At 33.1% G+C, this 144,179-nt stretch overlaps 6 protein-coding genes and 3 pseudogenes across 8 annotated transcripts; 3 read left to right on the top strand and 6 right to left on the bottom strand.

Annotated features, from left to right (window-relative positions):
• The first annotated feature begins 32,943 nt into the window (after nt 1-32,943).
• LOC105636306 (exosome complex component RRP45A) lies at nt 32,944-41,328 on the top strand. 3 transcript variants are annotated; one of them, XM_020680414.3, is made up of 10 exons: nt 32,944-33,311; nt 33,796-34,005; nt 34,378-34,473; nt 34,590-34,704; nt 35,378-35,467; nt 35,591-35,779; nt 37,557-37,846; nt 38,887-38,945; nt 40,228-40,480; nt 40,822-41,328. In XM_020680414.3, the coding sequence occupies exons 1-9, from the start codon at nt 33,175-33,177 to the stop codon at nt 40,434-40,436; spliced, it is 1,395 nt and encodes a 464-aa protein (XP_020536073.2). In that variant the 5' UTR covers nt 32,944-33,174; the 3' UTR covers nt 40,437-40,480; nt 40,822-41,328. The 3 variants fall into 3 exon arrangements, with proteins under 3 accessions (XP_020536073.2, XP_020536075.3, XP_089572173.1); XM_020680416.3 differs by lacking the exon at nt 32,944-33,311 and having other exon boundaries at nt 33,773-34,005; nt 40,819-41,328; XM_089716047.1 differs by lacking the exon at nt 32,944-33,311 and having other exon boundaries at nt 33,774-34,005; nt 35,378-35,462; nt 35,595-35,779.
• A 1,259-nt stretch (nt 41,329-42,587) lies between these two features.
• LOC105636321 (uncharacterized) lies at nt 42,588-45,779 on the bottom strand. The gene has a single exon (XM_012219584.3). The coding sequence runs from the start codon at nt 45,668-45,670 to the stop codon at nt 42,746-42,748; it is 2,925 nt and encodes a 974-aa protein (XP_012074974.3). The 5' UTR covers nt 45,671-45,779; the 3' UTR covers nt 42,588-42,745.
• A 1,623-nt stretch (nt 45,780-47,402) lies between these two features.
• On the top strand, nt 47,403-50,628 carry LOC105636332 (uncharacterized; annotated as a pseudogene).
• Nucleotides 50,629-56,016: 5,388 nt separating this feature from the next.
• On the bottom strand, nt 56,017-56,478 carry LOC105636341 (allyl alcohol dehydrogenase-like protein). The gene has a single exon (XM_012219605.4). It carries the CDS (start codon nt 56,412-56,414, stop codon nt 56,133-56,135), a length of 282 nt encoding a protein of 93 aa, XP_012074995.1. The 5' UTR covers nt 56,415-56,478; the 3' UTR covers nt 56,017-56,132.
• Nucleotides 56,479-76,483: 20,005 nt separating this feature from the next.
• LOC149492575 (DnaJ and Myb-like DNA-binding domain-containing protein) lies at nt 76,484-79,787 on the top strand. The gene is made up of 2 exons (XM_089716620.1): nt 76,484-76,694; nt 77,564-79,787. The coding sequence occupies exon 2, from the start codon at nt 77,680-77,682 to the stop codon at nt 79,618-79,620; it is 1,941 nt and encodes a 646-aa protein (XP_089572746.1). The 5' UTR covers nt 76,484-76,694; nt 77,564-77,679; the 3' UTR covers nt 79,621-79,787.
• Nucleotides 79,788-88,008: 8,221 nt separating this feature from the next.
• On the bottom strand, nt 88,009-92,370 carry LOC149492574 (uncharacterized; annotated as a pseudogene).
• Nucleotides 92,371-98,496: 6,126 nt separating this feature from the next.
• LOC149492573 (uncharacterized) lies at nt 98,497-99,335 on the bottom strand. Its single transcript, XM_089715877.1, has 2 exons — nt 99,120-99,335; nt 98,497-98,976 (listed from the first exon to the last, which is right to left on the bottom strand). The coding sequence occupies exons 1-2, from the start codon at nt 99,333-99,335 to the stop codon at nt 98,497-98,499; spliced, it is 696 nt and encodes a 231-aa protein (XP_089572003.1).
• Nucleotides 99,336-125,247: 25,912 nt separating this feature from the next.
• LOC105636765 (uncharacterized) lies at nt 125,248-127,606 on the bottom strand. The gene has a single exon (XM_012220110.2). It carries the CDS (start codon nt 127,363-127,365, stop codon nt 125,347-125,349), a length of 2,019 nt encoding a protein of 672 aa, XP_012075500.1. The 5' UTR covers nt 127,366-127,606; the 3' UTR covers nt 125,248-125,346.
• A 9,153-nt stretch (nt 127,607-136,759) lies between these two features.
• Nucleotides 136,760-138,334, bottom strand: LOC149492572 (uncharacterized; annotated as a pseudogene).
• Nucleotides 138,335-144,179: the final 5,845 nt, after the last annotated feature.

Here is a 144,179-nt window from a genome sequence, read left to right as displayed (position 1 = left end):
GTCTTGAAACATGCTATTGACCAACCTTTGGTACGTGGCTACCGCGTTTTTTAGTCCTAACGGCATGACTTGATAACAATAGATTCCCGTGTTAGTGACAAAGCTCATCGTTTCCACGTCCAGTTCATTTATTCTTATTTGATGATACCTTGTCGCTGCATCCACAAAGCTATACACTTCAAAAGCTCCATTTTCCATTAGATTTCGGTACCAAAATGATGTTCCCCAGCCCTTCTAGATACTTCGCCTCCCTTATAAACCCTGCTTTCAAAAGTTTTTCTATTTTAGTTGCTATAACATGCTATCTTTCTAGGCCATAATTCTGCATTTTGTTTTATCGGTCTAAAGCTTGGATCAATGCTGAGCTTATGGGATATGGTATCAAGATCAATGCCAACTATGTCCTCCGTGGGCCAGTGAAGCTTTTTACATTATCTTCTAAAACTGCCTTAATATTATCATTTTCCTCTCTCGGTAGATCGGCACCCAGCATCAAGTTCTTCCCCTGTTTCACTTTCCATATAATTAGCTCGCCCACAAGTGTTGGGCTGGAATCTAAATTATGTCTACGAATATCAAAGGGTTGGTGTTGGGTTGGTTTTGTGGGTGGTTCTCCTTCTAGCATCCACATGATTGGTAGGGCAAGAGGCAACCCTTTCAGTGCTATCACGTATGCTTCTCGAGCTACCTTCTAGTTTCCCCTAATAGCAATGACCTCGCCCACATCGGAGTAAAACTTCATGGTGAGGTATCTAATACTGTGGTCGCTTCTAGTTCACACAGGGCTAGCCTACCCAATATAGTATTGTATAGAAAGTGAATGTCCTCCACCATAAATTTCAATTTGAGTTTACTCGACGAGACTTCGGCTTCGAGCTCTAGGGTTATGTCTATGGACCCAAACACTTTCACAAGTTTTCCCACTAGGCCGACTAAAGGGGTTCAGAAGGGTTTAAGCCTCACTTGGTCTAGTTTTAAAGCTTTGAATACCTTCATAGTCAACAAGTTCACTGCACTACCTTCATCCACAACACTTTTTTTACTAGTAAGTTTTCCATAATCCCCTCAACTACTAGGGTATCATTGTGTGGGCATGTACAAACTCACCATTAGCTTTAGAGAATGATATGGGCGGCCTAGTGCTCGGCTTCTACTGGGGTAAAATGGAATAGATCTCCCTGGCTCTCCTTTTTCTCGTTGAATTGCTATCACTCCCCTAGGAGCCACCGAATATGGTGTGGATTGTACCTAGGGTGTGACATTCTTTCGCCTGCTTGTCCTTCTGTTCACTTGACCTTCGCGCTCTTCCAATAAATTTCTTTAGTTTGTCTTTTTGTATAAGGTGTTCTATCTCTTTCTTCAATTGCCAACATGACTCGGTCTCATAGCCTACATCCCTATGGAACTCACAATACTTGCTCTTATTTCAATGGCTCGAGGTATCCTCCTTTATCTTTCTAGGATAATAGAACTGAATTTGATCGTCATGTTCTCTTACCCAAGATAATATTTCCAAGCGTGGTCTATTCAAAGGGGTAAATTCTCAATCTTACTATGGCTTGCCATCTCTTAAGTGTGGCATTCGAACAAAAAAACAAGTTCGTGGGAGCCGAATAGGTGAACTCCTTCGGGGCGATCGTCTCCTCACTGGATATGGATGTCTCTTGTGTCTATACCTCTCTTCTCTAGGTGATTTGTGCTGTTGAGCCTCATAGGCTTCATTTAATTTTGTGTATTTATGGGCTCGCGCCATAAGCTCAACGAAGGTTAGGGGAGAATCTATACTCAAACTTTCAAACAATCTTTTGTACCTGTTATTTTTTGCCATGGCACTAATGGCTACCTCATCATTCAAGTCCTCTACTTGAATCGCATTCTTTGAAATTTGGATACATATTGCCTCCAGGTCTCTCCCTCCTCTCTTTTTAAATCTACCAAGCCAGACAAAATTTTTCTGGATGGTACACATGTTATAAAACGGGCTCGGAATATTGTGGCTAACTAAGAGAAGAAATGAATGGATCCTGTCTTGAGTGTTTGATACCACTCTTGGGCTGCCCCTTTTAGGATAGTTAGGAAGACCTTACACATAAATCCTCCGAATTGGTTTGTAAATACATCATAGTTCGAAAGGTTGCCAGATGGCTCCGGGGATTGGTAGATCCATCATAGGATTGGAAAGTAGGAAGCCTGAACTTTGGTGGAGAGGCTATGGCCAAAATATCAGCTGATAAGGGTGAGTTTTGTCGGACTCCATAATCTCCTGTGTCTCCTGTCTCTCTAAACTCCCGAACCAGCTCCTTGACAACATCCCGTCTCCGTCCATAATTGATTGGTTGCGACTTAGTTCTTGGCTATTGGGGATAGTCATACTAGGGTCCACCTTTGCTTTTGGCTTATGGTATCAATCGGATACTGAGTGATTTCGGTGTTTAGGCGAAGTTGGGGGTATGTTATGCTCTTGGTGAGGAGGGTTCATCGGCCTAGGAGATGGTATTGGCTCGCTGCTAGGCAGAGGATTCTTCAAGAGGTATTTTAGCACGGTGGTGAATTGTGAATAAGCTTAGGCTAGAGTAGCTACTACCTGGGGATCAGTGGTTGATGGAAGGACGGACGGGGATTGTTGGTTGGCTTCATCATTGGTGTTGTTTTGGCCTTCAAGGTTGAGGCGCTCAATAGGATCGATGACCATAGGAATCTAGAAAAACTGTGGTTGAAGGTGTGTTCCAAGACTCACCACATCAATTGTTAAGCACTCAGAATTTGAGATGTAGTGAATTGTGAATTGACCCGTCCTTGGAGTAAATTTGGAGTATATATACTAGATTTGGGGCAATTGTGTCAAGAAAAAGAGTCTGACTCTTACATTACTTGTTAATTTGAGTTTATTTAGGAGTCTAATATTAATATTTTAATATATTTTATTATTATAGGTTAACAATTAGCATTTTTATATTTTGTTTTTTTTAAATTAATGTTATTTATATTCATTGTCAAAACTTGTGGTTTATATATATAATTTTTATCTATAATATAATATTTTAAGTTGTTTAATTATTAAAAATCCAATAATATAGGATATTTTATGTTGATGGCATAGTTGAAATTGGGTTAAAATTAATGATTTGAATTGATCTAAAAAATAGTACGACATTTTGATTTTTACAATAATGCAATTGTTGTTATTAAAAAGCGAAGTTAATAAAAAAATGATCATAAAATGACCGTCAACAAAATAGTAAAATTCAATAAGAAAACCAATATTTTTTCCAAGTTTTAATAAACCAATATTAAAATGGTTAATTGCAATACTTTGCATATAAGAGATATAACCCAAAAGAGACTGCTGCAAGGCATATATAAAAACTCAAAGTACATACATATTTCAAAGAAGCAAAACATCAAACACCTCTCTGACCACTTTCTCCATCCGCCATTCCGTTCATTTTATCATGATTTAAAATCTATGGCAAGTAAACCGCAATCAAGCCTCCCACAATTTCACAAACTACAGAACAAAAAAAAGACAGTGCACTCTCCAAAAAAGATCTCACATTAACAATAGCAAGAATCTAAATTGTACGAGTACAAGTTTCAAATTTATAGCCCTATAAAAGTTGTGATGCCATGCAACTACTTAAATCAACCAATACTTGTGTAATAACAATCTAAATCAGCACGTTGTGACACAGGTGCATTCGGTTCAGTGAATAAATTTTGGGTTAAAGAAAATTAAAATTTTGATAATTGGTTGAAAGTTAATTTAATCGAATTAATTAAATTAACCGACTCTCAAAACTACGTCGTTTTGATTAAGTAGATTAGAAATTTAAAATTAAAAATTAAAAATATTTGAATTTTTATTTTGATTAAATAGTGTATAATAACTTCGGTTAATTTTTATTTCGGTTAAATTTGGTGTAATTAAGTTTTCATTTTCTTTAACTTCAGTTCTATTAATGATCAAAATTAATTCGGTCAAAACAATGCGGTTAAAAAATTAATTCGGTTAAATACAGTCAGATAAAAAAAATTCAATTAATTTATTTTGGTTAAAAATTTTACTCAAATTGACCGAATTGACCTAAGGGTCACCCCTAGCCAGACAAAAATCAATATAGGCTCCACATAAAATAAGCAAATAAGGCAATTGGTTGATGCAAATAGCACAATGGAAGAGTAGAATTTCACTGACAAACCCCAAAACAATTGTGAACTTGAAGTTATATGTCATTAACTAAATGTAAATAAAACACAGAAATTAATGTTGCCTTATAGAACATCATACCATCATCAGACAACCCTTTTGATGAAAATGCAAGAAACAAGAGAAGTATAACGATTAGTGTTGTGATGATGTTCCATAGTCATATGCAACATGAAAAAAGCATTACTTTGATGCTGAATGCATAAATTCAACTCTGTACTTTTCACAAAAAATCTTGTGGCATCCTAAACTTTTATTTTGACTCGTTAAACACTTAAATTTATAAAACTGTACCCGTTAAGTACTTTATTTGACCCATTGAACACTTCAACTCATAAAATTGAATTGATTAAACACTTATTGAAGAATTAAAAAAATGAAAAATTATTATTCCAAAAGTTGTATTAACCACATATCAAAGTAATATTTTGCATATAAAAGCAAAAAAACCTTAAAATTTACTGTTTTTTTTTTTTTTGTAAGGAGGTGTGAAATTATTATAAAAAATAAAATTTTTGGTGCCACAAAATTTTTTTGTTAGAGTTGAGGCATTAACTGATGTATTCAGCCATTACTTCAAGCATTACTTCTAATAATGTAGCTTGGCGTGTATGGAAGAACCATAAGATGACATGCATATTCAATAAAATAAGCCAACTTCAATTCATTTAATCAACAAAATGAAAGCAGAAAACAAGCAAAAGAAAAATGTAAATGACTATGTAATATGTAATATAATAGAGAAACTTGGGCCTCATTTGGATAAATAGTGGCAAAACCAAACATGCTTGAAGCATGTTTGATAATGCTTGAGAAATTATAATACACAAAATGTATTAATGCTTGAAACATTACTTCTAACATGTAATACACAAAATCAAATTCTTGAGAAATTATATAGAGCTCTCTACGGATTACTTGATAATGCATTCAAGTAATGAATCATTAACATGTAATCCTTGAAGGATTAAAACATGCTTGAAGTATGCAAATTGAAACCCCTCAAAATGCATTCAAGTAAATTATAAAGATTTCTATATGGATTAAGGAAATCAGGGCAAAAGTAGTATAATCGCCTTAAATTTATACATGGATGAGCAATATCATGTCATTTATATATGTTTGCCAAAATATCATGTGATCTATGGTAGAAAACAAATATATGATGTGATTCATCATGTTTCCATTTTTCTTTGATGAAGTATATGAAAATCTCAAAGGATTTAAAATGCCTAAGTATATAAGTCAAATTCCAAAGAATTATGTTCCATCAAATGACAAAGATATTTGTATGTGTTAAAGCAATCTAGACGTATGTGGTACAATCGCCTCAGTACATATCTGATAAAGGAAAGTTAGTTAATTTTATATAATTTGTCCATGTGTTTTTATAAAAAGGTCAACATTTGAATTTATTGTTATTGTTGTGTATGTTGATGATATAAATCTCATTGGACTCCAGTAGAACTCCAAAATACAGTGAAGTATTTTTAAAGAAAGAATTTGAGATGAAAGAATTTGAAATTACAAAATTTTATCTTGTCTTAAAGAGCGAGCATTTTATACATGGAAGTTATGTCCATTTAATTAGTACATATAATCCAAGGGATTGAAATGAGTTTATATGGATAGATTTCATCCATTAATGAAACTAATAGTTATGAGGTCACTTAATGAGATAAATAACTAATTTCGACCTCTAAAAGTGATAAACACTCTTTGATCATGAAGTAGTATATTTTTGTGCAATAATGAAAATACTATGCCATAAAGTACCATAGTACCATACTGACTATATAGTTTGAGGATCATTATACTCATAGTGATTGATATATTGTTCACATTTCTTTATATATGAAAGACATCACATTCGTGAAGCAAGCCACTAATGTGTCTGGTTGAAATTGATATTTTGATATGTACAAAGTACATACAGTCTGCTTGCATAGAAAACAAGCTCCATATTATTGTAGGAGATAATGTTAACATATATTATATTCCCTAAAGGAATGATACACAAAAGGAAAAGACAAGTAATGATGTCTTCACCATGGGGAGAAATAAATTTTAAAACACAAAGAATACTGTACTCTTTTTCCTTCATTAGGATTTTTTTCCCATTGGGTTTTTTCCTAATAAGATTTTAACGAGACATTTTCTTTGTGTAATGGACATCCAAGGAGAGTTTTATAAATACTATATAATATAATGGATGTCCATCAAGTTTATTAAAGAAATTATTTACCTTCTCCAAAAGTTATGTCGTTTGCAATAAAAGGTTATGTCCTTTAGGATGAATCATTATATCATTTAGTTTGTAAGGTTATTGAAATAATCCAAAAATTAATTTTCATAGATTTCTTATTTAAAAATAAAATTTTAATATCAACCAATGAGATTGTACAATAAAAAATATATTATTATTGCTTAATCCGACCCGTAAATCTATTTGAAATCTTCAAAACCAAGTGAAAATCAGATTAAATCCTGATCTAGACCAAATCCGGTTCAAATCGAATCGAAACTACCCTGCATGCGTTAGAAGTTTCTTTTTTCTTCCTTTTCTTTCTTTTCTTCTTCTTCTCTTCTTCGATCAAGCGGCAAACAACCACTCTCTCTCTCCTCCTCTCTTATTTTTAGTCACCTGAGCCAATCGAATCCATCTTCTCCTTGTTATTGCACCACCATCACTCTACAGCTTCTTTCTCTCTATGTTTTCATTTTCGATGGACAGCAAATCGACGAGCTGGGATCTCTCTCTAGCAATCGATGCAGTAGCGTTTCCGCTCATCTCCGATGACCTCGACACAACCGAATGGCTTCAACATCTCCCTTGTCAATAGTGTAGTCTCTCTCTCGCTCCGCTTGTTCCAATCAGCGCAGCAGGCAAGTCGAGCCCGTTCCAGCCAATTATAGGGTTGATCTGGCCCAACCAACACCAGAAATGGACTCCTCAGTGAAATTCGAGCCAAAAGATGTGAGGCGTGCTCGATTTTGGGCATCCACAACTTTTCGACCACTGTGGACGGCTGCGTCAGCGACTGTTCGATGACCAGCCGGCGAGTCTCTGGCAAGAACACAAGAGGGATAAACATGGGATTAATATACTGAACCCAAAATCGAAATCCGATTTTTAATCAATATAATTTCAAATTCAGTTTATTAAATTCAATGTAAATTTCAATTTTGAAATTATTGTTATTGGGTTAAATTAGTTTCATTAAAATAATTAAGGAATAAGAATAAAATAAGGATTTTAATAAATTGAAGCAAATTATAATTGCTACCATAAAAATAAATTGAGAACTTTGATAAATATGGATTTGTAGTATGAATTTCAAATAAATTAACCAAAGCATATAAATTAAATACTTGATCATAAGAAATATGATTATTAAAAAGGAAAAGAATTGGAAGTATAATTAAATTATATTGGTTCCGTAATTTAAATTGAGTTAAGGACTATTAAGGATCATAAACCAAATAAGGAAATAAGTTGGATATTTAGTGTTATATGAAGTTTGGGAGACAGAAAGTAAATTGATTAAAATGAAATTTATTGCTAGAGGGTAGCAGTTATTTTGAAATTAGAATTGTATGAACTAAGATGGTGATCAATTTTGTTACTTAGAAGATATAATATTTTGGGTAAAGTTAATCAAATAAAGGATTGTTTATATATATATATATATATATATATATATATATATATATATATATATATATATATGAGATTTGTTGTTTGGTGACTAGTTAAGGAAGTAAATCATATTGGGATTAAGCATAAATATATAGGGATTTATTGGAAGTAGATTGAAGGTCATTTTAATCTATAAATCGATAATTGATTATTAAATTTTACTATTGGATGTTAGAATTATTGATTGCCCGAAGGATGCGCTGTGTAATTAGTAATCGATAATATACTAAATAGTTGATACTTAAACATATGGAAAGTCCTATTTTAAGGAAAATGCTGTCAAAAATATCGATAAGATTTAGATTAATTGGGTAATTTCTTATTTAAGGAAAGTCATCTGTTTAATATAGTTTTTCCTTTATATTTGTGTTTTGTCTAAATCGTCCAAATTTATCTATTGCCCCTGCTAGTTAAAATCCAAATGAAGACTTGCTTCTTCTTTTATCACTATGAGTAATAATAAATGATGCATACCATTATTTATATACATGCATCACCCATTTCATATTTTATGAATATATATGCAAATGAAATTCAACCTTTACTCTTTGAAAACTATATTATTAAGATATATTTATTAATATTACTATCCACCTTAAAATTTATAATAATATAAGTACATGAGTATTAAATAAATTTATATACACATATATTCCATAATTACACTCATATGTGCATAATGATCTCCTATGTGATTTATTATGTTGTATAAGTTGATTGAATTATTTGTAATGTGATAATATTGTGCCTTGTTTCCGGATGGAATTGAGATGAATTGAGTTACCATGGGATTATGAGATCGGTCCGGGTTCGTTGGCTATGTATGGGAGATCGGCACCTCCGTGAGCATTTGATGAAATATGAAATGGATGACATGGAAAAACCACAGGGTGGTCTCCTGTTGATAATGAAAAGTAAGAGAATGGAAAAACAATGAGAGAACTGGTCAAGTGAGAATTAGATCGGTTGGCCATATATGGGGATGGGCTCCCTGGTGCACACGTATGAGAGGTAGGCCATGTGCGAGGACGGTTTGTCAAGGTTATGTGCACCATTGATCAATTTCCATTTGATGTGATTATTTGAAGGTGATATTGTTTATGGGTGCTGATGTTGTGACATGCGCTTAATAAAATGTGTATTCATCATATAAATGTGAATAGAATCTTGTGTGATTGTTTGAGTATGCATTATTTATTATTATTTATTGAATTTGTGGAACTTACTCCTTCCTTAAATTTTTCCCAGTACGTAGACAAATTGCTGACTCAAACAAACTCTGCTTCTTTCTCTGCAGAGTTACAATAGTAATTTTCAATTTTTGTAATATTTAAATTACAGTATTGTATATAAAAAATATATACATTTTTATACTAAACTCCGCAATTAGGGAGTCATGTATTACAATTTATCATATAAAGGTTATTAGTGTATTATTCAATAAATTTGTGAATTTTCTAATTGACTCTCTAAAAATACGAAAGGACCAATTTACCTATATTATAGATGACGTTAATAATATAAAAATTCTAGGCCGTGACAGTTGTATCTTTTAGAATGAAAGATTATATTCTTCGGTGTAAGATTATGTTTTTTTAGATTACATTTTGTATCATATAAATAGTACTTTAATCCTATGAATTAGATAATTAAGATTTTAATATAAAAATTCTCTCTCTACTCTTTCTATATTCTTTATATTTTCTACATTTTATAACAAATCTCTTGTACATACCAATATAAATAATTCTTTACTCGAAATATAATATCTTTTAATGAAATCTAGGATTAACTACTAAAATTAACAACTTCTATTAACTTGACATGCCTTTTTAAATAATCTAATTCACACTTTCTTAATTCCCACTCCCATTTTTCTTTTTTTCTTAAATTACTTCTCATCTCCAAACTAATTCGATAAGTACTTAATTTATTTTATTAATTATTAATCTTTAATAGTCATTAGCTTAGACTTTTAAGGAACTAATTTCTCTTTAAAGAACGAATATATATATATATATATATATATATATATATATATATATATATATATATATCAAACATTTAGTTGATATATCTCACTTAATTTATTTAAAAACTTATACCACAAATCCACATTTACTAAGATTCTTAATTAATTCATATGACAACAATTAATATTCATTTTAACTTATTAAAGCCTTCTAATTATATTTAATATTTATGAAATATGTTGGAAAATTTCCAAAATTAAATTAGCTAGCCTCAAAATGCTAGGAATTAATTAATTTTGTAGAAAATAACCACAAACAGTTTCAATACCCAAAATCATCATCGCCAGAAATTGTTTGGCCGAAGTTTATGGAAACGGTGGCCGGAACCGCCAAGAGTGGTGGCTGGCGTAGCCGTCAGCAGCGGGGAAAAGGGCTAAGTTGACTGGCTTTCAACGAGTCTCGCCGAAAAACGACAAGACCACGCTGGTGACATAGGAATCGTAGCGCCTCTTTGCTGCGTCGCCAGAAGAGGAGAGAGAGAGAGATGTTGCGCCGTCGCTTGTCTGAGTTGCTGTGCTAACTAGAAACGCGAGCAAAGAAAGACACGACTAGAGCACCGGCGGCCGGAAGCTGGGATCGCGAGGACTGGAGGTGCTGCTGCGTCGCCGCCAAGGAGAGATCGCAGCTCGCCTACCCGCTGGGTTCACTGGAGACGAGAAGCGAGAGAAAAAGAGAGAGGAACTAGTGACGCTATGGTGAGAACGCGGCGACGGTGGCTAGCTCAGATGGTAGCCGGAAAATCGAAGAGAAAGAGAGAGAAGGATTGGTGCCGCTAAAATAAAAGAGAAGAAAGAAAAAAAAAAAAAAGGCTTCTCTACCAAATTCTAGGTATTTTTCTAAGGTAATCCGGTTTGATTTAAACCGGGTTTAGTTCAACTCAAAGGTTTAATCTGGTTGTCACTCGATTTATAAGTTTCCCATCTGGTTTGAACTTTTTAACCTGGTTTATGGGTCCAGTTTAACAATAATAACATATTCCCTTTTTAAATGTCATTGTATAATCCCATTGACTGAAATTAAAAAAAAAAATTAAATCTTTAAATGAAAAATCTATGAAATTATATTTTTAGGTTATTTCAGCGTGACTCTTTTTTTTTTTTTTAAATCTAACTGTAACATTTACCGGTTCAATTCCCACCGGTTTTTTAGCTTATTGACTTCACTAATCAATAGTTCAGTTTCCAATTAAACCGGTCGAACTGGCCGATTCGGTTCTAAGAACCATGATATATACAATAAATAACTAGAAAATAAATACTAAACCAACTGAAAATAAAAAAAAAAATTATTCCAAAAAATGAAAATTAATTGTATAAATATTTTGCGACATTAAATTTATAAGTATAATTCCACCTTCGCATAACAACAACACAGAGATAAAAAATAAATGTAATAAAATATAACGAAAATTAAATTATCTATTTCAAAATCCGTGCAAAGTGCAGATCGAAACAACACTAGTTAAAATATAATTATGAAAAAATAAAAGTAAATTAATAAATATAGGATGTGAATAAATTCTATTCAAATTATATAATTTATTGGAAAACATTTAATGAAATTATAACTATAAATAACTATTAAGTGCATAACTACAAATTATGAAATAATGGATAAATTTGTTAATATTTAAGAAATATTCTTAAAGAGCACCGATACATAGTGCGAATCGCATAAGTGTATTGGGCTTTTTTAATTAAGGCGTAATTATATTTTTAGTCTCTCAACTTTTATTTTTTCCTATTTTGATGGTTGAACGAAAAATAATAACGATTGAGTGTTTAAATTTTTTAAAATTTCTATTTTGCTGTCTCCGGATAACATGGCTTGCCGAAATTATAATTGTGCATGTATGGGATCCACTTTTAATTATGCGGCAGCTGAGTTGGTAAAAAAAAGGCCTATAACTAATGTGGAAAATTTGAGAAATTACACTTTTAACTTCCGTTTAATTCAATTATGGCTTTTGAACTCTCTCTTCTCTTTTACCTTTCTTCTCCAATTCCCCAAAATAAATCGAATTAATCGATCAATGAACCTATCTTCCTTGTTATGGCCAGGACCAATAACAGAAAGAGGTAAGGAGCGGGAGTCGCCACAACGACCACCACTATTGAGATGCCAACAAGAAACATCTCCACTCTCCTTTTTCCTTCTCCGAAACTATAGTCGAACATCAATCTTCTTATTGTCCAAAATCCCAAATTTCCCTTCTTATATAGATACTTCAAATCTCCCTTCTAAATTTAAGCTCCTTTGCGAAATCATAGCCAACACTCCTTCCTCCGCTGCCGAATCCGAATTCACCAACACTGGTGTTTGAATTTCCCAATCTGACATTGAACAAGTCCTCAAACTTTCCTACTCACTCCTTGTACCGTAAAACTAAAAATCGAAAACAGAGTTTCTTTGAAACCAATCCAAATCAAAATAAATTTGAAAACCGAACCAACCTGGTCAGTTCAATACGCATTGATTCAGCCAAACGGTTTGATTTTACTCAAAAATTAAATATTTTGGAATAACTAATCCAAAGACCAAAAACCGAAATTATGAAAAATTTCAAACCAAAATTAATTTGGTTCAGTTCGGTTTTTGATTTTTCCAAAGTTTGCTCACCCTTACTTCCTTGGACTTGCTGTCAAGTTTTTCCATTTGTCCGGGTTTCAGCTCCAAGATAATCATAGCCCTTATTCTTGGATTCTTGTTGTTGATCTGCTAGGTAAGAATTGTTTGTTTGATGCAACATGGGATGCAATTAAGTTTATGAAGCAAGAAAATGGTTGGTTTCTTTAGCCACTTTTGGTGAAATTCGGTGAAATTAATATTTTGGTTAGTATATTGTGATTTTTGCTGAGTTTCTAATTGTTTTTCATTTTCACTTTACAAAAATGTCAAAACACTTTTGATTTTAATTTTTTAATGATTTGATGCTCATAAGGGATATCCAGAAGGAGATAGTTGGACTGGAGAGCATCAAATGGAGGTATTTAGCTTTTCTATATAGGCATAGTTTTTTTGGCAAGATTTGTTGGCCTTTTTTGTCAACTCAACTGCCACATAATTAAAAGTGGGTTCCACACATGCACAATCATAATTCCGGCAAGCCATGTCATTCGGAGATACCAAAATAGAAATTTTACAAAATTTAAACATTCAATCGTTACGGTTTTCTGTTGAACCATCAAAATAGAAAAATACAAAAAATTGACACAGTAAAGACATAATTATCCCTTAACTAAAATAGTGGGCCGTCATTGTCAGTATTAGCAAACTTTTAGAACATCACATCATAAGGGCATTGAATGTAATTATAAAAAAACTGAAAGGGCATTGAATGGAATTATCCCTTAATTGCCGGTTAACCGCCGGTTCCGAGCCGTTAAGGTTTAAATTTTAACATTCACATGAATCTTAACCAGCTCTTGAATTGTCGGTTCCGATTCAAAATTTTGAACTGACGATTTCAATTCGAGTTTGGTTCATTTGCAGAACGATTCTATTCCGGTTCAAAATGAACTGTTAGCTATGCCAATGTGTGATTCGAGCTGTTAATAATTTTCCATTCTTAAAAACTATACAAACCGATAGACAATGAAAAAATGCGGCAGACTTATTTCGAGAATTAGAGTTCGACTTCAGCTGCATGGGAGAATCAAGTTCCTTGCCAACTATCCACCTCGATCTTTTTTTCATTTGTTTTGAGTATTATCAAACCTAGCCTAGCATTCCTGAATTACACTAAAACAGTGCACCTAACTATGGAAAGGCGCCAATAGTTAATAATTTCATTCTCGAATTTCTAATTTTGTCATAATATTTGTTACATGTTTTAATGAAATAATTACATATATTTAAAAGAAAAATCATCTTATATAACGTATAAGTCCAAAAATAATTTAAAATTTTCTCATGCAATATACTTTATTTTGTATGTACAAACTCAAGGTAATTATTCGATAATTTACAAGTAATTAATTTATTATTCATTAATTTAATTAAAAAATTAAAAATTAATTTTACAAATACTTTGCATTTTGACTATTTTCATTTAAATTAAATCAAAAACTTTTAAATTTTAAAATCACTGTCTTCTGGGGTATTGAGAATGTGGTATTGCTTCATGCAGTCTTAGTAGGTTGCTCTGTTGGCACCAGTCCTACATACTACTTTTTATTTTTAAACTTATTACTATATTTTTTGTATTTAATGTGAATAAAATAAAATTTTAATATTTCTTCTAAAAAAATTTAATAATTAAAAATTGATATTTACCCACAACGCGTGAGTAAATTTACCTCGTAATTTTGTGAAGCAAAATTTACCTTGTAATTGAACTATTCTATTCTATGACGGAAGAAGAAATCCACGAATGGAAAGAGTTTACAAGTTAACCTATGTTAAAACTGCATAGTTTTGATGTATTATTTTAAGAAACCCATTCTTCTTCCTTAATCCCTCGTCTCTTCACTTTCTTCTTCAGTTCTTATTGTCTATGCCCAAATTCCTAAGAAATTGCAACCCAAACCCACTCCTCATACTCTTCTCTTCTCACCACCAGCACCTGAGCACCAACGCCTTTGCTGCTGTCTGCTAGCCTCATACTCTTCTTATTTTTACTGCCACTGCCATCCTTCTTTTCCTTTATTCTCAAGTTGTAAGTCTTCACTAGTAATATCTCTGTGTATATATTTTGGCTTTTAATGTAATGAAAAACTGAGGTGTATTATTTTTCCTCTCTTTCAATTCATTAGTGATACAAAATCTAGTTAAATTTCAACATTCACATATCTTAACCAGCCGTTGAACTGTCGGTTCCGATTCAAAATTTTGAACCGACGATTTCAATTCGATTTTGGTTCATTTACAGAACGATTCTATTCCGGCTCAAAATGAACTGTTAGCTATGCCAATGTGCGATTCGAGCTGTTAATAATTTTCCATTCTTAAAAACTATACAAACCGATAGACTGGGAAAAATGCGGCCGACTTATTTCGAGAATTAGGGTTCGACTTCAGCTGCATGGGAGAATCAAGTTCCTTGCCAACTATCCACCTCAATCTTTTTTTCATTTGTTTTGAGTATTATCAAAACTAGCCTAGCATTCCTAAATTACACTAAAGCAGAGCACCCAACTATGGAAAGGCGCCAATAGTTAATAATTTCATTCTCGAATTTCTAATTTTGTCATAATATTTATTACATGTTTTAATGAAATAATTACCTATATTTAAAAGAAAACTCATCATATATAACGTATAAGTCCAAAAATATTTTAAAATTTTCTCATGTAATATACTTTATTTTGTATGTACATGTGACATCCTACCGAGTCGAGTCTTTGCATTGAGTCGAGTCTTGCATTGAGTTGAGTCGAGTTGAACCAAACCTGGTTGGGGTAGAATGGGTTTATTAGTGGACTTCCTTGATTGAGAGAAAAAGAGCAAAGTGTAAGAATTAGGATTTAATGGCATTAAAAGAACAAGCTTGAGTATTAAGTTGTAGCTTTTACCTAATTGAGGTACCATGTAGTAAGTTCTAAGAATTTTGATGTGTATAGGAGAAGGGAGTTCAAAGAGTGTAGAAAAGAGAAGCTAGAACAGAGCTCACGCATTTTTGGAGTAAAGGTTTGATATCTCTTGATTTTTATCATTTTCTTTGCATGAGAATTTGTGTGGTGTGTTGCTATTGAGACAATATATTGCTTCATGTTGGAGAATGGTAGTGGTGAGAAAACAGGGGAGGTATTGAGTTTATGTTGAAAACAGGGGAGGACTTCATCTTGATTTTGACCCCATTTAATGAGGGAATTAGGAAGTGGCATAGAAGAGTTATTTGTTCCTCTATGTGTTAGCTTTGCATGGGTTTTTGAATCACCCAAATTGGATTTGTATATTGAGAGATATGACCAAAAGAGTGCAGACTGTGCAGGCTGGAAATGCGTCGCGACCTGGCACTGCGTAGGCTGGAAGCACGTCGCGCGCTCGCGACTTTGCACTGCGCGCGCGCGACTTCCACTTCAAACTCTCTGACTCTCAATTGGCACATTATGCGCTCGCGACCTTGCAAGACGCGCTCGCGAAGTTGGCCCTTGGCCTGGAAGCGCTCGCGACTTGCACTGCGCGCTCGCGTAGTTGGCATGAAAACTCACTGTCTCTCATTTTGCACATTACGCGATCGCGACTTCCATGTGCGCGCTCGTGACTTTCACCTGAAACTTACTGCCTCTCATTTGGCACACTACGCGCTCGCGACTCTCAAGTACGCGATCGCGACTTGTGCCTGATAACACACTGTGATGTTGTGTTATACATTTGATATACCAACATTATGCTCCATTGAGGTTAGGTAGAAACCATGTCGATAAGGCCATGTCGCGACATAGGATAGCAGATCAGCGCCTCATACAGTTTGTTACTCCGGCTACAGGCCGTTGAGTGGATATGATTATATATGGGCCATAGCAGCCAAGTATACAGTATTCATCCAGTTTATACAGTTTTCTTATCACCTCGGTTTCGCTATAACCTTATGGAGCCATACAGATATCTGGACATAACATTGCATAAATCATACAGATAAATGAAAGATATCATGATATGTGTGCTTATATGTGCCTTGTGTGCCTATATGATTCTTTATATACAAGTATGTGCTTTATTGTTTCTTTCCTTGTTGAGATATCCACTGAGCTTTATTTGCTCAGCGAGTTACCTGTTTAACTCGCAGGTTTTGAGACTGGTCCGTAGAGGGTCCGTTTACAACTGCTGCCGTTCATCTGTAGAAGACTCGGTCTTCAGGGCAGATACTCATGTTATCCTTTTTATGGCATGTACAGGGCACACAGTTGGGCCCAATCCATTTTGTAAACAGTATCATGTCTTGTAAATATTCAGTACATTATTACTATAAGCAATCTCAGCATGATATTAGATTCATTATACATTATGATTTCAGCATGTCAGTTCATTCAGTCAACCAGTTTGTAGCGTCTCGGCTCGGTTTATTCGGGTTTACGGGTGGACCGGGAAGGGATGTTACAAATTTTGGTATCAGAGCCCTAGGTTCAGTTTCCCCGGGCTTGCATTCATAAGTTAGTATAGTGTACATGCCATGACTACCCTGATGAACTAAGCAGTTGTTGTTCTTTTAGGAGGATGTCACAAGAGGGTGAGAGTGAGTCACACGCCTCCAGAGAAGTGGAGGGTGAGGCTCCAGCAGCACCAGGTCAAGAGGCATTATTAAAGCAACTTGCAGATACTTTTCGACAGATTGCAGGGGTGATGCCGCAAGCACCAGTCGTAATAGAAAGAGAAAGAAAGCCCCCACTGGAGAAGCTTAGAAAATATGATGCGAAGGAATTCAGTGCCAGTAAGGATGATAGTCCAGAAATAGCTGAGTATTGGTTAGATGGGACATCGAGAGTTCTGGAACAATTGCAGTGTACACTAGAGGACAAGTTGATTTGTGCCACATCATTGCTAATAGATGAAGCATATACATGGTGGACTACTGTTCAGCAGCGAGTATCAACAGAACAGCGTACTTGGCAATTCTTCTTGGACGAATTCAAGAAAAAGTTCATCACCGAGACTTACCTTGATGCTAGAAGGAAAGAATTCTTATACCTACGACAAAACAGAATGTCCGTTTCAGAATATGAAAGAGAATTTACCAGGCTCAGCAGGTATGGTAAGGGGATAGTGGCTACAGAAGCCGAAAGGTGTAAAAAGTTTCAGGAAGGCCTAAATGATGAGATTCAGATGGGAGTGGTAGCTTCCAGATTCAGAGAGTTCTCAGCTTTGGTAGAGGCAGCTCAGGAGATAGAGCGAATTCAGGCCAGTGAGCGTACCAGACGCCAGCGGACTCAGCAGAGGAGAGATCAAACTCAGAGTGCACCCAGTAGCTATCAGTCAGAAAGTAAGAGATTCAGAGGTGCTAGTAGTTCAGCTGGTTCTAGACCTTCCTTTAGCCAAGGCGCAGCTAGGGGTGCTAACATGCCAGCGGTATCAGTTGTGGCTAGTTCCGCCGGTGGTAGTCGAGGTTCAGGCAGAGGAACTGGTAGAGGCACCAGTAGAGGTGCAGAGACAGCCGGTTATCCTTTTCCACCTTATGAGCATTGTGGCAGATGACATGGTGGAGAGTGTTGGTTGGTGACTGGTAAATGTTGGATATGCGGAGCATCAGACCATCAGAAGAAAGACTGTCCTAAGAGGGCAAGAGTTCCTACACAGTTCATAGCAGGCAGAGGTAGAGGTGAGAGCTCCGGAGGGCAGAGACAGCAATCAGAGACTGTGGATAGACCCGATACTAGAGGTCCAGCCAGGGTTTATGCTATGCAAACCAGGGAAGAGGAGGAAGCTCCAGATGTAATAGTTGGTGAGTTTTCTCTATGTGGTCATACAGTTTATGCTTTAATTGATCCTGGATCATCTCATTCATACATTAGTGTACCTAAACCTTGGGTTAAAGGGTTAGAAGTTGCATATGTGAGTCAGGGTATGGTAGTTACTAATCCATTAGGCGATGTAGTAAGAACCCATACAGTGGTCGAAGGATGCCCAATTGTTATTCATGGAAAAGAGTTTCCAGGAGATCTTATGGAGTTGCCATTTAGAGAATTTGATGTTATTCTGGGTATGGATTGGCTATCCAGACATCAGGCTATAGTTGATTGTGCAAAGAAAAGGGTGACACTATATACAACAGCAGGGGACGAGATTATAGTAGTTGGGAAGCGGCGAGAGTTTCTGGGTAATGTGATATCAGCCATGGCAGCAAAGAGATTAAGTCAGAAGGGTTGTGAAGCATACTTGGTATGTGCATTACAAGCAGAGAAAGAACAGTCAAAAGTGCAAGACATACCAACAGTGTGTGATTATCCAGATGTATTTCCAGAAGAGTTACCAGGATTACCACCAAGGAGGGAAGTGGAGTTTACCATAGATGTCTATCCTGGAGCAGCACCAGTATCAATTGCACCTTACAGAATGGCACCAGCAGAGTTAAAAGAGTTGAAGATTCAGCTGCAGGAGTTATTAGACAAAGGCTTTATCAGACCCAGTGTATCACCTTGGGGAGCACCGGTATTATTTGTAAAGAAGAAAGATGGATCTTTTAGATTGTGCATTGACTACAGACAACTGAACAAACTGACAATCAAGAATAAGTATCCATTGCCTCGCATTGATGATTTGTTTGATCAACTAAAGGGTGCAGGTATGTTTTCTAAGATCAACCTCAGGTCGGGATACCATCAGGTGCGGATAAAGGAAGAAGATATCGCTAAGACTACATTCAGGACCCGATATGGTCACTATGAATTTTTAGTCATGCCATTCGGTCTTACAAATGCACCAGCGGTTTTCATGGATCTCATGAACCGCGTGTTTCATTCATATCTAGATCAGTTTGTGGTGGTATTTATAGATGACATTTTGGTCTACTCTAGAGACAGGGTTGAACATGATAAACATTTGTGGATTGTACTTCAGACACTGAGGGATAAACAGCTGTATGCCAAGCTCAGTAAGTGTGAGTTTTGGCTGGAAGAAGTTTCCTTCTTAGGACATGTGGTGTCATCGGAGGGTATTAGAGTGGATCCCAAGAAAATTGAAGCTATTGTTGATTGGAGACCACCCAGAAATGTTACAGAAGTTCGAAGTTTTCTGGGTTTAGCCGGATATTACAGAAGGTTTGTAAAGGGATTCTCCATTATTGCATCACCTTTAACAAGATTATTAAAGAAAGCAGTTGTATTCCAATGGGATGATAGATGTCAGCAGAGCTTTGACACTTTGAAGAAAAAGTTGACTGAAGCACCAGTGTTGACTCAGCCAGTGTCAGGTAAAGACTTTGAGATTTACAGTGATGCCTCTCATATTGGGTTAGGATGTGTACTCATGCAAGACAGGAAAGTGGTAGCTTATGTCTCCAGACAGTTGAAGCCACATGAATTGAATTATCCAACCCATGATTTAGAACTGGCAGCCATTGTTCTAGCATTTAAAATATGGCGGCATTATCTGTACGGTGAAAAGTGTTACATTTACACAGATCATCAGAGTTTAAAGTATTTACCGACACAGAAAGATTTGAATTCAAGACAACGGAAGTGGATGCAGATTCTGGCTAATTATGAGTATGTCATTAATTACCATCCGGGCAAAGCTAATGTGGTAGCTGATGCCCTTAGCCGGAAATCATTGTTTGCTTTGAGAACAATGAGAATCAGCATGGAGTTGCACCAGCAAGGAATTATTCTAGCACAGATGCAAGTACAGCCATCTTGGGTTCAGGAAGTTGCAGAAGCACAGAAGCAAGATGCACAAACAGCACTATGGGTGAAACAAGTACAGGAAGATCATGGTGGGAAATTCAGATTGGATAACAGTGGAGTCTTATTCTATGAAGACAGAGTTGTTGTACCGCAGACAGGAGAGCTTAGACAAAAGATTTTGCATGAAGCTCATAACAGTCCATATACAATGCATCCAGGTAGTACCAAGATGTATCAAGATTTGAAGAAAGGCTATTGGTGGCCGGGCATGAAGAACGACATTGTACATGTTGTAACAAGATGTTTAACATGTCAACAAGTCAAAGCAGAACATCAACTGCCATCTGGGTTACTTCATCCAATAACAGTGCCAACATGGAAATGGGATCAGATCACGATGGATTTTGTTACTGGCTTACCTCAGACGCAGCGGAAGCATGATGCAGTATGGGTGATTGTGGACAGATTAACTAAGTCCGCACACTTTCTACTAGTTAGGATGGACTATTCTCTAGACAAGTTAGCAGAAATTTATGTTAGAGAGATAGTTCGACTACATGGAGTTCCATCATCCATTATATCTGATCGTGATCCAAGGTTTACATTGAAGTTTTGGGGTAAACTGCAGGAAGCATTAGGAACGAAATTGCATTTCAGCACTGCTTTTCATCCTCAAACAGATGGCCAATCAGAGAGAGTCATTCAGATCCTGGAAGACATGATGAGATCATGTGTTATAGAATTTGAAGGCAGTTGGGACAGATATGTACCTCTCATGGAATTTGCCTACAACAACAGCTATCAATCGAGCATTAAAATGGCACCATATGAAGCATTGTATGGTAGACAATGCAGGACACCTGTGTGTTGGACAGAACTGAGTGAGAAGAAGATTTTGGGTCCAGATCTGGTTAGAGAAACGGAAGAGAAAGTGGAAATCATCAGAAAACGGCTGAAAGAAGCAAGTGATCGACAGAAGTCTTATGCTGATTTAAAGAGAAAGGATATTGAGTACTTGGTCGGTGATAAAGTATTTTTGAAAGTTTCACCATGGAAAAAGATCCTATGGTTTGGACGAAAGGGTAAGCTTAGCCCTAGGTTCATTGGTCCATACGAGATTGTTGAACGTGTAGGACCATTAGCCTATCGCCTAGCGTTACCTTCAACCTTAGATCGGATTCATAATGTCTTTCACGTATCAATGTTAAGGAGATACAGATCAGACCCATCACATGTGTTGTCAGCAGAAGAGGTTGACATTCAGCCGGATCTCACTTATGAAGAAGAACCAGTCCAGATCTTAGCCAGAGAAATTAAAGAATTGCGGAACAAGAAAATAGCATTGGTAAAAGTTCTTTGGAGGAATCATAAGACAGAAGAAGCAACTTGGGAATCTGAAGAAACCATGCGACAACAGTATCCGCAGTTGTTCGGAACAGGTAAACTTCGGGACGAAGTTTTTTATTTAGGAGGGGAGAATTGTGACATCCTACCGAGTCGAGTCTTTGCATTGAGTTGAGTCTTGCATTGAGTTGAGTCGAGTTGAACCAAACCCGGTTGGGGTAGAATGGGTTTATTAGTGGACTTCCTTGATTGAGAGAAAAAGAGCAAAGTGTAAGAATTAGGATTTAATGGCATTAAAAGAACAAGCTTGAGTATTAAGTTGTAGCTTTTACCCAATTGAGGTACCATGTAGTAAGTTTCCATCATTTATCTTGATTTTGTGATGACTTACCCGTAATCATCCCATTCACTTTCCCATTGTTCATCTTTATCTTCATCTTCTTCATCTCCTTCATTTCCTTTATTTCTCCATCCAATTAGGCAACCTCAATTCTCTCCAAGTAAGTAGAATTACTTGCAGCTTTATGTTATTCAGTCTCTACTTGAGTGATATTGTAGATAAGTTATAAGAATTTTGATGTGTATAGGAGAAGGGAGTTCAAAGAGTGTAGAAAAGAGAAGCTAGAACAGAGCTCCCGCGTTTTTGGAGTAAAGGTTTGATATCTCTTGATTTTTATCATTTTCTTTGCATGAGAATTTGTGTGGTGTGTTGCTATTGAGACAATATATTGCTTCATGTTGGAGAATGGTAGTGGTGAGAAAACAGGGGAGGTATTGAGTTTATGTTGAAAACAGGGGAGGACTTCATCTTGATTTTGACCCCATTTAATGAGGGAATTAGGAAGTGTCATAGAAGAGTTATTTGTTCCTCTATGTGTTAGCTTTGCATGGGTTTTTGAATCACCCAAATTGGATTTGTATATTGAGAGATATGACCAAAGGAGTGCAGACTGCGCAGGCTGGAAACGCGTCGCGACCTGGCACTGCGTAGGCTGGAAGCACGTCGCGCGCTCGCGACTTTGCACTGCGCGCGCGCGACTTCCACTTCAAACTCTCTGACTCTCAATTGGCACATTACGCGCTCGCGACCTTGCAAGATGCGCTCGCGAAGTTGGCCCTTGGCCTGGAAGCGCTCGCGACTTGCACTGCGCGCTCGCATAGTTGGCATGAAAACTCACTATCTCTCATTTTGCACATTACGCGATCGCGACTTCCATGTGCGCGCTCGCGACTTTCACCTGAAACTTACTGTCTCTCATTTGGCACACTACGCGCTCGAGACTCTCAAGTACGCGATCGCTACTTGTGCCTGATAACACACTGTCTCTTATTTTCTGCATCTCGCGCTCGCGACTTCCACAGGCGCGCTCGCGACTTGGCTTTTCCTGCATTTTTGGACTTTCTTTTCTATGTAATTGGGTTCTTTGCTTAACTTGTATGCATCCAATCATTTCAAAACAAAAAGACAACATTAGAACATGTATCAAAACAACATCCAAGCATGCAAATGATGTGAAATCATATGAACATTATAATTTATGAAGTGATGAACTATTACTATGATGTTGTGTTATACATTTGACATACCAACATTATGCTCCATTGAGGTTAGGTAGAAACCATGTCGATAAGGCCATGTCGCGACATAGGATAGCAGATCTGCGCCTCATACAGTTTGTTACTCCGGCTACAGGCCGTTGAGTGGATATGATTATATATGGGCCATAGCAGCCAAGTATACAGTATTCATCCAGTTTATACAGTTTTCTTATCACCTCGGTTTCGCTATAACCTTATGGAGCCATACAGATATCTGGACATAACATTGCATAAATCATACAGATAAATGAAAGATATCATGATATGTGTGCTTATATGTGCCTTGTGTGCCTATATGATTCTTTATATACAAGTATGTGCTTTATTGTTTCTTTCCTTGTTGAGATATCCACTGAGCTTTATTTGCTCAGCGAGTTACCTGTTTAACTCGCAGGTTTTGAGACTGGTCCGTAGAGGGTCCGTTTACAACTGCTGCCGTTCATCTGTAGAAGACTCGGTCTTCAGGGCAGATACTCATGTTATCCTTTTTATGGCATGTACAGGGCACACAGTTGGGCCCAATCCATTTTGTAAACAGTATCATGTCTTGTAAATATTCAGTACATTATTACTATAAGCAATCTCAGCATGATATTAGATTCATTATACATTATGATTTCAGCATGTCAGTTCATTCAGTCAACCAGTTTGTAGCGTCTCAGCTCGGTTTATTCGGGTTTACGGGTGGACCGGGAAGGGATGTTACAGTACAAACTCAAGATAATTATTTGACAATTTACAAGTAATTAATTTATTATTCATTAATTTAATTAAAAAATTAAAAATTAATTTTACAAATACTTTGCATTTTAAATATTTTCATTTAAATTAAATCAAAAACTTTTTAAATTTTAAAATCACTGTCTTCTCGGGCATTGAGAATGTGGTATTGCTTCATGCGGTCTCAGTAGCTTGCTCTGTTGGTTCCAATCCTACATACTACTTTTTATTTTTAAACATATTACTATATTTTTTTGCATTTACTATGAATAAAATAAAATTTTAATATTTCTTTTAAAAAAATTTAAAAATTAAAATTTGATATTTACCCACAACGCATGAGTAAATTTACCTCGTAATTTTTTGAAGCAAAATTTACCTTGTAATTAAAGTATTCTATTCTATGACGAAAAAAGAAATTCACGAACAGAAAGAGTTTATAAGTTAACCTATGTTAAAAATGCATAGTTTTGATGTATTATTTTAAGGAACCCATTCTTCATTCTTCTTCCTCAATCCCTCGTCTCTTCACCTTCTTCTTTAGTTCTTATTGTCTATCCCAAATTCCTAAGAAATTGCAACCCTAACCCACTCCTCATAATCTTCTCTTCTCACCACCAGCACCTGAGCTCCAGCGCCTTTGCTGCAGTCCGCTAGCCTCATACTCTTCTCATTTTTACTGCCACTGCCATCCTTCTTTTCCTTTATTCTGAAGTTGTAAGTCTTCACTAGTAATATCTTTGAGTCTATATTTTGGCTTTTAATGTTAATGAAATACTGAGGTGTATTATTTTTCCTCTCTTTCAATTCATTATTATACAAATTCTAGTTAAATTTTAACATTCACATGAATCCTAACCAGCCCTTGAACTATTGGTTCCCATTCAAATTTTGAACCGACGATTTCAATTCGATTTTGGTTCATTTACAGAACGGTCCTATTCGGGTTCGAAATGAATTGTTAGCTATGCCTATGTGCGATTCGAGCTGTTAATAATTTTCCGTTCTTAAAAACTTTACAAACCGATTGACTGGGAAAAAATGCTACCGACTTATTTCGAGAATTAGAGTTCCACTTCAGTTGCATGGGAGAATCAAGTTCCTTGCCAACTATCCACCTCGATCTTTTTTTCATTTGTTTTGCGTATGATAAAACCTAGCCTAGCATTCCTGAATTACACTAAAGCAGAGCACCCAACTGTGGAAAGGCGCCAATAGTTAATAATTTCATTCTCGAATTTCTAATTTAGCCACAATATTTATTACATGTTTTAATGAAATAATTACCTATATTTAAAAGAAAAATCATCTTATATAACGTATAAGTCCAAAAATAATTTAAAATTTTCTCATGCAATATACTTTATTTTATATGTACAAACTCAAGATAATTATTCGATAATTTACAAGTAATTAATTTATTATTCATTAATTTAATTAAAAAATTAAAAAATTAAAAATTAATTTTACAAATACTTTGCATTTTGACTATTTTCATTTTAATTAAATCAAAAACTTTTTAAATTTTAAAATCACTGTCTTCTGGGGTATTGAGAATGTGGTATTGCTTCGTGCAGTCTCAGTAGGTTGCTCTGTTGGCACCAGTCCTACATCCTACTTTTTATTTTTAAACTTATTACTATATTTTTTGTATTTAATCTGAATAAAATAAAATTTTAATATTTCTTCTAAAAAAATTTAATAATTAAAATTTGATATTTACCTACAACGCGTGAGTAAATTTACCTCGTAATTTTGTGAAGCAAAATTTACCCTGTAATTAAACTATTCTATTCTATGACGGAAAAAGAAATCCACGAATGGAAAGAGTTTATAAGTTAACCTATGTTAAATTTGCGTAGTTTTGATGTATTATTTTAAAGAACCCGTTCTTCGTTCTTCTTCCTCAATCCCTCGTCTCTTCACTTTCTTCTTCAGTTCTTGTTGCCTATGCCCAAATTCCTAAGAAATTGCAACCCTAATCCACTCCTCATAATCTTCTCTTCTCACCACCAGCACCTGAGCTCCAGCGCCTTTGCTGTTTTTCGCTAGCCTCATGCTCTTCTCATTTTTACTGCCACTGCCATCCTTCTTTTCCTTTATTCCCATGTTGTAAGTCTTCACTAGTAATATCTTTGAGTGTATATTTTGGCTTTTAATGTTAATGAAATACTGAGGTGTATTATTTTTCCTCTCTTTCAATTCATTACTGATATAAATTCTAGTTAAATTTTAACATTCACATGAATATTAACCAGCCCTTGAACTGTCGGTTCCGATTCAAAATTTTGAGCCGGTGATTTCAATTCGATTTTGGTTCATTTAGAGAACGGTTCTATTCCGGTTCAAAATGAACTGTTAGCTATGCCTATGTGCTATTCAAGCTGTTAATACTTTTCCATTCTTAAAAACTATACAAACCGATAGACTGGGAAAAAAATGCGGTTGACTTATTTCGAGAATTAGAGTTTGACTTTAGCTGCATGGGAGAATCAAGTTCCTTGCCAGCTATCCACCTCGATCTTCTTTTCATTTGTTTTGAGTATTATCAAACCTAGCCTAGCATTCTTGAATTACACTAAAGAAGAGCACCCAACTATGGAAAGGCACCAATAGTTAATAATTTCATTCTCGAATTTCTAATTTTGTCATAATATTTATTACATGTTTTAATGAAATAATTGCCTATATTTAAAAGAAAAATCATCTTATATAACGTATAAATCCAAAAATAATTTAAAATTTTCTCATGCAATATACTTTATTTTGTATGTACAAACTCAAGATAATTATTTGATAATTTACAAGTAATTAATTTATTATTCATTAATTTAATAAAAAAATTAAAAATTAATTTTACATATGTTGGCTCAAGGGTCAATTTTTTATATCGAGATTTTGATGATTAAAGCAAAAAAAATAAATTTAATTATTTTATTTGTGCTAATATTATTTTATGCAGATTTAAATATGGAAAATAATAAACAAAGCAAAATCCTACAAATCTAAGGATAATCGAAGATCATGAAAACCATTGAAGATTTTAGTAGTTAGTTCTTTAGGATTTGTTGCAGGATAGAGAGAATGTTCATTTATAAGCACAAAAATAACTCTTCTCTCTTTATCAAAAATATTTTCGAAAATGGTTCCTTAAAAAGTCAAAATTTTCGTTCTTTAATTCTCTTACATAAAATAAAAGAGATTATGTCTCAAGCATTTTGGTAACAAAATTTTTCGAAAAGTATTTCACATTTTTCGAAAATATCTATATAAAAATCCTATTCTTATTCACTTACCTAAATGAAAGAGATTTTGTCTCAATCGTTTTTGATAATAGAATAATTTGAAAAAGATTTTTATGTTTTTATTTTCGGAAACTAATTTTTAAGGAAAGTTCAAAATCTTGCTTTTATTTACTTACCTGAATGAAAGAGATTTTATCTCAATCGTTTTTGGTAATAGAATATTTCAAAAAAGATTTTCTTTTTCTTATTTTTCAAAAATTACTTTTTAGAGGAAAGTATAAAATCTTCTCTTATTCGCTTACCTTAAAAAAAATATTTTGACTCAAAGAATTTTTGGTAACAAGATCTTCGTATCTTCTAAAATTGGAAAGTCAATATTCTATTTTGAAAAGAAGAGATTTTACTTTCTAAAACGTGATTCTCATCCCTCTCTATATAAGGCGTCTTTCCCTTTAAAAGACGCAAGGTTTTTGTTTTAAGAGTATAAGTCCATTGATCAAATCTTTAATCTCTCAAAACTTACTCTCAACCCCCTTTTCTTTTCATCTTATTACTTCACATGTCATTTTTAAAAGAGAAAAGAAAATTTTATAACAATTTCTTTTGAAAAACAGTTCTGATCTCTAAAACGATTTCCTAATCTTGATTACTGTTTTTCCTGTGCTTATATTTGCATTCCTCTCTATCTATATAGATTTTGTAATCTGTTGTAGATAGGTTTTTATTTGAAAAACATTTGTGTAATAGCTTAGGTGAAAAGCTATTGTGAAATAGGTTATCAAGCGACCTTCTCCGTGTGTGAGAGTCTAATGTCTTGATTTGAGTTTCTGTTCTTTGTCAAAAACAGAAAGGGTTGAGGTTAACTAGAACTTTTGAAAATCTAGTGGGACAAAGGGTAGATCTAGGTGTTGGTATATTGCCTTATACTGTTGGTTCATCTCTTACCCTTAAAAAGAGATAACATAGTGGAGGATCTCAAGATGAGTCTTAGGGAGTGGATGTAGGCGAGTTAGTGCCGAACCACTATAAATCGCTGTGTTATTCTTTTTATTTTTTGAAGTTCTGCTTGATACTGTTTTACTTATACTTCTGTTAATCTTTTAGAAATGCTAAGTTGTTAATGGTTTTGTTGTTCTAAACTGGAATAAGCTCTATCTTTATTGAACATTAGAACTTTGGACTTCTGCATAGTGAATATACCAAGTTCTAATCTGTTCTTCTGTATTCAGTATATCTAACTATTCGAGTTTTAAATCAGATTTCTAATTTTGCTTAAAGGCTTGTGAAGCAGTTCAAAAATTCTATAACTGTCACTCACATAATCTTTAATATTTATCTAAACTTTGTGAGGTAGTTCTAAACGTAATAACTTTCCTTCATAAAGTAGTTTTGAAATTGATTAAGATATTGTGAAGCAGTTCTAATCAATAGCTTTTCTTTACAAAGTCTTTCTATTTTCCACATAAAGCTTTATGAGGAAGTTCTAATCTTAATAACTTGCTCTCACAAATGCATTCTATTTTCGCTGCAACAGAATTCTAATTTTGTTTTTAAAAGTTAAATTTTTATTTTTTTTTTTAGAAAACCCGATTCAACCCCCCTCTTGGGTTGTGCCATTCATATACGAGACCCACAATCTGGTATCAGAGCCTTAGCTCTTGACTTACCGAAGCCTAACAACTTAAGAGATAAGATCCCATGGCAGCCCCACTTCCTCTTACATCTTTAGAAGGTCAATTTGTTTCTTGAGCACCTTTATTCAATGGTTCTAATTACTCTTATTAGAAAACCAGAATGGAAAATTTCATAAAATCAGTTAACATAAACTGCTGGAGGAACGTCATTACTGGTCCTCTTATTCCTATGAAAACTGTAGAAAATGAGGGAGCTAGAAAAACAGAAGAAGAATATACTGATGCTGATTGGAATGATATTTCTATAAACGCAAAAGCTATTAATGTTCTTCACTGTGCATTAGATCCAACAGAGTACAACAAAGTGTCTAGATGTAAGTCTGCAACGGAAGTCTGGAAAAACTTAGAGTTACCTATGAGGGTACGGATAGAGTAAAGGAATCCAGAATTAATATCCTTTGGAGAGAATATGAATTGTTTAGTATGAAAGAAGGAGAAACTATTGCTGAATTAAATTCTAGATTTACTAATATAGTTAATCCTTTGAGAACTCTCAGAAAAGAAATTTCAGAAGATGAGCTTGTTAAAAAAATCCTTAGAATTTAACCTAAAAAATAGGATTCTATAGGAACTGTTATGAATTACAAAAAGACTCCCGTTACTTATGATTATCTGATAGGAGCTCTTGTTTTAGAAGAGATGAAATCTTCTTTGACTGTAGAAGATAAGAAAAAGAAAGGACTGGCTTTGAAAGTAGTTTCTAGTGAAGAAAGTTCTTCCGATCTTGATAGTGATGATTTAGCACTTGCTGCTAAGAGGTTCAAAAAGTTCTATAAAAAGAGTGGAATGCCACAGAAAAAGTTTATTAAAAAGAACTTTCCATCTAAAAATAGCAACTTACCTAAAAACGAACCTTTGGAAGTGTTTTGTTATGAATGCAACAAGCCCAGCCATATCAAGCCCAACTATCCTAAATTGAAAAAGAAGTCAAAAAAAGAAAAGCTGAAGCAGGCATTCCTAGCTGCTTGGAGTGATTCAGAAGTTTCTAATTCTGAAAGCCAAAGTGATCAAGAAGAAACTGCAAATATCTGTCTAATGGCCGCTATCAATTCTGACTCTAAGGAAATCAACACTCTGACTTCAACACAGAAAGTTGAAAGCAATGAAACAGATGCAACGGTCCAAAGGCGTGAAGAAAGCAATGTAAGTATTTCTGAACTGGAAAGAGTTTATAAGTTAACCTATGTTAAAACTGCGTGGTTTTGATGTATTATTTTAAGGAACCCATTCTTCATTCTTCTTCCTCAATCCCTCGTCTCTTCACTTTCTTCTTTAGTTCTTATTGTTTATGCCCAAATTCCTAAGAAATTGCAACCCTAACCCGCTCCTCATACTCTTCTCTTCTCACCACCAACGCCTTTGCTGCTGTCCGCTAGCCTCATACTCTTCTCATTTTACTGCCACTGCCATCCTTCTTTTCCTTTATTCTCAAGTTGTAAGTCTTCAGTAGTAATATCTGTGAGTGTGTATTTTGGCTTTTAATGTTAATGAAATATTGAGGTGTATTATTTTTCCTCTCTTTCAATTCATTATTGATACAAATTATAGTTAAATTTTAACATTCACATGAATCTTAACCAGCCCTTGAACTGTTCAATTCCGATTCAAAATTTTGAACCGACGATTTCAATTCGATTTTGGTTCATTTATAGAACGGTTCTATTCCGATTCAAAATGAACTATTAGCTATGCCTATATGCGATTCGAGCTGTTAATAATTTTTCATTCTTAAAAACTATACAAACTGATAGACTAGGAAAAAATGCGGCCGACTTATTTCGAGAATTAGAGTTCAACTTCAGCTGCATGGGAGAATCAAGTTCCTTGCCAACTATCCACCTCGATCTTTTTTTCATTTGTTTTGAGTATCATCAAACCTGGCCTAGCATTCCTGAATTACACTAAAGTAGAGCACCCAACTAATGAAAGGCGCCAATAGTTAATAATTTCATTCTCGAATTTCTAATTTTGTCATAATATTTATTACATGTTTTAATGAAATAATTACCTATATTTAAAAGAAAAATCATCTTATATAATGTATAAGTCCAAAAATAATTTAAAATTTTCTCATGCAATATACTTTATTTTGTATGTACAAACTCAAGATAATTATTCGATAATTTACAAGTAATTAATTTATTATTCATTACTTTCATTAAAAATTAAAAATTAATTTTACAAATACTTTGCATTTTGACTATTTTCATTTAAATTAAATTAAAAACTTTTTAAATTTTAAAATCACTGTCTTCTGGGGTATTGAGAATGTGGTATTGCTTTATGCGGTCTCAATAGGTTGCTCTGTTGGCACTAGTCCTACATCCTACTTTTTATTTTTAAACTTATTACTATATTTTTTGTATTTAATGTGAATAAAATAAAATTTTAATATTTCTACTAAAAAAATTTAATAATTAAAATTTGATATTTACCCACAACGCGTGAGTAAATTTACCTCGTAATTTTGTGAAGCAAAATTTACCTTGTAATTGAACTATTCTTTTCTATGACGGAAGAAGAAATCCTCGAATGGAAAGAGTTTATAAGTTAACCTATGTTAAAACTGCATAGTTTTGATGTATTATTTTAAGGAACCCATTCTTCATTCTTCTTCCTCAATCCCTCGTCTCTTCGCTTTCTTCTTCAGTTCTTGTTGTCTATGCCCAAATTCCTAAGAAATTGCAACCCTAACCCACTCCTCATACTCTTCTTTTCTCACCACCAGCGCCTTTGCTGCTGGCTGCTAGCCTCATACTCTTCTCATTTTTACCGCCATTGCCACTACCATCCTTCTTTTCCTTTATTCTCAAGTTGTAAGTCTTCACTAGTAATATCTTTGAGTATATATTTTGGCTTGTAATTTTAATGAAATACTGAGGTGTATTATTTTTCCTCTCTTTCAATTCATTATTGATACAAATTCTAGTTAAATTTTAACATTCACATGAATCTTAACCAGCCCTTGAACTGTTCAATTCCGATTCAAAATTTTGAACCGACGATTTCAATTCGATTTTGGTTCATTTATAGAACGGTTCTATTCCGATTCAAAATGAACTGTTAGCTATGCCTATGTGCGATTCGAGCTGTTAATAATTTTACATTCTTAAAAACTATACAAACTGATAGACTAGGAAAAAATGCGGCCGACTTATTTCGAGAATTAGAGTTCGACTTCAGCTGCATGGGAGAATCAAGTTCCTTGCCAACTATCCACCTCGATCTTTTTTTCATTTGTTTTGAGTATTATCAAACCTAGCCTAACATTCTTGAATTACACTAAAGCAAAGCACCCAACTATGGAAAGGCACCAATAGTTAATAATTTCATTCTCGAATTTCTAATTTTGTCATAATATTTATTACATGTTTTAATGAAATAATTACCTATATTTAAAAAAAAAAACATCTTATATAATGTATAAGTCCAAAAATAATTACCAGCGCCTTTGCTGCTGTCCGCTAGCCTCATAATCTTCTTATTTTTACTGCCACTGCAATCCTTCTTTTCCTTTATTCTCAAGTTGAAAGTCTTCACTAGTAATATCTTTGAGTATATATTTTGGCTTTTAATGTTAATGAAATACTGAGGTGTATTATTGATACACATTCTAGTTCAATGATCAGAATATATCCCATCTTTTTCTTTTTTTTTTTTTTATAATTAATTGATGATGATTTTATTGCTTCTGAAATTGAAGGGATTCTTTTTTTTTTTTTTTTTGACATTTTGGTTGGGAATGAGCTTTGAGTAATTTCTATTGGAGATTCTTGATCAAAATAAGTAACTTTTGCTATATTGATTACCTTGTTTCAAAAGTTGAGCACTAGCAGTAAAAACCATCTTAATATAATTTAGGTGATTAGGATATATGTAATTGCTTAGATACGGATTTATAAACTCCAGACATTCAATTAGTTCTGATGAAATGCAAGTTAATGTAGTTGAGGATTCAAATCAATCCTTGTTCTGTTTAATTGCAGTAATTCATTATGTATGGATTTAGTTTGAATTTTGAATAGTCTTGTTTACAGGCTCTCGGATTTTAAACGGGTACTTATATGTGTTCGGGTTTATTTGTTTCGTATGATTTTATGTTAAACGGGTTCGTGTAGTATTATGGTAATGCAATAATGCAAGTTAAATTTTAAATACGTATGGAACGGGTTTGGGTACCATATTCTATAAACGGGTTCAGACAGGCCATTTTTCATCGGAACTCTCCAACCCTAATTGCTAGCAATATCATTTTTTAGGTTCTAAACTGTTTTCTGTACTCACTTTACTCTTCTCCCTTCGTCCTTTATTTTTTCAATTTTTAAATTAGGATTTGAAATACCATAGCCAAAATGGAAACGAGATTGGCTAGTACATGGCGAATGACCCTGAATGAGAAGAAGTTCATTGAGACTGCTTTGGCTTCGGACCTGAGAATTGACGGTCGTAATCCCCTCGAGTATCGTAAAATAACTATCAAGTTTGGCAGGCAAGTTGTTTCCTTTCAATATATACATATTTTCTTGGTTTTTATACCCTAAAACTAATAGAATGGCAAGTTGGAACCTTCAACAGTAGAACAATGATTTTATTTGACTGGGAACTTTTTAAAGTTCTTCGTAGTCATGGAATTAGGCTTGAATTTATTCTGTGACTTTCACGAAAGAAGGTTAGGAAATTATGTTTTTATTTTTCATTTGTGATGGTAAGTGTGTTAAGATTTCAGATCATTTAAAACTAGATAAAATTTGGCTGCTGTTTGGGATGCAAACTGTTACGTGGGAAAATTGTGATGTTTTCGAATTTTTTTTTTTGGGGTAGTACTTGTTGAGGTATATATGCTTGGAATTTCTTGGATGAGTTGTTATTGCTGAGACTTGGCTGTTGTTTTCTTTACTTGATTGGGGCTCTCTGCTTGCATACATACACATGCTGTTTCTGTTGTTGATTCCTTTTTGATTGAGAATTTGCAGAGAAGATGGATCATCAGAAGTGCTGCTTGGCCATACTCATGTAATGGGTTATGTGACTTGTCAACTAGTTCAACCTTATAGAGACCGACCGAATGAAGGATCACTCTCAATTTTTACAGAGTTCTCTCCAATGGCTGACCCTACATTTGAGCCAGGTCGTCCAGGAGAATTTGCAGTGGAGTTGGGCCGGGTAATTGATCGTGGCCTAAGGTGAATTTTCTTTTGTCTTGCATCAATTTAATTGGAATTGGGTATGAGCACTGCAAACAATTTTACATTTTGAAGGGATGTTAGGATATGTATTCAGTTTATTACAAATTTTTTGACGTAACATTTACCTATTATTGTTTGATAAATTATAGCTATTATTTTTTGATGTCTTCATTGAAGAATATGGGAAAAATAGACACACAAATAAATGTATACGTAAATTTATGTCCTCACAATAATGTCAAATTTATCTTGGGTGAAATACATATTTATTTTGATGGGATACATATAAGTAGGGGCTTTTTGAAAAAAATGCAAGAGTTTAAATTGGAGTTCTCTACTAAAATGTATTCAATTGTAAATGATCTGCAGGGAAAGCAGGGCTGTGGATACAGAATCACTTTGTGTTCTTGCTGGGAAGTTAGTATGGGCCATTAGAATTGACCTTCACATCTTAGATAATGGGGGGTAAGCTATAATCGCTTCTCTTTATTTTTTCCTTTAGCTTTTATTTGACTTTTTTTTTTCTGCTACTGCTAAATCGTTATTATCATTTTTGTATTTACTTGCTTTTGTGGGAACAGAAATCTTGTTGATGCTGCCAATATTGCTGCTTTAGCTGCTCTCTTGACATTTCGGAGGCCAGAATGCACTTTAGGAGGAGAAGATGGTCAACAAGTGATAGTACATCCACCTGAGGTTTAGCTCATTTTAATTTATTGTTGGTTCATGTGGTGTAGTGGCTCTATTGGGTGTCAGAGTTTAGTATCTGTTATTTGTTAGTTAGTTGTCATTGAATCAGCCTTACATTTTGTGGTTGTGGTTTGGAAATTCTTCTTGCTATGGGTTTCTTTTGTATGTATTATGCTGCATATATCAGTAAATTAGGCTTGCCCCATCCATCTTGTATGTTACGAGCTAACCGTTAAGTGTTCACCTTCAACCTAAGATTCTAGTACATTGACTTTTAGATGAAACTATGAGATTAAATGAAACTATGAGATTGATAGGAAAAGGAAAGAGAGCAGGCCAAAATTTAATGCGTCAAATGTGTTAAAGTGCCACTAATGTATTAGAATTGCATAGAAAATTGCATTTCCGAAAATATTCAGAATTTTCATAAGCTTCCTCTGGATACAACTATATTGGCCTGATACAGAGAGTAGCACTGTAGAACCACAGCTTTATACTTGTTTTTATAGTCCAAAGCTGAGATTGTTTAGAACTCCCTGTATTCTTCCTTTCTCACATTAAATATAGGCTATAACGTTCTTGTTTGCTTGCTCAATGACATTCATTTTAATTTATTCTAAAGTTCAGTTTCTAAGATTTCTCATATTGTTCATTTCTTATTCTTGCTTTATTCTGGCAGGTGAAAGAACCGCTTCCTTTGATAGTGCATCATCTTCCTATAGCAGTAACCTTTGCATTTTTTAATGGTGAGCGCAGCATGGTAGGTAAAGTTAGTCCTATGAATTCTTTTCTTTTTTTTTTTTTTTTTTTTTTTTTGCCGTTAGATCCCTAATTCATATTCACATATGGTTCATAATTTAGTGGTCAATTAATGTAAATGAGTGCCATGTAGGTAGTAGATCCAACCCATAATGAGGAGGCTGTTATGGGAGGACGAATGACTGTTACAGTGAATGCAAATGGTGATATTTGTGCTATTCAAAAAGCTGGAGGAGAGGGTGTGATGCAGAGTGATATAATGCGCTGTTTGCGACTTGCATCCAGGAATTCTGAGTCTATAACAAAGAAAATAAAAGATGCAGTAAGTTCCTTCAGAAATAGATTGATTTAAGGAATGAAATTTCTGTTCAGATTTTTTCATTTGATAGTCCTTTTTGTACGTTCTTCATTTAAATCTCTTATTACCTGCCTGAACTATCATTCTATTTCTCTCCCTATTATGGAATATTTCAATTGAGCGTGGGATGACAATGTTGAGTTGGGGCTACTTAATTCTAGGTACAGTTGAAACTATATTTTATTAATTCTAGCATGCGGTTCATCATGGTCTACCATCAGCACGTTTAATCTAAGAAACTGATGCTTTGCTGATGTTCAGTACCTTCCTATTCAATTTTCAGCTTTTTTGCTAGCAAGTAACAAGGCAATGTGTGGAAAAGCAAATTTCATTGTGATCTTATGCTTGAATGTTTCATGCTCCAGTTGAGAGCATTATGGAGTTAAGTTTTGCAGTTGTATTTAAATAGCTTGAATAAAATTTAGCGTGGTTAAGACTTAAGATTTAACTAAGTGACAAAAAGATCATTACAAGCTGAAGCAATTTCACGTTGCTTCAATTTTTTTTTTTATATATTTAAAAAATTATCAAAATATAAATGAGTTTTATCTCAATATTATGACAATCATCTCCTGAACTTTGATAACAATTGGCCTCAAAAATTAGTGATACTAACTTTATTGAAATAAAAGGAGGTGATTTTGATGGATTGTAATAATTATAAGTTCAATTGCTATATGTGAAATCCTAATTTATAAATTAGGTGTTAATTAGTATTTAAGGACAACTAATATTTGCTAATGTGTCATCTTAAATGGTAAATTTACAATATTGCATTATTTGAAAGTAATTATGAAATTTATTATTTTCTATAATTAAAATATTAAATAAGATAAATAGACTATAGAAAAAGTTCTTAGATATTTGAAAATACTCTGCACATAATTAGAGTCTTGGAATAGAATTTAAAATAAAAATTTTAATAATATTGACTAATTGTTTAACTTATTCGTTCAATTGACATGATAATGTTAAGGCTTGATATTAGTTTTTTGAAAAATGAATTTAATAATGTAAGCCAATAATTTAAAAGGTGATAAGAAAAAAAAAATAGAAATTTAACTAGCATTTATAGTTAAATCCACAAATAAGTAAATGGATAAATTGTTTAATTTAAAAAAAAGAGTTAGCCCTTAACTAAAAGGGGAAAATTTTCTCTAAAAACACAAAAGAGAAGAAAAAAAAGGAAAGAATAAAAGAGGTAGGACATATTATATAAGGCTCAAATTGCTTGGTTATTCATCCATGTAAAAGCTAAGCTAATCTTGGGCCAACCACCAGGCATTGTTCCACTGAAAGGAGTTTGGGCTTTAGTATGCATAATAATGATATAAAGGGAAGTTTTTGCTTGAGCCTGCTTTAGTAATGCACCTAAAGCCTCCAATTTAATTCTCAGAATACAGCCAATGGTTTCATCAGGCTGGAATTATTTGTTCTGATAACATCAATCTTTTCAATTGATACTACCATATCGATTTCTAGATTGGTTTGTCAAAAGGTGAATTGAAAAGGAAATATACTTTGACACAACCATCTGGTTTTCTGTAACTTCTAGAAGCATGTCTAGGATCCATTCCCATGTCATTTGGTGCCCTTTTTATATTTGTAGCAGTCCCTTTGGTGAATGGCAAAGAGTAGTGGTGCGCATTTCCTCATGTAATTTTATACTTGTTTGTAGCAGCATTTATCTGGTACATTTTTTCTTGCTTCATACCTCATCTCTTCTAACATGATTTTGTAGGTTGAAACATACAACACTGCGAGAGCATTACGCAAGATCAAGCGCCAGTCTTCTGTTGCTGAAAATGTTAATATAGCTGGAGATAATGGCAGAGAGCATGAAAATAAATCTTTCATGTGCAAGGGAATTACTGAGTTGTCAAGGCACCAGATAGAGAAATTGAAGATAAAAGCTGAGGAAACCTGCATCAGAAATAATGATGCTGATACTGGTCTCAGATCATCTCAACAAGGTGGAACCACTTTCAGAGATGGCAATGCTTCAAATTTTCTTGGGGGCCTCTCAAGCTGGTATGCGATTAGTCCTTTCCAAAGTCTAATTTTGTGTTTTGCATTGTCAAGAACCTGTTGTAGAAAGTAAAAGAAGACACTGAATCATCTTTAAGAGTTATTGTTATGAGTTCAACTTAGTAGCTTTTCTTCCCCTTCTTTCTCTATTAATACAATTTTTTTTCCTATAAAAATTTTATGAGCTTAACACTAGCAGATGTATCTTTTGCTAATTTAACTAGCTTACTCAAAGATTTGAGCGACTGAAATTTTTTGTGGAGATAGATATAAGGCATTCATATACGTTTGGAAGAAATTTTTGCAGTTGTCATGTAAGTGTATTATTACTAGGGATAAACTAATAATTGTATGATAAAAGCAATACTATAAATTTATATGAAATAATGTTTATATTTGTGGTTTCTGGTTTTCATTGGAAGGAAACTGAAATTTAACCATAATCTCAAATTTCAATTTCTTTAACTGAAATGTGTATTTCTAATTGATAAATCAAACCAATTGCCTAATTTGGTTTGATGACAACTTTTTAGCATGTAGGGGTGAGCAATTGGTTGGTTTGGTCGGTTATTGGTTGATTTTCAGATTAACCCAACATTTTTTTATGCAGGAGCATCCAGATTAAATTAGAAAGTCTTTTGTTTTCCTTCTTTAGTTAAGATTCCTACAAAATATGTTAATTTAATTAAGAAGTAATAGTTTTCCTTCTTTATTTAGAATTCCTATCAGTCCTCTGCTCTACCTGCTGAGCTATCCTAACCATTTTCAAACGTGACTTCTTCCTCATTTTTAATAGAATATTAACTAATTAGGAATATTTTTCAGTATAGAATTTGGGTTTGTCCTAAATACTATAAATAGCACAGCAATGGTTAGTTTATTTATTGTATTTTTCTTTTTCAATTTAGAATTTTAATTCTAAGGTTTTCTTTGAAATCAGTTATGTTATTTTATTCCAACCACAATATTCTAGGCTAATTGTTGAAAACTAATTGCCTAAATTATTCCGCTACATCACTAATGATAACATTTTTCCTTCTCAGGGATCCTTATTCAAAGGACATTTATTTGGATTCCTCAAAAGCTTCTGTAGGCTCACAGGGTATGTAACTTGGAACATTGACCATAGAAGTACAGGAAATTGCATCTTTGCTGCTGCTAGTAATTTATATTGTTCATTGTTCTAACACAAGTAGATATATTACACTGTCTGAAGCAGAAATTGGTACAGAAAGTAATTGGAAGTAAAATGTGAATTGGCCCCTTTTCTTGTTGGAGTGGCAATCAGTGAAATTCTCCGGCAGAACATTCTACCTAGTTTTAGAGAGGCCATGGGATGGCCATAAGGTGTTTTACATTTATGGGCGACAGGAAGACTATAGGTTAGGGCCCAGTCAATGCCAGAATTAGAACTGTCTGGTTTCATCAGAATCCAGCTGGTTTTCCTACTGTTTCTGCCAGAATGGAGTTTCTCTGATCGGTGCTCGTTTCAAGACATAAAGTTCTTTTTTTTTTTTTTTTTTTTTTTTTTTGAACTGGTTTCAAAATGGGTTCTGAACTGGAACACAAATCCTTGGTTCCAACTGAGGGTTTCATATTTGTTCCATTTTTTTTTTTTCTGGCTCCTCCCAGTTCAGAAACGAATCATGGCTTATAGGTCACCTTCTTGTTCCACTGCTTTGTAGCTGGAGATTTATTGTGTTCTGATTTTTAGTTTATTTTATTGATCCAGATGATACCTTTGTTCTATTCTGAAAGCATTGAGCTTTCAATAGCATCCTAAGCAAGTTCTCTTGAGTTCACTCTGGTTCTTGGTTGAGCATGTTACTCTCTTGTTTTGTCATTTTTGTGTTCTTTTAAAGTTTTTGAGTCCTCGATCCTTGTTCTACATATAATTTATTCTTTAGCAGAAAATATTGAAATTTGATAGTTATCTGAAGTTTTTCTTTAAACTTTGTGTCTTTAAAGAGTTCCTGGTGAGTTCCCCCCCCCCCCCCCCCCCCCCCCCCCTCTCCTTTGCTGTCTGGCCTTGTGTTTTTCCCCATCAATTTACAATTTTGTTTTATGAGAAAGGATTACATTTGCCTAACATGACATGACTTACATCTCTGTGCTCTATAAAATCACAGAACAGAATTGAATCTCATCAATTCTGGAGAAGAGCAACCTAGTTTGCTTTCCCTTTGGTTGTCAATGCAACATCTTATTGATGAATGGAAAATCTGTGTGCAGTAGTCTCATCTAGTGTTGTAATATATTAGAAGGCACACAGCCCAATCATTTTCTGAATCCAGCATCACACAATCCACTTGGGTGATATCATGTCAGAAGGAGATGGGAGAAACCTGGCAGAAACTGACTTGTATTATGTGTGAAACATGCAGGACTAGCAACACCTGTTGAACAAAAAGGTGAACGAAAGAGCATTCAAGCTAACCAAGAGAAAGCTCCTGAAGATACTAAGCCAACTACTCCAGCTGCTGATACATCAGAAACTGGTCTTCAAATGAGTGAAGCGAAGACTTTGAAAGATGCTATAAAGCCCAAGAACAAGAGAAGAAAAAGGACGTCTTCCAGCATGAATGCAAGTTAGATGAACTTCTAACACAAAAAAGTCTTCACTCTTCATCTTGTCATGTATGTTTATTTAATTTCTTTCTAGGATTATAATCATTCTATATTTATTTCTCATCAATCTTATGTCCAAAGAATGATATTTGAACTCATTAATTTGATGAGCTGTTTATTAGTAGAAAATAGTGGGCCATGTTAAACCTCATTGCAGTAAAAAAAGGGGGGAAAGAAATCTGAGATTCTGTTTTTTGATTTTCAAAATCGTGAAAATGGTCAACCCTACTTTTGCAGATGTCTAGACCCCTTCTGCCTCTTGGGTTAGCTGCTTTAGTTTTTATTTTATTCAAGTGTGTTGTTTCCTTAAGCTTTACATGGTTAACTTCTAGTTGATTCCTTTGCAGCAGATTCTTGAGATCTGGGTTCCTGCATCTCCGATTTGTTAAGTTGGAGGGAAAATGGTGTTGGAAACTTTATTCCTTTCTCTGTGGTGGGTGACACAGAGGGCCTACGGCTGCCAGAGTAAGCTGAAGTGAAAACCAGAAAGATACCTTACCTATCACACTAAAGATTTGGCATTGTTGCCTACTAAGGTGTAAGGTATGTCATGTTGACGAAATGGATATTGGTACATTTGGCATTGCACTGTCAAGTTGTATCTCCTGGGTTATGTTTGGAATTTAGATTGGCTAACGTGGTAGATCGCGATATGTTTAGAATTTAGATTGGCTAATGTGATCGAGATTAAGCTTGACTACATGGGCAATGCTGTGATTATGCATTGACTACATGTGATTAAGCTCAAATTTTGTATTCTACTCTTTTAAATATTTATATGCGACATGCTTTCCTTGAACTTAAAGCTTGAATACACAAAGCTATAAAAGAGAAGATGAACATTGTTTTAGAGTAAATGAATTGTTAAAATGTTGTTTCTTTGAGAAATTGACAAATTGTTAAGTTTGAACCCACAAAATCAGGTGAGAACTTGATATGTCTGCCAACCAGTTATTTTCTAAACAGTAGCAGATGAGGCCTTGATATGTCTGCCAACCATTTATTTTCTAAACAGTAGCAGATGAGGCCTTTTAAAAAAGCAAATATTGTGACTTACATATCTACGGTCTTTGTTGGCTTGTGTTGAATCATGCCATAGTTTTCATTATTCAATTATGCAATTGGTAATTCATTTGTTGTTTGCAAGGCAAATTTAAAGCCATTGATGACATACTGCAGAGATGGCAAGTAACATGCACAAAATTTGACTACGGCCCTACCTGCTAATGCTTTGAAAGGTTCCTTTGCGCAGTGGTCTTTATTGGTGATATAACAGCTATTCTATAAAAAACTCCTTTTAGAGTGGTAAGAAATAGTTCATGAAACTGAGGGGACGTGTTGAATAAAGAAAAGAAAATTACTGTAACACCCTTCAGGTTTACCATAGTTGGCACATTGGCCCTTCTGTCCTAAAATTAGCATTTTTTTTCATTAAAAGGTCCAATGGACCGAAACAATATAATGTGCTGCACAATAGGGGGTAGCTCTCCCATTGACTCACCAAATTGGTGAAACTCTTTTTCAACTCTTCACACTAGTGAAAAGACTAATAAGACCATACTTTGGTTAGCTAAACTTGACATTTTTTTAGTGCTAATGACCCATTAGTTTAGTCCTTGATTTTTTAGTTTATACTTCACTTTGACCCTCATTCGAACATACATGTATTTTCAGTCTTTGAACCATTATGTTATGAAACATTACTTTCAAAATGTAGTAATTTCTCTGATGTTTGTTTGGGGACCAATGTTAATTTTGAAATAGCAGGGATTAGAGTGCTAATAAAGTCTCTGGGGTTATTATGGTAATTTGATCGTACTAAGGAGTGCAACTAAATTCGCAAGACTCATGCTATTGCTACCTTTTTATTAATGTGCATGCAGGAAGCTGAACAAATATGGATGGATTGATCTAATATTTTATGGAATGGCAACCGCGAATTGGCAAGTATTATTGAATTTTAAGGAGTTCATATAGTTACACCGAAGCACCCTCTTTAAGGAGTTCATATTTCCTCTTGTTAATTTTTTCCCCTTTAGAATTCTCCGCAATTCCCTCATTTTCTCAGGCACCAAACATGGTACTTATATCATAAATTAAATGTCATAAACAGGGATAAAAAAAAAACATTCTGTTGTGCTAGCATAATTAAATACATAGAAAATAACGAGCTGACAGTTATTCCAGTTAAATTACACAAGCAGGCCTAATTATACACTACAAAAATTACCAAACACAACAAACAAGATAAAGCTCACGTCATTTAACCATTCCTTATGGGTCATCACTAGCCACTGGCAACTTCTCATATGCCTCCAGCTCCTTCAATCTCTTAGGCAAGAAAAACCGCCCGCCGTTTCGCTGCTGCAGATAAACAATTGCAGCAAACACCAGACCTCCCAAAGGAATGATCAAATCCCAAGAAGTAGAGTAATAATCTACAGAAGGATTTGCATACATGTATGACCATTCAAAATCTTCAGAATAGTAATGTGCCCTATAAAGATCATATGCATGTGGTATCAGGCGCACAAATGTAGTCCCTATGTAAAAGAAGCAAGAGAGAGCATTTTCTCTTGAGTTGTTGAAAATGTTGACAATGATTTGAGGAAGAAGGAAACTGTCTAGTACTAATCCTGCATAAGACCTTAGGTCTACCCAAAGGGAATGCTGGTTAGTACTGCTGCTAATGTAGTAAGGAGAATTTCTTTCGTGGCCAAATTCGTAATCCTTCCAATTCACAGACAAAGCAATCGAAGCGCCGAGCACATATAGTGGAAGACACACAAAAGCTGTTTTCTTCTCAGCAATCCATGACGCCTTCGAGTTTCCTTCGGTCAATCTTGCAGACCATACAAGCTGCAAAAGCCGGACTTGTAACAGAAATGATACCATTGTAATCACTCTTACAATCACTTCATTTAATTCAAGCCATCCGCCGCTCCTGCGAAGGTAAGATTGACGATTTTCCTTTGAAAAGAATAAGGCTTCGAAGTTTAGCATGAGAGGAAGCATTTGTCCCAGAATAAGTACTATCAGCATAAGAATTGAGACAAAAGGGAACATGTTAGGATTTTTCTTCACATAAAAGATTTGATATCCTACAAAGAAACATAGAAGGGTATTAGAGATTAAAGCCATTATAATCTCGAAATCCATCCTCCATATCGACTCTCTGGCATGGCGATTATAGTAGGAAACTGCAGAAAAAGAAAGAGGCTGCAAGTACAAAGGATCAGATTCTTCCCTTGTGCTATTTATATGTCCTTGTATATAATTGTTTGAGTCTACTGTAGGAAACTCAACATTAACAAGAATTTCACAGTCCACATCATATTTTGGTATTTGATTATTCGAGTCGAGGTATCTGCAGCCAACCAAACACATAACTCCTGTTTCAGCATCATAAATCCCTTCAGCAGAAAGTTCAACTTGAATTTGCTCATTTGAAGAGGCATTCAAGAACGGGAAATTTATATTGTAGCTGATTTTCAAAGAGCCACTCTGTTGAATTTTCGCTGGCGTTGAGTTTGAAAATAGCATGGAGTTCCTGTACCTGTTTCGAGCGAAAATATGATCTCCCACAAAGACAGGGCGAGCATAGCCATAACCAACTCTTTTTCCACTAGAATTCTTGAAAGACATATCAAATTGCATTTCATTTGAATCTGGATCTGGGTACTGGCTTCCTTTCTTTCTACTAGGCTGCTTCTCTGGGCATGACTTTCTTGCCTTGTCAACCAAACTATATTCATACTTCAATCCTGGAATCCCACGTACTTGTTCCATGTAATTTTGGAATCTGATCCTTTTGAAATAACCCAACTCATTTCTACGCTTTTTGCTCCAAATATTTCCTACGATATCACTAATGTTTCCGATAGACCAAACAGAAGGGAATCTGAAGCTCATCCTAATTGAACAGTCCTTAACAATAGAACTATTCAAAGAACTTGTTGCAGCCGAGATTCGACAAGCAACAACACACAACTTATTTTCCTTAGCATTCCATGATCCTTCTGCAATAAAAGTTGCATTTGGATTGAAAGGGAGGTAATAATCAGCATAACTACTGTTGGGGAATTCTAACAAAAACCTCAGGCTCGGTTTGTCACTTGAACATTGAATTAAATTCAAAGACATTAGTCGAGGCAAATATCCAACACTATCACCAAAAGGATTACAATTTTTTGCGGAATCACAATCGCTTGCATATAATAGTTTGAATGAATTGCTCCCACCCGAAAATATAGAGCAAATAGACTTACTTAACGGTAAACTAAGTGAAATTTTTGCAGTATCAGTCTCACCAGCACACACAGAATCTGGTTCTTTTGAAACTTCAGTGTATGCATATTTCATTAGAGGAAACATCAAGATCGAAATGGGTTCAAAATGATTCAAACCATCGGCAGAACTCAAGCTCACTAATGTTCCTTTAATCAAACTAGTTATAGTACTTTCACTCTTAACATTATCAAGCTTAAGAACAGCATTGTGTAGACGATGAGCTTTACCTTGTTCTGAGTAAGAAGAACTCGAACCGACCATACAAAGCTGTCCAGTTGATTTTGACCAGAACCCTTCAACTTGGAAACTAAGAGCACCCCTCTCAGACCAACTAGAAATGACTTGTGGAGAATAAGAATAACTATATCTAACATCTTCAACATAATAACTAGTTCTTGAAGGTTGAAGTATCAAACTACCCTCAACCTTATAGACACCATCAACATTAGTACTATGAACATGATCAGTTTGAAATACTAAGACTTTCCTGGTAGTTGATGAGTAGTAGTAGAGAGTTGAGTTTGGATGCTCGAAAATTCCATCCCCACCAAGGTAGTAACCATCCTGGTTTGGTGGAAAAGGGATGGTAGTGAGTTCAGGAGAAGTAGTAGTTGATTCAGGAACAATAGAGTTGCAGTAATCACGGTAATTCGGAATGTCAGGATGGGAGGAAGAGACAACATTTGCACAAAACAAAGTGACCAAAGTTAAGAATTCTGCAATTTGAAGCCATGCTCTTGAAGAGGAAAACATAGAACAACTCATAGCTATAAGAGTGAAGAGGTTAAGTGAGGGACTGAATTTTGAATGGAAATGAAGAGCCCATATATAGACTGATGAACGTAGGAGCTGATTCTTAATCACTCCATGTAAGTCTTCTTTGATTGTATTAACAAAATTAAGGCTCATATCCGTGTCTGACAGGCCCACAAAGGGACAAATTGCTCCATTACAAGTGCTTAAAGGGTTTTCACAAGTCTATGAACCTAGAATGTGGGTGTATTGCGTAAAGAAGACTTGCATAAGTCATAAGCTCCAAGAAAAAAGAAATCAAAATAAAGAAATAAAAAAGATAAGAAAAATTCTCACTAGGAATCAAATAATTAAAGGCATTAATGTCAAGGAAGACTTAGAAATTTATAAGTCAACAGAAAATTTCCACAAAGACTTTGAAATTTCTACGCAGATGAGAAGTTTCTACGTAAATCCTATACCACCTACGCACCTATAACAATAGCCTTTGCCCATCCCATGGGGCAATATAGACAAAACAATTGGGGTCCAATAAATTCATTTAAATTTAAATTTATTATTCGAAGACCTACCCATTCAACACTTCCATTGATTAGGTTGGCTTACCGCTAGATCCAACAATTTTGGATTGTTAAAGAAAATTAAGAAAATTGAGAATTTTTGTTTGCATTCGTTTGTTTCTTTGTGGCAGCCATATGCTATTTTTTATAGAAAACACAAAAATTAATAATTTTTGATTTGTTAATATAGAATTTTTGGTTATTTCAATTCGGTTGAATCTTGTTTTATTAAAAAAAAATCAAAAAAATCAAATCAAATTGAAATAAATTAAACCAGATTTTAAATTAAATTCAAAGTAAAACAAATATTTTGTCATTTTCAAAGTTTATTGGTTTGATTCAGTTTCATTATTAAAAAATTCATTTAATTTGATTTCAACTATTTTTCACCCAAATTAAACCTTACCACCACAAGCTACACACAATAGATAGTCTTCTCCTAAACTCATTAAATTAGTGAAAACACTTGTGGTCGTGAGAACAACCACTCAAGATCTCTCACTCCTAATATGAGTGAGAAAATCAACCAGACCACAGCTAATTGGCGAAACATATTTTTGTTTTAAAGATTAGGGCCGAGCATAAATGTTTGATTTATTTATTTTAGGTAAATATTTGAATTAGGGCAAAGCTCAACAACTGAATCAAAACAGCACAATTTGATTCAATATTTTACATGAATCAATTTGGTTTTGATTACATTTTTTTTATCATACTAAGAATAAAAACATAAAAAAATTAATTTAAAAATTTTCAATAGCTACTTAAAATCATGTGTATTTTATGGTATAGTTTGTATTAGTTCATTTTCATATTTAGTATAATGTTAATCTTTTTTTTTTTTTCTTATTAACTAGCTGAATAAGGAAGTTTAATTTCACTTCTTTCAGACCACCCAAATCATCAGCGAATCAAACCAAATATTTAGTTTGCTTTGAAAGTTTTGATGGTTTTGGTTTGATTTTAATTTTTCCAATCTGCCAGTTTAGATTTGGTTTGATTATTGTATTCAAACCAAATTAAACCAATCCACGAACAACTCTACTTGTTGTGTAACCTATCATATCATTTTTGAACTATTTGCCTCCTAACGAATAAAAAAAAAAAAAAAACATCGTTACTTAAATATCAAAAATTAGATTTTCACACACTAAAATATTTTATAAGGTTTCAGGTTTAGTGTGATGTATTTTAGAAGGAAAACTGATTTTTTTTTTTTTGTTATTAAACTTATATATAAATATGGCTAGCATGTAGATATAGATCATATATAATATCTAAACATACAACATTGTTTTATATGAATCCTTTTGTTCCTTCTAATTCTTGTTCGACCCTAATGTTGAAAAAGACTAATTATTTTAGAGGTCCGTGAGTCTCTCTCCCTCCCTCATTATACTCAACAACTATTATTAATTGGTTTGTCTATATATATGTATGAGTTCCTCCTCCTATGGAAATTCAAGCCTCATCACTAACACTTAGCTAAGAGTTACTTCATGGCTACCTCTCCAAGAAAATGGTATCAACTATCAACAGTTTTTGCTCTTACCACTCTGTTATACACAAATATGGTATCTTGCTCTCAATCTGACATGCCTAGTTACCGTGATCATTGTGCCTCTATCGTTCTTGAATCAACCTCTATTGCTCCTGAAGTCACCACCATCCCTTTTCCTCCAAACCAAGATGGTTACTACCTTGGTGGGGATGAGATGTTGAAACATGCATACTCATCTCGTCACTATTATCGATCAAATTACAGAAAAATTCTTCTATTCCGTACTCATCATGTATATAGTACTAAAGCTGATGGTGTCTACAAGGTCGAGGCCAGTTTGCTTTTCCAACCTTCCCGGATCATACAAAGTTTCTCAGATTCTTCTCTGGTGATTTCGACTTGGTCTGATAGAGGTGCTTTGAGTTTTGATATACAAGGGTTCTGGTCAAAATCCAGTGGCAAGCTTTGTATGGTTGGCTCAACTGCCTCTAATTCTGGAGAAGGCAAACTTCAAGGCCTTTCTGTTCTTATTAAGCTCAATTCTGTTGAAATTTCAAGTTCTATTACTAGTTTGGTTACCGGAACATTGGAAAGTTTGAGTTCTGCTGATGATTCAAGCTATTTTCAGCCTATTTCTTTTTTGATGTTCCCTTTAATGAATTATACATATACTGAGGTTTCAAAAGAAGTTGATCATGGATGTTCCGGTGAGGTTGATGATACTGCTACTGCACAGAATTCACTCAGTTTACCATTGAGTGTTTCTATTTGTTCAGTATTTGGTTATCGGACTAATTCATTTAAACTGGATTATGCAAGTTCTTGCAATTCTTCAAAAAGTTGTAACCTTTTTAGCAATGGTTTTGAATACTTGCCTCAAGTCATGTCCATAACTTCGATCCAATGTTCTGCTGATAAACTAAGTCTGAGACTTCTGTTAGAGTTTCCTAACAGTACCTCTTTTCGTCATTACAACTCTTTCAATCCAAACACATCATTAGTCGCCGAAGCATCATGGAATGCAAAGAAGAATCAATTATGTGTTGTTGCTTGTCGAATTTCAAGTTCAAACAACTATTATTCTTTTGATACTTCTCAAGTTGAGGATTGTTCAGTGAGGTTGAGTTTGAGATTTCCTGCAGTTTGGTCAATTGGAAATACAAGTAGCATTGTTGGAGATTTTTGGAGTACTAAAACTGTGGAGAATCCAGGTTACTTTGACAAAATAAAGTTCTATAGTTATGAAGTGACAGAATTGAGATTCCTGGATTGAAGTACAAGTATACAGTAGTTGATAAGGCAAGAAAATCATGCCCAAAGCAGACAAGTAGAAGTGAAGGAAAGCAGTATCCAACTGGGATTGATTCATATGAAATGAGTTTTTATATGTCAGTAAAGAGTTCCAAAGGAAAAAGATTTGGATGGGGAAATGCATATCCTATCTCTATGGACGATAAAATTGCTGAAAGGAATGTGTTTTACAGATCAGGTCTACAACTAGAAAACTCAAAGAAAGAAACAAAACTCAAAGCAATGAACATCAGCTACCAAATAAGCTTGACATCATATAATGCTTCTTCAATGGAGTATAAAAATGAGCAAATTTCAGCCGAAGGAACTTACGATGGTGAAACGGGAGTTATCTGTATGGTTGGCTGCAAATATCAGACTTCAGCAAATGAGTCAATGGACTGTGAGATTCTTGTTCATGTTGAGTTTTCTGCTACAAATTCAAAAGATTATATTGAGGGACGAATTCAAAGCACACGAGAAAAGTCATCTCCTCTATACTTTGAATCGCTTTCCTTTTCTGCAGTTCCTTATTACAGCCAAAAAGAGTCAATATGGAGGATGGATATGGAGATCATAATGGCTTTGATCTCTAATACGCTTGTTTGCATTTTTGTCGGATATCAAATCTTGCACATGAAGAAAAATCCAAGTGTTTTCCCTTACATCTCACTTGTAATGCTTGCAGTACTTACACTTGGGCGCACGATCCCTCTAATGCTAAACTTTGAAGTCTTGTTCTTGTCAAAGCAAAATACTCAACGTTTGCTTCTTGGAGGATGGCTTGAAATGCATGAGGTGATTGTAAGAGGAGTAACAATGGTAGCATTTTTGCTGCAATTCAGGCTTCTGCAGCTTGTATGGTCCGCCAGATTGGCTGATAAAAACCAAAAGGCCTCATGGATTGCTGAGAAAAAGGCACTATATGTGTCTTTGCCATTATATATAGCTGGAGGTTTGATTGCTTTGTTCTTGAATTGGAAGATCAATAACAAATTTAACGACGGAATGGGTTCAACAAGCTTTTATGGTCATCAACATTCAGTGCTGGTGGACTTAAGATCTTATGCAGGATTAGTACTAGACTGTTTCCTTTTCCCTCAAATCATCTTTAACATTTTTCTAAACTCAAGAGAAAAAGCTCTCTCTTCTTTCTTTTACATGGGGACTACATTAGTACGCTTGATCCCACATGCATACGATCTTTATAGGGAACATTACTATTTTGATGATTTAGATTGGTCATATATGTATGCTGAGAAAGCTGCAGATTTTTTCTCCACTGCCTGGGATGTGATTATTCCCTTAGGAGGTCTTTTTTTGGCTGCAACCATATACCTCCAGCAGCGCAACGGCGGTCGTTGTTTCTTGCCGAAGAAATTTAAGGAGCCAGAAGTATATGAGAAGTTGTCAATGGCTGACAATGCATGACAAGTGATGAAATGTATCAGTTTCTCATTTTTGAATAATCTGTGGCTTTTTGTTTGTCTTGTTGTATTTCTTTTTTCCAGGTTCTATATATATATATATATATAAAACTAGAAGGTTCAATCCCCTCACGACGTAGAGCATAAGGTTTTTAGCCTCCTCAGTAAAAAGTGCTTTTTGGGATTGAATTTGTTTTCTCATCCTTGCAGTGACAACTTGTGTAATTTTAGTACTGGAATAACACTCCATATGTGAATTTCCATGTAAGGTTATTAAATTTTAGTCATGTTAATATTCTGTGTGAGAGTGAAAAGATATTTCTCGAAGTTTCAAAATTTTTTGTGTCTGTTTTATTGTTCTTCTTCGCAAATTCAGTAAGGATAAGTGATTCACATGTATTTCTTTTTCTTTGATCTCTATAATTCAATTCGAATCCTAAGCAGACATTTATCAAGGAAATGGGATTATGTCGCCAAAAATGAGATTCGATTGTTTTACTCCATTCGGTTAAACCAAATCGAATAAAACCACTCTGACTAAGTAGACCAAAATTTTTTAATGAGAATCAAACTGAAATGAACCAAATCCAATTTTCCTCATCTCAAAACTGAATTGAAATAAAAAAATTTCAGTTTTTTCTGTTTGAAACTAAAAATGAATCAAATCATTTAACATTTTAACTAAGCCGTTTTTGTTATATTTGTCAATTTTTTCCAAGTTTGCTCAGCCCCATTGTCATGTTTGAAAGGGGTGTCCATCAATTGGTTCACTCCGATTCGGACCAAAAAATGCTCAACAAATAAACCGAAACTATGTAGTATATATATCAAACCGAACTAAATAGGGTGCATAACTAAATTGAATCAAACCAATTCGATTTATTTTTTGGATTTAATTAAAATTGAACCAAATAGACAAAAAAGTTCAGTTCTTTCCCATAAGCTTAATCAAGCTACAATGCATTCTTTTATTCAAAATGTATTTATATTTTTTATTTAATGAAATTTTCTATATATTTTATATTTAAAACATATTTGTAAGGTGATGTTATTGATTTATAAATCAAATTGTATATATATATATATATATATTGTTTATAAATTAGTCATTTTCATGTTAATTTCATAATGAAATCATGCTTTAATATTGTTAAATTTTATTAATATAAAAGGAAATATAATTAATACTTATTTTACATAAAAATAATAATAAATGAATATAAACAACAACTAAAAAATCAACAATGACAATATATAATAAATAAAAAAATATTATAATGTAAGATTAAAAGAATCAGAGTCTTTTTTTTCTTTTCTAATTTTCCATGGGCGAAAAACAGGTAATAGCAATCAATGAGTTATCATCTCTCATTATCGAAGCAAGTCCAATGTCGACTTTAGGTAAAGTTGGCAGTCAATAAGTCTTTGCAGGCGTAAGTGATGGTGGATGTGAGAGTACCCTAGGGGCCAGTAGACTCGCATGACCTTCATAAAAATCCTAACATCAATAATTATTTTGTCCTACAAACATCAGCGACGACTCCAGAAATTTCCATATAGACTTAAAAGAAAATATACTTAATCAAAGGGATTTTCATGTGAACTTTAATTTTATTGACTTTTCCGATCTCTACATTAAACTCATAACGTGTGATTAGAGCATTCCTAAAAACATCAGTAAGGACTCCATAAATTTACTGAAAGTTTTCAGGTAGACTTAAAAGAAAATATAACTAATCAAAGGAGTTTTCATGTGGACCTTACTTCCATTGACTTTTCGATCTCTACATTAAATGCACAACGTGTGATTAGAGCATCCCTAAAAACATCAACAAGGACTCTAGAAATTTCCCAGAAATTTCCATGTAAACTTAAGAGAAAATATAACTATTCAAAGGGGTTTTCATGTGGACCTTACTTCCATTGACTTTTCAATCTCTACATTAAACTCACAACGTGTGATTAGAGCATCTCCGATGCATGCTCTTATTTAATTGGCGCTTCAGAAAAATAAAAAGATTTTTTAAAAAAATATTCTTCAATGCTAATGTCTATTTATTATGTCGAAAAAAAAAAAAAAAAAAATAAACATCATATGCTACACCTTCTATTTGTAGAAAGTCTCTTAGACATTGTGAGCATTTATTGCTTTTTAATGATTAATTGTATATTAAATTATGGACCCAAAAAAAAAAAAAAGGAGAAGAAGAAAGAGAATGCAAGAGAATTTGAAAATGGTGCATTAGAGAGAGATTTTTAAAATTCAATGTCTATAAATAGACATTCAGCTATATCATAATTCACACTTTCTATTTCATATAACACATCAGCTATAATTCACATTAACATTGGAGATACTCTTAGAGAAACATTATATAGTTGCACTATACTGGTTATTATCTGTAGGCTGTAAACGAGTTATGTGACTCATGAGTTGATTAAAACTCGATTCAATGGAAAAGTTTACTTGAACTCATGGATAAAGGCTCGACATAGAGATTGCTTAGTAGGCAAGACTAAAGCAACGCAGATAATTTATTTTGCCTTAAGGTCTATTTGGCAAAATTAGTTATTTTAGTAATTATTAGCTGTTTTAGTAAGTGTCAATTATTTAATTAGTGTTTCATCAATTATTTTGCCTTAGAGTCTATTTGGCAAAATTAATTTTTTTAGTAGTTGTTAACTGTCCTAGCAATTGTCAATTGTTCAACTAGCCTTTCGTCAAATCTAAAGGAGTAATGTTTCATAATTCCCCTCTCTAAACACTTGTGTAAATGCTCATCACCAAACATGGTTAATGATAAAAATAATATTTTTACTAAATCAAAATACTAAACCTTACATGAAAAATTGTTGTCAAACACGAATTCATTTCGGCTTAAGCACGACCTTTGTAGTGTAAAATTCATAACATAAATTGTATGCATTAGTATCAAATCACTTGCCTCTTGATTGATCTCATGACAATTTATTTGTTTATTTAAGTTGTAACTTATCCTCTGAATAGTAATTAAATAGAGTCGAACCCAGCTACTTATTATAACATTACTCGACTCGATTTTTTTTTTTTTTTTTTTTTTTTAGTAATCAAACTCAAATTTGAAAACTAAGATTCCTCCAGGAAATGTAAGATTGATTCTAAAATATTAATTTCCAGAATTCTTTCAAGTTTGAATATTGGAAACGAAGTTCAATATTCTAGCATCACTTCAAGTTTAAAAATTATATATATATATATATATATATATATATATATATATAACACAAAAGTTAAGAATACAGTCATTCATCCTCCAGAGAGACAAACATATGTTTTTATCAAAAGACAACAAATTTACTTTACCAAATTAACTTTTATTGGTTCTTAAAACTAGTAAGGATTGCCTTACCAATTTTATTAATTGGTACCTTCCATCAAATCTATCACAAGTACTTGTATTGACAGATTTGATAGATTATTATTATAATACCTTATACAAGTTATGGTAATTATATAAGTTCACCATGCATTGGTGGCTAAAGTTAACATCTTTATACAATTAAATGCATGAATTCAACATGAATTTATAATTTTAATTTTATGATACCTGAACTTTACAATTTTATTCTCATCGCAACCTGAATTCAACCTTAACTTTATTAATAAATGATCTATTATGCACTTGAATTTATAAATTTTAGTAATATTACATACTTTTTGATATTAATATCAATAATTTTTAAGATTTTTTATTTTTATCTATAAAATATCAATTTAATATGTTATTAATATTACTTTTGAAACAATAATTTTCATAATTTTTAATAAATATTTAATTGATCTAATTTTACAAGTTCTAAGTGTTCAATAAAAGAATTCTAAAAATTGAAGTATTCAATAGATATAGTTTTATAAGTTAAAACATTTGATAAATCAAAATAAAGATTAAGAGTGTCATAAGATTAAAATAATAAAATTGAAAAATGAATTTATGTAATCGGCCGGTTCTAGACCTTTCATTATAAGTTTTACAAAGTTGTCTAGACATCATTGCCTGGTCAAAATATAGCATCTGTATATCACACAGCGAGGAAATAGGATGTCATTCCTTATATCCAATTCCAAATTCCCCAACCATTCAGCACCGTTACCCGCATCAGCTTATGCTATGAATTCAGATTCCATTGTAGAATGTGTTATTCGACTTTGTTTCTTTAATGCCTAAGAAACAGCACCACCTCATGTCCTAAAATCCAACCTTGCGGTCGATTTATCATCAATAGTATGAGGTACATATTTAGCATCAGTATAACTTTCTAACAAATGCAGGAAAATTATTGCAAAATAATCTGCAATACACATTCCTCTTCAAGTATCCAAAAACTCCTACAATTGCTTTCCAAATACCAATATCCAGCACTAGGCTTGCTAATATGTCCTGACAATTTACATGCTGAGAATGCAATAACAGGCCCTGTGTAACAGTACATGACATACACTATATTGTCAATCACAAATGCATACTCAATTTGTACAATTAGAATATTATGTATCTATCAGCATTATTATGTTGAAAACCATATTCTAAAATTACAGAATCAAATTTTTCATGCCATTATTTTGATGCTTGTAAGCCTGGAGACCTGCAGGCAGTAATCCTAAGACCTCCAAAAGGAAATTTCTTTGTGCTAATCAAAAATTGAAATAACAAAGAGAAAACCGTAAGAATTGATTAAGTTGTTCATATCCTTGGTAAAGAGATCAACAAATAAAACTGCTAATTAACTAAAGATAATTTAAAAATAAAATAAAAAATATATATATACACACACACACACACACACACACACACACACAAACACACAATAAAACACAACATGCCATGCCTAACCACAGCTTGGGAATGATGATCACAGTTAAAAGATGGGGCAAAATTAGCATACAAGTTTCCAGGAAAAAAGAAATCTTCATTTTTGTTATCTACATGTAAGCCACATATTCTAAACCATTAAAAATATCCAGGAAACAGATACTGTGTTTATGGGGCAAAATTTAGCATACAAGTTTCCAGGAAACAAGAAATCTTCATTTTTGTTATCTACATGTAAGCCACATATTCTAAACCATTAAAAATATCCAGGAAACAGATACTGTGTTTCTGTACAAGTGGCAATATGAATGATTGTTCAAATAACAGAGGCTACTCTGCTCTTTAGTATGTTGCTACGGAAGACAAATGGAACCACTTCAATATTGTTGAACTGAATCTAAGTACTTCATGATGAGTTATCCCAAGTCCATTATAGCCCATATTCAATGTATTTAATTAGAGCTGCTCGAAAAGCTCCTTCGAGCTTGTATCATAAGCTTAACAAGCAGAGTCAAGGATGTAAAGAGGCAAGTTTATATTTTTAAACGTATTAACTGAAAACAAGCTGAGATCAAGCTGGGTTTTTTCAAGCTCGAATCAAGCTTGAATGGAACTGGACCACTCAGCTTGTTACAACTCTAAATTTATAATGTACCACATTCTACAACCCATAAGATCTATCCATGCACATAAACAAGTGTCCTTACATAATCTATATCAATATAGTGAATCAAATTATGCAGAGCTTATCACTACTCTATGCACAAAAAGCACCCAACACAAATAATAGCGACAAAAATATAGAAAAAATTAAAAATCATCAAATTGGCAGGAATTTAGACGAACATTCATAAATTCAAGAGCAACGAAAAAATTGCTACCAAAATTATATTCATTTTCTTGAGGATTAAGCAAAACCCAATTCAATGAACACATGAAACGTCATAATGCAACTTTCCTCTTACAATCCAATTAATCTGTTTCTCACTCTCAAAACACCACGCGAAACTGCGGGGCGTCGGCTTCACTAGCAGGAAGGATTTCCCAGCGGCAGGGCTCGAGCTCCTCGGAGACGGGACAGTATCCTGCCAGAGTCACCTTATCGTTAGAAGCAGCGATGGACCCAAACTCGAAAACAGTAACGTTCTTAGAGGGCCGGGGAACCTCCACAGCGCCATTCATGCCGGGTACCTCCGAAATTTCGGGCTTTGAGGTCTGAGAGGATTTCGTTTCGGGTTTGGGGCTTCCTTTGAACCAGGAGAGAAGACCCATGGCTCTGAATTGGGAAATATTTTTCTGGTCAAGGCTGAGTTTAGGGTTTTGGGGGCAAAATTTGGTCTTAATAAAATGATTTGGGGTTTTCCGGATGCTCCAATTTTCCGAATTACGATAATGACCTTCCCGCTCCGACAGTAATTTAGTTGGGCCTGAGCTTTGCTCTTTGGTCCATCGGTTGATTGATTGTGAATGTCATTTTATTTTCTTTATCTTTTTCTTTGCGTTAATTATATTTTTGACCAATTTGAAAAATTGGATCAATTGTATGTTCAATCAAAATAGAAAAATTAATATGATCCTTGAAAGGGTAAAATAACTAATTGATCTGTAAATTTTATTTTTGATATTGTTAATTTAATTTCTATGTATAGATTGAGCTAAATTGGATTATTCAATTTTGCCAATAAATTGCCACTAATCAAATTAATGATGTAATTGACAAACTTTCTACTGTCAAGAAGTCCATTAACACTAATAAAGTTTTAAAAACTTGAAAAATTAAGTTTTTCCTAGTTGGATTTCATCCGTACTACTAAATATATCAGGTGCATAAAATTAAGATTTTAATAAATCGAATAAGTATTAGATCTGTCAATGCTCTTCTTCGAATATAATTATGGATTGTCACAAATATAGTTATAATATTTCTTTATATATCAAATGGATATGACTTCACTTGTAATATATTTTATCATGTCTTCTATACTTCAAAAGTTCTTTCGATGTAACTTTTAAGACTTTGTTCGGCAATAACTTTTCACGTAGTGTTTAGTATTTTGACTTAATAAAAAACATTACTACTATTTATTGTGTTCGGCGGCATAGTTTTTGTGCTAATGTTTAGAGTTTGAGGGAGTAGAGTATGAAACGTTAGTCCTTTACCGTTTGATGAAACAATAGTTAAATAGTCAACAACTATTAACACAACTAATTTTGCCTAACATATCTTATTGATATCCAACATTGACTAAATATTATTTTCCTGCATATATGACAAATATATCTTAATAATCATATGCTAAAAGTATGTAATAAAAAAATATATCAATTGCACATGTATAGTTGCATCTAAAATTATTTAATAAGAAAATTTAAAAGATAATATTAGATAACATTTATCAGGCGATGGTTTGAGAAAATTCAAATTTCTCTTGTGAATTGCATAGCAGAAAATTGTCCATCATGAGTTGTACCTTTCCATCCAGCTAGAACAATATAAATTAAGATATCAAAACTATAAGAGCCATAATATTTTGTATAAAGAACCCTTTACTACCAACGAATTGAATTTGGATTTCCTTATTAACACATCCTGGCACATAAGTGTCATCAGTTATGCCAATACAATCTTATTTTGGCTTGAAAAAGTCACAAAGTATTATCATATGTAAAAGTTACAATAAAAAAAGCAATATTAAAATACATTAAAATAATATATATAGTGTCTCAGGATAAATAGTACTGAATGTTGAGGCTTTAGGCTTTATTATATCAACTGAAAAGTGTATTATTACCTTTAATACTTCATGAAAATTTCTACTTATTATTTCAAGTGTTGAAACCATTCTTGATATATGCCCATTTGAAGCAACTACAACTAGAAATAAAGATACATACCAACTATAAGTGCTTTGGAATTAATTGTATTTCATGTATTGATGTTACAAAAGAAGAGAAATGTATAAAATATAAAGTTGTTAACAAAACAACTTTATACAATGGTTAATATCCCTACATAAAATGGTAAAAAATAAAATAAAAATCACAAAGAATAGTTGGGTAAGATTTAGCTTAAAAAACAGCAAGTAAATACTCTATTACTACTCTAGTGCCCTCCCACAAGCATAATGAAGAAGATTGAAGCCAAAGCTTGCCACAATGTTGCTCAAAGAAGGGCCAAGATAAAGGTTTGGTAAATATGTCGGCGAGATGATTGGTTAGCCACTTTCTTTCGAATAAAATGGTAATCCAATTCGATATGTTTAGTGTGAGCATGAAACACTGGACTAGCCGAAAGATAAATTACACCAATATTATCACACCATAAAATGGCAGGCTCTTTAAGAGGGAAACCAAGTTCAGTTAACAAACTATGAAGCCATAATGTCTCAGTTGTAGTATTAATAATTACTTTATACTCACTTTCAATAGAAGAATGGGCAATGATTGGTTGTTTCTTAGCCATCTGGGAAATTGAATTTTTGCCCATATAAAGACCAAAACCACTTGTAGAATTTCTATCATCCGAATCACCATCTGAATCAGTATCTGAATTGTAACATCCTTTCCCGATCCACGCAATAACCCGAATGAACCGAGTCGAGACGCTATAATCTGGTTGAACCTATGTCCTGTCATGCTGATATCATATTGTATGCTAAATATGAATATAAAACACTCCCTATTAAACTCTAAACTTCCAACATCTTCAAATAATCATCATAACACAATAACACTATTTATATCTTTTCATAATTGTATAAATCATCAATAGCATTTAATATCCAGCAATTAAGTGCATTCATGATCTATATCAAGTCTTCATGACCTAATCATACCAACTATAGTAACATATTTCATATTCAATCATTTCATAAGTATTATTCTTATCTCCAACTACTTACACCAAAATAATTACATGCTTCACTTATATTGCCAATCACATCCAATCACATAAGCTCGAACAAATGTAATAATTATACATGCCATAATTCTTAATTATATAACTCTCACTCTACTGCTCCCAAATTAGTCACTTCTGCTTTGATAGTACTCTTCAAGTCTTCAAGTAGCAACCACGATCTTCAACCTACGCGTGATAAAAATCAACGTGCTGAGTATAAAACTCAGTGGTGCTCATAATTCACATACTTAACAAAGTGCGATGGCAACTTACTTAAAATACAAAGTTCATAAAAGCATTGATAATCTTAGAATCAGTAAATTGCAACATACATGTATCTTTATAGCAAAGAATAAACTTCTAATTCATAACATAACTAATTGAGTTCTAATTATCTCATAATTCCTTTACATGAACCTTTAATCACACATATCATGATACTATCATGATCTTATCTTCTGTTCATTATACTGCATGAATTAAATAAAAAAACATGTAAGAACAGATAACATTATATTTTCATTGCCTTACTTGCTGTTCATTATACTGTATATTGCATAACTGTATGGCTCCATAAGAACTAAATAAATAAACTAGTAAGCACACATAACATTATACTTTCATGATGTACCTGATGTTCCTTATGGTTCAAACTCAGTGAATATCGCAATGAATAAAGAAACAAGTAAGCACATACATATGTATAAATAAACATGTAATCACATATGGAATGTAAGCACACATATCATGATACTTTCATTATCGTACTTGCTGCTCATTATACTGTATGATTAAGCAATTTGTAGTCAATATAACTGTATAGCTCCATAAGGTTATAGTGAAACCAAAGTGATAAGAAAAACTGTATGAAACTGGATGAATACTATATGACTGAGCTGCTATGGCCATTATACAATCATATCCACTCAACGGCCTGTAGCTGGAGTACCAAACTATATGGGGCACAGATCTGCTATCCTATGTCGCGACATAGCCTTATCTACATGGTTTCTACCTAACCTTAATGGAGCATAATATCGGTATGTCAATATATAAAACAAAAGCATATTAACTGCTTCATAATTTCATAACCCATACCGCTTACCTGTATGCTGATAGCCTCGCCAAGCGGGCAACTTGTGTCATGTTAGTTTCACATCATTTGCATGCTTGCATTTTGTGTTTATACATGTGTTCATGTTGTCTTTTTGTCTTAAAATGATTGGAGGCATACAAGTTGAGCAAAGGAATACAATTACATAGAAAATGAGGTCCAAAAGAGCATCAAAACACAAGTCGCGAGCGCGCCATGCAAAGTCACGAGCGCGCCATGCAAAGTCGCGAGCGTGAGAAGCACATATGAGGGTCAGTGAGTTTACAGGCCAAATTCGCGAGCGCGCAATGAAATTCGCGAGCGCGAGAAGCGAAAAATGAGAGTCAGAGAGTTTACAGGCACAATGCGCGAGCTCGACATGAAATTCGCGAGCGCGCATCGTGTTTTCCAGCCTGCGCAGTCTGTACTATTTTGGTTATATCTCTCAATCTATAACTCTGATTTGAGTGATTCAAAAACCTATTGAAAGCTAACACATAGAGGAACAAATAACTCTTCTATGCCACTTCCTAATTCCATCATTAAATAGGGTTAAAATCAAGGTGAAGTTACTGGTTACTTTTCCAACAAAACCTATTTCAGCATGAACTCACTTTTTACTTCATTTATTCATTTCATCTCATGCTTTTTCACCATTTTCAGTCTTCTTACTCAACATTAAACAAAATATTTTCTCATTATCAACACACCACACAAATTCTCATGCAAGGAAATTAATTAAACTAAAAGAGATAGCACACCTTCACTCCAAAAAGCTTGAGCTCTTCTTTTTAGCTTCCTTCTACCTTTGAGCTCACCTCTCCTATACATAAGAATTCTTATGAATACTCTAAAAATATCACCAAATGATTCAATGATGAAATTCAAGAAGGTTTACTTACTTGGATAGAATAGAAGTTGAATGTAATGCTTGAATCCCATGAAAATTGATGGAGAAAGGAAGGTGAAGTAAGGTAAAGGAAGTAGATGAAGGAGATGAAGATGATGAACGAGATGAAGAAGATAAAGATGAAAAATGGGAAAGTGAAATGGAAGTCTCGGGTAGACTCCAAAAATATCATGATTTTGTGTGTAAAATTACCAAATGGTACATCAAGTGTCAATATGTTACAACTTAATACCTAAGCTTTATCTTTTAGTGCAAGTAAGTCCTAATTCTTATACTTTGATCTTTTTGTTTCCTTCAAGTAAGTCCACTTGTTTTCCTTATTTCAGTTACATCTCATTCTACCCCACTCTGGACTCTAATGGCTCGAACCGGATTTTGGGTCAGACCGACTCGACTCTAAGCAACGACTCGATTCAGTAGGATGTCACAACTTATTATTTCAAACATAGACAAATGGGATGTTACATGAATAACATTGCAATTGCAAAGAAGAATATCTATTAAGAAATAAGCCATGTAAAGATGTATACTGCAAGTAACGAATAAGCCTTTTTAGTGCTTTCTAATGATTCTTTGTTGGATCATGCATGAATTAACACAACTTGTTTACAGAGAAGGTCATGTCCGATCGAGTCAAAGTTAAATACTGAAATCTGCTAGCAAGTTGACGGTATTATAAAAAAAGGAACAAAAAGCTTTAGTTAATAGTAGAGTGGCCGCCATATGAATAAAGCATGGTTTACATGCATCCATGTTAGCAACCTTTAAAAGATCTAGAACATATTTATTATGTAGTAATAACAAACTAGATCGCAAATGGTTTATCTTCATCCCAAGAAAGTAATGCAAAGAGCCAAGATCACAAATAAGAAAAATCCTTTTAATGTGAGCAAGGAACCATTGTAATTGAAACTTTGTAGAAGTTTTGACCAAAATGTCATCAACATACACCCAATATGTAGATAATAGTATACTCATTGCGAAGAACAAACAACAAAGTGTCAGCTTTCAAAGATTGAAAACCAAGACCATTTAGAAAAGATAGCTAAGTGATGAAACCATGCTTGAGGCACTTAAGGCTATAGAGTGACTTGTGTAATTCACACACATAGTCGAGATGAATAAAGTCAACAAATCCCTACAGCTATGACATATGGATATTATGCTCTAAAAATCCATGGAGAAACGCATTAGAGACATCCAGTTGTTTAGTAGGCCATTTATCAATAACAGAAAGTGATAAAACTGTACAAACAGTATTCATCTTTAAAATCGGACTAAAGATCTCTGCATAATCAATACCATCTTGTTGTGTGAATCCCTTCATCATAAGGCAAGCTTTGTATCTGGTAATAGAAGTATCAGGGTGCCTTTTAACCCTGAAAATCCACTTATTACCAACATTATTAGTACCTATAGTGTGACATCCCGACCCGGCAAAGCGATCCTAGGATGGCAGGCTAGCTAGGGTAGTGGAATGCGGGACACAGGAATGAATCGAATCATATATCAAAAAGGGGGAAACTAATCATTAGAGGCGCCTTTTGGTGTAGTGGTTGGAGAGTTGGAAGAACTCCAGGATTAAGCGTGCTCGCTTAATAGAAATCTCAGGATGGGTGACCTCCTGAGAAGTTTCCCATTTCACCTGTGGGACAAAACCGTGCGGGGACTACACTGAGATATAGGGCGTTCGTGGACTACACCAAAGCAGACAATTCCTCTGGTGATTAGAGTCGGGGCGTGATATGTAGGTTTGGGAACTAAAGTCCATGTTCAATTTTGGAGGAGTGCATTAAACTTTTAAGACATAACATCACACTATTGAGTGTAAGGTTGGGCTTAATTAAATGTAGAAGGTTTGTTTTGAAGAAAATCAAGTTTAGGAATGGCTAAATTAGCGTAGTGTTTATTCATGGTGGATGGTCGAAGTGTCATTGAGCGCATATGATTAGAGGCTAGGTTGGAGTAGTGAAAAAAGGAACAATTTGAAGATTTTATGGTTGAGATACAGTCACAAGATTTGGAGAATTAGGATACTTAAGCGAGGATTAGCACAAACAATTTGGAGATTTTGTGAAAGAGGTAAATTTTTGGTTATGGGTTGGCCTTGGGGTGTTTTGTACTTTGCTCTATTATAGGAGATATCTGTAGAGCATGTCTAACCTGTGCTTAGCTACTTTTTATGCATTTTGTTGATGTGCATTGCTAAATAGTTTGTTATTTGTTATAATGTAGTTAGATGTAGAAACTTATTTTGTAATATTGAATTTTGATTTCAATGGGAATGAGAAATACTGGAAGTGTTTTTATCAAATATCATAACATAGCACTATTAACTGGTAAAGAAGGCATGAAAAATAAATAAATTGAATTACAACCTGTAAAGCTAAACTGAAACCTATAATGCCAGAACACAAAAACTTGATAAATAATATTCTTTACTTATCGCTCCATCATTGTAACCAAATAACAAAAAGTACTTGTTGAAACACTAACAAAAAAAAGCTGTTGCTAATCTATATAACCTATAACCAAAACCTCATTTGTATTGTAACCCAAACAACAAAAAGAGACCTATTGTAGCAATAACAAAAAGAAGATGCTGCCTATTTAATATGTATAACCCCATAACCAAAATGACCAAAATATCATTTGCAGCTTATTCCATAAAAAAACTATAGCTGCCAAACTAGAGTATAAAATGAAACAAAATTATCTAAAATCTTAAAGACAAACAAAAACAACAAAAATTGCTAAATAACTTCAGTTCTTCATGGCTTCCATAGAGGCCTGATTGGCTGCATTTTTACCCTTTGAACCCTTTGCCTTGTCTGCTGCATCGTTGGCATCTGCAAGTCACCATCTGTTGAAGCACTATTTGTAGGATTATTTCCTATGACAATACTTTATGGTGTTTGAATGTTTTCTCCTTCTCTAGTTGGCATTTTAGTGAATTGGGAATATTGAGATGAGGTTGCAAAGGCTGGGACGTTTGAAGATCCTTCATTTGATGAGGCTTGCATTTTTTTTCTTCTTGTTATATTCCCAACTGCTCTTTATTGTTGTTCGAACAATTGTCTTGCAGTGACATATGGAGAACCATTGCATTGAAGACCAACTGCTAGAAAATCTCCATATTTGGGATTTCGATCATATATGTTCATAGGAGGGTCTGTTGTAACCTTTCTCTGTTTTTCAATAGGAATTCGATTTGAAGACCTCAAAGTTATATCATTCCACATGCCAGGCTATTTCAAACAGTAATGAAAATCAATAATGTACTTTGCATCAAAATGAAGCTCAAAGCCAAAAGTATTACACTTACATTCCATTGGACAACTCCAGTAACCTCATCATAGTGAAGCCCAAGGCTAAAAGTGGCCTTTCTCTTCTTGTTGAATTTATTAGTGCTTGTTGGATCAACCTTTTCATTTCCCTTTTTAGAGCCATGCGTTGGATTTGGGGGTCTCATAAGGCCATGGGAACTAGGTTCTTCAATATGAATACCACCCAAATTCTGGTTGGGAGCAACATTTCCATCACCTGCAGTGTTTTTCTTCCCTTTATAAAACAAGTAAATCAGTGCACCATGCATACAAAGTTCGTAGACATTATCAAGCCAATAAAGTAACTAAGTACCTTCTCCTTATTATTTTGTTTTTGGAGAAAAGGTACAAATTGCTAAATGACACTAGGATCAAGGGGGGTTCCTCTACCCTATTCAGATGTAACCTGTCAAAAAGATGGAAAAAAAAATTACACCCTTTATTACACCCAAAAAAAATTTTACACCCAAAAACAAAATGCAAAAAAATGCAAAATTTGTGCTTAAATAATATTTCATTATATCCATTTGTAAATTAAAGGTGAAACAAAATGAGACTCACAGTTGCATTTGGATTTGGATATGCATTGGCCATGCCTTTATTTTTACACCCTTTCTTGTTATGGCCTTTCTCCTTGCATAATGAGCATGTCATTCATTATATATATATCAAGTCCTTATGTTCTTAATCATACCAACTATCTTAGACATATTTTATATCTAAACTAATTTCATTACATGCTTAAGTTATAATTCAAATAACATAATCAACGCGCTTCTGTTCTGAAACTACTCTTCTCATCTTCAAGTAGCAACCACAGTATTCAACCTACGCGTGATAAAAATCAACGCGCTGGGTATAAAACTCAGTGGTGCTCATAAATGACAAACTTATCAATGTTGCACTGGCAACACACTTCAAATATAAATTTTCATCAAAAGAACATAAATTTACATGTATAGCAAAAGAAATATCAAATAAACTTATAATTAATAATATAAATAACTTAATTCTTCCAAATCATAAATTCATTACTTGGACATTTATTATACCAATACACATACTATTTATTTTAAAACCATGCATCGAAATATCATGCTTTGAAAATTCATTTGATAACATAATCATTTATTTCCAAACTAAGGTTTACTAAAATAATATAATCTCATTCATTTAAGTGCCTTAAAAATATTTTTCCCAAGGGCTTGCATACACTTAGGAGAAAGAGAAGCAGATAGGTTTTCACAACTTATTCATAATGGCCTTAGGTCGCCAACCTTTTCATAACATATAGAGTGCGTCCGCCCTAACATAAGACACCCCCGTGCCTAGCATATGATCATAGCTTCTTATCATATTGGCATCAAATGCCGAGCATGCTCATCATACATAATAAAATCAAATCACACATTAAATTCACACCAAGTACATTAGAGCCCAAAATCCCTGTTTTAATTCTTAATTCATAATACTTCTCATAAAACTTGTCTTATTCTTTAGTCTTCTTAAAGTCATAATGTAAGATTACTTTAGAACGTAAGTAACTCATGAAAATTTCATACTTAAACATAATTACTTAATATAGAAAATTTCTTATCATATGAAATAATATATGTAAGCTTACTTTAGACTCATGAAAACTTCATACTTTGACATAATTACTTAATATAAGAAATTTCTAATAACTTCCTTTTCTTTTAAAACTTTCTTAAAATCTTAAAGTCATAATTACTTAATATAGGAAATATAGGAAATTTCTCATAAATTCCTTTTCTTTTAAAACTTTCTTAAAGTCTTAAAGTCATAATTACTTAATATAGGAAATTTCTCATAGGAAATTTCTTATCATATAAACTCATACTTTCCTTATACAAAATTCAAAGCACATATACCTTAAATACCCATTTTTTAAAAAATCTAAACATGTGAAAAGGTATCAAAATAATCATACTTATGTCATACATATTATGTAAATCATATTACCCTAAGGTGGTTTGACCTCTTAATGAAAACCAAGGGAAGGAATTTCCTTTTCCAATCAAGCATGCTAACATAACTCTTATGCACCAAAGTATCCATTTAAACATGTCCACAATAACACTAGTCAAACTTGTCTTAGTTTTGTCAAATAAATTCTAAAATATACAAATAATCAAGAGAACTTCATCACACATGATTCATACATACCCTTATCTAAAAACCCATATGATTTAAGAAGTAGGAAATTTCCAACATTAAAATAACCTTGACCTTTGCTGGGTTTTTAAAACATAACTTGAGTTATAGGGCTCCAAATTGAATGAGATTAGATTCATTAGAATGCTAAGACAAAATTCTACAAATGTTATGAAGGGAACACAACACAGATCAATCTGTAAGGAAGAAACCAAAAGCTAGGAACACAAACCAATAGTCTAGACCTGATTCAGCAGAACCAAGTCCAATGTTTATTGAATTCCTCCTTAACCAAACACTCAAATTAAACCAATCCAAAACCAGAGAAGTCTCAAGACATAGGGAAACAAATCTCATGTAGAACTCAGACACAATCTTGCCATTATAGTGGTCAAAATGGGCACTCAATTCAGTGATGCATGTGGCCCGTCATAACAGAGTCAGTTTGGGTATTTCAGCCATAAGTTGAGCTATATATATCCAAATTGGACACAAGTGGACGGGTTGGAAAGCTAAGAAGTAGACCTACAACTTTATGAAAGACTCAGACACAAATTGGAAGTAGAAAGGGTTGAAAAACAGTCCTTAATCTCACCAAATAACACCTTTTCCTAAATTTAACTTACTTTAACCATGAAAAGAACATGAAAGACATAGATACAAGGTAGAGGTTTCGACCATATACTAAATACTCATCAAAAATCGCCCAAGAGTATGTTGTTGTAACCGAAATTTAACAAATCAATCATTTCATACAAAATCCCAAAATATACACATAATAGCATAAATGCACAAAATCAAAAATTAGAGTAAGGTAAGTGTGTTTATGAACACTAACCTTAAAAACAAGCTTGGATTAAAGTTTCCCAAGCCTTAGCTTTGCCTTACACCTTAGTAGAAGGTTTCCCCAACCTTTGGCTCAAGTAGAGAATCTCCAAATTTCTTGAAATTAGTCACCAAAAACCACTTCTCAACCTTAATTCTCTAGAATTTATAACTTAAATCAAGTTGGTTGGAAAAGATTTGGTGGATTTAGTGAGTAGGAAGTGAAGAAAAAAGAGAAGAAGAGGGAGTTAGCGTTAACATGGAGAAGAAGAGGAAAAGAAAAAAGTGTTGCTCAATAATTGAGAAGTTGACTTATAAAGCAAATAAAGGGTAGTTTAGTCTTTTCCCATAATTGGATGGCTAAGATTAAGTCAAAAATAATCTCATCTAATGGCTAAAAATTTTCTCCAATTAAATTGCTTCAAAATATTATTTATCTCCATAAAATTCTCAAATTTAATCCTTAAAAATAATTTCTCAAATTTCCTAACTTAATAGAACACCATAATTCACTATTCACTAATTATCTAAATTCTCCAAAAATATTCCTTACTTACTTTCTACCCATAAAAATCATATATGCATACTCCAAAAATATTAAATAAAATATGACACATAGATAGTAATTTTTTTTCGGACCAAAATAATATTTATCCCCAGACCGATGGCACTATTCACAAACCAGTAAACTTACTATTTCAGATACAGAAAAATGAGACGTTACATATTCTTATTTGAAGTCACTTTCAACTTCTTTTCAACCCTCCTTACCATAATATAGAAAATAGGAACTCTAAGAGTATTCATTACATTCTCCATCATATCCTTCAATTTTGTCTTTGGATTCAACTTAAGCATCTCTCTAAAATGACCCACTAGGAATTTAGTGGCAACCCTCTTGTTCACATAAGTCCTAAAATATTTATGCTTGTGATTGTATGTTTTGACAACTACATCATTTGAGTTACCATCCCTAGAGGAAAAGATTTGCCATGGACATCCATCAAATGTGCAATTAGCCCTCACTCTATCCTTCTCATTTTTACCAAAATCCACATCAACTCCTCTTATTACAGCATATTTGGTACAAGCCTCTTTAAACTGTGTAGCATTCTTGAACACCATTCCAATAACAAAAGCAAGAAATTAGTAATTTGGATCATATTCCACCCTCTTTTTTGGTTTCCTTCTCAAGTTCTCATATCCCTCTGTGAACCCCTCCCCCCAAAATAGGCATATAATGAATATGACTAAGGGCAGAAATGCACGTGAATGTGTGAGTCGCCACCTTTTTTAATTATTTTAGAGTAAACTAGGAAAAAACCCTAAGTTGACTCCAATTTTAATTAACCTAATTACTAGATTAATTATCCCAATGTTTAAGGCATAGTTTATGAACCCAAGGTGGATCACGAGACTATGTCATGTTGATGAATTAACTAATGAATGAATGCTTTGCAAGGTAAATGATGTAATTGGACCAATGAAATGTTTAAGTGATTTCGACTTGCCACTCGGGGTTAAATCCCAAATGTGCTTACGTACTTCCGTTTGAATGAAGATCAAAGTCGACGTAGTTCGATAGGCCTTTTTTTAAAGGGCTTTGAATGGGTATGCTTAATGCATGAGTGTGTGTATGCTTCGTGCATTTTTAGGCATTTTGCTAAAGAATTTATTGATTTGATTAGGCGTTTGTTGCCAAAAGTGTTGATTTAAGGCTTTTAGCCAAAAAGATTGATTTAGGCAATTTGTTTGCCAAAAGTGTTGATTGAGTGATTGTCGCAAAAATTAATTGATTGGGCTATTTATTGCCAAAAATTGATATTTGGGCTTTTTGTTGCCAAAATGGTTGATTAATTTAAGGCATTTTTTGCCAAAGCTTCACTTTAAGCGATTTGTCGCTAAAGATGGTTAATCTTACTTATAGGCAATTTGTTTGCCAAAAGTGATCAATTGAATTGCAATATAGGCAATTTATTGCCAAAAGAAACGTGGTTGATTAAGGCTATTTAGCCACAATTATTGATTAATTGGACTTAAGCCGGACTGTTCGAAATAAAGGCGATCATACCATAGTCATTAATTGACTAAATACTTTAGCCAATATTGTCGGATTTAGGCTTTAACACCACGATTATTAATTAACCGGGCATTTAAGCTTAATCATATTTAATTGAGGCAGTTTATTTGCCAAATTGATGACGTGAATGCGTTTATGCAGCAGTTTAATTCAGAATTGGAGTAGAAGAGAATATGCACAAAATGCTGAAATTAAATGGGCAGAGTTTCGTTATTACCTGAGTTAATTGACAGCCGCTTCTTAGCTTCAGTTTGAAAATTCCAGATTAAGCTTCTCATTTGGGGAATATTAATTAGAATTAATTCAATTAAATGACTAAATATCACAACAGCAGAATAATACAAGCTTACACTAAATGCAGAAAAGCAGTAAAAGAACCGCAAGGAGCGTAGGGGAGAAGAGAGCGTCCGTTAACATAGACTGAGTGTCTAAAAATGGTGAACCGGGGCTGTATTTATAGGGAAAACTCGGGCTGGAGGGCTGCCATCGCCGTGGCAGGCGGACTTGCTAGTCCTTCATTCCAAAGGCTTTTTCGGGAGTTTCGTACCTCCAAAAAATATTCCGGGACCAGTTCTGCGACCCTCGCAATTTTTCGGACGTTTCAAGTACTATATTGGCATACTTTTGGTGAACTTTCCGAACGTCCTCGGGTCTGCCGGACTATTTGCAGCCCGGGAAAACAGGCTTTTTGAACCTCAAAATTTGAGTATTCACACCCTCATCTCCTGACAGCTCTTTTACCTCACCTTCATCATTAGAATCAATGCCCTCCCTTGCCATAATTCATCAATTGAAACTTTACTAACATGCCCATCATCTGCTGCTTCAACCTCATCCTCATTTTGCTCTTCAACCTCCCTTCATCGCCAATGCTATCTTCATCATCAGCTGAACCTCTATTTGTAAAAAATTTTTGAGTTGATCCCTTGTTGTATGTAGTTCTTCATTACCATATTGATAGTTAAGATCCACTTCAATCTCTTCATATTCACCATCCTCGGCTTTAATAGCAATAGTGCTTGTCTTGGCACCATCTTCAGGGGCTGCACTACTGTTAGTGTTGTTGAATTCAACTATTGTTCCATTATTGCTTCAATCCCAGTCTCATTAGGTTGACCCTCTGGATTGTTACTTCCAACCTCAGTTTCAAATACACAAAGAGCTTCACCAACATCAAACTCTATCTCCTGAAATCCTACCCCATCTTCATTTGAAACAATATCGCTCCCATCCGCTATTTGTACAGGATTTCCCTTATTCTCTGCATTTTCAATAGTAGGCAAAAATTGTGAATCATTTATAACATCAGGTTCATCAATAAAATGTTCAACATACAAGTGGATATTGTCACTTTCTTGATAAACCAGACGTTAACATGTGATGAACAGTAGCATCACCCTTCACCTCAATTAACCTATCATCTTGTAGACTACTTCCTTTCGGCAACCAAAAAATCTTAAAATTACCTTCATAACCACAAAGGCCTACCATTTTGATTAGTCTCCTATGTGAAACCTATCAATGTCATTGATATTAAAAGATTCAATCTCACCTCCATCATAACTGACTTTGCCTTTTCTTACTATAAAAACACCCATGTGATGAACTACAATTGTAACACTAGTCTCATACGACATGTTGATCACATATAAAAAAGAGCATATAAGAGATTTTTATATGCAAAATATTGAATAAGATAGAAAATTTGTTTTCCCAATACTGTTATATAAATCCCATTCTTTTCTCATTTAATGAAACAGTCACATAATCTAAGCTTTTTATAAAAAAATAAGTGAAAGAATGTTACCTGGAGAGGGGCGATATAGTTTGATAGAGAATGCGACTTCAATCAATCAATGCTAGGTTTTTGAATTTTCCTAATTCCTACTGCAACTTAGCCAAACAGCCCCAAGACAAAGTTTGTTATGAGGGATTCTGGTATGATTTTCCCTCCTAAACGTTATTGAGGGAGATCAACAGTTGCCCTCGCTAACGTTCGACTCTTAAATTTCAATTCCAAATGCAATCTCTTTTGTGCATATCATGCATGTTGAACTAAGGGGAGAAATGGCTATTTCGATTTAAAGATTGCAAGTTGCTGAGGTTTTAGCTAAAAAAGGTGCTTCCTGTGCATTTCGAATATTCATGCCAAATTTAGGGGGCAAATTGACCTTTTTTCCACGTTGTTACTTTGGATGTGAAAACTTCAAGTTTAAATATGGAATCTAATAAATTACTAATAAGACACAGTAATAAACACTTTTGCACAACTTATGCCAAGTACAGCCACAGTGCAATTATGGTGAAAGGACAGTAATGCCCTTGAAGAAATTTAAGCAATTTTGTTTTTGTTTTACTATTAGGGATATGATGGTGCATGGTGTTGATGATGTTAGGGTTAAAGTATCAACCAACTGGATTTTGTGAGAATCGTCGTCGCTGCCACCATACATGGTAGATGAAATGGTCAAAATTCTGTGAGGATCTCAGTTGTGCTATCAGTTTCTAAAAATTTTATCGATTTCATCAAAAAGGACTCAATCTTACCAAACTCAAACCTAAACTTTTATTAACAAAATCCTTTCACCAAAACCTCAAATCCACACAAAATTCATATAAAACTATGGATTCAAGCTTATCTTAACAAAGATTATGGTCAAGATCGGAAAACTCAAAAGCAACAAAACTTGAATTTCTTAGTGCGTAAAAATAGGAACTCAATTGACCAAATATTGACCAAAAATAGGCTCGTCAAAACTGGAGAAGTATTTCGCCAGCTTATTCACGTTAAATGGTGGCTAAAGTTCGATAGGAGAAGGAGAGGCAGTAAGCCTCTATCGCACAAATGAAGGAGCAAAGGAGGAAGAAAATGAGATTATAAAGGAAGAAGAAAATCAGATTTTCTTTCTCAAAATATTTATAGTTTGGTTTTACCTCATTCGAGTTCGGTTGATCTAAATCACAAGAACCTTGATTTTCTAGCGGTTTAATTTATAATATTATAATTAGATTAAACTAAGAAATACATGCATTGATATTATATACTTTCTTTAATTGTTAGAAAACTTTCTATTTTCATTAAAATGATGACAATCTAAAAATCAGGCATAATTCTAGGAATTGAGATTCTATACCTTAATTAGCATATGTAATTAATCAATGTCAAGACATTTCAAATTATTAAAATATAATTATAGCCTTTTTAATTACTATCTAGTATTATTCTATGTAACAATAATGAGAATAACGATTGTTTTACCATCAAAATGAAGTAGTTTTGATGGTGGAAGTTTAAATATATTCTCAAGCAAAACTACGTCATGTTAACTATCCTAATTATTACTTCCATTCTAATTGTATCACATTCTAATTATAACTAGCATTATAATCAAACTTAAAACTAACATCCATTATATGATTATAACTATTATAATTACCATTATTATTCTAATAGTACTATAATTATAGAATTTCTAATTATTACTAATTTATAATCAGACATATTCATATTCTATCAATATTGAAAGTAGTATAATTATAATTATAATTATAATCATAGTATTATAAACTTAATACTAACTTACATTATATGATTATAACTATTATAATTACTATTATTATTCTAATAGTACTGCATTTATAGAATTTCTAATTATTACTAATTTATAATCAAATCTACTCATATTCTAACAATATTGGATACTAGTGTAATTATTAAGTATTAAGTATTAATTATAATTTAATTATAGCCAAAGAAACCAAGATAAAATGGTTCTTTTTGATAATACAGGCATTATATCTACTAGGTATTATAATTCTAAATATAATTGCAATACTAAGAGGACTAATAACATTATAAACAAAAGAAGAATATTAATTATACTAGAATGCAATATTGTTAGAATATGAATAGGTTTGATTATAAACTAGTGATAATAGAAATTTTATAATTATAGTACTATTAGAATGATAGCAATAATTATAATAGTTATAATCACATAATAAAAGTTATTATAGTATTAAATTTGACTATAATACTAGTTATAATTAGAGTGTCTATAATTATGATACAATTAGAGTTTGAATGATAATTAGCATAAGTGACGTAGTTTTGCTTGTGGTTTGATGTAAACTTCCTACATCAAAACAACATCGTTTTGATGGTAAAATATCTATGAGTAATATTTTAATGATTTGAAATACTTGATACTGATTTATTACATATGCTAATTAAGGTATTGATTCTTAATTCCTAAAATTATGCCTGATTTTTAGATTGTCATCATTTTAGTGGATATAAAAAGCTTTTTAACAGTTAAGGGAAAGCATGTAAAATTAATTCATAATTGTATTTCTTAATCTAATCTAACTATAATACTACAAGTTAAACAGTTAGAAAGTCAAAGAAGCCAAGGCTTTTATAACTCAAATCAAACTGCACTTGAATTGGGCAACTGGACTGTAAATGACATTAATCTAAAAATCAGATCAGCACGATTGGTTCGACCAGCTTACTGAGACTGAACTATGAGTCCAGGTTAAATACTAAAATCGATAGCTTCAAAAACAGACAAAAACCAGTTAAAAATTAGTGAACCTGACTGGTCATTAGTACGGTTCGATTAAAATTCTAGGTTTTTTCAAAATATGAGCCTTCTTAAAATCTTGGCCTCTTAAAAATTAGGCCTATTGATTTTTAATTTTAATTAATTAAATTGTCCAACTTTAAAGCCAAATGCGAAAAATAATATGATATTTTAAGATAATTAATTCATCTTTTTTTCAGTCATGTTTTATTCTTTTTATTTAAAATTATTTTTTAATCCTTTTTATTCTTTTTATAAAGCCAAATTTGAGACTGTTTTTTATTTGAATGAAAGTTTTTTTAGTAACCTATATTTTCAAATTATATTTATTAAATATAATTGAAAATATTATATATAAAAATATGGTTGAACTGCAATGAATCCCCTACCTTCACCGATTCATTGACCGGTCAGAATACTAATAAATAGTTTGAGAGGAAAGGGAAAATTTCACTTTCTTCTTCCTTTTCTGCTTCGTTTGCGTCTCACATTGAGGCTTGCTGTCTCTTCATCCGTTTAACGAGAATAAGATGGCAAAATACTCCTATCACCGTAAGCCTATTTCCAGTCCCTGTTTGGTCGATTAAGTTCCTATTTGTAGACTAAGTACTTCAACTTTTGTTGTTTTTGAGTATTCCAATTGAGTTTTACGATTTCGATCACAATCCTTGTCGAGATAAATTTGAATTTATAGTCTTCTTTAGAGGTGTCAAAACGGGTCGTAACACGCAAACACGATTTTCTTCACACACGAAATAAACGGATTAGAGTTGATGTGAAATGAATTTGTGTTATAAATGACACGACTATAAACATGTCAAGTCATGAGTTAACATGCGTGTTAGAATTTATTAAAAAGATAATTTCAGTGTCAGATATAAATACTTCAACTAAAATCCTATTTAAAATTTATTATTGTATTACTTTTTTTATTTTAGTTATGAATCTTGAAGAATATATGTATTTTATACATGAAAATTTATTTTTAAATATTATTTGAGTTAAATAGTTAAAACTTAAAAATATAATAAGCAAGTTAAGTTGGTTATAAATAGGTCAACAAGACCCACTTAATATGCTTATGATATTATATGGGTTACACATGTCGTGTTCGTATTGACAAATTTGACATGATTATTAAATGAATTGTATTCGTGTTGACCCTAATCATATCGCGTGTTAGGCAAATTCGTGTCAAACTCGATACGCCAATCCGTTTTGACAATCATAGTTTTCTATGAATTAAACTTGATTTCATGTTGACTTAAAGATTTGATGGAATAATTTTGTGAATTGAGATTTGGGTTTGAGTTTGTCAAATTGGGCTTTTGATGAAATCAATAAAATTTCTAGAAATTGATAGCACAATTAAGGTTTTCACAAAATTCTAATTATTTTAATATATATTGAGAAAGTTTCTAAGTTGGTTCGATTTTTCGGTCACCATGCACGGTAATTGATGATGATCTTCCTTGCAAAATTCAGTCACTTAATATGTGACACCTTAAAATTTACACCGAAGAAAGAATCTTTCTCTTGTCTTTGAGTTAAAAAACCCTTAAATATATTAATGATACTATGGACGATTTAAAATTGTCGTTAATACATTTTATAATAAGGTATTATAAAAAATTATATTCATAAAAGGATGATTAATGAATAGAATTTCAATCAACACATATTTTGATTAAAACTAATATTAATCAAGCTTTTAATGTTATACCTTTTTATTTATTATATTTAATTTAAGTAAATGTTATCAAATTATTGAAGAACTCGAAGAAAATTTAAATTAGTACATAAATATTTTATTTATCTACTAATTTTAAATAGATGTTACCTTATGAGTTATAGTTAACAAATAACTCAAAAATTATATTTACATCCCCAAATTTATAAATTTAAGCTATATTGACGCATAGATTATTCTAAATAAATTTCTGAATTTTTAATTATTTAAAAAAATAATTTCAATTAAATATTTGTGAATGCTAATAATATTTATTTTAGTAATACTAAAAGTTTAAAAATTAAAAAGTCGAGACAATTTGTGCCCATATCAAGTGCATATTTTTTTAAAGTTAAATATCGATTTCTCATTGGTGAAGAAAATAAATTACTTAAAAATAATCATTTTTAATTTAACATGAAACAATATATGTATATAATTTTAATTTGATGTAAACTAAATTAAAAAATTAATAATATATTTGAAAAAAAAAGTCAAGTATATAAAATTAATATTTCAAAATAAGCACTTATCATATTTATTATTAGTACATTTTTTCAAGTTTAAGTTATAATTTATAATATCACTAATACTATAATCACTGTTTATTAATTGTATCAAGTCTTTAACATGAGCCATTAGATCAGTATCACACAAAGCAATCTCCGCTATAGATTTTAGGTATTTATTTATCTTCTCTTCTCCAGTATCTGATGCTGCCCCGATCTCCTCTTTCCTCCCACTTTCGAAACCTAATGTGCCGGTGCCATAATCATCTATTCCTTCTTTCACCACCGCATCCTTAATCGCTTCTCCATTGACATAAACGAGCGATCGCCGACGACAGTACGCCGATCGGCGCAGGCATAATCGACCATTTCTACAAAAGCTCAAATCGAGAAACCAAAAGCCTACTGTTGGAATAAGGTGCAGATTTTTTAAATTTTTGTTAGTTTTATTGTTTCTTATTGGCTATTCTTTTCTTTTCTTGGTTTCATGGTTTGTAATGATTCCTGTATTTTCTGACTTTGCGAGAAAGATAATTTCACCGTATGAATCAAAATACCATTGAACCTTTAATTTTATGGCTGCTGTTATTGTTTTTGTTTGATTTTTTTAGTCAGGAATATCCTAAATTGGAAATTTTGGTTCTTTTTTGCCTGTTTTTTTAGTACTTCAAGCTACATGATTGCAATATTATAATTTAGTCTGCATCTTCCTCCAAAATTCGAATCCTTTATTTATTTTGTTTGGGCTACTTTTGATATTCCTTAGTGGAATGGTAAAGAATGTAATCAAAATGCATTTCTAGTTTCATTCTATTACAGCTGACCAAATGTAGCATTAAGCCCTTCCAAAGCTTTTATGCTAAGCATGCTTAAAGTTAAACTAACCCAAAACCCATGTCTGAAACGATCCTATTTATGTTGTTGAAATTTGGAGTTCAGAAATGCTGGTTTATAAAATGTCTTGTGAGTTTAATGTAGTTGCTCATGTATTCTAGTGTGTTCTAAGGGTGATGTAAGTTGAGAGCTTAATGTGATGAAAATGGTCTTTTGTAATAATTACTACTTTTAAAAGCTCAAATAATAAGGTTACTCTTAGATATGATTTTTTTCATGTTGAAGTGCATCAAGTTGCAGCAAACTCTGAATCTAGTTTTCTACTGTTCTTTTCAACTTACTCCCTGAGACACATTTATTAGATTGTATCTATTTGTTTTTGTTAGTGATCAATATGGTGAAACGATATCTCAAATATGAAATTTACTGATTGAAATTTGCTTGTTGGTGCAGCTTAATTCTGGTTAGGATGTGTGCTGTCAGACTGGGTACTGGACTGGAGTAAAGCTGTTCTTGAAAACTGTTATTTGCGTAGATATTCTCACAGTTTAAGACTTTTTTTAAACATTATGGCTGTTCACTCTAGATTTCGGCTTATCTGTCATTCGCAAGAGCTTGAAGATGGACAGCCAGTATATGTTTCTTCAAATTCCCTTCCAATTAAGGCTTTAAAGCTTGAGCCTGCTGGACATGCATTCCATGCTGCTGCTTTGAAACTCCTTGGCTGTGAGGAGGAAGATGCAGAGAGTGCAGACCAGAAAGTTCCCAATGAAAAGGAGCAGTCATATATGCCATCATCTGATTCTTATAGCAGTAAAGGTAAAAAGAAATCTGGTACAGGAGACAAGCAACAAGATCACTATGCCTTGTTAGGTTTGAGCCATTTGAGATATCTCGCCACAGAAGAACAGATACGTAAAAGCTATCGTGAGGTTGCATTGAAATATCATCCTGACAAACAGGCTGCTCTACTTCTTGCTGAGGAAACTGAGGCTGCAAAACAAGCAAAGAAGGATGAAATAGAGAGCCACTTCAAAGCCATCCAAGAAGCATATGAAGTTCTGATTGATCCTCTAAAGAGAAGAATATATGACTCTACAGATGAGTTTGATGATGACATTCCCACCGACTGTGCGCCTCAAGACTTCTTCAAGGTGTTTGGTCCTGCTTTTATGAGGAATGGCCGGTGGTCAGTTAACCAACCAATCCCATCACTGGGCGATGACAACACTACTTTGAAAGAAGTCGAGAGCTTTTATGATTTTTGGTACAGCTTTAAGAGCTGGAGAGAGTTTCCACATGCTGATGAGTTTGATCTTGAGCAAGCTGAGTCTCGTGAACATAAGAGGTGGATGGAGAGGCAAAATGCAAAACTCTCAGAGAAGGCAAGGAAGGAAGAATATGCACGGATACGTACGCTTGTTGACAATGCTTATAAAAAGGATCCGAGAATATTGAGGAGAAAGGAAGAGGAAAAAGCTGAAAAGCAGAGAAAGAAAGAAGCTAAGGTTTTGGCAAAGAAGTTGCAGGAGGAAGAAGCAGCAAGGGCTGCTGAAGAGGAGAAGCGCCGCAAAGAGGAGGAAGAAAAGCGTGCTGCTGAAGTCACTTTACAGCTGAAGAAGGCTAAGGAGAAAGAGAAGAAGCTTCTGCGGAAAGAACGAACTCGTCTTCGAGCTCTTTCGGCACCTATTGTGTCCCAGCATCTGCTTGATCTTTCAGAGAATGATGTGGAAAATCTTTGTTTGTCATCAGATATTGAGCAGCTAAGGAATATATGTGATAAGATGGACGGTAAAGAAGCACTAGAGCAAGCAAAAGTGCTCAAAGATGCTAAAGGATGTAATAACAGTTCTGAGAGCAATCATCGAGGGGAGAAGAATTCACACCAGAATGGTTCTTCCAATGGAAATGTCCCGCTAAGCAGCTTTGAAAAGAAAAAGAAGCCTTGGAGTAGGGAAGAAATTGAGCTTCTGAGGAAAGGAATGCAAAAATATCCGAAAGGAACGTCAAGAAGATGGGAGGTTATTTCAGAGTACATTGGTACTGGAAGATCTGTCGAAGAAATTCTCAAGGCAAAAGAAACTGTCCTCCTTCAGAAGCCTGACTCTGCTAAAGCTTTTGATTCTTTTCTTGAGAAGAGGAAGCCTGCACAATCCATTGCATCTCCACTTACAACTAGAGAAGAAATAGAAGGGGTCAGTACTAAACAAGGGCGTGAAAACAGTGATGCAAGGATGCCTAATTCGGAGGAAACTTCAAGTGGATCTGCAAATAACAAGAATTCTGATGAAGCGGTTGCTGAGAATGGGGTGTCTTCAAGCTCAGAGCAAGACGTATGGTCTGCTGTACAAGAAAGAGCACTAGTTCAGGCTCTGAAAACCTTCCCTAAGGAAACGAGTCAACGTTGGGAGCGAGTTGCAGCTGCTGTTCCTGGGAAGACTGTGAATCAGTGCAAGAAAAAATTTGCTTTGCTAAAGGAGAACTTCAGAAACAAGAAAAATGCAGTTTAGTTTGTTGGATGAGCCTTTTGAGGATTGCATGAGGATATAGTCATTTATTCTATTATACCTCAATTTCTTTAGGTTCCATTCTCTTGTCTAAGTGGGAACCACTGAAGCTGTACCGTAGAAAATAGTAATTTCTTTTGTCTAGTATTTTACCATTCTGGCTTTTGCTATTGCGGTGGTTGACTGATTTTGCTGTAGGCATCTTAAGGGGAAGAGCCATGGGTGGAAAAGTTTTGGGCCCTCTCACTGTGGATGGAGAACTTCATGTAATTCTTTTTCTTTTTCGACCACATTAAGCATAATATTACAGGATTTTGGTTCCATTATGTTGAGCGCTGAATAGTGAGTATAGATTTTATCCTTGATGCTTATAGTTCGATTAAGGTTTCGATTTTTTATTTTTTGGTGTTTGTGATTTATTATTATTATTATTATTATTATTATTATTATTATTATTATTATTATTATTATTATTATTATTATTATTATTATTCGGTTAATTATAAATTTGATCTTTGAACTTCTAAAAAATTTTTTATTTTGGTGTTTCTATCCCAAAATTTTTGGGATCAAGTGTTCAAATTCATTAAATTTTTTCAATTTAGTGTTTGTTGCCTACGTGGCAGGCCGGTAGTCTAAGTAGGATGGCAAGTAATGCGGAGTTGAATTTTTAAGTTCAAACCCATTAAAACCAAGAGGAAATGAAGAATTGTGTGGTTCAAATTGAATCGAACCTGAAATGAATCAAACCAAGGTATATAGTCATCATTTAGGGTTTCAAAAGAGGACTAGATATCCCCTTTTCTCTGTTTCACGATCGCGGTGCCATTGCATTCCCGTTCCATTTTCTTTCCGGTGACGCCAGTGCGGTGCGGCGATTTCCGGATGAACCACCCATTAGTTGCCTTCTTTTCTCCTTCCACGTGAACTATGCCTTGGATTGCTCGATCGAACCTCTCCCTTTGCCCCTCCTCGATTTCGATTTTTCTAGTCACTTCTGTTCGTTCATATGCTAACGGCTTAGTCCAGTCTTCCTTTTCTCGTTAACTTGGTCGAGTCGACTGATCATTTAGACTAATCATTTTGCTTGTCCATTTTGACTTGCACAGAAAATCATTACCAATATAAACTGCATATGTGAACAGAAGTATACGTGAATAGTGAACATGAATAGTAATAGTATACTCGAATAGTAATTGTATGCGTGAATAGTAACTGTACACGTGAATATTACTATGCGTGAATAGTGCTGAGCTTAATTGCAACGGACTCAGCAACAGTAATGCCAATAGTAACTATTCACCATCAACGGCGAGTTAATATTTTACTATTCATCACTAAGTCGATTCTGCAACGTCTTTCCGAGCGGACATCACCAATGGACTCGCCGTAATTTTCTCTTCGTCGTGGTATATTTATTTTCAAAATATATCCACGGATCCGGTACTGCTATCTGACCGGCTGGACCTATCGAAACCTTCGGCTCTGATACCAGTTGTTAGGGTATCAGCTCTGATACCACTTGTTAAGCATCAACTCTGATACCACTTGTTGGGCCCTTTCAACCAATTAAGAGAAAATTAACGCAGCGAAAAAGTAAACTTGTGACACAGAAATTTACGTAGTTCACTCTTAACTTTTTAGGGCTATGTCCACGGGACAAACTCCGAATAATTCTTCCACTATTAAAAATAGTAGGTACACAGAGAGTAATATAAAAATAGTGGCACACTAAGTGTTTTCCAAAAACACCCTAAAATAATTTCATCACTATTTTTCTCCCTCTAATTTTAAGAAACCCTTCCTAAAACTAAATAACTCTCTCTACATTTTTTTTCCTTTTCTTTCTACTGTGTTTGTGCGTGTTGTGCTTATTTGTGTGCTGCCTCTGCCTCTATTTATAGGCCGGTTAACGAGTAGGAATGCCGTGTACAACTCCTGCCATGTACAACTCCATTGCCTTCCATTTTTGACTATGCATAGTGATGCCGTGTACAACTCCATTGCTTTCCATTTTTGACTACGCATAGGAATGCCGTGTACAACTCCGTTGCTTTCCATTTTTGACTTCATTTATCTTTGTTTCAAATTTGTTGTGGGTCCCACTTGAGTGGGCACCGCACAACAGATCGAAGACACTCAATTGAAAAAATTTACATGGTTTAGAAATCTGATCGTAAACATTTTTCGTTCAAATACTAAAATAAAAAATTTTTGAAAATTCAAACATTAAATTTATAATTATCCCTTATTATCATTAAGAAAAATAATTAATGAGACTTTTGAGGTTTGATCAAATTAACTAAATCGTTCTCCGAGGTTTATTTCAATTAAACGATTCAGTCAGTTCATCCGCTTTTTCTCGATGAAAAGACAAAAAAGGCCTCACAATTAAATGGATAATAACCTTAATTATCCACCCTTGCTTTCTACGGTTCATAAAAACTAAACAAACTTTTCAGTAGCAAACTTTTCTTCGTTGTACTCTAAGTTTGCAAATGAAGTTTAGACTCAGATTCTATTGTTGAGTTGTTTTCAATAGCCATTGGGTTTGGAGAGCCAGGAGGCTGTACCCCCTCCATCCGCATGCTAAATAATAAGGAAAAGGAGAAAAAGAAAACATGCACCTCAATATTTCAGCAAGTAATCATTATAAGACTTGATATTCATAGCAGACCAAGAAGACAATTAAAAATGGCTCAGGAGCTTGATTTTATTGTTTCACCTGAGATTTTGTTTCTTGACTCATATATGCCAAAGCATGCAAAACTTCGATTCTCTATTTGTAGAATTGTAATTTTCTTTTCTCCAAATGATATCCCATGTTTGGCGATGTGGGCATCTGCAATGACATAGCTTTGGTAGAGAGCTTCCTCGAGATACTTGCAGCGATCGTGACACAGGGACACCGCCGGAAGATGGTCAAGTCTAGAGGTGGAGACCCATCAAGGTAACATCAATTAAAGAAACGATAAATTTCAGTAACTGGAAGGTTAAAAAAAATGAAAGCTTGCATTCAATCTGTATGGGTTACTATAGAAATTAGGGATTAAAAGGAAATAGAGAGACAGAAAGTGGAGCTGAGTGTACGATGTTGAGTTTTTATGAACTGTGGGAGGTAAAGGTGGGTAGTTAAGGCTGTTATCATCTTTTTCTACTTATGAGGTTAGTTTTATTTTAACGGAAAATCACGACAAAATGGATGGAAGGATCCAATAGTTTAACAGAACTAAATTTCAAAGATCATTAATTAATATTGATAAAATTATTAATTAATAGTTAGTTAATTTGGTCAAATTTCAAAGAATTAATTATTATTATTATTATTATTATTATTATTATTGTCCCTCAAAGACCATTGAAAATGGTTTTCGGACCCAAAAAGCAGGACAGGAGCAAATGCTCCTTTGATATCGTAATCTATTTTCCTAGGTAAGTATGAATTTCTACTCTTTGGTTTTTGTTAAATATCGTTTTGGTATTTATTGTTGAAAAGAACTCAATGGCTATGTAATTTTACTCATTAAATATCAATTAAAATATTAACGATATAAATTAATTTTTTTTTACAAAAAATGCATATGTACTATTTTCAATCTATTCGACTAGGGGGCGACTATTAGCTTGAAACCATTGGTTTAGCTGGTTCTTCACTAAAAACAACTAGTGTTAGAACCTGCGCAGTATAAGGAGCAATATTAAAGAATGAAATTAAAGATAGAAGTGGAACGGTCTCCGAAAATTTTTGAACTAACTATAATCGTATCCGTTTAAAATTTTACCATCCGTATCCTCAGACCTGTTTAAATATCCATTTTAAGTACTCGTATCTGAACTCGTTTTAAATTTTATTACCTGTATCCATCTCATATCCGTTTAAATTACCTTTTAAACGGATAGTGTATTCACACATTTTAAACTATCAAAACCTGAACTCATTTAAAATGCATTTTTTACTAATAAATGGATAGGGTACCCGCGGCCAAAACCGTTTATTATAGCAGATAATGAATAACGGGTACTCAAAGTCGAATATCTATACCTTACACGTATCCGTTGTTGGTAGTAATTTCATTACTCATATCTATCTAAAACGCATTTATAACTATCCGTATTTTCATTAAACATATCAGCAGGGTGGGTACCCCAAAATACTTTATCACTTCCATCTCTAGATGAAATAATCTTTTATAAGATCATTCAAAAATAACAAAATTGTATAATAAAATAATTATGAAATGTATTACAAAATTGTATTTTATTGACATATGCTGAAAAAGTTGCAATATTAAGATATGTCTTCTTAAGTATTCTGCGAAGTAATGGCAAAAGTCATGCATGGTATCACCTGCATAAAAAATACACACACATTATTCCAGTAAGTGATATTAAGACTGTCATTTCTCATTCTCATTTTCGTCCCATCTTAATAGACAATTTTCGCAAAAGTTTGAGATTATACTTATATGAAAAGAAAAGTTCTATTTTTAATAATATATATATATAGTCGAATACGTCAATTGCCCCATGAACTTGCGCATAAAAGTCTTGTGGCCCTTATACTTTAGAAATCACCTTGTGAACCCCTAATTTTTTTTTTTTTGGAATTTACACACGCCTGGCGAGACCCAAATGAATCGAGTGAATAACAGGCGCAACAATGTGGACTAGTGGCAAGACAATTAGTAATTAGACTGCCATGGTGGATGCCATCTCACTTGGTTTGATTTCTCGTTCTCTTTCTTTTTGTTTTCTTCTTCTTAAACTTGTTCTCTTTCTTTCTATTTTCTTTTTCTTAAAACTTCAAAAAAATGCAGAAAGCTCTGCTTTGCAAAATCTAATCCTGCTCTACTTTTGATTTTATGTTTGTTCCATTTTCGAAATATCAACAACATTAATATAAGGCTACGCTTGTATAACAAATGTCAAGCTAGCCTCTTTGCCGGAGTTCGAAGAACTCCCTTTTTGTCTTTGCCGCAGCAAGATCCGTAGTTATTGCTCTCATTCATTGGCTTTTCCATTTCACCAAGATCTTTCCTAGATCTCTTCGTCCAAGTGAGTCCCATTTTGATGCAAATACTTCATAATTATCTCTTTTTTTCTTTTCCTTTTCCATTTCTTCTTGAATTAAAATAATATTTTTACTTTCCATGTTGCTGGAACTAGCATCTCTTGAATTTTTATTGTTGGATTTTCAGATAACCGTAGATTTTTTAGGAATTATCCTTTTCTTGGTACATGTTTTGGGTTTGGTGGTGCCATTACCGTTATTCAAAATGAACTTTTGAAGTTTTGAAGGAGATGGGTATTCGGGGTTGAAGAAAAGCAAGTGGGATTTAATGGAGGAGGAGAAAAACGCAGTAGGTTGCCATGTAAGATGCTCTTATGTGATTAACTCGCTTCTTTTCACGCATGTATTTCACAATCCTTTTTCTGACGTGGCTAGGCGTGCATAAATTACAAAAAAACATGTTTAGGAAGCCATGAGATTATTTCTAAAGTATAGCGGGTTATAAGACTTTTATGCATAAATTCAGAGGGCAATTGAGGTATTCAGCCACACACACATATATATATATATATATATATATATATGTATATTTATTCTTAACATCTATTTTTTAATATCCATCTTCAGGAATGAAAAGAGACATTGATATATGATTAATATATATTTCACTCTCCTTTTATATATTATATAGATTTTAATTTAATTTAATGGCATTATCATGCATTATCATGATGTTTAATTAATTATGCTAAGATTAAATACATAATGCAGGATCTATGATGGATTCAACTCAAGTTGACCAAAGTTTGAATAACAATTTATTCAAATTGTGCAACTTGGGTTATATATATTTTAATATAATTTCAAATTAATTTAATGGCATTACCTTGATAGAGATATAACTAATAGATATATTGAGATATTAATATAAATGTTATATCAATTGTTAAAATTTTTTTTCAAGAGTATTGTTAAAATCATTTATTAGTATAATTAAGGTTTTTCTTATTTTCACTTCTAAAATATATATTTGAACATTATTATATTTTCTCTTTTTCATAAAAATATTCTTTCTGAAAAAAGGAATATTTAGGAAGTAATTACAAAAATTCCAAAACCATGAATGCTAAATATTAATCTTTTATTATTAGTAATGTCAATCTGATATTTATATTTTTGAAAGTTAAAAAATATGATACCATATCCATCAACATAAGATAATGATAGCAATTTTTTTTTTTTTATAATTTTGTTTATTTTACTTAATTAATGATTCGGCTATTGCCAGCACTTGTTTTGTTGGACTGCCTTGAAAGTTTAATTGGTTATATATCAAGTGTTTCAACTTTGCATTAATTTTAGAGGCCGTTGATGATAAGCTGCTTTGCTTTAATGTTTTGTGGAAACTTGATAGTGGAAAAAATTTTCAAAAACATAATCTCAAAATATAAAACATTTACAATTATGCTAAATAACTGCTCTCTTTACACTTGGCAATTTGAGACTATCATTTCCAGCCAGCCCAAAGAAGTGGAAAATAAAAAAGAATTAATTTGAATTGATATATTTTTTTTTTCAAAATAAAAAATGAAATGTTCTACTATTACTTTATTAAAATAAATTAAAACTAAATAAAAATTATTTTATGTCAATATACTTACATACACCGACCCATTAGGTTTGTTCTGAAAATAAAAATAAAATGAAATTCTTGAAATACAACTTTAGTTTCTTATTAGATTCATAAAAAATTCAAAATATGTAAATTTTTATGTAAATAAATACAATTTACATAAGAGTGACATAATTTTTAAATATTATTTTTAATCTAATAATTTTCTTTTTATTCATTGGGAGGTTGTCAAGTATTGGGTTCATTCTACACCTAATCAGCTATAAGAAATAAGGAATTGCAAAGATAGAAGGAATAAAAAAAAAAAAAGAATAAAGAAGAGGAAGAAGTGGGGAAGGAGAGATAGAAGAACAAGAAATAATAAGAGTCTAGAAAATTTCAGTGAATATTCTTGTGTTGTTTCCCATTTATATCAGCTTTCCTTTAAAGCTGGTCAGTCAAATGAGAGCTTGCTTGACTTGCTTCCCTTGTAACATAACAAAACATGAAGCTAACACTTGAAATGGACTAACAATGAAATTCCCTCTGACCGCAGATTTAGACAATGTAGACATGGAGATTTGATCTGGTCCAAGTTTCTTCTTTAGTTGAGAAAGATGAAGAACATGATGAATGGAAGCATCTGGTGGAAGTTACTTTTTGCAGAATAACAAAAGGACCATAGAATTTAGCACTAAGTTTCAAATGCTTCCCAATAGTAATGGAAGTCTATATGTAGGTGTTGAGTTGCTACTGTTGCTAAACACTCCAACTCATTATATTTTGTATTTTTATATTATAACTTCTAGAATACGCTGATGTAATCTTTTTATTCTTGCTTTGGACCTAAGTTTGATTTTAAATCTTGTCCTAATTTCCCAAGTAGTTGTAGCCGGTCTATATATTTTGTATATGCTGCAGATTTATATCAAGTAATGAAACCCAAGTATTCTTCTCTTAATCTTCATCTTCATCTTCATCTTCTCCATCGCTAGAAACACCAACAAAATGGTATAAGAGCTCTTTAGTTCTTAAAGGGGCTTGACATTACTTTGTTACTTGAGAGAGAAAAAGAGAGAGAGAGAGAGAGAAAGAAAGAGAGAAGTGAGACATCTTTATTCCAGCACCCCCCATCTTCAAATGCCAAATTATGATTTTTGGGTAATCAAGATGAAAGCCTTCTTTTTTTTTTTTTTTTTTTTTTTTGAAAAAAATATGAGAATGAATTTTATTATGAATTACAAAACGGTAACAATCATTGAGGGATAAACTCCTACACTTGAAAATGAGCAAAGGAATAGGAAGCTCTTGTTAGAGCGTGAGCTTCTCTGTTAGCTTGTCTCCTAATCCATCTAAGAGCCACATTCGGCCTAGAGGCTAAAAGCTGCTAATAATCATTTAAAATAGTTCCAAATTTAGAAAAATCTAAACTAGTAGAGAAAAGAGCAAAGAGGATAGATTGACAATCAATGTAAATGCAACTTGGCGAAGAGAGAATATCCTGCAACAAAACCAAACATGACCGAAGAGCAAAGATCTCCACTATAATGGGATCAACATAGCTATCCATAAATCCTAAGATAGCAGATATAAAATCTCCCTCTGGGTCCTCAAAAACAATCCCATAACCAGCCATATAAAGTGCCGGAAAATTTGCATCGTCACAAAAACCTTGCCAACCTGCTGTCGGAATCGTACCCCAGCCTAGAACTTGACTTGAAACAGCCACAGAGCTATGCAAGCGAGGAATCGAAGCCACCACCATGTCCTACCATTCCTGCTGCACACACAAAGAAGTATGAATAACAGTTTCTGCAGATGGTTGCACAACTTGCCAAAGCAGACTGTTAGGTGAAGACCATAAAGACCACGTCGTAAAACTAATGCTCTCTAGCTGTTCATTATCATTTATCAACACCTGTTGCAAAAAATAAATAAAAGAATCTAGATTCACTGGAAACAAGATACCCTTTCTTCTCCAAACCGCATCTGCTAAAGGGCACTTTCAAAACACATGATTAGTGTCTTCCTCCACACCACAATAGGTATAGTTCACTCCCAACCTAATACCCCTTTCAACTAATCATTTTTTCGTAGGGAGCAAACCTTGAATTAAGCGCCAAAGAAAGTCCTTAATATTAGGAGGGACATGTACCTTCCAAACCTTTTTCCAAACCTCACTAACCACTCGCTCTCTCCCTCTACCAAGAAATCTAAGAGTAAGATAATAAGTCAATTTAACAACGCATGTTCCCTTTTTGTCATAGTGCCAGATTATAGGGTCCTCCCTTCCAGACCCACTAAAAAAAAAAACGGCATTTTGCGACCGACAAATCGGTCGCAAAATGCCAGATCGGTCGCTAAATTTAACTAGTGACCGATCTGCGACCGATAAAAATCGGTCGCAACAATGCTCGTCGCAAAAAATTTTGCGACCGATTTTTTCTTTGGTCGCAAAATTAAAAAAATCGGTCACAAAATTTGGTCGTGTTTGCCGTTGGAAACGCTGTCGCAAATTGGTCACAGAAATAGTCTGTCGCAATTATGAAATTCGGTCGCAAATTGTAAATTTAAAGTTTTTATTTTTTATCGCAAATCGGTCGCAAAATTAAAAAAAAATAAAAAATAAATATTATTATAAAACCATAATTTTAAATTGCACCTGTGAAAACTGGCATATATATATATATATATATATATATATATCACAAAAGCAACTCAAAAACAATATAAAAATGTAATTGTTATTGTACTGAACAAAATGTCAAAAAACAACTGGAGCCTAAAAAGGTCAAAAATCAAATCTACGCGGTTGCTCATCTGCACGATCCAATGTGGAATCGCCGGGAGGAGTACCTGCTGGATGTGCTGTAGTGCTGGGAGGGGTGACCAAGGTATCTTCTGCAGCATCGGGATCAGGAGACGGTAGTGGCTGTTGCTGAGACGTCGAAACATTTCGATCTGTAGCAGGCACAGGATCAGAGGAAGAAGCACCAGCACCGGGTTGACCGGACAGCCGCATTACATGCTCTCTAAGTTTTGCAATCTGTCTCTGTTAATCATCAACACGAGCCCGTAATTCAGTAAACTCCTCGGCACTGTGCTCAGGCTGTGGTCCTGCGCTGGCTGCAGAAGCGTGAGCTGCTGAGCCGCAGTAAAACTGTGATGCCTGAGACCCGATGCCGTATACCTTCCTCTTCTTCTCGCCCCCTACAGCCTCAAGATAAAGTGCTACCTCGTTAATTCTTGACTCAGCTTCAGATTCATCAGTCTGAGAAGAAACAAGACGCTCCCGAGCTGTAGTATAGTTCTCCTGAAAACAAAAAATTAATTAATCAATGTAATTGCAAGCTTTATTATATTGAACTTTGTACATCTTCGCAACGAGTAGAGGGTAAATGTAAATATTATTCATTGTTACTTACATTGACGCTCACCGCACGTCTGTCGGAAAACGTATTAAGATCGTGGTCCTTCGTGTGAGTGTATGTAAACACCTCAATCGGTGTTGGCTCACGACCTAATTCTTTAGCTTGTAATTAATTTTTATGCATGATATATTAATATATATAGTGTCCTTTCATTAAACATCAGTTTCATATACTGTGACTAGTTGACTTACTAATAATCGAGCTGTCTCTATAGCAGATATTGATCCGCTGTGTGTCGAGAAGGTCCTGCTCCATCACCGCCAATCTCGCTGTGCTTGTTTTGTGCAAATATCTCCCGCTTTCTGTTGAATGTAGGATCCTCCCAAGCCTTTTGCTAGCTCTCCCATATCTCCTGAGACACGTACTGCTGCTTCTTACCGCTTCTTCTCATCCTATAGGTGAAGTCAGCATATTGATCAGCGCATAACTTCTCCCAGGCCACTTTCAGCATAGCTGTAATTGCCTCGTCCCATATGAAATGCTTCTACAAAAAAAATGAAAAATAGCAATACTAAGGAGGTATCTTAATGAATTGTAAACATTGAATGATGATATAACTTAAACCAAAGCGTACCTGAAACTCCTCCCAATAAAAGTCTCTCACCTCTTGTGGTACGGCATCCCATGTGTATCCTTCTTTATGTAGCTGTAGCTTGATTATCCTCATAATTTGCCTCGATGCTCGAGAAGATGGATATATGCTGAGAAAAAAAAACACAAGTGAAATATAATTGGACGAAAGCATCACAATCTGAACAAAACATGCCTTTGGAAAAAGTGAATAAGTACTTACTGTCCCGCTACCAAACTGAGGCTGATATGTGGATTTGATGAACCTGCAAAAGAAGTGACAAATGCTATAAATGCAGATAAATAATTAATATAAAATTGAAATGACAGTAATGACATTTATGATTACCTTGCACAGTAGGTGACTGTGCAGCTGGTGGAGACTGTACTGGTCCAGAAACGGGGGTAGAAGAGGAAGGAGCAGAAGAAAGTGATGGCGGCAGTACTGGTCGCTGAGCAGAGGATGAAGCCCTAGACATACTTGAAGAAAAAGGAGGGTTAGACCCTCCTCGTCCACGGGCACTGCGTCCTGGGTCACGAACTCCACGCGAACCACTGCCGGATGTGTCTGAATCAAACGCTCTGCCTCTAGCCATATGTACTGCAGATATCAGAACCTAGATAAAATGAATTTATACAATTATATGAATTGTAGAACATGTGGTAAATATGAGTAAAGAAAGTTAATAACATTGAAATTCTTCATTAATAATATTAATTAGATATACATTTATCAATTTGTAACAGTAAAACTGCTCTAAGTATTAAGTGTCTTCAATATCATCTGTTTCCTCCTCCTCTTCATCATCCGATGCTCCTATTTCAATATAAGATTGGCTTTCATCATCCAATCTATCCGTTAAATCTTCAACAACTTGCATCGATTGCGTATCAACCCTAACTTCTTGAAATGGCTCCGATACTGCGAGTGAAGCAGATTGTTTGGTTTCAAGTGCATGAACAACTGATCTAGCCTTGATTTTACACACTGCCATCCAATCGCAACGATCTCATTTAAACGATGGATATGGAACATAGTACACCTGTGCAGCTTGCATTGCCAACACAAAAGGTTCATACTTTGTATATCTTCTTCTTTGATTAATATCTACCAGATTATACTTAGGATGAACCTTTGTGCCAACGTTTGGCGTAGGATCAAACCATTCACATTTGAATAAGATCGTGCACTTCATTGGTAGACCTGGATATTCTAACTCTAAAACCTCAACCAATTTCCCATAAAAATCATTTGACACGTCACTGTAGTTTGATCCATTTATGCAAAAACCGCTGTTCATTGTCTTTCTGCTTCTCCCATAACCCTCAGTGTGAAACTTGTAACCATTTATAAAGTAGCCAGAGTAGGCATTATCAACCGGTAGAGGTCCTTTTGTTAGATCTGTAATGAATCTGTTACTAATATCGATTCCCGAGCTTCGAGCCTATGGGAAATAGTAATGATACGAGTGAGATTTAATAAATGTACATTCCACGTTGTGTACATTGAAAGTCACTTACATAATATTTGAACCATTCTGCAAATTCAGAGTCCAGTTTTGCATCAACTGCAGTATCAGTCAAATTGGGATTTTGAAGCCGCAAAAGATTGATATATTTCCTGTCTATGAACGAACCAAATTATCATAAGTATGATTTAACTATGCTCCACACCGGGTTTAGACAGTGTACAATATTTATACTTACTGTACAAATGGTGTAATCTCTTCGCAATTCAACAAAATATAGGTTTAAGCCGCTCGTATCTCTGTATCAGTCAATCATCTTTTTTTTGATTTACCAATCGTACGCCCAGGATAGGTGAAAATTGTTAGATTTCCTTTAAACTCAGATTCTATTCGATCTCCTCTGTCATCGTTACGTTGCACTCTCCGATGCTTGGTGAAAACATGTTGTTTAAAGTAGTGTGAACAGAAGGTGGAAGCTTCTTCCACCAAATATGCATTGCAAATTGAACCCTCAACCGTTGCCTTATTGCGCACATTCTTTTTAATTTTCTACAAGTGTCTGTCATTGTACAATGCCAATATGTAAGTATGAGTTCAAATAAATGATGTAATGATTAGAATGGTATGTTTGTGATTCACCTCTCAAATGGATACATCCATCGATATTGTACCGATCCTGCTACACGACATTCATAGGGCAAGTGAACGGGCAGATGTTCCATAGAATCAAAGAAGCCGGGTGGAAAAATTCGCTCCAATTTGCATATGACTACTGGGATTTCTCGCGCTAATTGGTTCATATCATCGCATCGGATAATAGTCATCGTCAATTCCTTGAAAAAGAGACTCAATTCTGTCATTGCTTCCCAAATTTTTGCTGGTAATGATTCCCGAAATGCCACAGGGATCAATCTTTGCATAAAAACATGACAGTCATGGCTTTTCATGCCAAACAATCTGTACTTCCTCATGTCCACACATCTACCCATATTTGAACAATATCCACTGAAAACCTTAATGATCGTACCCATTCGCACAATAATTGCTTTTAGGGTTTATCTAAACAATAATATGCCTTTGGAAACTTACCAGTAAGTACAGATTGCTCGAGTTCTGGTCGACGAAAAATTTCCTTCATGTCTACTCTCGCTTTTGCATTATCCTTGGTTTTCCCTTCAATGTTCATGACAGTGTTGAACAGATTTTCAAACACATTTTTTTCTAGGTGCATCACATCAAGGTTATGACGGATAAGAAGTGAACTCCAGTATGGCAAATCCCAGAAGATGCTTCGCTTTTTCCACCCGCTATTCTTGCTAATTCTTGCATTGCCTCATCTGCACCTAACTCTGTAACTTTCATAAGCTCCAGATCTTCAATTTCTTGTAATATTTCATCTCCAGACTTCATATGCGGAGGGGGTTCAACAATAGTCATGTTCTTTCTAAAGCATTGTCGATTTCTCCTCCAAGGGTGAGATTCTGGCAAGAATTTGCGATGACAATCAAACCAACATTGTTTACCTCCATTTTTTAGTGTAAATGCATTAGTGTTTTCCATGCAATGAGGACAAGCCAATTTGCCTGCCGTACTCCACCCAGATAACATTCCAAATGCTGGAAAATCACTGATGGTCTAAAGCAAAGCAGCTCGCATTATGAAATTCTGATTGGTCGAAATATCGAATGTTTCAACCCCATATTCCCATAAATAATTAAGTTCGGCAATCAAAGGCTACAGTAACACATCAATTTTGTGTTTCAGATTAGTAGGGCTAGGAACAATAACACATAAAAACATATATTCATCTTTTATACACATTGATGGTGGTAGATTATATGGTGTGACAATGACAGGCCATGATGAATATTGTTGTCCTGATTGGCCAAACGGCTGAAACCCATCAGTATAAAGCCCCAATCTCACGTTTCTCATATCAGCAGTAAACACAGGATGAATGTTATCAAACTGTTTCCACGCTTCAGAGTCTGACGGATGAGTCATTATACCATCCTCATATTCATGCAAAACATGCCATGTCATGTGTTCAGCTGTCGCCTTAGATGCATATAACCTTTGAAGGCGAGGAACAAGAGGGAAATAATACATCTTCTTGAAAGCCTTCTCTCTTTGTACTCTACCAGTCCTTTGACCCCGCCGTTGATATCTTGGAAGATTACAAAACTTGCAGTCTCTGAATTCTGAGTCAATGCCCCAGTATATCATACAATTATTACGACAACAATCAATCTTTTCAATGGGTAGTCCCAATCCCCGAACTAATTTTTTTGTCCGATAAAAATTATCAACCATTGAATGGCCTTCAGGCAATATTTTCTTTACTAACTGCACAAAATCATCGTAACACCTTTCTGAAAAATGGTGCTCCGCTTTCATGTGTAGTAATCGTGCCACAACAGATAGAACTGAATGATTCTTGCATCCAGGCCACAATTCACTGTTAGCTGCACTTAGCATGTCAAACAATTGTTGGCAATTCCTCCATATTATCCCAATGACATTCTACTCTACTCGCATTGATTACCATATCATTGCATTGATTACTATATCGAAATTGATAAGGCTGACCTTCTAAACTTACCGGAATATAGTGGCCTGACCCACTGGAAACTCGAGGTTCACCATGATGTATCCATTCGTAATAATTTTCCATGAACCCATTTTTGCACAAATGAAGTTTGACTATATCGATGTCTAAGAAGGCTCTATTTCGACACTTCTTGTGATTACATGGACACCTCAACTTATTACCATCCATACAACTGGGATTACCAACTGCAAACTGTTTAAACGTCTCCAATCCTTACAAGAACTCTTGTCTTAATATCCCATTGACTTCGAACCTCCAGTACATCCAATCTCAATTAGTTCGTATTTTTTTACCTAATTAACACTGTGTTTATAAAGGGAAAATTATATGTAATTGCATTAGTCTAAACCATCCTTAAAACATGCCACAATGTAATGTTCAATTTACACTTCTAACTTACTAAGGTTATTTCTATAATAAGGGTAACTATATATAAATGTAAACTCACTAAGTTCATTTATTCAATACAAAGGTTATATATATATATATATATATATATATATATATATATATATATATATAAACCTACTATAATAAAGGTAAGTGTACTATTCCATATATTGAATTTTTTGGAAAAAAATTCGACAGTATTTCGGCACAACACAATCAAATCTCAAATACAAAGACACTTCAATAAATACTTCTATATCATACCAACATTCTCCAAAGGCAAAATGGCCACTATTAGGCTTCCAATTCAAACGCATCATTCAATTAAAAAAAACCATATTTAAAAATAATAACTACAATAATATATATAAAAAAAAACATATTTTTACTAGTTTTTTGTTTGCTTAATATTTAAGTAACTATGTTTCCCCTTCTGATAGATATCTGTAACTGTATTTCCAAATAATGTTCTATTTAACTCTAGCCCATTTATGAAGCACATCACTTTTTCATTTTCTTTTTTATTTGTACCTAAAAATGGTAAAGCACTAAGCACATCTAACATTCTCACACCTACTCTTTACAATCACAACCATTGGAATATATATATTTTTTAATTCCCTTGTGGGCTTCTATTATCACTTTAATTTATGAATTTAATACAATTCTTAATCTTGATAAATGGTCAATCTTATAAGGCACTTGGGTATTAAATAATTTAAATTTATAATCTTCACTTATAATTTACTTAATGCATTAAAATAACTTCTTTTTAAATACAAATTTAAAAAAATTATATACAATTTCTCAAATAAATAAGAGTGTATTAAAATTTTCATTTAAATTATTAATTATAAACAAATGTTACTCAAAAAATCACATTAATTACTGCACAAAAGAAATGAAATATAAGAATAGACTGAGTCGAGGTTAATAAAACTAACTAATTTAGTTTGGTTTAAACTAAATTAACCGAATGCTTGCATCTTTGCATAAAATTTGTGAAATATTTTCTAATTATTCGCATATTAACTTATTAAAATTGATATAGAAGTAAACTTTACAACTATAAACTTATTTTATTTATTAGTCACGTGCATACTCAATCGAAAACATATTTAATTTATTTTATTATTTTTCAATTCATTAGAAAAGAAAAGGGTAAACTAGAATCAATGCATATGTACTAAATATAGTAACAATAACAATATTATTTTTCAAATAATAACAATAACAATATTAATAATAATAATAATAATAATAATAACAATAATAATAATAATAATAATAATAATAATAACAATAATAATAATAATAATACTAACAGTAACAATTTTAATAATAATAATAATAATAATAATAATAATAATAATAATAACAATAACAACAACAATAATAATAATAATAATAATAATAATAATAATAATAATAATAATAATAATAATAATAAATATAGAATGCACCTAATTTCAAATAACCAGCTCGCATTATACCAAAATCGCAAAAAACACATAAATCGCAAAAAAAAAAAAAAAAAATTCGAAAAAAAAAACGCAAAACTTACCTCAACTAATGTCCAAATAGTGCGAACGGCGTTGAGGAGTGACCGGACCTACAATGGAGCGGAGGTGGCGGTGTCAGGCGGGTTGGAGCGGCGTCAGGAGGGGCTGGAGCGGCGCTGCGAACAGAGGAGAGGAGAGAAGGAGAAGAAAGAAAGAAGGAGAAAGAAGAAGGAGGGCGTCTGGCGTTTAAAGCCCTAAAATTTGCGACCAACTGCTCGGTCGCAAATTTCATTAAAATCAGTCACAATTTTTCATGTCTGCGACGTCGTTTTACTGCACAATAAAATTGCGACCGATTTGTGATCAAAGACTTCGGTCACAAATTAGTCGCAGTTTTTATTCCTCATTTTGAAGCGCGCAATTTTGCGACAAAATAAAGCGTACTCGTATATCGGTCGCAAATCCGTCGTATATCGGTCGCAAACTGAAATACAAACTCGCGGAAATTTTTAGCTCTACAATTTGCGACTGTTTGTAAATGGGTCGCAAATCGATCGCAATTTGTCGGTTTTTTTGTAGTGTCCATCCTAAAGGAATATTCAAGATAGCCCTTATGTCATGAACACTAAACAGCTTAAATATTTTATTAAAATCCCATTCCCGTCGATTAGGCTTCATAAGGTCACACACACGTAAGGAGGGTTCAATGAAATGAAGGCCTTCTTCCACTCGAAAAGACCCCTCTTTTGGAATCCATGGATCACTCCCCACCCTAATATTTTCTCCATTACCCACTCGCCATCTATACCCATGTTTTAAAATTTCCCTAGAAAACAGAACATTCTTCCAAGTAAAGCTAGGATTTCTCCCTAAACTAGCTGCTAAAAAGTCCCCCTTAGGATAGTATTTAGCTTTGATAGTACAATAAAGAAGAGAGTTGGGTTCAGTGATTAACGTCCACCTCTGCTTAGCATAGCCACATTAAAACTATGGAGATCTCTAAAGCCCATACCACCATCCCTTTTATTTTAACACATGTGATTCCAAGACATTCAATGAATACCCTTATTTCGGCCCCACTAGAGTGCCACCAAAATGCATTCATAATTTTTTGCATCTCATCACATAGAGAAAGGGGAAGGAGAAAGACGCTCATGCAATAAGATGGAATAGTTTGTGCTACTAACTTAAGAAGAATTTCTTTCCCAGTTCTAGAAAGAAGCTTGTTATTCCAAGAATTGATTCTATCCCACAGGCGATCTTTAAAATAGTTAAAAATCTATTTCTTATTATGCCCTACTAAAGAAGGAAGACCAAGATATTTACTCTCCCTTAAAGGATTGAACGCCTAACAAATTAGATATCAAAGATTTATTCGTCCGGCTAACATTAGAGCTAAACAAAAGGCCCGATTTTTGTAAATTTTCTACCTGCACGGAAGCTGTCTCATATTCCTCTAAAATATTCTTGACATGTTGACTTTCCTTAACTAACACTTTAAAAAAGAAAATCGAGTCATCCGCAAATAAAAGATGGGAGATACGTAGACATTTAACACTCGCCCTAACACCATGAATCCAACCCCTACCTTCAACTTCCTTGAAAAGTATAGATAAAACCTTAGCACAAATAAGAAATAAGTATGGTGACAAAGGATCCCCCTGCCGCAAACCCCTAATAGGAAAAGTAGGCCCCACCAAATCATCATTACATAAAATAGAATATTTAACTTCTGACACACATAACATCATCCAATGAATCCATTTGGCATGAAAACCCATCTTGCTCAGCATATCCCTGAAAAAGTTCCAATTTACTCTATTATAGGCTTTTGTAATATCAATTTTCATAGCACAAACTCCCATACCCCAGTCTTCCTTTTCATATTATGGATAACCTCAAAAGCAAGTAAGACATTATCTTGAATCATTTTACCCGGGATAAAAGCAGACTGGCTATAAGAAATAACCCAAGACAACACCCTTTTGAACCTATTAGCTAAGACTTTTGAGATAATTTTATAAATAACATTACACAAAGCTATAGGTCTAAAATCCTAAAGAGACTTAGGGGAATTATTTTTTGGAACCAACACAATAAGGGTATCAGATAAGCATTTGGAAAGGTACCTTGCTCAAGCTAAAGGCAACTTGCTCGACAAATATCAGGACCTACGATGTGCCAAAACCTTTGGTAGAAGGCAAGACTCATCCCATCTGGCCCTGGGGGTTTATTCGAATGCATTTGAAAGATAGCCTCACGAAATTCCTCATCCTCAAACAGTCAAGTCAAAAATTCATTGTCTTCTCTAGTAACAGCTTCCCGATCCAGTTGAGTGATACGATTCGTATAAGCTTCACTAGCTTCAAAGAGTTGCATAAAATAATCCCTTACGTTCCCATATAATGCATCCTTGTCCAAAATCCCTTCTCTAGTATCTGCTCGTAGCCTCTCTATATGATTAGTCTTCCTCCTACCTCGGATATACCCATGGAAAAAATGGGTATTAAGATCTGCATGTTGCAGCCAATGTACTTTTGCTTGTTGGCAGGCTCTAAGATCTTCTTGATACAAAATTGAGTTCCATTCAACTTGAAGCACAGCAAAGTTAGCATTTAAAAGGGAATTAGCTGAAATAGAGAGCAAACTTCCAATAACCTTCTTCCTCCTCCGCTGATCAACATTTTGACTTCTCCCCCACTGTTGAAGCTCCATGGCACAATTTTTATTTTTAATGATAATCAATTCTAAGGTGAACTGTCCCTAACCATGTTTAACCACGTCCTCTATATGAGATTACATTAACTAGGAATTGTCAAATCGAAAGTGTCTCCCCTGACTATAACTGTTTGATTGTGCCAAAGAGAAAACAAGAGGCCAACGTTCTGAAACAGGAACCAAACTACCTGTGCATGAGAATCAGGATACAAGTTTAGCCAATTCGAGTTAGCTAGGCATCTATCAAGCTTTTCCCGAATTGTAATGTGCCCATTTCGCATCTGAAACCACGTGAACCGCGAACCATCTGTACTGACCTCATGTAACCCGCTCTCCTCAATTGCCTGTTTGAACCATTCAATAAGAAACTGAGGCTGGATCTCTTCCCCCTCCTTATCCTCCATTTTAAGAAAATTGTTGAAGTCCCCTAAACATAACCATGGCATCGAATGTCAACTGGCCAAGGCTCTTAGCAGATTCCAGCTTTGACGTCTTTTATTTCTTTTAAGATACCTATAAAAACATGTCAAACGAAGCAACTTGCCATCTAGGTCAACTAAGTAGTCAATAAATTATTGTGAAAAACCCAACACGTTCAACTTAACATCATCCTTCCATATAATTGCTATACCCCCTCCTCGCCCTAACCGATCCATCGCAAAAGAATTTCAAAAACCAAAAGCATGAGAAACTTGTTGAATTTAACTTTCTTGAGCCAAAGTCTCTATCAAAAACATCAACTCCGGCTTATAGTGTTGGCTCAAGGGTCAAAATTTCTAGTCTCGAATTTTGATGATTAATACAAAACAAATAAATTTAAATTATGTTATTTGTGATAATTTTATTTTATGCAGAATTTCTATGGAAAGAAATCGTACAAGGCAAGTCCTACATTGAGTGTGAAGATTTTGAAGATCCTAGTGGCTAGGTATTTAGGATACTTTGTAGGATAGAGAGAAATTCCATATATGAGTACAAAAATTATCTTTCTCTCACAAAAATATTTTTCGGAAAAATTAGATTTCTTCAAAATTATTTCTATCGTAAAAGTATTTTATTTCTCGAAAATATTCCTTAAATCGAAATGATTTATTTTCCTAAAACTAAAGAGATTTCTTCTCTAATGTTTTTGGTAATAAAATTATATACTTTTTCGGAAATATATTTTGAAAGATCTAAAGTACTTAAAATTATTTTCTTACCTAAAAACGAAGAAGAATCTCTTTCAGTTTTAGTAAGAGCATCTTTCCGCAAATAATATTTTCCAAAATAATGCTGTCGAAAAACTTTTGTTTAAAGGAAGTGTTTTATTCTCTTACCAAAAAGGATAAAATAAATTTTTGGTAACAAAGATTTTCATATCTTCTAAATAAGGAAAGAAGATATTCTGATTTCTATCTCTTTCCAAAGGCGACTGCTTCTTAGTGTCCTATATAAAGGAATGTTCACGCCTTAAACATTTGGTGAAGTAAGAGTTTTTGTTTTAAGAGCACTCTCTCATTGAACAAATCTTTATCTCTCAAAACTTACTCTCTACCCCCATTTTTCTTTTCATCTCTACACTTAACATTTTCAATATTTAAAGTGAAAAGAATTTTTACAATTACTTTTGAAAAACAGTTTTGTGTCTAATCGATCTTCTAATCTGATAAAACTGTTTTTCCTGTGCTTATTTAGGCGTTTCTTTCTATCTATTTAGATTGTGTAATCTATAGTAGACAGGCTCTTTATTTGTTAAACTTTTGTGTGTAATAGCTTAGGTTAGAAGCTATTGAGATAGATGTTATCAAGCGACCTTCTCCATGTGTGGGATAGTAATGTCTTGAATCGAGTTTTCTGTACTCTGCCAAAAACAGAAAAGGGTTAAGGTTAACTAGAACCTTTGGAAAATCTAGTGGGACAAAAGGGTAGATCTAGGTGTTAATCTATTGCCTTGTACTGTTGGTTTGTCTCTTACCCTTTAAAAGAGATAACATAGTTGAGGATCTCAAGATGCGTCTTGGGGAGTGGATGTAGGCGAGTTAGTGCCGAACCACTATACATCTCTGTGTTCATCTTTTTATTTCTGAAGCTTGCTTGATATTTCTTTTATTTCACCTCTGTTTAATTTTTAGAAATGCTAATATTGTTAATAATTTAGATGTTCTAAAACGGTAATAAGTTTTATCTATTCTGAACATTAGAACTCTGGTATTCTAATAAAGTGAATATACCATGTTCTAACTGTTGTTCTATTCACAGTATATTTCACTGATTGGGTTTCTTATTAATGTTCTAAACTTTATGAGGATGTTCTAACCTTGATAGCTTTCCATCATAAAGTCATTCTGATATTTGATTAAGGCTCTGTGAAGAAATTCTAAATTTAATAACTATCTTTCACATAGCTTTATTTGATTTCTCAAACTTTATGAGGAAGTTCCAATTTCTATAACTTTCCTTCATAAAGAAGTTCTGATAGTGTATAAGTCAGTGAGAAGCTGTTCTAATCAATAGCTGCACTTCTCGCAGACTTTCTATCTTTTATAATTAGAACATTGTGAGGATATTCTAATCCATATTCTATTCTCACAAAGTTCTGTGTGTTTTCTGCTGCACTTAGAATTTTAGTTTTTGTTTAGAATTTCTAAAATTTGTATCTGAGTTTAGAAAACCCAATTCACCCCCCTCTTGGATTGTGCCATTCATATACGGGACCCACAATCTGGTATCAGAGCATTGGCTCTTGACTTACCGAAGCTTAACCGCTTAAGAGATAAGATCCCATGGCAACCCCACTTCCTCTTTCCTCTTTAGAAGGACAATCTGTTTCTAGACCTCCTTTGTTCAATGGCTCTAATTACTCTAACTGAAAAACTAGAATGGAGAATTTCATGAAATCAGTTGATATAAACTGCTGGAAAAATGTTATCACTGGTCCTCATATTCCCATGAAAACTGTAGGAGATGAACTAGTTAGAAAAACAGAAGAAGAATATACCAATGCTGATTGGAATGATATTGCTGTAAATGCAAAAGCCATTAATATTCTTCATTATGCTTTAGATGCAACTGAATACAACAAAGTGTCTGGATGTAAATCTGCGACAGAGGTATGGGAAAAACTTAAAGTCACCTATGAGGGTACAGATAGGGTAAAAGAATCTAGAATAAATATCCTTTGGAGAGAATATGAAATGTTTAGTATGAAAGAAGGGGAAACTATTGCAGAATTAAATTCTAGATTTACCAATATAGTTAATCCCTTGAGAACTCTCGGAAAGGAAATTTGAGAAGATGAGCTTGTTAAGAAAATCCTTAGAATTCTACCTAGAAAATGGGATTCTATAGGAACTGTCATGAATTACAAAGAGACTCCCGTTACTTATGATTATCTTATAGGAGCTCTTGTTTCAGAAGAAATGAAATCTTCTTTGACAACAGAAGATAAGAAAAAGAAAGGACTGGCTTTGAGGGTAGATTCTAGTGAAGAAAGTTCTTCTGATCTTGATAGTGATGATTTAACACTTGTTGCTAAAAGATTTAAAAAGTTCTATCGAAAGGGTGGAAGGCCACAGAAAAGTTTAACAAAAAGAACTTTCCATCTAAAAATAGTAACCTGCCTAAGAAAGAACCTTCTAAAGTGGTTTGTTATGAATGCAACAAACCTGGACATATCAAGCCTAATTTTCCTAAATTGAAAAAGAAGTCAACAAAAGAGAAGCTGAAGCAGGCCTTTGTAGCTGCATGGAGTGATTCAGACAATTTTAATTCTGAAAGCCACAGTGATCAAGAAGAGATTGCTAATATCTGTTTAATGGCTACCATTGATTCTGACTCTAAAGAAATCAGCACTCTGACTTCAACACAGAAAGCTGGAATCAATGAAACAAATGCAACGATCCATGAGAATGATGAAAGCACTGTAAGTATTTCTGAACCCGAATTAGAAAGTGATCTTCTAAATACTTACAATAATCTTTGCAATGAGTTTGAAAAACTTGTTAGAAAGCATAAAGTTCTAAAGAAAGATTTCAGAAAGTTAAAATCTGAAAGTAATCATTTAAAAGATGCTTTTTATCAAGAAGTTACATGTAAAGATCTTATTATAGAAATCAAAGATCTTAAAAGTTGTAATAATTGATTTTCTGAAAATCTGACACATCTTGAAGAAAAATGCAAAAATCTGAATTCTGAAAATGAATCTTTGAAAGCTGAGATTAGAATTCTAAAATCAATTTCAGAATCATTTTCTAAAGAGAAGACAAGTTCTAATAGCATTTCTAAACTGAATCGTGTTTCTAATCAGAAAAATGCTGTTTCTAATGTTGTGACTTTAGAACATCAAAGTTTCAACAAAAAGAAGAATCATAGTGCACCTGTTACCACTAACCCTCCAGGACCCAATATGAGTTGGGTACCTAAATTTGCTTGATCTTTTCAGGTGTGCCTAAGGAGCGAGCTGAAAACAGAGATGTGGTACATGGACAGCGCTTGCTCTAGGCATATGACTGGTGACAAAAAGAAGTTCACCAGATTAGAAAAGAAAAAGGGAGGTACAATAAGCTTTTGAGACAAAGCAAAAGGTAAAATCGTTGGTATTGGTGTGGTAGGTTCTAATCCTTCAATAGAAGATGTATTCTTAGTAGAAGGATTATATTATAACTTGTTAAGTGTGAGTCAGATTTGTGATAAAAATAGAAGAGTAATCTTTGAACCTTCTCATTGTGAAGTTCAGAACATGCATGATAATAAAACCTTATTCGTTAGAAAAAGGTTTGGAAATATATACCTAGTAGATCTCTCTGATATGCATAACCAGGATATATGTTTAGTTTCTATCGATAATCTAGTTGGTTATGGCATAGAAGACTTGGACATGCAAGCATGCACCTTACTTCTAAACTGTCTAAGAAAGATTTGGTTCGTGGTTTGCCAAAGTTGAAATTTGAAAAAGATCACATTTGTGATGCTTGTCAAATGGGCAAACAAACCAGAACTTCTTTTAAATCCAAGGGTATGGTTTCTACTTCTAGACCTTTAGAATTGCTACACCTTGATTTATTTGGTCCAATTACTCCTTCTAGTCTTGGAGGAAAATTCTATGCATTTGTTATTGTAGGTGATTACTCTAGATTCACCTGGACACTCTTCCTTAGAAATAAGGATGAGTCATATGACATGTTTGTTCATCTTTGCAAGAGAATACAGAATGAGAAAGGATACAACATCACGGCAATTAGAAGTGATCATGGAGGAGAATTTGAAAATCAGAAATTCGATGCTTTTTGCAACGAGACAGGAATCTTCCATAACTTCTCAGCACCTAGAACACCTCAACAAAATGGAGTGGTGGAACGCAAGAATAGAACACTTCAAGAGATGGCTAGAACCATGCTAAGTGATTCTAATCTACCAAAGTATTTCTGGGCAGAAGCAGTTAACACTGCCTGTTATATTATAAACAGGGCTTTGGTAAGATCTAAACTTAAAAAGACTCCATATGAGCTATACAAAGGTAGAAAACCAAATATTGGTTATTTTCATATCTTCGGGTGCAAATGGTTTATTCTAGATAACAAGAAAAATCATCTTGCTAAATTTGATGCTAAATCTTATGAAAGGATTTTTTTGGGATATTCTAATAATAGTAAAGCATATAGAGTATTTAATAAAAAGACTCTAGTTGTAGAAGAATCTATTCATGTTGTGTTTGATGAAACTGACTCTACTTCTAGAACATTAGAAAGTGATAATGTTGTAGATTCTAATCTTGAAAAGCAGAATGAGCAATCAGAACAACTAGAACAGCCAGAAAGCGATCAGAACATCAATAGTCAGGCTGAACCAGAATTAGAACATGAAGATCAGAACACAGTTGAAAATCAAATGCTAGAAACAGAAAATGAAGATTCTCAATTACCAAAAGAATGGCAATTTCATAAGTATCATCCCCAAGAAGACATTATGAATAATCCCTCGGAAAGGATGATGACTAGAGCTCAACTTAGAAGATATTTTGGTAATGTTGCTTTCGTTTCTCAATTAGAACCTAAAAATTTAGAAGATGCTTGAAATGATGAAAGTTGGATTCTTGCTATGCAAGAAGAGCTAAATCAATTTGAGATAAACCAAGTTTGGAAACTTGTTTCTAGACCTAAAAACCATTCTGTTATTGGAATAAAATGGGTGTTTAGAAATAAGCATGATGAACATGGTAACGTTGTGAGAAATAAAGCAAGATTAGTGGGTCAAGGTACAACCAAGAAGAAGGCATCGATTTTGATGAGACCTTTGCCCCGGTTGCTAGACTTAAGGCCATTAGAATGCTTTGTGCATTTGCATGTTTTAAAAACTTCATGTTGTATCAAATGGATGTGAAAAGTGCTTTTGTAAACGGTTTTCTAAATGAAGAAGTGTATATAGAACAACCTCCTGGCTTTGAAATTTTTGATAAACCTAATCATGTTTACAAACTTACTAAAGCTCTTTATGGTTTAAAGCAAGCTCCTAGAGCTTGGTATGAAAGATTGAGTAAGTTTCTATTAGAAAATGGTTTTTCAAGAGGAAAGGTTGATACAACACTATTTATCAAAAATAAAGCACATGATATTCTAGTTGTACAAATCTATGTTGATGACATAATTTTTGGTTCTACTAATGACCTTCTTTGTAAGGAATTTTCTAAGATTATGCAAGGTGAGTTCGAAATGAGTATGATGGGAGAATTAAACTTCTTCCTTGGACTTCAAATCAAACAATGTGAGAATGGAATTTTCATTAATCAAGAAAAATATACTAGAGAGTTATTGAAACGATTCAAAATGGAAAATGCCAAGGTATGTAGTACACCAATGAGTCCATTGTCAAAATTAGAAAAAGATGAAAAAGGCAAAGACGTGGATATCAAGTTGTTTAGAAGTATGATTGTTTCTTTGCTATATCTAACGGCAAGCAGACCAGACATACACTTTGGTGTTTGTCTATGTGCTAGATTTCAATCGTGTCCCAAAGAATCTCATTTAATTGTTGTGAAGAGAATACTAAGATATCTTTATGGAACTTCTAATCTGGGTCTGTGGTATTCTAAAGATGATACATTTGATCTTGTTGGGTATAGTGATTCTGATTTTGCAGGAAGCAGAATAGATAGAAAAAGCACGTCTGGAACTTGTCAATTTCTGGGTAGCGCTCTTGTATCATGGTTTAGCAAGAAACATACATATGTTGCTTTTTCTACTGCAGAAGCAGAATATGTAGCTGCTGGAAGCTGTGTTGCACAAGTTCTATAGATTAAACAACAGTTGGCAGACTATGGACTGAAATTAGAAACAGTGCCTATCAAATGTGATAACATAAGTGCCATCAATTTATCCAAGAATCCAGTTCAACATTCTAGAACCAAGCATATAGAACTCAGACATCACTTCATACGTGATCATGTACAAAAAGGTGATATCGTGATTGAGTTCATTCCCACAGAAAAGCAATTAGCAGATATCTTTACAAAACCTTTGAATGAAAATCAATTCTGCTCAATTAGAAGAGAGCTTGGTATGTTAGTTCTAAACTCGTAACTTTAGAACTTTGTAAGTAAGTTCTAACCTGCTTTCTAATTTCAAAAATAGAAGATATGCTATGTTCTAATTTTTATTTTGTGTGAAAATTGATTTTTGTCTAAAAATGCACATTGCTCTAATATGACTTTCTAAAGTCATTATCAGAATCTTGCTTTAGACTAAAACCAAAAACAGTTACTTTATTGTATTTTTTTTTATTATGTTTTCGTGTCTTTAGTGCTTTGGCGGTTTTAGGGTTTTATTTTTTATTTTTGTTGTTCTGTTTTATTTCCTTTATTTATTTTGTCTTATTTGTTGTTTTGAATTCCTTTTAAAAACTGCTCTTTATTTCTTTCTTCCGCCACTTAAGTGTCTTTATTCTCTATTAACTGCTTAGCATTCTCTCTATATCGTCTCTTTGCTTACTGAAACCCTAAGTTGTTTTTGAGTTTCGAAATCTGCAAACAATGGCTGAATCTAGTTCAAACTCTTCATTCGACTCTCTTACGAGTAAGAGCTTCAACTTTTGAGGAAGCTCTCAAAGAAATATGAACAGAAGGAGTCGAAGGAGAAAAAGGCTGAAGAGAAAACAAAGAAAAGAAAAATCGAAACGGCTACTTCACAGAAACAAGTAGCGAAAGCTCGTGAAAAAGGTAAATCAGTTCTCACAACTTACCCTCTCATGCGTTCTTATGTGATTGACTGGAAGTTCTTTGGTGGTGATGAGTTTAATTTTAAGGAGCTCTTTGAGTTCCAAGGATGGATGAACTTTTTGTCTTTGAATGAACTATGTTATGAGAGTCTGGTTAAGGAATTTTATGGTTCCTTGAAAGTGACTGGGACAGAGTCGATCTCTGTCAAAATCCAGGGTGAGACCAGGGAGTTATCGTATGATGATTTTGGGAAAATTTTTTATGTACCGAATGCTGGGTCCAGGGTGACCAAAATTAAGGACATGTCTAGGGTTAGCAATTACAAAAAGGAAGACTTTGTGAAAAAGATTGTGAAAAAGTTTTCTGCAGACAAACAGGGCTCGATAGAATGCTCTAACTTGATAGAGAGCATGAAATGGTTGTACAAGCTCATTGTGCATTATATCTTTCCCAAAAGCGCTTCACTGACATATGTGAATCAAGTAGAGCTATGTATAATGTGGCACATAGTTGAGAGCAAACCCCTCAATCTATGTCACATTATTTTTGATAAGCTGCAAAACAATCCCAAAAAGCTACCCTACGATATGGTTCTTACTCCTGTGTTTGAGTATCTGGATGTTGATCTAGATGAGTATGTTGGTCAGTCTGTTTCCAAGTTAGATAGCGGGTCCTTAAAAATGAAGGGCGAGGAAGGAGGAGAAGAAAAAGAAAAAGAAAAAGAAAAGGAAAAGAGAGAAAAAGAAGAGAAGGAGGAGAAAGAGAAGGAAGAGAAGATAAAAGAAGAGAATGATAAAGAAAAGAAAGTAAAAAGAGAAGCTGGAAATACAAAGAAAGAAACAGTAATGAAGGATAAGGAAAGTAAAGAAGAAGCTGAGAAGAAGAGAAAAGAAAAAGGTAAAGGAAAGTTAGATGAAATAGTAGAAGAAGAAAGGAAATCTGAAGAGAAAGAAGAGGAAAAGAAGTCAGTAGAAAAGGTAGAAGAAGAAGAAACACAAGAAGAGGAATTAGAAGAAGAAGAAATTGAAAAGGAGAGTACTGCGGAGAAAGAAGAATCAGAAAAAGAAAAGAAGAAAGAGCCTGATAAGTCAAAAAAGGGGAAGAAAGTGGAAGAAGGTAGTGATGTTGAAACTGAGAAGCTAGAAATTAGCGATGAAGAGAAGACAACAGAGGATAAGACAGAACAAGAATCTGAGTTATTGTCGGTTCAACGAAGTAGGGAAGCTATGCTGAAAAGAATAGAGGAGGAGGTAATACAAGAACATAAGAAAGAGCTTGATGAAGCAATTCAGCACTGCTAGACTGTAATTGGACAAAATCAGTCCCTCACCAAAACTTTAGAGGAAATGAAGGATGTAAAAACAAGAAAGTTAGCTACTCTCAGAGTAAAAGGAACACCCTACATCCCCTCCTCAGAAAAGCCAAAGAATGTGAAGCATACTGCCGGCAAGCACAGGACACATGGAAGAAAGCCTCCACTGCATCCATCTTCTAAAAAGCCAGAAAGTTCTTCTGAGGCTGCTCCGGCTCAGAATTTAAGGAGTTCTAAGGGACTTAGAACTGGTCCTAAGCCTCTTTGTTTTGTTTCTTATATATTTTGAACAATTTATTTTTGCTTTATCTTTGTAGGATTTTATTTTTGGAACTGTTTATTTTTTCTTTATTTTTGCTGTGATTTTGTCTAACCCTTTTGTATGATGACAAAAAGGGGGAGAACAGGTATTTTGGTGGTACTTTGAACACTATTGGTACGTACTTGGTAACCAAAGTACTTATATCTTAGTGCTTATATTTTCTATCTTAGTGGTTATCTGTATACTTATCGTTTTCTAATGTGATCTATTCTGGTGAGCTATATTTTCTAATTGATAAACTGTGTGATTTTAGAACTTAGATTCTTATTCTAACGACTATTTTGCAGGTTGGATATAAGATCCTTTGTTCTACTTCTAATATTAGTTTCTATTTCTTTTGCTCTGACCATATGTTCTGTTTATTAGAACTTAGAACATCTTGTCAATCTCTGCTAGTTCTTATATATATATATATATATATATATGCTCTGATTATTAGAACTTAGAATATCTTGCCTATTTTTGCTAGTTCTAAAATCATTTTCTAAAAATGCCTCCCTAGTTCTAATTTTCATAAAACAGTTTTATTGCATCTATTCAGGGGGAGCAAAATACATGTTCTAATTTGCTTTACATAAAGATCATTTGGCATGGTTAGAACTTATATGCATAAAATTCAGAGGGAGCACATGTTTTTATGTTTGCTAAATTTATTGGTTTTGTCATCATCAAAAAGGGGGAGATTGTTGGCTCAAGGGTCAAAATTTCTAGTCTCGGATTTTGATGATTAATACAAAACAAATAAATTTAAATTATGTTATTTGTGCTAGTTTTATTTTATGCAGAATTTCTATGGAAAGAAATCGTACAAGATAAGTCCTACATTGAGTGTGAAGATTTTGAAGATCCTAGTAGCTAGGTATTTAGGATACTTTGTAGGATAGAGAGAAATTCCATATATGAGCACAAAAATTATCTTTCTCTCACAAAAATATTTTTCGGAAAAATTAGATTTCTTCAAAATTATTTCTATCGTAAAAGTATTTTATTTCTCGAAAATATTCCTTAAATCGAAATGATTTATTTTCCTAAAACTAAAGAGATTTCTTCTCTAATGTTTTTGGTAATAAAATCATATACTTTTTCGGAAATATATTTTGAAAGATCTAAAGTACTTAAAATTATTTTCTTACCTAAAAACGAAGAAGAATCTCTTTCAGTTTTAGTAAGAGCATCTTTCCGCAAATAATATTTTCCAAATAATGCTGTCGAAAAACTTTTGTTTAAAGGAAGTGTTTTATTCTCTTACCAAAAAGGATAAAATAAATTTTTGATAACAAAGATTTTCATATCTTCTAAATAAGGAAAGAAGATATTCTGATTTCTATCTCTTTCCAAAGGCGACAGCTTCTTAGTGTCCTATATAAAGGAACGTTCACGCCTTAAACATTTGGTGAAGTAAGAGTTTTGGTTTTAAGAGCACTCTCTCATTGAACAAATCTTTATCTCTCAAAACTTACTTTCTACCCCCATTTTTCTTTTCATCTCTACACTTAACATTTTCAATATTTAAAGTGAAAAGAACTTTTACAATTACTTTTGAAAAACAGTTCTGTGTCTAATCGATCTTCTAATCTGATAAAACTGTTTTTCCTGTGCTTATTTAGGCGTTTCTTTCTGTCTATTTAGATTGTGTAATCTATAGTAGACAGGCTCTTTATTTGTTAAACTTTTGTGTGTAATAGCTTAGTTAGAAGCTATTGAGATAGAGGTTATCAAGCGACCTTCTCCATGTGTGGGATAGTAATGTCTTGAATCGAGTTTTCTGTACTCTGCCAAAAAGAAAAGGGTTAAGGTTAACTAGAACCTTTGGAAAATCTAGTGGGACAAAAGGATAGATCTAGGTGTTGATCTATTGCCTTGTACTGTTGGTTTGTCTCTTACCCTTTAAAAGAGATAACATAGTTGAGGATCTCAAGATGCGTCTTGGGGAGTGGATGTAGGCGAGTTAGTGCCGAACCACTATAAATCTCTGTGTTCATCTTTTTATTTCTGAAGCTTGCTTGATATTTCTTTTATTTCACCTCTGTTTAATTTTTAGAAACGCTAATATTGTTAATAATTAAGATGTTCTAAAACGGTAATAAGTTTTATCTATTCTGAACATTAGAACTCTGGTATTCTAATAAAGTGAATATACCATGTTCTAACTATTGTTCTATTCACAGTATATTTCACTGATTGAGTTTCTTATTAATGTTCTAAACTTTATGAGGATGTTCTAACCCTGATAGCTTTCTATCATAAAGTCATTCTGATATTTGATTAAGGCTCTGTGAAGAAGTTCTAAATTTAATAACTGTCTTTCACATAGCTTTATTTGATTTCTCAAACTTTATGAGGAAGTTCCAATTTCTATAACTTTCCTTCATAAAGAAGTTCTGATAGTGTATAAGTCAGTGAGAAGCTGTTCTAATCAATAGCTGCACTTCGCACAAACTTTCTATCTTTTATAATTAGAACATTGTGAGGATATTCTAATCTATATTCTATTCTCACAAAGTTCTGTGTGTTTTCCGCTGCACTTAGAATTCTAATTTTTGTTTAGAATTTCTAAAATTTGTATCTGAGTTTAGAAAACCCAATTCACCCCTCTCTTGGGTTGTGCTATTCATATACGGGACCCACATATAGGTCAAGGAAATCTCCTTGAGCGCGCCAACTATACCGAGATTGTCAATACCCTAATAGTTCCAACTTATGGTTTTCATGGCTTCCGGCTATCCTGCTTAACAGGATCAACTAATCATGGCCGATTCATTGAACAGCAGGTTCTGGTTTACCGAACCGACGATTCAAAAATTTTAAAATGTTGAACTTGAACCGACCTTTGAACTGTCGATTCCTGTCCAATTTCGGTGAATCGACGGTTCCGATCACGGTTTCCGGCTATAAGTTTTTCTTTTTCAAAAAAATAGGTTCTAATTTTACTTCTGTCTTTCAAAAATATTAATATGAGTTTAAACAATCGGTAAATTTTATTTTAAATAAATTTTAGAATGCTCATACTCATAAAAGAATAAAATTAATTAATTTTATAAAATAATCAAATAAATTATCACTTTATTTTGTCTAAATGTTATTAATTAAATATATTATTAGAAAATTTTGAAAAATGCTTTAAAGAATGTAAATTTTGAACTTAGTAAACAATTTAAAGGAAAAAAAAGTTAAAAACAATATAATTTTAGGCTAAATATTTCTCCTTTTTTTTACCATTTTACTTTGTAGATTTTTAACTTTTGAAGTAAAGTATATTTTCAAAAAAAAAAAAAATTCTTAAGTATCATGTAGTAAAATATTATTGAGACTTTTAAAGGTATATAGAATAGGCTAAGTGATTATCATTTTGAAAATAAAAATAGAAAATTTTCGATTTAAACCTGACTGAAACCACCAATTTCAAACCGGTTCAGGTTCAGATTAGTATTCACATGAATCTTAATCAGCCCTTGAACCGCCGGTTCTAGTTCAAAATTATGAACTGACGGTTCTGGTCCGATTATGGTTCATCTAAAGTACGGTTCGGATCTAGTTTAAAATGAACTGGTGGCCATGCCTAGGATCAACCGATGCAGATGTAGACTTTTTGAATGAATCCTTGCCAATAGAAACAGTTAAAAATTTTTTGCTAATTTTCCTAGGAAGCCTATTTCCTTCCCCTGCTTGGAGAACAACCTCGTTTTCCAGTTTCCCTAGGGCTTTATGATTTAACTTTGTACTAGCATTGTCCACTTCCATTCCTCTTGCAAGTCCAATGCCCATAAATGCCTCACGAAACTCATTCACCTTAAGACTTGGAGAAGCCATCCCCACCAAATTGGAATCTGAAACTTGAATGTCTAGACCTTCTATGAGCAACCACTTACTCATTGTTGAGAATGTCTCTGTGGGATACAAAAGGAATCATCCCAACGCAACTTATTGTCCTCCTTTCTAACATGTAATCTGATTTCACTGAAGCTGTCAGTATGCCTCAGTTTTCCACATAAAAAACAAAAGGTAGTTATCTGCTCATACTGAAACTAAATAAAAAAAGCATCCCCATTTGCAGCAATTAATTTCTTCCTCCTTTGTAAAGGTTGATGAATATCAAGTTTCACTCGAATGCGCATAAAGGATGGATTCAGAGTCAGCACAAGTTTTGTGTTATACTCCACAAATTCCCCCACAAACTTGCCTAATGCTCTAACTATAGATTCATTCATACAACCGCTCGAGAAGTCATGAACCTATACACAGACTTTTGTGAATAACAACGACACTTGAAGTGGGTCATCCTCCTCTTTTAATTGTTGCGAAAGCAAAAGATGCTTATTGAAGTGCCATGGCAAACCCAAGATAGCACGTTCCAAATCCACTTCGTTATAGAAACGAAACAATTACCTTTTGGCCCCTAGCTCAGTGATGTTGATACCTATATCTTCTTCTTCATTGAGATTGAAACCTGCAAACTGCTAGTTCATAGTCTGAATAGTATAGGTCAAAGGATATGAGGGAAGGGTGCATTGAAAAAGAGGATGCAAGTGTAGGGTTTATCAAATATAACAAGGCTAGGGTTTATAAGAATATGATTATGGCTTTAGGGTTTAGAATAGAAATAGTTTTGTGATAGCTTTAGAGTACACTAGCATTAATGGGGTTTAGAATGGAAAAGGTATAATAATGGAGGAGATAGGGATATGAGATTATGGCTTAAAAACCTAGGTTTAGGCTTGACGACGGCTACATGCTACAAGAGAGAGCACACGGTACCAATTTTTTATTATTATGCTTTCACCTAGTTAGAAGATAACCATCGATGAAAGCTTTCTTAAAAGCTAATGATTTCTAGGAGGTAGTGGAAAAAGATTACGAACCACCACCATAAAGGCCAAACTCTTGCTCAAATCAAGCAATAAATGAAGGAGGCTCTAAACATATTCAAAGCCCTTTCTTTTCTGCACTCAGCTATGGATGAAAGCATTTTTCCAAGAATTATAAGTGCAGAGACAACCAAGGAAGTATGAGAATTATTAAAGGAGGAGTTTCAAGGTTCTCAAAGAGTAAGACAAGTGAAGTTACAGACCTTGAGAAGAGAATTTGAATCATTAAAGATGAAGGATAATGAAGGTATCAAAGATTACAGGTCAAGAATTACTCAAGTTGTAAATCAGTTGAAGATTTATGGAGAAGATATTACAGACCAGAGAGTAGTGGAGAAAATTCTCATCTCCTTACTGGAAAAATATGAGTCAAAAGTTACAGCCAATAAAAGAAGCTCATGACCTTTCAAAACACACAGTCACAGAGCTTATTGGAGCCCTATAAGCCCAAGAGTAAAGGTTCTCCATGAAAAGTGAAGCACCTATAGAAGCAGCACTTCAGGCAAGAATAATTAGAAGCAAGCCAATTTCAGATACAACAAGAGTAATATTTCGGGCACAAGAACCAACCATTTAGAGAAAGATTATACATACGAGTTTTGTCAAAATTTAAAGAAGTTAAGCAGAAAGACAAGCTTCCTCCTTATGGTGTGTGTAAAAGAACAAACCATTTAGAGAGAGATTGTAGATACAAAGTCAAGTCTCAATGCAGATTTTATAATCAATTCGGGCACATAGAGAGGTTCTGCAGGAAGAAGCAAAATTAGTAACAAAATTAAACTCAGAATGCAAACTGTGTTGAAGAAAAGGAGAAAGAAGATAATTTATTCTTTATAAGTCATGTTTCTGAAGTCTCACATTAGAAACCATGGCTTATTGACAGTGATTGCAGAAATCACATGCCAAACATGCATCAAATTTTAATTAGCTTGATTCCTCATACAAAGGCACCATAAAAGTAGCAAATGCAAAAGAGATAAAGTCTCAGGCAAAAGAACGATAAAAATTCATAGTAATCGAGTATGAAATTTATTAAAGATGTCTTATTAGTTCCTTATCTCAGTCAAAATCTATTGAGTGTTGGGAAAATGCTTGAACATGGCTATGCCTTGCAATTTAAAAATATGTTATGCAATGTTTATGAACCAAATGGTAGCAAGCTGATTGAAGTAGCTATGAGAGGCAAATTTTTTTCTTTGGATTTAAAGAATTTTTCTTTAAATGCCTATAGTGTTGTTACTGATGAATTATGGTTGTGGTATAAGAGATTTGGGCATTATCATTTGAATACTCTCCAATTTATGCAATCTAAATGCATGGTGTAAGATATGCCCACAATCCCCGTAAAAACTGATGTGTGTGAAGCTTGTCAAGCCGCGAAATTACATAGACAACCCTTTCCAAGAGCATAAGCATGGACAGTTTCTCATAAGCTTGAGTTGTCCATACTGATGCTTGTGATACTATGAGAACCACTTCTCTTGGTGATAACAAATATTTTATTCTCTTTATTGATGATTTTACTAGAATAACATGGGTGTATTTTTTAAAATATAAATCAAAAGTTTTTAATGTCTTTAAAAGACTCAAAGCTTTTGTTGAGAAGCAAAGTGGTTGCAGCATCAAGACAATCAGATCAGATAGAGGAACTGAATATTTATCAATAGAGTTTGATAAATTTTATGAAGATGAAGGCATTGAGCATCAACTTTATGTTGCTTATTCTCCTTAACAAAATAATGTCTCTGAAAGGAAGAATAGAATAGTCATGGAGATGACTAGAAGCATGTTAGCGGAGAAGAAATTGTCTTAAAAATTCTAGGTTGAAGCCATTTCTACAGCAGTATATTTGCTTAACAGATTGCCTACATGAGCATTAAAATTCTCTACTCCCATTGAAGCTTGGAGCAAACATAAGCCCACAGCTAAGCACTTAAAAGTGTTTGGTTCCATAGGCTATTTTCACGTACTTGAAACTTGAAGCTAAAGCAGAGAAAGGCATATTCTTGGCTATAGTCCACAATCAAAAGAGTATAGAATCTTCAATTTACAAACTGAGATGTTATTGTGAGTAGAGATATGGAAGTGGATGAACACTCTATATGGAATTGGGAAGAAAAGAAGAAAGCTGAAGCAAGTCAGCCTCATCAAGATCAAAGTCGAAATGGGTCCAACTCAAATTCCGACTCTTATGATGATGATACTATTGCAGATGCACCGATAAGAAAAACTAGGTCCCTCTCAGATATTTACAATTGCAGCCTAGTTATTTTTATACTTGAAAATTTTGAGGAGGAAATTAGCAATGGAGGAAGAAATTCAAATGATTAATAAAAATCAAACTTGGGAATTAATTCCTAGACCAGAAGCTAAGAAGATTATTGGTGTAATGTGGATTTACAAGGCTAAACTCAATCTGGATGGCATAATCAGCAAGTTCGAAGCAAGACTTATAGTAAAGGGGTATTCATAAGAACTTGGAGTTGATTACACTAACACATTTGCTCCAGTTGCAAGGCTTGATATAGTTAGATTGCTTATTGCTTTAGCGGCTTAAAGAAAATGGAAGATTCATCAACTTGATGTTAAATCTACCTTCCTGAATGGTTATCTTCAAGAAGAGGTGCACGTAGAGCAGCTCAAAGGATTTGTGAAGGATGGAAAAGAAGATCATGTTTACAAGCTTAGCAAAGCCATCTATGAAATGAAACAAGCACGGAGAGCTTGTTATACAAGAATAGACAAGTATTTCAGCCAGCAAGGATTCCAAAGAAGTGAAAGTGAGCAAACCTTGTATATCAAAAGACAAGGTAATTCTAAAATTTTAATTGTCTCTATTTATGTTGATTTATTAGTGATCGAAAATAGCTTGAAGATGATTGAAGACTTCAAGCAAGATATGAAGAATGTATTTAAGATGACTGATTTGGGGTGGATTAATTATTTTCTTAGAATGGAAATTACTCAATCTGAGAAGGGAATTTTTATTTCGCAAGAAAAATATGTGAAAGATATTTTGAAGAGTTCAATATGGAGAGTTGTAAATCAATTTGAACCCCTTTTGTATTAAATTTGACTCTATCAAAGTTTGATGATGCTAAAAAGGCTAATGAGAAGAAGTATAAAAGCTTAGTTAGGAAATTATTGGATCTCACGGCGACAAGGCTGGATTTATTGTTTACTATGAGTTTGATGTCTCGTTTTATAAACTCACCAAGTGAAATTTACTTTGGGGCTACCAAACGTGTCCTCAGATACATAAGAGGAACAAGTGATTATGGAGTGATTTTCTAGCATAAATGTCTCTCATTTGGTTGTATATATTGACAGCGATTGGGCTGGTTCAGTTAATGACATGAAGAGCACTTCGGGTTATGTTTTCACCTTGGGTTCAGGTGTGTTTTCATGGCTCTCAAAGAAGTAAGAAATGGTGGCGTAATATACAACAGAACCCGAGTATATCACAGCTTCAGCTGCTATGAATCAAGCTATTTGGCTTAGGAAGATTTTAGAGGATATGGGGCAGCAGCTAGAAGGTCTTAGGAGCATGCTTCTAAGTTTGAAGTTCTTAGAAGCATGCTTGGAGTATTTAGCAAAAGTATCAAAGAGTTTTGAGTTGCTACTGTTGCCAAACACTCCAGCTTATTATATTTTTATATTTTTATATTATAGCTTCTAGAATATGCTAATGTAATATTTTTGTTCTTGCTTTGGGCCCAAGTTTGGTTTTAAATCTTGTCCCTAAGGTCCCAAGTAGTTGTAGTCCCACCCAAGTATTCCTCTCTTCATCTTCATCTTCATCTTCTCCATTGCTAGAAACACCAACAATAGGGTTGCAAATCCAAATATACAAGACCTCCAACAATAAATGATCTTTCGGTTCCTTGCATCTATAAATTATTTTCATCTTCTTTTAAGCTAAGGATGGATTTTTCCCTTCAACTGAGATGTCATTTGTTGCCTATCTAGAAGAAATTCTTTTAATGAGGATGTTGGTGTAAAGCCTTCATGCAAAGTTGGAAGATGATGTGGGGAATATGAATCCTAAAATGGAGTCATGTGAATCCTATTATGGAAAGTGGTGTTATACCACCATTTTACAAGAGCTAACCAATGGAACCAGCTACTAGGTTTATTGAAACACTTGCATTTTAAATAACATTCAAGACACTGGTTTAATCTCTTAGTTTGACCAACACACTAAGGATGATATGTTGAACTGAGATGAAGAGAAGTATCAATGGACTTGAATAATTCTTGGCAGAAAATAATAGTGAAGATTCTATCTTTATCAGTCACAATAGATTCTAAAAATCCATGTAATTGAATATATTATCTAAGAAGGTCTCAGCTACTTTTTGAGTAGCATATGGAATGGCGCCACTAGTGGTATAAAGTGAGCAAACTTAGTAAATATATTCACCACCATTAACATAGTGTTTGCCATTAGACTTAGTAGGTAGCTTCTCAATAAAATCCATAGAAATATGATTCCAAGCTTGAGCAAGTATAGGTAAAGGCTATAGCAAGCTTGGATAAGGAACATTCTTAATTTTGCATTTCTAACACACAACACAAGCGAGTATCTATTGTTCTACTTATTTAAGCATACCTTGAAAAACATGCTGCTTAATTCGAGAATATGTTGCTCTAATTCATGAATGCTACCAATTGGAGAATCATGATCACAAGCTTGAAGTGATAACCGTCAGGTGCCTTATAAAGCCAAGCTCAAACCTCAATAATGGATCCAAAATAATCAACTCTAAAAATCAAACTCAACTACAATTATCAAGCAATTTTATTTCAATTTCCTTTATGTTCATTGTAATTTGTTTTTCCAGGTATTCTCAATTTGTCTTTGCGATTCCAGTCTTTGTTAATATAATATTTTTAATTCAAGAAATTTCTTTATTTTACAAAGCTTTTACAACCTCTATTTTTCAAGCACTGTCAATTAATTCTCAGCAGTCAGTAAAGCGTTTATCATGGAGCCAAACCATTCAGTCCTCTGATTAAGAAGTTCAAGTGGCGTAATTTCTCTTAGAGTTGGTAAACTTAAATGCTTAGCACGCTCAAGTTTTTAGTCACCTGTAATTGTTTTACAGTGCGAATAGATTGTCTTGATGCAAATCGAGACAAAAGCATCTACAACATTATTTTCCACTTTTCTTATATTAAATAGAGTAATCCAATCCCAAGATTTTTGTTAGACCCTTCTATTGAAAAGAAGTATGAAGTTTCTATTGTAGCAAATGTTTGAAACTCTCATGATTTGTTCTAACCATAAAGTAATATTATGCCATATAGTTTTTCCATTTTGTTATAGCAATAGTAACATTTAATAGTTCTTTCTCATAAGTAGAAAGATGTTGCTTTCTAGGACACAATGCTTGACTCATAAAAGAAGTGGCTTATCTTCTTGCATGAAGACCGTACCAATAGCTTTACTGATGCCATCAGTTTCTGTTCGCACTAAAAAACAATTAGGGCTGGTTAACAACTTGACTATACCAAGTATTGAAGTCTACCAACTACATAAGAGAAATTGCACCACCTAAACTCCTAATCAGAGGACTGAATGAGTTCAGCTCCACGATAAATGTTTCACCGACTACTAGAAATAAGTTGATAGTGCTTGAAAAATGAAGAGTGTAGAAAGATTTGTAAAATAAAGAGATTACTTGAAATTGAAATTGTTATATTAACAAGGATTGAAATTATAAAGACAAATGAATAATACTTGGAAAGAAAATTACAAGGAACATAAAGAAATTCGAAATTGAAATTGAAATTTGCTTGAGAAATTGTAGTTGTGTTTGGTTTTTGAAATTGGTTGTTGAGGCTTTCCTTGGCATTTGAGCTTGGGTTTTATATGTCATTGGGCGATTATCAAATCATCATGTCCTCGACTGTTCAAGTGAACAACTGCTCAGGTAGCTTATTCATCATGCATCGTGCAAGCAGTAGCTTGATTCTTTTTGTAAACTACCTCCTGTTAACTCCTAAGATACCGAAATAGTTAAATAAATTGTTTGTAAAACCCTAGCCATCTCTCTCTCTCTCTCTCTGGCTCTCTTTTTTTGTGTTCTTCTAGATTTTATTTTTAAACCACTGTCGACCATCTTCTTTGGCCGGCAGTACTTTCCTTTTATCTCTTCCTATTATTTTTCTTTAATTTATTCAGTTTTCTTTCTAATCATTTTCACACCTATGATCGTTTAGAATAAAATTTGGCTTTAGTCTCTCAGATTTGTAATAGTTAATAGATTTTGAGTATTTTTGGTATATTCTTAGTAGGATTTTTAATTTCTCTCCTTTCATGGGGTTGTTCCTCGTTATTGAGGAGCTTTATATGGATCTTTTATTCTTCAGACAATCGAAAAACAAGATGGATTGTCTGTTGTTTGTGATTGAAAACTTCATATCTTCGAGTTCGGATGAGTTTCTTTTCCCGACTGAACTTCCAGCTCAATAGGCAGTACTGCTTCCATACCATATACCAAAGAATACGGAGTTACCCCAGTAGGCGTTCTGATAGAAGTCCTGTATCCCCACAAAGCATTTGGTAATTGTTCATGCCATACCCTATGTTTCTGAACTGTCTTTTGCAAGATGACTTTTATAGCCTTGTTCGCAGCTTCAACGGCCCCATTTGTTTGTGGGCGATAGGGTGAGGACTTATGATGTTGAATCTTCTTTTGCTTTAAGAGGTCAGCGAATTCGCCTTGAAAATGAGACCCATTATCAGTAATGATCTCGAATGGTGTTCCGTACCGACAAAGGATGTTGGCACGTACAAACTGCGCTGCCTTCTTGGCGTTCAAAACTGAAAAGGAAGCTGCCTCAATCCATTTGGTGAAATAATCTACAGCGACCAGGATAAACTGATGGCCATTAGAGGCTTTCGGGTGGATTTTTCCGATTACATCCATGCCCCAAGTTGCAAAAGGCCACGGTGATGCAATCGGATTTAAATTGACCGGAGGCCGTTTTTGCAGCTTAGCGAAAATTTGGCACTCATGGCACTTCCGCGCGTGCCTCACACAATCCGCATTCATAGTTGACCAGTAATAACCTAGGTTCATGATTTTCCGAGCCAAGGCTATCCCATGCATGTGTGACCCAGATTCCCCATTATGCACGGAATCCATAATGGTTTGAGCCTCCTCTTCACCAACGCACCTTAGATGCAAGCCGTTCCAACTTCTTTTATACAGAATTCCCCCAGTAAGGACGTATCCAGACGCTAACTGTCTTAATGTCCGTTGATCAGTTTTGGTGGATCCCTCCGGGTAGGCTTCGTTCTGAAGGTAATTCTGTATATCCCAAAACCAAGGCTTGTCATCTACCAAATGCATGATGTGTGCTGGCTATTTCTGAAGCCTAACTGTCAGGGGCCGAATAACTTGGTCTCTTTCCACATTAACCATGGAGGCCAAAGTGGCCAGGGCATCAGCGAATTGATTTTTGGCTCGCGGCAGGTAGTGGAAAGATAATTCCTCAAATTGTTGAGCCAATTCGTCTAAGCGTTGTAGGTAAGGAACCAAACGCTCTTCCTTGATTTTCCACTTCCTTAGAGCCTGGGAGACTATCAGGTTGGAATCTCCGAAAACCCTGAGGACTTTTATTTCTTTTTCCAAGGCTGCTTCTAACCCCTTGATGCAGGCTTCGTATTCGGCCTCATTATTGGTACAGTCGAAGTCTAGTTTAACTGCAATTGGAATGTATTCTCCACAAGGAGTTTTGAATACAACTCCAATCCCATTTCCATGGTAGTTCGAAGCTCCATCGAAGTACATCTCCCAGACCTGACTTTCCAAGTTTAATAGGTCTTCGTCGGGGAACTCTACCTCCGGCATTTGGTCTTCGACCGGTAATTCTGCTAATAGGTCAGCCAAGGCCCCGCCTTTTACTGCCTTACGTTGTACAAACTTTAAATCATAAGCCACAAGCACTGACACCCACTTTGCCATCTTACAGTCAAGAACCGGCCTTTCCATAAGGAATTTCAAGGGGTTCGATTCAGAGATTACGTGTGTAGTGTAAGACGAGAGTTAGTGTTGCAGCTTGGTACAGGCCCAGACTAGAGCCAGACACAACTTCTCTATCTTGTTGTATTTCAACTCATATTCCAGCATCCTCTTGCTAAGATAATACACGGCATTTTCTATCCTTGTATCTTCTGCTTGTTGAGCTAATATGGCACCCATTGCTTCTTCTGTTACAGACAGGTACAGTAGCAAAGGCTTTCCTAGCCTTGGTGGTTGTAAGACAGGCAGGGATAGCAGGTATTGCTTGACTTGGTCGAAAGCCGCCTGACAATCCTCATTCCATTTGACCGCTACTCCTTTCCTAAGTAGTTTGAAAATCGGACCACAAGTATCGGCCAACTGACAATCCTCATTCCATTTGACCGCTACTGGTAGTGTGGCACATTCCTCCACTAAAGTTTAGTATATTAAACTCTTTTGTGGTTATCAATTGTAATAAGTTTCCGAAAAAATAATATTCGGCATAATATTGTGGAAAGTTTCTTTTATCGTCCTATTTGAAAATGGACCAATTTTTAAGATTAACCTCTTCTGTTAAGATTAAGGACATCTTCAAATATAAGATTTCAATTTTTTATATTTGTATTTCTTAGTCCTATAGGAATATAATAATATACTCAACTTATATTCATTGTTAAATTTTTTTTTTTTTTAAAGGAAACTCCTAAGATATCTATTTAGCCAATAATTAATTAATTAATTAATTAACTATAAGCCTTTTGATATTTTAAAGACTAATTAATTAATTTAAGCCTAAAAAAAATTATAAATCCACGAGTCAAGCCCATAAAACACAAATTAAAATATGGTAACAATTGCCCCCACATGATATTTTAAAAAGCCCATTTTTAAACTCAAGTAAATTTTAAAAATTCAAAAATCCAATTTACCTCAACTACTAAATAACTTAGGATTTATGATATTTTACCTTTAATTTTTAACTAATCCTAGGTTTTTTAAACAACAAACATCCTTACCTATTCTAACTAAATAAAAATTATCTTATTTATTTCCTAAAACTAATTAAAATTAATGTTTATTTGCTAAACCACAAACATAAATTCTCATTTTAACTATATATTTATTTTATTTAACTATTCAGCATCCTCACCCTTCAAAATATCACTATGGTCATTAAATCTCACATCCAATGACAAGCAGTCAAGCCTTCAAACTCCATCAGCGGGCGTTCTTTTACTTTCACCATAAACTGGCATGTAAACCAAGATTGATTTGCGCCGGTCCATCATCCCACCGGCTTTTGGTTTATTCAGCGCTTATTGCTCGGTAAATTTTCATGGCGACTTTTCTTCAGCATGTCATGCAGCTTGTAACTTCTGGCCTTTGTTTCTGCTAACCCGTTTTGACATTCTGATATAAACAATGAAAGTAATTCGTGTGAACCCATTTCGAAACCCTGATATCGCCGGTGAAAGCAATAAAATAAATAGTAATAAAAGCAAAAAATTATGCAACTGAAATATAAAAATAATTTTACAGTTTTATCAATATGTGGAATTTAAAATTTTGAAAATAAAAATTAAAGGATAATGGTATGATTTTAAAAATTAAGATTTTATTTAGTATAATTAAGTCCAATTCCTTTTTTTTTTCTTTTTTTTTTTTGGTTAAATTTTAATTTTCTCTTCATGAGTAATTCCAATTTCTAAAATTTCTATTTTTTGTTTCATCTAATCTCTTTGCACTTTTAATAAACTCGGATATATTATTTATATAATATTTCTAAAAACTCAGATCTATTTTTGATATAATATTTCTTTATTGTTGTTATTGTTGTTTTGTCTCTATATTTGGAGTTTTTTTGTCCCTCGTTTGTAAAGGTTTATTAAGAAATAAAAATATAATCTTTGATTTTATCTTTTGGAGACTTTAAATATTAATTTGCAGATGTAAATATTCGACCAATGTAGCCTAGTACGTAGTGTAACTTGTTCCTCTATTGATGCTATTGATGCATAATGAAGAACTTCTTGGAAAAACAATTTAGGTATAAAAGATCTAGATGAGTTATTATTTTATCGTTCAAATTAATTAATGAACTAGTTGCTACTATGAAGATCAACATCTTTTGTTAAAACCATCTTCAAGTGGAAGGATTTAATATTATTTCTTTTATTTTTAGTATTATTATTCAAAAGAATATATATAATTCTTTTGATTTGTTATAAAATCAACCAACTCTATTAACTTCTGACAGTAAAGTTCTATGTCTGATCTATGTAAGTATTTGTAATGTTTAATATTATAATTAATAAATTATATCTTTTTCTTGTAAAACATTTTTAGGGAGCATATAGTGGTAACAAAATGAGAAAGGCTTTCCTACACGGTCTGCCTATACACAAAATCAATCACAAACGATGTTTTGGTTCGCCTATACACAAAACCAATCACAAACGATTGAAAGTGTTTTTGATTATATACTAAGAAATAAAAAAAATTAGTAATATTTTTTTAAAAAAAACCATATTTACTTTCACTTGGTGTACGAGAACACGCATACACACACTAGGTAAGGCATGACCGGTTCATTGAACCGTCGGTTTCGGTTCATTGAATAGCTGGTTCAGGTTCATCAAACTGACAGTTCAAAATTTTTTAAAATGTTGAACCTGAACCAGTTCTTGAACATCCGGTTTTGATCCGATTTCAATGCGGTTCCGATCACGGTTTTCAGCGATATATATATATTTTTTTTAAAAAAATCGATTCTAATATTACATATTTTTTTCGAAAATAGTAATATGAGTTTAGAAAATATAGGTAAATTTTATTTTAAATAAATTTTAGAATACTCATACTCATATAGGAATAAAATTAATTAATTTTATAGATAATCAAATAAATTATCACATTATTTTGTGTAAATGCTATTAATTAAATAAATTATTAGAAAATTTTGAAAAATGCTTCAAAGAATGTAATTTTGAACTTACTGAATAATTTAAAAGGAAAAAAATCAGCCATTTCAAATAGGTTCATTGCTTCGGAAATTAAAAAAAAATAAATTTAAACTAAATATTTCTTTTTTTACCATTTTACTTTTAGATTTTTAACTTTTAAAGTAAACTGTATTTTCCAAAAGAAAAAATCTTAAGTAAAGTGTATAATGTAGTAAAAAATTATTAAGATTTTTAAAGGTGTATAGAATCGGCTAAGTGATTATCACTTTGAAAATAAAAATAGAAAATTTTTTATTCAAACAGACTGAGATTGCTGGTTTTGGGCCAATTTAGGTTTAGATTTTAACATTCATATGAATCTTAATCGACCCTTAAACTGTCAATTCTGGTTCAAAATTTTGAACCAACGGTTCCAGTCCTGTTCCGGTTCAAAATTTTAAACCGACGATTCCGATCCTGTTCCGGTCTCATCTACATTACAATTTAGTTCTGATTCAAAATGATCCAATGGCCATGCCTACATCAGGTGTAGGCATTAGGCAAATTAATCTTGTCCGGCAAGGAATAAAAAATAATCGACCTAATTGAATAAAATTAATATTTAAGGTACCATGGCATTTAATTTAATATACCGAAAAGAAAGAAAAATTTTGGCAACAAAACTTATCTTTATTTAAGTACTAGACTTATACAACACAATTGAAAACCCTCCATCACAACATTTCAAGAACCTACATTAATTTACTCTCATGTTCCAAGAATTCCAAAGTGAGTTAACAATAACCAAACAAAAGTAAAAAACTCTCCACCTTTGGTTAATTGCTGTACAAGGTTATATGGTCTACAATGACAAACACCATAACACAACATTTCTATCCACACCTTACTCATTATCTGCCATTTATCGTGCTGCTCCTCCTCCAATTTCTTAAGCTCTTTAGCCAAAATGCTTGCATAAGGTACTAAATACCGGTAGGAACGTCCCTCAGCCCAATCCGATGCAATAGATGTTAGATCCATAATTGTATTATCCTCCATATCAAGAATGCTTTGACAAGCTTTCTTTAATTCATTCCATCTCAACTTTCTGGCTTTAAATAACCTTTCAACCTCAACATAAACTTTCTTGATTCTTATTTTCCTAACACCCATTGCGACGGCTATCAAATTTGGTTGAATGGTCAAAAGGTAGAATAAATAATCAGACAAGATCTTACTAAATTCTCTGTTCCCATATGTACTTGGATTTGAATTCTCTTCGTCGGTATTGTACAAGATCTCTGTAGCAATATGCCATAACAAAATGCTTTGATCGAAAGAAACATCTTTAATGTAAGGCATTAAGCCATGTTGATGACGGAGAATCCATTCTCCTCTACACGAACATATCTCCTTTACACTCTCCGGATAACAGGAGGAAACCAATTTCCTTTTCACGTCATCATAAATGAATTCCCAGAGCTCCTTAGTCAATGGCTCACTCGAAACATATATCATCTCATCTACCAAGTCTTTAAGGCCAATGAAATATATCACTTTATCAATGAAAGAAAACTGAAATATTGTGTTTATCTGCATAAGATCATCATATGGGCGACGCTTATTGCTAACATGGATTCTTGTTGGACTCCCTTTCAGGCAATATCTAATCAAATTATTGCCGGAAATCCGGTTAGACCACCGGCGAGAAAAAACCCTCCTGATAGTGAGATATTTGAAGAAAATTTTCACTGTCAAAGCATTGAATAAACCAGTGAGATAATTTGCATCGGATTCACGTAAAGTATCTGATCTTTTCAGATGAGCCGCAGTCCAATCAGAGAAAATGGCCATGAAGACTGCTTTTAAATCCAAACCAATAGCACCAAATAGCAAAAGGTATGTTAAATCAACATCAAGAGTATTATTGAAATCATTCTTATTAACAGAAAAATGAAATATTGCAAGAGCGGAAACAACTGAAGCAAAGGAAATAAAACGGAAAAAACGTCCCCATTTAGAATGGATAACAACTGCCTTAGTAAACAAAGCTTCATAAAAGAAATTTAGTTCAATCTCCATTACCCTTAAAGCATTTCTTTTAGATAGTCTATTGAAGTACTCTGGGATCACTTGTTGCAGACTGTGACAAAATGGCAAATCAACAATTGTTGACTTCAAATCTAGAAACAAACGATAAGCCATTTGCACCTCTTTTAACATATTTTGTCTTATAGTATGTTTATAATACCACCAATGATAATCAGATTGCCACACAGAGCTTCGCCATGTGTTCATACTGGAAAGATACAAAGAACGAGTGCGTTCCAAATATTTAATACTCCCAGCAACAAACAGCAGAAGTGTTGGAATCATTACCTTATTTTCTGGAAATGTTTGGAGAAACACATAACCTGTGGCAAAAGCTTGGACAATGAAATGAAGCAAATGTCTGAGCCAAAACTCGTTATCTTCTAGAGAGAATGCAGTTATGGTGTCTGGCCCTCCAAGATGAAGTAAAAGGAACGGACCCCAGAAAGCTACGAGATCACTCTTTTGTGAGTTGATTTGTCTGTGGGAGATTAACCCTATGGTGAGATTGGCGGTTGCATCCGCGAGTAAATAAGCAGACCATATTAGCATGATCACAAGCTTTGATGAAGACCGTTTTCTAAAAGGAGCAAATAGTATGAGAAAGATTTGCAACAGCAGACTGAATATAATACCTGCTCTTATATTCCACTCATCCCATATTGTCTCTAAGCTTTCTAGAAAAGAATTAGCCATGTTTTAAGCCAAGTATTATTTTTCCCGATTGGTTTTGTTTTCTCTGATCTTGTTGTTGCTGTTGCTTATATACATGTTTGATATGTGTTTGGCGATGAGGGGAAGTCCAGCTTCTAGCTTTTTTTTTTTTTTTTTTTTTTTTTTTCTTTTTCTCTTCTGTACTTCTGCTTTTGCTTTTACTTTTATTAAAGTGCAATGTAGTTCTAATATTAATGACTCACTTGTGTTGTAAAGTTCACAATTTTAGAATACAAAACTAATCGATTTGTAATAACTAAAACTGATTGAAATTGAATTGATCAGTTGGATTTGGTCTGATTTGTAAAAGATGTAGCTTGCTTTCAGTTTTAATAGAAAAAAATGATTTAGCATGCATATTTTTCATGGAATTAACTTGTTTAGATTTAATTTATAGTCCACGATTTGATCAAATTAACGAAACATGATTTTTTGGTATTTCTAATAAGTAATACATTAGAAAAAAAAAGATTAATTTTTAAAAATTCATATTTTTATTAGTTTGGCCTATGAACGAGGCCATACTCTAATGCATTTTTTCATTTTGCTCCAAAGTTGTAGTAGACTCATCTAGATTCATTGTATGAGTCTAGTCATGGACCAAACCAATTAAAATAGATTTTTTTTTTTCAAAATTATTTCTATTTTATTCTTTTTGTTTAGTGAAAATGGTTAGAAATACTTTTGTTTTAATAAAAAAATTATTTTTAATTGATTTAGTCCATGAGTGGTATCACAGACTGGTCTAAGTAAATAAATCTCAAGTTATATTGTGTCTCAGCATGCAATTGGTGCATAAATGGTTATAAAGAATGACTTGCCACGGACCAAATCAATAAAAAATAAATTTTTTGAACTGAGAGTATTTTCTATCATTTACTGAGAAGAAAAAATTGATAAAATGCAAACAACATTTATAAGGTCTCTGTTTTCATTAGTTTGGTCTATGGGTTTGAGTCTAGGTAAGTTTTACCATGAGAATGATTTGCTGGACTCCGTTTATGACTCTATTTATGGATGAACTAATGAAAAATGATTTTGTTTTATAACTTTCTACCATTCATTAGAAAAAAAAAAGAGTAAAATGAGGACGACTTTATAAATCTCTATTTTTATTAGTTTAGTTTATGAATTCGAATCTAAGTAAGTTCTATCCACAGTGAAAATAATTTGTCTATACCTGATTTATGACTCTAATTATGAGTGAAACTAATGAAAATTAATTTTCTAAAAAAATTTTTAATAACTTTTATAAATCTCTATTTTCATTAATTTGATTTATAAATCGACCAAAAAAAATTTTGAGTCTATGTAATATAAAATGCCCTAGAGTGGTATATTACGATGAGGTAGTGTCTAAGATGGTAGTGTTAATTTCATTGATGGTATTTCGACTTAGGTTTCCACACTTAATTGTGCCTACACTTCAATTTATAGCTTAAAAATACTTAAATTTTAATTTTATAACACTGAAAATACCTTTCACCATTTTAATTAATTTTCCAACACCGAAAATGATATGACAGGTGGCATATAAAAAATTAAAACATTGTCTAGATGGCATATTATTTTTTTTATTTTAAAAAATACTTTTAAGTAATAAAAAAATTAAACCAAATCAATTAATTAACTTTTTATATTAAAGAAACTCTTTAGTTTGGTAGTTGACACCTTAAGCCTGCAACATGGATTTCGTTGGAATTTTATCAAAAATAAACCACTATGATCAAACTGTTAAATGAAGACAAAAAAAAGGATCATCAGTAAGTTCAAAACCGCTCGAAATGGTTAAGCTGATAAATCAATAGGCATGAAAAGATCCAATGGTGAACGTTACAAATCTTTAAAATGAATCTGCACATATAAAACAACACAAACATAAACAGAAAATGCATTTCTACCAATAAATTCATTAAAACATATTTAAAATCTAAACAAATCCAATTTTTCTTTCACCAATTCATAAGAATAAGTTAAAATTATTTGTGGAAAAAAAAATAAAAACAACAATCCAAAAAATAAAAGTCAACAATTAATCATTAAAGATGCCTAATATACAATTGTTTAGGAATAAAAAAAGAAAAAAAAGCAAACTATTTATTAAAGATAGTTTATTTTTTATTATTTAAAAGTATTTTAAAAAATATATATAATATAACACCTAGATAGTGTTTTAATTTTTTATATGCCACTTGGCAATTCGGTGCCGGAAACTTAATTAAAACGGCTAAAAGTACTTTCATTATTACAAAATTAAAATTGAAACATTTTTAAGTTATAAATTAAAGTATAAACACAATTAAATGCGGATGTCCTAAATTGAGAAGTCGCCGGTGAAATTAACCCTTAAATGGTACTAATCGATAAAGTAAAGTACATTTCACTTTACTAGCTTTATATGATTTTAATTAATAACAGTGCAAGCAAAGAACTTGATTCAAATGCAACTTTATTCCAATTCTTTTATTTGCATACTAAGGCACAGCACAGTGATAAGATGCATATACAATTTATAATAGATACAAGTTCGATTTTCTTTCTTAGTACTAAAAAAAATGTAATTTTATTCCATTCTTTTAAAAAAAAAAAAGATTATGTTTATTTCTGAAAATTAATTTGTCAGACAAGTATTTTTTTCAAATTTCTAATGTTTGAAGTATTCAAGAAAATTAGTTAACGGAAAAAATTTTTCTGATTTAAGAAAAATTAAGTTATTTTGAAAAAAATAATTTCCTCTTTTCAAAAGAGGAAAACCTGAGAAATCATTTTTTGGATATTAGTAAATTGATTAACTTTATAAATACACATTTAATTATTTATTAATCACAATAGTCACCATTACCAACCATCGGCCATCGTCGACCATTACCATTGGTCACCGGCAACTATCACAATTTATCATTTCTTATGCATTTTTCATATTTAATAATAAATTTTAAAATACGAAATTTTCATTATTATAAATATTTTTATGCTTTCATAAGTTAAAAGTTATAATTTTTTTAATTAACTAGTTTTCAATATTGTAATCTTACGACACAAAATGAATTATTTGAAAAATATTTTTTAAAAAAAACATTTTTCTTTGAGAATGTATTTTAAAGATAATTTTTTTTTTTTTTTTTTTTTTTTCAAACAAATGGAGCGATTAATATTCAAACTCACAACTTGTCTAACCATTTTGCATTTTGCATACGGATTATATTATAGTATGATATAATTTAAAATTCAATAACTAAATTATATTAAATGGGATATTAAATTATTTTACAATATAACCAAAAGTTATAATGCAATTAATTTTTAAATTCTGAAAAATTAAAGTGTAATGTAATCTAAAATACAAATAACTAAATCCTATTAAAAATCACAATTTTAGTATAAAAAATTAAATTCATTAACAAGCACCAAAGCTATTAGGCTATGTAATATGGTGATTATATGTTTGTCTTGTAAAATATAATACTGTAAAACCGATCAGATTGAACTTATTTATTTGATTTGGTTTGATTTTGATGAAAAAAATTGAATTTTTTTTATTTGGTTTGTTTTTCATTATAATGCCTAAAAACTAAAGTGATTAAATCTAAAAATTAAGTGAAAATTTAAAAAAAAAAAATTAACTCAATGAAACTAATTTAGTTTAATTTAATTCTATAAACAGCTCGATTCGATCTAATTTTCTTTGAAAAAATATCTGATTTGTACTGATTGTTGAATCAATCTCATGTTCATCCCAATTCATAATATAAAAATTTAATTTTTTTAAAATAATTTTACTAAATAATTAATTAATTATTTTAAATTGATTGATAAGTTGAAAAAAAAAACATTTTAGTGAACTGACATGTAAGAGTAAGTCTCTCCATGTGTTTTGTGCATCGTGCATAGTTACTACCAAGTAAAGCATATATTGTATTCTTCACTTTATTAGCTTTATATAACTTTAATCAATCACAATGCAAGCGACAAAATTTATTCAAAGCAACTTTATTGCGATTCTTTTTCTTTTTTTCTTTTTAAATGTATATAAGCATAACTTCTATCACATCACATGGATGTACATGCTCATCAATGATGTGTTCAAACTTTCTTGTACAGCACTCGCATCCATTCATAATCTCATGCTATTAATCAATTCATGATCATTACGTTCTCAAGAAGTTCTATGCACATAAACATACACGTTTCTATATATAATACAACTCTTTTCAGTTCAAACATATTAAATTCACATAATAACATATATTTAGTTATATTTAGCATATGTTTAGCCTAATAAATACTAGTAGAATTAAAGACCCTATACGGAAATTATATCTATAACTATAGGGTATAAGTGCCGAAAATTTTAGGCTCAAAAGTCATAACTGTAAATGTAAATTATATGGCTGGTCAGCCAAAAACTGTAGTGCGCTAAGCATAAGAATATCTCAATACATCTCAAAATTCATTATATGTTTGCAATAGCACTAGATAGTATAATAAGCATGCTACAGCCTTATCCAATTCTCATTAAACTTATAAGGGTATGTTATATTTTTAATGATTTATATCATCTTTTCCATATAATTATATGATATGAGAGTACTTTGCACATGTTTATTTATTAATTCGAATTCATTAGTCATATTAGCATAATCATGGCATGACACAATTTAGCTTGATTTCATATAAAAAATTCGTACTAAACTAATTTCGTCCTTAGAGCTGTATTGAAAAGCATTAATTTTGTATTATGTAGTTTTTTTTTTTTTTTTTTAATGTTTGATTACTGAGTTATTTAGTTTTTTTGGTGAAGAGGTGTGTTCGGTACCGAGGGAGAGATAGAGAGAGAGAGTGATGTCGGCAAGGGAGAGACAGAAAGTCAAATGGCTATGATTGATTGAGGTGACGAATTTTTATATTTAAAATGCTTTAAAGCATCAACTTTTCGTCCACTTTTAAAATTTTATAAAGGGCTTGTACAAGAGGAAGAACAATTTTATGCGAAGTGAAAGGTAAAATTTCTGGAAATATTTTTTTTTTTTTTAGTTTTAGAAGAGTGAGGGATTCGAACTACATCTATTATCAAATTGTATATATATTTACCATTAATCTATGTCTTGGTGTGTAATATTAAAAATAATTTTGATCTTAAGTGTGTTGGATAGTCGGTTCATGTTCAATGAGACTATTAATTTGTGTTCTCCGTGGAGTTGAAATATGCTAATTTTTTTGCTATTGATGATATTTTTTTCCACACAATACATTCCATTATATGATTATAGGTGATTATATTATTCTTCATCATTATTTTTTCATTGTAAAACTAATTAAGCGTAGATGATGAAGATTTTGGATGGGGTTTGACTGAAATTCACTGTTTCACTTAACTCATCCCACAGATGAGTTTACTTAAGCACTGGGGCCCGCAGATAATATATTTTATTAACTAATTTGACAATTTCAAGTTAAGTGCAATCATCTCAAAAAGTTGTTATTTGAATGTTCAGAAAACAAAGCTGTAACAAGTCAAAAAAGTTAAAAAAATTTTTAATGTAATGAATTAATCATATGTATTAATTAATGAGGTAAGGTAGAAACACTGGACCAGCTTTTCGAGATTTATTTTTCAATGAAATGTTTTAAAGGACTATAATAAATAATAATCTTTGCGTCCATAAATATAAGTAGTTAAGATTGTTGCTGTATTTAAGAAAATAATTATTTCTCCTGAATTATAATAAAATATTAATTAATTTAACTAAATTATCTTTTAGAAAATTATAGAAATAGTGATTGCATTTTGTATAAATAAGAGTAAAATTGGAGAAAATTATTAATTACTTCTAGATATTCTTGAAACGATTTATATTTGTGGACAAAAGAACGATCGTAAATCGACTTTTACATAACAGAGGGAGCAAGAGAATAAATTATTACTCCCTCCTAAATTTTCTAAATTACAACAAAAGGTTGATTAATTTGATTATATTACATCACTAATAATTAATGTGTTTAATATATATATGGGTAAAAGTGAAAAAGGTTCATTAAACTCCTTAATGTTCTCAAAAGAATTACTATAAAACGATTTATATTTTAGACAGAAAGAATAATTTTTAATATAGGAAAAGTAGTTTCTAACTTATACACTATCTTTATTATATTAAATGGTAAAAAAGAAAAAGATTTTTGTAGAAAAATAATAAAATATGATTAGTTCTATAAACTGCATAATATATCTAAAAAATTAAAAAAAATATATATTTATAAATTTGTTCTTCAGTTTAATTCTAATATGGTTTCGGTTTGCATGGCCAAGATCCGAGTAAAAGCCTCTAACTATATTTTGTTAGCAATTGATCTAGCAAAAAACAAAATTTTGTCTTTATTATACAACCATTGCAAACATACGGAAACAAAAACTTAATTATATTTATTCTAATGTTTCACTAAATTCAAAATGATTCCCCAGCTACCTACGAGTTGTGGATCATTTAGCAATACAAACTGAACATGTGGGAAGAGCTCTCAAATTCGATTTTTACCAAAATGAATAAATAATGACCAAACAAAAGTAGTAAGCTCTCCACCTTTAGTTACTTGTTGTACATGCATGTTTGGTCTACAATGACAAGCGGCATATGCCAACATTTCCATCCACACTTACTCATTATCTCCCATTTCTTATCCTCCAATTTTTTATCTCTTTAGCCAACATAATTGCATCAAAGAGTATAGACTTGCTTCCATCTCCCTCCACAGCAAGAATGCTTTGACAAGCTTTCTTTAATTCTTCCCATCTCAACTGTTTTAAATAATTTTTTAGCCACACTATAAACTTCTTTAATTTTTATTTTTCTAGTACCACTGCTATGACTATTATACTAGATCGCATAATCAAAAGATAGAATATATAATCAAAAAATATCTTACTAAATTCTCTACACCCGTAATCTTTCAAAATTAAAATTTTTTCATCTCCGGTATTATACAAGACCTCCTCCGTAATATGCCATAACAAAATGCTTTGATCAAAAGAAACATCTTTAACATAAGGCATCCAGCTATTGTAGTCATTTATTCATTGTTGGAGAATCTATTCTCCTCTAACTAAACATATCTTCCTTGCAGTCTTCGAATCATAAGCGTAAAGGAATTTCCTTTTCGCCTCATCAAAAATAAATTTTTAGAGCTCCCTAGTAAATGGTTCACTTGAAACATATATTATCTCATCCGCCAAGTCTTTAGGCCAATGAAATCTATAACTTTATCAATGTATGAAAATTGAAACACTCTTTGGATAAAACCTCAATATAACTGATGCTTATTGCTAGCATGTATTCTTGTTGGATTCCCTTTTAAGGCAATACCTTATCAAATTATGTCCAGAAACACAATTAGACCACCTGTGAAAAAAAATTCGGGAAGCCATAACATTATATTTGACATTAGAGTCTATCTCACAAACATACCACTCCGGCATCTTGATATCGAGGAATTTGCAGAGATCCTCATTATGAAATCATTGAATAAAGCAGTGAGAGATGTCGAGTTGGGTTTGAATATATTACCGAATGCTTTCAAATGAACCACTATCCAATTGGAAAAATTGACAAAGCATATGTTAAGACAACATTAAAGCTATTGAAATTTTGCTTATTTACATAAAAATGAAATATTGCTAGAGTGAAACAACTGAAGTAAAGGAAACAAGCCAAAAAAAATACACCCATTTAGATTGGATAACAATTACCTTAGTAAATAGAAATTCATACATGAAATTAAGCTCAACCTCCGTTACTCTTAAAGGATCTTCTTCTGATATTCTATTAAAGAAATCCCGAATCTCGTTTTGATTTCCATAACTCAATAGCACATTAACAAGTATTAATGAGTTCCAGCTCTATCTCGAGCCTGCAGGAGGTGAGAAAAGAGAAAGGTGTACTGCACTAGTTCATAGTCTTTGATTTTCTACGACCGCTCCCTTGGGATTTTAGCGAGTATAGCCACACCAGTTTTTCCAGATGCACATCCCGAAGAGATCCAGGATCTACGAACTTAGCTTAAGGCGCATCAGCAGCAAATTATACAACTTATGTCGCAGCAGCAACAAATGATGAAAATCGATCTTCTACTCCACCAGCTCCTTCTGCTCCAATAGCTCACTCCGCTTCATCAGCTTTTACTCAAGCAGCTCTATCTAATCCTCTAACTCCTCGAGATCCTAAAGCAATTTTTCCTGATTGTCCATCTCATGCTTCTCGTTACACAGCTCCACAATGACTACTTTTATATGTTTTCTATTTTTTTTAGATTTTATATTTTATTTTGTAAAATATGAACTACACATGTATTATGTTTATTTTAATGACAATTTAGTATTTTATTCATTGGTGGAAGTAATTTCATGGATTGATTTGAATTAATATTATATATATATATATATATATATATATATATATATATATATATATGTATATTACCAACAAAACAATACCATTTTACTTTGAAACTTTGAAACATGAAGTAAATGAATTATATAAAGAAAGGATCACTGGTCGTTTACCAATAAAAAGGGGTTTTTACTAAAGGTTAATATACATATAAATAAGAATGCTATGATCAATGGGATCTATGAAAATATAAATATAACTCATTTAATATCAATAAAATTTTCTGATGTGGAAGATCAGACTAAGCTGCATCCACAGAGTATACTTATAATTTAATATTTATCAATTAACTCAACCAATTTTAGCAATATATTTATCGCAAAGGTTTAGGGTTCCTGCAACCTTAACCTGGGATTCCCAGAATTAAGTCAGAGTGTAGAGGGGGAAGAAGAAGGGTGCCGTCAACACGGGCTTAGAATAGTAACAAGATATAAGGTTTAATTTAATTTTAAATTTACAAAATTTAAATTTATTTGACAAAATGAAAATACAAATACAAAATTTAAAATTTTAATGATAAGCTCAAACTAGTTTATACTTACATAGAATCTCTAACCTTGAATCCTTACAAGGAACGTTGAAAGGAGAGGGGAGATATCTAAGTTTAGAAATATTTTTTAGAGTCTAAGCTTCTGCCTTCACAAGGGGAGAGGCTCCCTTTATATAACAAAATAGGGAATCTTTATTATTTGCTTTTACTATTGATGAACAGTGACGTGTCGGCCAACGAATCTTGACTTTTACTGTTGATGAATAGTGGGTTGTCTGCCACTGTGTCTTGATCTTTACTATTGAGCAACCTGGCCTTTACTGTAGCTGAATAGTGGTTGACCTTTACTGTAGATGAATAGTTTTTGGTCTGCTACTTGATTAGTTGGAGATAATATCTTGGCGTTTTACTGAAAAGGTGAAGGAATAAGGTTCCTTCTGCCTATTTACAATGACTCAGAATAAGATGAGGACGTTGAAGTGTCCTTCTTTTTCTTTTCTTTTCTCTTTATCTCTTTTCTTTTTTCTTTCTTTATCTTTTCTTTCTTTGCTTTAGCTTTTTGACCTACTTTACTTTTGATTTTAATGGGAGAAGAAATATCATCATTACTATCACTATCTTCAGAGGATGAAGATTGGGATGATGATGATAATACCATTTTACTTTTACCTTTGTGGCATGTAGTTGTAGAAGATTTACTAGAGGATGCACTATGGGCTTTACTAGATGGGTTTATGGGCTGAGTTGAACTGGTTGAGAGTTGTTCAAACATCTCTTGACAGATTAATTTATATTCTTCGGGCGTTTTAGCAGCAGCTAAACGGGCTTGACATTGAGCCTTCTGGATTCCAAATTGAGGATTATCCTGTATGGCTAATGTGTTTGCATACGTTAAAGCTGGTTTAGATGGGCTGGACAATTTATTTAGAATCCATTGACGGATTTTTAATTCAGTAGTGGAGTTTTTAAAGGATCCCCACCATTTGATTTTATGCCTCTTTACTAACATAGGAATCTGGGTTCCTGAAATATACTGATAATCAAAATACCATTGATATACCCATGGAGTGAAGAAGGACATACAATAGTACATAAGAGAGGGAATATGAACTTCTTCAGGTTTAGGTTTATAATGGGCTTTAAAGTACTGGTATAGAGAAATGATATTCGAAGGAATGATTTCCTCAGAAATACCTTTAAATTGCCACCATTTTTTAAACCAATTCGGTATTTTTAAATCAGTACGTATACTTTGATCAAAATATATTAACCAAGAATGCGTAGTAGTTGGATTTTGAATACCAAAAACTTTGTCCCACGCATCTTTATAATCAAAATAATTATAAATCATACAGTGTTTCTATAAGGTTTTAAATTTTACGGGAGTAAATAAAGAAGATACGGGCCAATCCTTAGGGTGGATGACACGTTTTATTTGTAAAGAAGAATAAGAAATGATTTTATTTTTATCAAAAGTATGTTTTATTTTTACAGATCCTGTTTCTACTAATATACTATGATAATATTCCTGAGATTTTGACAAATCAAGTGGAACAAAATACCAATTCTCAGGGTAATAATGTTTTATAATTTGCCAAAGATTGATATTGTTATACCCATCCTCAACTTCAATTTCGAAATCATACAAACTTTTTACAAACCATTTATGTATATTACTAGTATTAGTATATTGGATTTTTGGCAAATCCACAGCCATCAACGGATTTGATATCTCTTTACTGTCTACCGTTTGAGACAGAGTAGCCGTACCATGAGCGGGTACGATCGCTTTAGGTTTAGAAGCCATACCTGACTCTTCTGTGGAAGAAGAGGCTATACCCTGTAATGCTTTAAGAACTTCTGGGGATTGAGAAAGTTCTTCAATCCATTTTTTAAGGTCTTTACTAATATCTAGAGTTTTAGGTAGGTCTTCTGAATGCTCTGAAAGAGCTTTAGTGGGTGAACTTTTACTAGGAGAATCGGGCATAGGGTTCTTCCCTTTATCCTTCTTTCTTCCCATTGTTCTGTAAGAATTCGCGGGTTAGAAAATCCGGAATATTATTATTATTACCTTTAATATATTCTATATCAAATTCAAAAATACTTAATAATGCTTGCCATCTAGCAAAAATCTGTTTAGAGGCAAGATTTTTAACATCTTTTTGCAAAATGTCTTTTGCAGATTTACAATCAATTCTTAACAAAAACTTTTGATTTAATAAATCACTTTGAAATTTATTGATACAAATTACCATACTTAAAATTTCTTTTTTAATAGTAGAGTAATTTAATTGAGTTGGAGTCCAATGACCTGAAGTGTATTGGATTATCCGTTCTTTACCATTAATCTTTTGTTTTAAAATACCACCGTAACCAATATTAGAAGCATCAGTTTCAACGATTTTAAAAGCATTAGGATTAGGAATATACAAATAAGGAATCTCTTTTACTAAAGATTTAATCTTTTTTACTAGTCGTGTATGCTGATTTGTCCAAGGACCAGCATTTTTACGAAGTCTATCATGCAATTTAAATTTGGATAAAATTAATTACATAATTTAAACAACCAAGAAATCTTTGTAGTTGGAGTTTGTTAGATATTTCATCAGGAAATTTTTCTCCAAAAACAAGTGTTCTTTCTATAGGTTGGATTATACCTTGTTCTATATAATGACCTAAAAATCTAATCTTAGTTTTAAATAGATCCATTTTGGTTTTACTAAGTGCTAAACCATTTTTCTCAATAACCAGACAAAAGGTTTTTAAGTGTTTAAAATGGTGTTCAAGTGTTTGACTGAAAATTAATACATCATCAATATAAACTATACAAAAAGTTGTATATGGATTAAAAATGTCATTCATTATTCTTTGGAATTCTGAAGGAGCATTTTTTAATCCAAATGGCATTACATTCCATTCGTATTGGCCAAATGGAACTGTGAATGCTGTTTTATATCTGTCTTTAGGGGCAATTTGAATTTGCCAATAGCCAGATTTCAGATCAAATTTACTGAAAATATTCGCATTATATAGTTTCTTTAAAAGATCTTTTTTATTTGGAATGGGATACCTAATCTATTTTAAAGCTGTATTTAATGGTTTATAATTTATTACTAATCTGAGTACTCCACGTTCTATTTCTGCATTTTTATTCACATAAAAAGCAGCACAAGACCATGGGCTTCTAGATTTACAAATTAGTTTTTTATTTTCTAATTCTTCAATTTCTTTTTTACAATGTTCAATCAATTCAGGATTCATCTGAATTGGTCTAGCTTTAGTTTTAATAGTTCTTTCATCAAAATCTTTTTCATATGGTAAATCAACTACATGCTGTTTGCGATTCCAAAAAGCATTTGGATGATCAGCACAAAGTTTATTTTCCATATATTCTTTTAGATTTTTTATTTTATTTTGTGTAAATTCAGTTTCTAGTTGTTTTTTAATTCTATTTAAGCACACATTATTTTTTATATCTTTTAGATCTTCTTCTTTAGATTTTATTAAAGAATTAATTTCTAATATTTTAATTGAATGAGCTTTTAATAAATTTAATTGTTTCTTTTTAGGTTTTTTTGTGAATTCTAACCTAGTTTTATTATTTCATAGTTTGAATTTAATACAATCTTCTTTAACTGAATATGGTGTTATTAGATTTATAAAAGGGGTTCCTAATATTACCATATAATTGATTTGAGGTGATAGTAAAAATACTGTATTTATTTCTAAGCCTTGATTTACTATTATTGCATCTGTTTTACCAATAATTTCTAATTTAGATTTATTTGCTGTACTTAGCTTTTCATTGGTTTTTAACCAGTATCTTTTAGGGATTATATCTGATTTTATACAATTTAAATCGGCACCTGTGTCAAACAATGCAATTGCATCTATAATAAAATCATTTATGTTAATATTTATTTTGACTAAATATTTTCTTGAAGTTATTTCTTGTAACAAATTTAGGAAATTACTATCTATGTCTTCATCTAATTGGTTTATTTCATCGTTTATGTCATGGTCTGGTTCTTCCTCAGATGAAGAACTAGAAATGAGTTGAGACTCTAAATGTTTTATTCGTTTAGTATTTTGTTGGAATTGCATTTTTAATTCATTTACTTCATGTTTCAAAGTTTTAATTTCTTTATATAAATCTTTATTAGAATTCTCTATGTCTATCTTTTGATTTTTATTTTTATTCAAAATAGTTGTTAAATCATAAGTATTAGGTTGAATTTTAGGAGTTATGTCTGTTTTTTCTTCTTCAAAACTTTTTATGAGTTTTTTGAGAAGTTTAGCTTTAGTATCTTAATCTTCTAAATTATTGATTATTTTAATAAAGTACTTTGATCTTTAGTTAACACATTTAAAGATTTTTCAGATGAACTGGTTGTTGAATTCAGTTCATCAATTTGATTGTTACTTTCTAGAATCTCAGATTCTGAAGTATCAGAATCAAGATATAGTTCATGAATTTTATGCAATACTTCCTCATCTAAATTTAATTCATTTAATTTTTTATTGAATCTACAAAATTTAGAAGTATGACTTTTTTTACCACAATTATAACAAGTTAAATCTTTAAAAGAAATTTTACTGGACGATTTATATGGTTGCTTTCTTTTATTTTTCTTATTGGGTTTAGATTTTTCTTTATGATAAAATTTATCTTTACTGGGTGTAGACCTATATTGCCTTTTATAATCTCTATTTTTATAATGTTTTTTAGATTTAGAGGTTCTAGAACACTGGCCATCACATCTTTGAGTAGGTGTTATGCCATAATCAAATTGTTTACAAAATGATCCTAGTTCTTGTTTTGTTTTATGCATTTCATATTTTAATGTTCTCTGAAGTTTTAAATCTTGACAGATTTGTAGACCTTCTTTTTGTATTATACTAATTAGTTGTCCATAAGTTAGTTTACTATAAGGTATAGGTTGACCATATTGTTGTTTAATATAATTTCTAACTTTTTCACCCAAAAAATAAGGTAATCCAGCCAAGAACTTTTCTTTCCAAAAGCCTTGATTGGAATCTTCTCTTAGCATTAATCGAGTGAGGAAAGTTGTTTTATAATTTTGGAAATCACTTAGTTTCTTACATTTAAGATTACTTAATAATTCTGCATTTTTATCTTTTAAGTGAGACGGATCACCTATAAAATGTAAAGAAATAGTGAGAATTAAAGAGGACACAGCATCCTGAATTACTTCACCATTCTTATCATATATAGGTTCACCTTCATCATTTACTTGAATGGAATTTAATATTTCTAAATGTTGTTGGTCGGTTAAGTGATAGTCCCACCAACCTTTTAATTGACCTGTAAAGCCAGCGATAATTATTTCTGCGATAGCCCTATCTGAAATAATTGATTGAGTTTTATATGCATTAGCAGCCATAGTCATCTGCTGTAGAATACTCAATATATTATATTCAGAAAGTCCATCTATATTCCATTCATATATAGTTGTTGCATTATATTTAAATTGAGATATAATATTAGGTTTATTAATTATGCCTAGGTCTGGGGTCCTATTGACTATTTCTCTATGGGTTATAGGATTTACTGCAAATTTTGTAACATCTTCTGAGTCAGGATCGCTAACCTCAGAATTAGTGTGTTCTTCTAAAATGTTTATATTTCTTGATGCTTGAGGAGTGTCTGGAGCTACTTGTTGAGTTGTCTCAGACTGAACTTCAAGTTTACTTAACTGATCCTTTAATTTGTTTACAAATTCCTTGTGACTGGACTGTGAAATTTGAAAAGGTTTAAAAATATGAGTTTTAATCTTATCTTTACCTTTTACATGTTCATTTGCAATTGGTTTATCTTCTAATAAATTTTCAATTCTTTTTAATTGAGTGTTTAAACAAATGAGACTAGCATTACTAAAATTATTTTGTTCAATTACTTTTTTATTTGCATCCTGTTCTTGAGCAATTTTATATGGAGCACATACAATTTCATTATCTTGGTATTTTAATTTGCTAATTGTTTTAGGAGGAAAATCACTTTTTATGGTTCGTTCATTTACTATCCATTCTGGTCGTTTATCTCGAATAGTTATTGGATTTAAACTTTTAGTCGATGTATTATCTTTAATTAATTTATACTAATCAAAGAATTTAATTTCAGTTTGGTATTTAATTTATATGCTAAATATTCATATTTTAATTCTTCAAAAGTATATGTTTTTAATATCTTTTTCATTTTGATTAAATTTTTTGTTTTAGATATTTCTTTTATTAAACTTTTTTCAATATTATCTTTACTAAGAATATTTAATTCTCTGTTTATTCACTAACATTTTCAGTTATAGCTGAAGCTGTTGGTGATTGTGGAGATGAATTTACCAAATTGGATTGTTGGTTTAAGTAATTATCAACAGGATTATAAACTGCCTGTGGAATAGAATTACTATAATCAACACCTTTCATTTTAAGTGATGGATTTAAATTTGGAATATCCGAAGTGGAATACCTTGGTTTTACTAATGTTTGAATGATTGGTTTAGGCTCCGTTTCTTTATACTTAGCATAAATTATAGAAGGCATAGATGAAGTAGGTTTATCATTTTCATCTGTAGTTACAGAGGAAGATGACCCTGTATACCTCATACTTTGACTTCTATTAAATTTTAATGTAACTTTACCATCTTCAAATTGTTCAATTTTTTGTAAATTTATGTTTGGTTTTACCTTTTCTGTGACTGGAGGAGGTACAACTCCTTCCAAAATCCATTCATCTGGGAGTGTTATATCTTTCCATTGAATGGTTTTAGGAATTACTGTATTTGTTTTAGTTAAATCGGTTTGAAGAAATCTGGTTTCCCCAATTTTAAGTTGTAATTTATATTTAGTACCAAAAGCTGAATTCATTGCTTTATAATGAATTTTATAAATTAAAGCGATAGGAATGGATCCCTGCTTCATTTTATAATTATGTGTTTTAATTTCTAAAACTATACTTTTTAAAATATTGAAATCATTTAAAGAAACTGTCATATCTGGGTATACTTCAAAAGAAATAGGTCCTTCACTAAGACTAGTTTCAACAGATCCTAATAAAGAATCTTGAAAGTTTAAGAATCTAGCATCTCTTACCACTGCAAGAATACTAGTGTTTAATCCTTCTCTAGTTAAAGGTTTTATTCCTACTTGTATTAAACCTATATGAATATATTTGTATTTTTTACTTTTATGATATTGTAATGTTTTAGAAGACAAAAGAGTTATTCTTTCAAAAGGTTTACTTAATTGAAAATCTCTTTCTTCAGTTTTAATTACATAATTGGTTTTAAATAAATTAAATTTAGAAACTTTATAAATTTGTTCTTTATCAACTTTAGGAATTGCCCATTCATCAATGGCTTTAGTAAAATCTTGTAAAATTAATTCATTGCGATGTATGACCCTTTTAATTTCTGAAGATTCAGAATCATCAGATTTAACACTACTATTAGATCTACATAATAAAGGATCCATTTTATGATATCAACAAGTCGCGGCCACTGCCTGGTTATACCCTTACTCAGCCTTTCAACACACGGCTATAAACGGGTTCAGTAGGCATATCCAAAACTATCTATGATATCCAGAAAATGAATACCTATTATAAAGATAATAGCAGTATTAAACCGTATTGGCTCTGATACCAACAAAACAATAAAAGGATCACTGTACAAAACAATATATATATATATATGCATTTTTTAATAGGTGAAAATTTTTTGCTTTCCAAAATTTTAATTTTTTTAAAAAATATGATTTAGCGACAGATTAATAACGGAACAACGACCGAAGTTATAGTTATTAAATAGACATAGTGACGAAATCATAGTTGAATTATGGACAGATTT

The sequence above is a fragment of the Jatropha curcas genome, chromosome 11 (genome assembly GCF_041381405.1).
Source record: "Jatropha curcas cultivar XTBG-Jc1 chromosome 11, XTBG_Jcur_1.0, whole genome shotgun sequence".
NCBI classification, from domain to species: domain Eukaryota; kingdom Viridiplantae; phylum Streptophyta; class Magnoliopsida; order Malpighiales; family Euphorbiaceae; genus Jatropha; species Jatropha curcas.
The sequence above is the reverse complement of the archived record's forward strand: the minus strand, read 5'-3'. Positions and strand labels throughout refer to the sequence as shown.

Coding starts and splice junctions, on each gene's coding strand:
- LOC105636306 (XM_020680414.3), top strand. CDS start 33,175: ATGGAAACGAGATTGGCTAGTACATGGCGAATGACCCTGAATGAGAAG. Junction 35,468..35,590: donor AGCGCAGCATGGTAGGTAAA/GTTAGTCCTATG, acceptor AGTGCCATGTAG/GTAGTAGATCCAACCCATAA. Junction 38,946..40,227: donor AGCTTCTGTAGGCTCACAGG/GTATGTAACTTG, acceptor TGAAACATGCAG/GACTAGCAACACCTGTTGAA.
- LOC105636321 (XM_012219584.3), bottom strand. CDS start 45,670: ATGAGCCTTAATTTTGTTAATACAATCAAAGAAGACTTACATGGAGTG.
- LOC105636341 (XM_012219605.4), bottom strand. CDS start 56,414: ATGGGTCTTCTCTCCTGGTTCAAAGGAAGCCCCAAACCCGAAACGAAA.
- LOC149492575 (XM_089716620.1), top strand. CDS start 77,680: ATGGCTGTTCACTCTAGATTTCGGCTTATCTGTCATTCGCAAGAGCTT.
- LOC149492573 (XM_089715877.1), bottom strand. CDS start 99,335: ATGGAGGATAAGGAGGGGGAAGAGATCCAGCCTCAGTTTCTTATTGAA. Junction 98,977..99,119: donor ATCCTGATTCTCATGCACAG/GTAGTTTGGTTC, acceptor AAACATGGTTAG/GGACAGTTCACCTTAGAATT.
- LOC105636765 (XM_012220110.2), bottom strand. CDS start 127,365: ATGGCTAATTCTTTTCTAGAAAGCTTAGAGACAATATGGGATGAGTGG.